At 42.6% G+C, this 144179-nt stretch overlaps 5 protein-coding genes across 5 annotated transcripts in view; 2 read left to right on the top strand and 3 right to left on the bottom strand.

Moving 5' to 3' along the window:
• Nucleotides 1-4167, bottom strand: part of LOC311126945 (DNA-binding protein SATB1-like) — a 41406-nt gene extending 37239 nt beyond the window's left edge. Inside the window, exons 1-3 of the mRNA XM_084158668.1 lie at nt 4106-4167; nt 2551-2795; nt 96-272 (exon numbers count right to left, since the gene is read on the bottom strand). Coding sequence (XP_084014794.1) covers nt 96-272; nt 2551-2770 — 397 coding nt within the window. The 5' untranslated portion in view covers nt 2771-2795; nt 4106-4167. The remainder of the gene's footprint in view (nt 1-95; nt 273-2550; nt 2796-4105) is intronic.
• Nucleotides 4168-49480: 45313 nt separating this feature from the next.
• Nucleotides 49481-52702, top strand: LOC311110204 (m-AAA protease-interacting protein 1, mitochondrial-like). The gene is made up of 5 exons (XM_084152982.1): nt 49481-50048; nt 50238-50309; nt 50483-50609; nt 50752-50896; nt 52211-52702. Exons 1-5 carry the CDS (start codon nt 49620-49622, stop codon nt 52293-52295), a joined length of 858 nt encoding a protein of 285 aa, XP_084009108.1. The 5' UTR covers nt 49481-49619; the 3' UTR covers nt 52296-52702.
• Nucleotides 52703-56067: 3365 nt separating this feature from the next.
• LOC311108477 (EF-hand domain-containing family member B-like) lies at nt 56068-57748 on the bottom strand (the record flags this gene model as incomplete). The annotated part of the gene is made up of 5 exons (XM_084151105.1): nt 56068-56220; nt 56507-56688; nt 56972-57193; nt 57320-57524; nt 57737-57748. 5 exons carry the CDS (start codon nt 57746-57748, stop codon nt 56068-56070), a joined length of 774 nt encoding a protein of 257 aa, XP_084007231.1.
• Nucleotides 57749-61685: 3937 nt separating this feature from the next.
• On the top strand, nt 61686-67249 carry LOC311123590 (ras-related protein Rab-5A). Its single transcript, XM_084158197.1, has 6 exons — nt 61686-61834; nt 62763-62990; nt 63217-63368; nt 65448-65570; nt 65719-65812; nt 65926-67249. Exons 2-6 carry the CDS (start codon nt 62825-62827, stop codon nt 66039-66041), a joined length of 651 nt encoding a protein of 216 aa, XP_084014323.1. The 5' UTR covers nt 61686-61834; nt 62763-62824; the 3' UTR covers nt 66042-67249.
• An 8572-nt stretch (nt 67250-75821) lies between these two features.
• Nucleotides 75822-118675, bottom strand: LOC311106720 (zinc finger protein 385D-like; the record flags this gene model as incomplete). The annotated part of the gene is made up of 8 exons (XM_084149124.1): nt 75822-76058; nt 77173-77274; nt 77849-78030; nt 78296-78646; nt 85012-85180; nt 90126-90233; nt 113111-113256; nt 118654-118675. The coding sequence occupies 8 exons, from the start codon at nt 118673-118675 to the stop codon at nt 75822-75824; spliced, it is 1317 nt and encodes a 438-aa protein (XP_084005250.1).
• Nucleotides 118676-144179: the final 25504 nt, after the last annotated feature.

The raw sequence follows: 144179 nt of genomic DNA on the forward strand, positions 1-144179 counted from the left end.
GGGTGTGTGTGCGTGTCTGAGTTTGTGCATGTGTGTGTATGTGTATGTGTGTGGGAGCGGGTCATCAATAGAGTATGTGCTTGTGCCAGTCCTACCTTTCGCCTGTGCCGCCGAGCTGTGTGAGTAGCCCAGTGACAGAAGGGCCATCTCAATGAGCTGGTTGAACAGCATGTCTTTCCTGACGAGCACAAACTCGGCGTGCTCCTCCTTGCTGTCAAACTCGATGGGGCTCTCGTAATGCTCCACCACGCAGAACACAGGGAGCATGTTGCCTGGAGAGACACAGAGCAACACAGTGGGGGCTCAGACATGACAAATGGTGACCTTCAATGGGGGGATTAATATTACATTTAGACACAGCTGATACAGTCAGACTACCTCTATTCATGAATGAATGAATTCCAGTGCCATTCGTATTATAAGTGACAGCATAATGATTAATATTGCATTGTTTTTTATAATAATTTCCTTATTAGCGTTATTCACATTGTTAGAACTAGTAGTGGTAGGGGTAGTAGATGTGGTGCTACTGTGATTTTAGTTATTTAATCATGATCAATGACATCATGATTAGAGTAATGATTTCAATGTCCTTAGCCATTATTAATGATATCATTATTCGATTTGAACTAAAGTCTAAATAAATTGAATGTTGTTAAGATGAATCTTGGCCTATCTCAGCTTTCGACCACATTTTGGCTGTGATCTGTTGATTCATTGTCAAGGAGCTCAGATCACATTAGACTGCTTCTGCCTCTGCTGTCAACCCCATATCACCTTCCCATGATGCACCGCTCCAAATCCCAACACTCCGGTGCGCCCTGAGGTTTACTAGTCTGTGTAAACACTGCACTGCTATTAGGTAGAAAACGAGGAATCCTTGTCTAAAGACGTTGAGTGTTTGGGGTGCACTGTGCAAATTTCACATTATACCATTTGTGTTAAAAACTGCTTTTGATATTTCGGTGACTTAAGTTTCAGAGCATCATAACATTTTTGGTTAAAATGTTCCTCTATAGCCTTCAGTGGTGATGATATGCAGCACATTATTCATCAACTCAGTTTGAGCAGTTGCAAAGAACCATATTTCTAATGGCCGGCATCCTGAAGATGCAAACATCTCTGACAAACAATCAATAAACGGGGTAATCACCAGCAGATGCCAGGGAATGTGCTGAAACGCTGCTTCTCTCCCTGATTTTAATAGATAGAGATCTAACAATAAAGACTGCTGTGTAGGTTCATTTGGGGATCAATGCAGCCTTTGTTTTCATGGTGAGGAGAAAAGCCCATGGTAAATATTATTCAGCTCAAACAATGCCCACTGTGGCCATGCGAAACTTCAGCAACAGACACTTCTATAAATTTCACAATTTGATGATTATTGAGGAGGAAAATTAAACTTTCTCAGCTGGTGAGCAACGGGCCATCATGGCACTCAACGCGACATTCTATGGGGCGGCAGGTAGCTTAGTGGGTAAGAGCGTTGTGCCAGTAACCGAAAGGTCGCTGGTTCTAATCCCCGAGCCGACTAGGTGAAAAATCTGTCGATGTGCCCTTGAGCAAGGCACTTAACCCTAATTGCTCCTGTAAGTCGCTCTGGATAAGAGCGTCTGCTAAATGACTAAAATGTAATGTAAATGTAAATGTAAAAGTCCCCACCAAACACCATCAAACAAACAGATGAGACTTAACAGCCAACCACTAATAAAATCCTCATGAACATCTGCAGGTCTGAATGCTCGTATCTAGCCCTAGAAAGTCATAAAATATTAATATTATTCATGTAATGACCAGGCCAGTAGTTACATAAAAAAGGTATGTCATCATCACAAAATAAAGGCCCCTTAAGCGGCAATGGCTCTTAAAGGACCCAAATTCTCTTCAATAAACAACAACAGGAGAGAAACAGTGATGCAGCGCTATGCAGAATAACACCATAATAATTCTCAAAGGGCCTCTGTATAAACAATGGGTCTTCGTAGATAGGCCTAAGTGTGGGTGTATGCACCAAGATGACTAAGGGACATTTAAATCGGTTTGTGCAGGAAGACGGAAACAAAACCATGACAACATGACACTTGTGAACCATGAAGACATGACAATTCTAAACACAGACAGCACACACACCACACTTACAACATTCCACCTCTCTCTCATTTTGCAAAAAACACACAGGCCATAATTTGGGCTCTGTCGTAGCCGGCCGCGACCGGGAGACCAATGGGGCGGTGCACAATTGGCCCAGCGTCGTCCAGGGTAGGGGAGGGAATGGCCGGCAGGGATGTAGCTCAGTTGGTAGAGCATGGCGTTTGCAACGCCAGGGTTGTGGGTTCGATTCCCACAGGGGGCCAGTATGATTTTTTAAATTAAATTTTTAATAATAATTGATGCACTCACTAACTGTAAGTCGCTCTGGATAAGAGCGTCTACTAAATGACTAAAATGTAAAAATGTTGAGGGTCCTTTTGAAGTGTCTGAGGGTTTATATTGTGCTCTCTCACCCACTTACACACATAAACACACACCACCCTGACCAGTGTCACTCACCCCTCTTGTGGCAGGTCTTGAGGAGGTGTCCCGAGGGTTTGTAGGGTACCCCGGCCAGCTTGGCCCCCGTGCTGCCCAGGCGGGCCCTGCCCAGGGGGCTACCGTTCTGTTCCAGCCGGGCCAGCTTGGCTGGAGGGGCCTTGGAGTCGCGCTCGCCCATGCTGTTGACCAGGTCACAGTTCTCCTTCCCCAGGCACGTCTCGCTGAGATGGTCCATCATTGTCAGCACCTCTGCTCACTATCACCTGGGAGGAGATAAGACAGGGACACAGTCTGAGTGTTAACTAGCAGGACATAAGGGGGGTTCATGGACACACAGTAAGCACATCATATTCAAATGCATGATATGAAGTATGCCAAATAATATTTTTAGGGTTGATTGTTTTGACATTGAAAAGCTGACAAAAAAAGATGGTGATAACTTGTCAACATGAACATCTATCTACAGGAAAAAGTACATAACAAATACATAACAGTTACAACAATAACTGCCAATTTTGTTATTTCATTACCTGGCACTCACAATGTTTCGTGCCATCGTAATGTTCCCATTTTTCAGAGCATGTATTATGTATGTCTGTCCCACTATGGATTCCCATGTGGTGGGCAAACAAGCCCATTTTTGTGCAAACACGTTAATTTGCAGAGAGATTCCACTCCGATGATTACTGCAGTTCACAGCACAAGCCCACAAGCCCTGCAACAGTGAAGTGAAGGCTGAGAGAGTAGAGCTAACATATTCAGCCTGAGTCACTTTCAGCACTCAAATAAAAAAATTACCAGACAGGCTTTGTGGGGAAAATGCATAAAAAGGCAAAAGGACCAAAATAACATTGTTATGACAGAGTGGTATCATGTGCCTAAACAGGACATGATATAAGGAAGAAAAATGATGTGGGAGGTCTCTTTACATTGATCTCTAAATTTAAGAGAAGACAATACAACATGTGAGGTAAAACTGAATGAAAGCAGTACAATTGGAAAGATGCTGACTTTTCATACCTTTGAGCCTATCAGAAAGTAAAAGTGTAATCAGAAAAAATAATGTGGACAGAGCAAAGCAAGGTGAAGTGAAGTCTGACATGCCGGTTACATCTGATTATTGCAAACACATACACAGCCACAGGCACTGACTGCAGGAAGCACACAATCAACACCTTGACAGACTCTCCAGGACACCTAATACACACCATTTGCTTTAGCAACCTTTGAATAATTATCTGTTATGGTGTTTCATTCTTTTTGGTAAAAAATAAGGCTACATTCAGATGGGTTATTATACAGTGTATACATTGTGCAATAGAAAGGGCTTTTTTATATTTAAACAAAAACTGAACAGGTCAAAATAATGTACCCCCACCTTCCAACCAGCACACAATGATCATGAACTATCTCATTGACAATATGCAATGAAGCAACTAATTGTTGAAATAGGGGGGCAACAGAATCCAGACCCGGATATGGTGGCGATCCTGGGCAGGATTTCTGAATGACCTTTAAAAAAGACAAGCAAGAGTGCAAAACACAAGTGAAGTTACATTTAGGGCAAACCAACCTGAAACTCAGCACTTCAAAACTCGAAAGCATATAATGCAGTCTTTGAGAACGTTGCCTTCTTCAACTTTTGTCAGGGGAAAGAAAACTTCAATGTCTGATGCTTTCTAGGTTTAAATGATAGGTCCTCTACAGAAATGTGTTCTTCTTTTGAGAGATGAAAGGTTGATATACAAAAGAACAACCCAAATCTATATAAGAGAAGACGTCGAGACAGACTGGGATGCGATAACATTGGTAAGCAATTAAGTATGTACAGTATAGCCTAAATGCATCTAATTATTTGCTCACTGGAAAAATAGTCATTCTTACGTATTTTTAGAAGTAGCGAAGAAAAATAACACCTGATACAATAAACTAGATAACTGCCTCGAGCATAGTCCATCCGTTACAAGTGCAACGAGTTAACACAACGCATCCACCACGATTATCAGTCAGTCGTTCGTGAATAGAACATCGGATAGTGGTAAGCCGTGATGAAATCTGTTATTTCTACCAGTCGCGAACCATCCTGATGTATAAACGCATACAAAAAATAACGTGTATTCAATAAATTCGGCTTCTCTACTGTCCGATAGAAAAAAATGATCGACAATTATCTGCTATCTCATGTAGAGACGATGGCGCAACGATATGCAGACCCATGTTAAAAAGTGCGATTTACTTTCCAATGTCGAGTTAAGGCTTGCTATGGATGCATAACAGCTGCTTGCGATATGTGTTCTTTCTGTTGGTTTGATTTGCGTCCGGACGGAGCTCTTCTTTCTTTCTCTTTCCCCCTCTGTGTCCCCATTAAATTATGAGTTGTATTGACTCATCACTCCCCTTGCTGGTGCTGCCTGTGCTTTCCCTTTCTCCTCCTCATTTCAAAACAAAATACCCCCAAAACAAGACGATTTAACCCGCATGTCGAGTCTTGAAGGCAGCCACCCGCGACAGCCGATGTCCTGGCAGAGTTGAGAACCGAAAATAAAGTAAAAAGTGGAAAGAAAACAGAGGATGGTGCGATTTCCGGCTGTGCGCGCAGGAATTTTTAATCAGCTTGATTAGAGTGAGGCGGTTCTGCATTTATTACTGAATAACACACAGACATGCACATACACAGAGGCGCGCATCGGCTATACATTTTCAGGATGCTATGCGAATGGACATTATATATGCTACAGGAGGACCATGTGGAAATTGTTAAAATAGGCCGATTTAAACCGCGCATCAATGATATGCTATCTGAGAGAACACAATAGAATAACTCCCATGCCATTTTGGCTATTGATCTACGTCAGTCCTGAGTAGGCTACTCGACCCGTAAGCTATTATTATTGTACAAACAAATAAATAAACAAACAAACAAACAAAATTGGTATCCCGAATTATAATAGGCTGTTTGTTTATGACATGGTTACTATTATTTTCCTGAACTTTTCCCATAATAAGATGAATAATAGCCTACCATAATAATGCCAGAATCCGATATTATGATTATTGAATAGAGATCAAATCTGTTAGGTGTCAACACAAGCCTGTTAAACTGTGTTTGCAAATCACTTAGAGGTGCCTCACTGGCTGAATATGACTTATTGCTACAGCACGCATCATAGAAGTAGAGGATGGTGAGCAAAAGCTATTTTGGTGCCTTTCTAAATAGCTTATGTACATGGTGCATTCATTGCACACATGCTACGAGCAGCCGTACACACAGGTGACAACGCAATGGAGAGCATAGCCAATCCGCTACTACTAAAAATATCGGATTACGGTACTGACAGCGTCTGACCACAAATATGACACTGTCCTAACCTCGCACAGGAGAGCGGGGGGACTAGGAGAGAGTGAGTGCGACCTTCCCAAGACCCTAGAGGCGCACCTCAAGGACATCACTGTCAAGGCAGGTGCCTTACAACTTCTGTTGAACAAAGTATTGTCTATAAAGGAAAGCAATGTTGCTGTCTATTACTATATACAACACAATACAATTATTCTCGCTCAAACGGGAGTGTGCGTAGCACAGCACTGCTATAAAACATATGTTTGCACAAACAACATAGAGATTACATCAATTGTCACACAGAATCAAAGAGTGTAAATCATTACAGTTATCCTGCATACCCTGAGATAAAATACTATTCTACATCAAAAGATTGTCAGCAGGGGACAATAAACAAAAACAAATGTGGTGTAAATACTTACAGAGACAGACCAAGATATTAGGTACAGTATATCAGGCATGTTGTCAACACAACATGAAAACAAGGCAGTCCAGATTCAGAAAAAATGCTCAACAGGAAACCAACCAAAATAGGAAGCATGAATACCTTGCAAATCATAAACACAAACTCTATATATGCAGTGATTGCCTACCTCTGTGGTCAAACACAGAGGAAATGCTGCATATAGAAACAAAATGTTGCATATATTGTAGTATTTAATCATAAATCATGGTAAGGCCTATAGTTAAGCCAAATCATAGATCTCCTCCCACACATAAAAAAACGGTTGTTTTGTCAATAACACACATAGAGGTGAGCAGAAGGAAATGTGTGAGGGGAAAAGATTTATGATAAAAAGGTCAGCTCTTCAAAAGGGGGTTTCTCTTAAATTCCTGAGAGATGATTCCTAGAGATGAGATACATTGAGCTCAGGGAAACTCTTAGTTCAGGCCTGTTTAAGGAGTTTTACGCCAAGAAGGTCATACTTTATGGTGTTCAAGCTTTATAAGGATTGACCCAGCAGATGACCTCTTTATCATATAACAATGTGAGTGTTTGATGTTTTTTGATAGAAAGAGCACCTGAGTCACTGGATTCCCAATGAATGTATTGCTGAAAAACGTTTGAGTAGGAAGTAAACAGAGCAAGGTAAGAGTTAGCGGTATCAAGTTGAGGTGGAACACTGTCTTGAATAAACAACAACACCTAGCTCAATGTCAGTCACTTTCAAAACAGTGAGTCTGTGCTGTTGGTAAGTGATGCTGTCCCATGTCTGTGGCCTGTCATAGGAAACTCATACTGTATATTCCAATGTTAAAACCTTACTGTCGAAGGTTGTATATCACAATTCAATAAACGTAGGTTGGGTTGTACAGAGATGTCAAAAATGTTCCAACTGCCAAATTCATACTGCATTCATCAACAGGGTACTGCAGTATTACTTTGTGTTAATCAAGTAAGGTGCATGACAATAAAGATGAATAGAACAACACAATATTCCTGGGCCATTACTATTTTATTACAGTGTTACTACTTGTGATGTAGTAAAATGTACAAAAACAAGTAGCAATCTTTTTGGTCAAATCCGTTGCTCATTTCACATGATGTCACCTGTAGTAGCAAGTCACCAAAATCTATAAAGTCATGTTTTTTTTTAACACATTGGGAAAATTCAGAGCTAAATACATAACATTTTTATTATCAAAATAGTTTTGAGAGACAACACATGACGCTTGCTGTAGATTTGGTTGGGTATACGTTTTCATATCTGTCAGAGTGAGCATGGAAATAGAAATAACAGCGAATGCGAGCTATAGTCGGGCAAATTGTTATCTGCCGTGACGCAAGCAGCCGCTGTCATTTCCACTGTGATTGTGGGAGACCATCAGAGAGCATTGATAACCCTGCCAGCCAGGTTCTGGCACTGCCAACAGGTGCTGCCACTGCCAGCAACGTTGGCACAAACATGGCTGTGAAAACCCTCTGACATCCAGAAGGGCACAGATTTGCACTGACTGCACCACTGAATCAACAGTACTGATTATCAATTAACATATAGGTTTTTGTATGAAACATAATAAAATATTTTTCAGACTGAAAGGCCTCTATCAATACCAGCTGATTACAAACACACTACTGTGATATATTTACCAGGGCCAAGGCGTATGTGTTATTACATGTTTGTTAGAGATGGGTGATGTTATAGCTGACCTCCTTATTATGAAGCAGTGGTTTGACATGCACATCTTCAATAAAATAAACGATGTAAACATAATGAATGTCTTTAAAGATGTATCTCTGTTAAATAGTGTAATACTTGAGCCATATGATTTAGTTACAATACAAAGCTAGTATCAAGATTCATGGCCATAAACAGCAGGCAAATCACATGCAAGTGGCCTTTATAAGTAAGCTAAGAAGTCGGAAAGGGCAATCATACATTTATTTCACAATCCTTTTACAACACCGACTCATCATCCTTTCTAAAGCGCTATCACCTTCACCATATTTTGCTCCGCCGTATTCTATAACTTTACAATTATTCTTGACATATTGTAGCCCCTTCTTTGACCCTCACTATACCATCACATAAAATGATCAATAATGGAGAGAAAATAAGTATTGAGGTCAGTTTTAACAACCAGTTTACAATCTACACTTTAACATGTCAAGATCCTGCAAAAGAAAGAGACATGAGCGAACGCAGCAATGTTGGCTTAGCACCTCGGACAACGTGGCTTATTTGTTGTTCCAGACGCCGAACGCCATCACATACAGTATGTAGGTGTTGTGATGTCTTCATGCTCACCACTTTAATGGGCATTAATATGATTATTTGGATTATCTCATACAAATGAGTCTGTCTGCATCTTAGCTGTGTGAATACTAACAGCATGGGGTAATGCTGTCGGTGCAGACCTCAGCTTGCTGTGTAGGATCTGGGATATATGAAAGCACACAAACAAATAAGGCACTAATAAGCCAATGAGGAATTCAATAATCTGTGTATTATTAATATTGGTGTGAATGTGTCAAAACATTATTATAGTACATGCACAAATTCCCTCTCCACTAATGAGATATTGTTTATACAGTAGTAGGAATGGGCAAATGTGTGTTCAAAGGTTTGCATTAAGAGTGTGTAGACAGCAAACCAATTACCAAAGTCACATGAAAACCTCAAGAGGATAGTGTGCAGTGCTACAAGTTCAAATTGTTTTAGTTGAAGGGACATTTCCAGCAGTATTGCATGGTGTGCCACAAATAAAAATGAACTATTACTAAAAATACATTATTGAGAAACTGAGAGATCCTTTGAGTATTCAGTCACTAAGCAGTAAACCTGAATATGCAAGATATTCCACATCAGCAATGGATGGTGTTCTTTAAATTGAATGAGTTGTATGCTCTCTATTAGTCCCTCATAGTCAGTATGGTTTTTAATTAAAAGTGAAAGTAATGTTTTTTTAAATTCTTTGGCAGTGTTGTGTCGTCGGAGGAGAAAGAGATTCAAATGAACATCTTAAAGTTTCCTAAGTGCTTCATTATTTTATAATCACGCGAATGTCCAAAGTAGAACCTGACGACGTCCCCGCCTACTTACTGGAAGACATTTTTGCTTTTCTCTGAACAGGCCTCTCAGTCTGCGTCAAGTTGTCGACGCTGGCATCAAAGAGTAACAGAAATGAGACGGAGACGATTTTGAGAAGCCGCACGCTCTTACAAAATAGACTATTTTGCCTCACAGAACGGAACTCTGACGCCCACCACTAGTACGATGTGTGGTGTGCACTGTACAACTCCCCCCCACACGTAAACACAGGTTTCTCGGTATCCGAGAGTGAGCAGGTCTCGGCTCTGTGTCTGTATAGGCCTATATGCATCATAAGGTCAAGACTGCTGTCTCGAGCCACAGCAGCCGTAGCGACAGTGGTGCCACGACGACGACCGGGCCGTGATTAACACAGGGCCAGAGCTGGGCTCGTTTTAGTCTGCCCACAGGAATCTGTATTAATGATTCAAAACAAATTATTGTGTCCCGGAGGCTGGTGAAAGGATCCTTTATCGGCTTGTTTATCCCCCTTCGCATTTATCGAATTATAAAACAAATTAGTCATAGAACAATCAACTAGCATCAGTTTCAGGGCCTTTGAAATGACTTTTCTGTCACTGGTTGCAGGGCCAGTGCCCATCACATGACTGAATAATTAGAACTCTAATTTCTGCCTCGTGGATTGCAACATATCAACAATTAATAGCTAGAGAGCCAGGGTTGTGTGTTTCGGAGAGCGACACTAAAGATTGCTTTGTCCACACTTTGTTGTTAGGCTACACAGTGAGGGGAGGCTAAAGATGGTGCGAAGGTTGCCATATACCCTTTTGTGGAGGATACTTGAAAGGACAAAAGTATGGTTGGTGCAGGAGAACTTAAAAGGGTTAAGTGAATGTGGGCAGGTGATATGAATGGTTTTACTATGCCCAGTACACAGAAAGGCTACTGAGCGAGCCAACCACTCCATAGGCCTGGGTGGGAGCACTGAATAAGGAGTGCAGACTTGTCAATGCAGTTTTATCTACATATTTTCCTCAGCACATTTAATCTGCAGTCAAAGGATGCATCATCCACCACTGTACAAAACATTTGACAAGGGAATGGTTGAGTGTGTGTTTGTCTGTACAAGAGAATACAGTATCGGTTGGAACTGTTTAATCGGAGTATGTGGGTGGGTATTGACAACTTGATCTTAGGAGGATGCGAATTCCACCAAAGCACTCGGTTGCTTTTTTTGTTGCATTATCTGAACAAAGGATTCAGGGAAAACCTACACTGATCGGATAATGACAAGCATAAAAATAAAACACAATCAAACATTTTAAAGAAATCAAAACACATGTTGGGCCTGAAATAAGGTGAATTATACAAAGTTCAAGGTATCAGTCAACATGTATTTCAAATTGTGTTTGTTATGGTGCCGTGAAGCATGTAAACAATTGCTATTCAAATTTTTACAGAAATGTCATTTTGCCAAACCGTGACAGAATCGACATGACGGACTTTGGTTATTTATCTCTGTGGAAAGACAGACTCCCCATTCAACCGAACAGTGCTGATTGTGAGGACCAGAAACAATGCAAGCTTTTATCGTTAAGCCAAGGAATCTGGATCAACAGTATGCAAAGCATATGCCAAAATAAATTGTTTTCAACATGCTGGAGCAACATATCCCCCTTTTAAATGAGTCTCAGATCATGGCAAAATGTGCTATAACTCATACAAGCATGCATCCAGGGTGGTATGTCTGTAATTGTCAGGCCTTTTTACATTATTGACACTGAGCCCTGGAATGTGCAAACAATCCCTATTAAGACACAGATCTTTTTCCCCAACTGGTTGCAGCATGTCATCAAAAAGGCTCAGATTCATTGTTACCTTTCTTCTCTATTAGCAATCATAACAGACCTATTTCAGAGGAGCTGGAATCCCCAAAGAGCCACACATTAAAAAACGAGACAGGCCTCTTATTTGCTGGAGACAGTCTAATAAATGCATTTGCTGGCAGCTAAACAGGTATTTACTCTGCTCCCTACCACAGGTATAATTTCACTGTTTGCTGAGCTGTTATTTCTACAGTGCTAATTATCGAGGGTGGTAAAGACGATTAATAGTTTTACCCTAGATATCAGTCTCAGCACAGCGAGACACAACCCAACTCTAGACTCTCCAAGTACTTGGCTGTATGAATTTTAATAACATAGAGATCTTCGTAGGAGGTATTTTGAAGAAGCCCCAAACTCTGTTAGCTACACCCTAACCTGAAGCCATCATCTAGCCGCAAAAGTCTGGAGGTTTTACCATTTAGCATCAACATCTTTTTTTTTTTCTTCAAATACAAGCTACCACTGCAAGGAGCTTGACTGAATTATTCAGTTTCAAACGTCAGCGTTGTTGAGTGTCATTGAGCCATCATGTGTTTTGGAGGAGAAGTTCCACATCAGTAGCAAAGAGAAAACCTCTATGATGTACTGTACTGCCTAATTGGTCTCTTAGGGTCAGGGCATGAACTGAAGATGCTGTTCTCTCTCGCCCACCTATTATGTATGTTAGTATCTATGTAGTATTACTATGTACTTCCAACCCTACATCCTTTACCGCAACTGCTGTTGAACTGCTGTGGGGACCTCAACTGAAAGAGCACTATGAGTTGCACACACTACTCCTGTCTTCTGTACTGTATGTTAAGAGCAGCAGCCAACGTTCAGCTGAGCCTGCAATGCCTCCGGTCCCTCAGAATCTTCTCCCGTATGCTAGAGTGACCTGACAAATTAAGTGGCAATTATGGGAGATGTGCGGCAAAAGTGCCACCAGGATAACTAGGGTGGAGAGGAGAGGGAGAGATCACCTAGGTGTCTTTCTAACAGCGCTCAAACAGTATGTTGATTTCCTGCTATTACAGAGCAGTCAATAACAAAGACACGCACTACTTTCACTTTGGTGCCCTGAAAAATATAACCTGACTTTTGATAACCTCCAAAACATCCATAAGCAAAGACAGGCTGTTAAATGTCTTGGTATTTCTTCTGCTTTTTTTCTTGATAATAGATCGCCTTATGGTCATTATTACATGTCGAAGGAATTTGCAAAAGGGTGAACATGAAACAATTATGGCACAATGATAGACTTCTTCTGAGCATCACTATTGAATCTGTCTCCTGTTAGGTATCTGGACCGTTAGCACTGTCCTCACCATCTGACTTGTGTCGTTCCTGTCAAATAAGGTTAAGTAACAGATTTGGGTCAAGGAGTGTGTGTGTGGCACTTTCACAACGGCTAGCTAAATGTTAAGACTGGTTTTAGTAAGCAGACAGTTAGACTGAGAGGGCTCACAGCTGCGCTCAATGTTCAATGTTCAGTCTTTCATCTTAAGCAGGACTTACAAGAAGTGACACGGTCGCTCAAACAGGAAAAGGGCTGTGACATTGTTCTGTGAAATAGTGACCTGATTAACCACAACAGCTCCTCATACCGTGAGAAATTTGACAAGATGCAATCACCTCTATTAAAATCATAACCCGGTTTTCCCCAGCTTGTGCCACTTTGACCTCTTAAGAAATGCATGAGCACTACTAATGGCAGGACTATCATACTCTCAGCATACAGTCAGCAGTGGAAAGAAAAATGTTTACGCTCTAGATTTGTCGAATCAACTTCTTCTATAACATATTGCATAGGCTTATTAGGCTAGTTAGAAATATTAGACATGAAAACTTTTGCTCCTGTAAAAAAATACTTAAAACTTAACTATAAGATTACTTAAAACGTAACTAGGGTAACTGCAATTCTCCATACAAGCTGATTTTACTTTATGCTGATTTTATTTGCATGTTACCTTTTGTCCCTGTGGAATAATTGTTTTAATAAATTATGAATAAATTAATATATTCCAGATTGCATTATTTTACTAATATTAGCTGATATAAAGATACCATAACATGTTTCAGGGCTGAGACAATAGACAGCTTGTTTACCTATCGGTGATCAGTGAATCAGATCAGCTTAATCTAAGTCAGCAGCAATGCTAGTGATTATGGCATGTCAAGAATCCAAGCTGTACTGAGATATATGAAAGAGTTTGTTGTGAACCTGAACAAAACCACAACACACCTATGCCCACACAATCTCACAATGGCACACTACAACTTCCCATAACTGCCCTTACACACACACTCATCTGGATCTTACTGAAAACACCTTATCAGCACAATGACAAAAACCTCAAGGAGAAAAAAAACTCAAGGCCATCATTACTACTTTTACCCAGTAGGCTTCCTATCAGTTTCAATACATTTTGTCAACTCAACCACTGCAAAAGGGGATATTCAGTATGTTTGCAAGCCACTTTATTTCTTCATTTGTTTTTTGAGTTCCATTAGGCTACAATGCATTTGATTATGAAGCAATTATAAAGCAATTCTTAATGAAGTGTTAGATATAGAAGTAGTGCAGTATAATAACTATGTTGTCTAACTATTAAAGATCACCTATTGTTTGAATCATGGAAAATGTAAAGTTATCTGGATAATTATCTTAAACTATATGGATTAGTTGGAATGTGTGAGTTCTGTCTTAAGATAAGCATAGACTCAAATTTGAACGACTATCACTTGACTTCATAAAACACCCATTGACAAAAAAAAGGGGGGGGGGGTTCATGGCCTATTGGTATAGGCTAATAGACTACTTAGCCTACTTGCTATTAACACGTGATGCAAACTGTCATGTTCTGAAAGTATATAATTCATCTATCAGTGTGTTAAACAATTGACACTACAAAAAAATAACTTTTGTCAAAGACACTGTTGTCTAGGCCTGTATATTGTTGTATAATAATAAAGGTGGATAATACATGTTTTTCTGTTGGGGTTATTCCAAGACATCACTCAAAACGAATACTGGTCATGTAATGCATTTTTCTAGCCAAGTTTGCAGGTAGCCTAGGCTACATCAGAGAACTGAAAAGATAAGGAAGCACGGAGTTGGTGCGTTCCCTCAAGATGCGCAGTATACATGAATCTGTTTAACCTCATTCGTGGGTGCCTATTAAGTCTGGAATATGCCGAGTAATTATTTACAACTGAACTAAACGCGACACAAAAGTATAGACATATACATATTATAGCCTATTGTAGTATTTCATCTATAGCCTATCATAAATCATGCACTCAGAACGTAGATAATGTGCCTATATTTAGATGCATTTTGGCCTTTAATATGTTATCGAGAAGGGTCTGAAAACTGTTGGTCAACTGACCTAAATGCTTACTGTCAGTCTACTTCCGTTCATTCAAGGATCACACATACATTTTTAAAATAGGTGGACATTCCAGTCTGTCCGTAGCCTACAAAATAGCAAATAGCTAAAATAAGCAGGTTCTGTTGAATTGAAAGAGAAACAATGAATTCAGGAGAAAATGTAACAATACCTTCAAAGTTAGCAGTTACCGTGAAGCCTCTTGTTTTCCATCAAAAGTTCAGAATTCTAATAGAGTCTGCTCCACCTTGACGGATCCAAAACTGCTCGGAAAAGTCCTACGGTTGAGAGGGACACACGAGCTGCCAAAACTGCGCTCGCACAGACTGCGCAAAGCTGAACTTCGGAGAGCCAGGAATGAGCGCAAATGCGAGCAACGTGTGCTGCGGGAGTGTGCTAGAGTTGAGTAGCGGCATGAGAGGAGGGTTTCTTTGAAAGGGTGGCAGGTAAACGAACCGCCCCTCCCCGTTTCTGATGCTCAAATCGATGATTTGCCAGCTGTGGCGCAGCTTGTCTCGTGCCCCACTTTGGTTTTTACAACGCTCTTCTCCCAGCGCGCTCTCCAGGGTCTCCAGGGAGCTCTACGCGGGAATAGCAGATAGGAGCCGACTGCCAGGAGAGCGTTCACACTCATCCATTTTCATATCTACACGCCACATGTTTGGGTGTCAAGAAAAACGACTGATAATATAAAACATTGCGTGTTCATAGGATACATTTGTTTGAGGGTGCGCATAGCCTCTTTTTAACAATGGTGCATGGCAAACAGATAATTATATTGTCCAAACTCTCAAATTGGTCCTGCCGGATAATATAAAACTATAGAGGCTAGGCAGTGGTTTATAATGTTGGTATCCAACCTGGTCTCAGAGCACAATATCAAGTATCAAATCAACTACTGCACCGGTTCCATAGCCTAAAATGTCACTCATGGTTAGAGAAACAAGCGATAAAATAACCACTTCATTGTTTCATTTACATCAATGTCTGTTGAAAAGATAATAAAAACTGCTATACGAGACAAACTTGTTGAAAAGCTTTTGCATTGCAAAGATAACACACACACATATTTAAAAATAACAATAATTACATTTACAATGAATGAAATGTAAAAATAACATTAACAACATAGAAATAATATAGCCTACTTTTTATGTAAGACAAATGCCTTTGGCATTCTATACCTACCATTTAAATCCCTTAAGACTGCAAGCTGTTGCTTCAGCCATAGTTAATACAGTAGCCGAAAATTGCGCATTGATGGCAAATAGGCTACTGTATGGCACAATCGAATTGAAAATCGTTTTGTGGTCGATAAGAGTGCCACCTTAATTAGTCCAAAGCTAATAAAATACTGAATTAGATTTTCAATCTGATTTTACTCTATTAGGTTATTGGATTATGCCTGTTTGAAAATGTGTTAATTTAACAAAAGACGGTTAGAGGGAGAGGTGTTGAGAAAAAAATTACATTTACATGTATTTAATTTGCTAAAAGTTAATTGCATTCTATATGAGAGGTTTTCTCAAATTTGTAGTTAAACAATTTAAATAAGTATTTGCTAAATCCTATAGGTTCACCTGTATAAATGTAATAAGGTGTGTCATTTACCCTAGCCTAAATCCAAACCTTTATGCAGTGGGTTGAAAACATTTTGCCAATGTGAAAACGTGCGTAATGCTTTGTAAATATAGGCAAATAAATGTGGGTAACTTTGGAACGTTTTGTAACATGATTATTAATTAAGCTTCGTTTATATGTTTCATAATGTGACTTAAAAATCAGTGATCAAAAGACTAGTCAATGATGGCCATGCACTGCAAAGGGAATGCATGTGTAAACATTCAAACGAACAGAGTGGTTGTATAACATGACTAAACTATGTAGCCTATGGGCAAGAGGACGTGGTCATTTAATTGTATAATGTACTTTTCCTCAGAATGTGTTATCTAATACATTTTTGGAATAAGGCATAACTAAAGGTACTTCTAGGATGATGGAATGAGGACTGTCTTTTTTAAAATCCAATATGATAGTGGGCTTTTGGTGTTAGATAATTTTCTCTCTCTCTCTTTTAAGTGTGTGTGTGTGTGCGTGTGCGTGGGTGCATGTGTGCGTAGAATACATTGTCTGGACTAAGTGATTGACTATTTGATATTTGATTGATTATTTTAACGTGCACACAGAGGTACCAGTAGCTGCAGGTGTGCTGCAATGAGGCTCTGCAGCTCAACCATAAAGAACTAAACTAAAATCACAGAAGGAGTTGTAGCATAACAATTACTTTATTGGTAGGCCTACTACTTTGTATCAAGTAAGAATGAGTGTAATGTTAACTATTTCAAATGGTTCTATATGGATGCAGGTTTATTGTAAGGCACAGGAATAAATACTTCTCAGAAATATGTATTTGTTGTGGGTTTGGGAATCCACAAAAGCATTTTGGGTTTCATAATGAGTTATATCTGAAATCTACATTTCAAAAAATCAGTTTCTCCATATGATTCACGGTTGCAAGCACATTTACTGCACTCTCATGGGAGAATGAAATGGGTTCCAAAGTTACAGTTGAAAGGATTCGGAGTTTACGTTTATTACTGTTATTTTATGTTTAAGTTTGTATTTTGCCTCAGTAGAAGTTAAAGATATGGATAACAACAATTTACGTATTTACTCAAATGTAGGCTATCCTCCTCCACCTGATTGGTTGCTCAAGCACTGGTATGTGTTTCCCACTTTGGCCACAAGGGGGACTACTATGACGTTTGCATCAGACAGATGGCAGAACTCACCAGAGGATGGAAACAGAGAAGTGATGACCCTTTCTCCCCATAATCCTGATTTCTCACCCATCAGTCCGTTTGGGGACGTTTTATAAAATTATTTTGCTTTTCATCTCATTGACCAACAACCACACATTAAAAACTTTACAAAACTGCTCAATTTAATGGTAATATATTTGAAACTGTATTAACTGTAGAATAACTATCTACATAGAGACATTACACTTTGATAGTTGTTAAGTATTATGGATATTCCAAATAGCAATGATGATGCTATTAACTATTCTACACTGAGCTGTTGTAACATGGAGACCTCTCTTGCTAGGAATATGGTTAAAAAGAACTGAGGTGTGAGAAGTGAAGTCTACACAAATCATTATCAAGCAACACCATGGGCTGGGTCCATGAAACATTTTAATTGTCTGTGTTTTTCTGAAGACAGTAAACAGTACTTTTAAGATTACAGGGATTCAACACTCCAGAATTAATGTTTCCAACCAACTTAATGGCAAGACATCATTGCATTTCCATCAAGTGGGTCTATTTTAATGACAGACTATATGCTACTGAATGTAATTTGTCTAAAAAAAGATACCTTGAGCCATGAGTCAGACGGCTTGTCTAAAAATCTGGAATGTGTTTTATTGTTTTGATTTTGCGATTACTGTTTAATGCTCGCTTGAGTTACTCTCTTTCATAATTAGCTTCTCATCACCTTTTATGCTTAACAAGAATTTCTGAGGAATCCAAACTAGCACTTGTCATCTACTTGTCTTTTCCAGCATTTCATGTTGTTTTTTGATAATTTCACCATTTCACAGGGCGAATTGTCTCTATTTTCCCCTCTTAGAAATCAAAGGGGGAATTTGAGCTCAATCCCCCCCTACCCTCCATCCATTGTAGCCTCTACCTCCAACCAATTCTGTATGTGGCGATGGGACCTTTATGTCTAACTGGATGTGTTCTGCTGGGTTAAACATGCTCACAGCCCAGATGAAACGCTATTAATCCTCATTCATCTGCTCCCTCAAGATGCTGCTGTGCTCCGTCAGGGAGGACTCTGAAGATGAGAACCAAGCAGAACAATAAGCTGACCCACAGAGGCCCTATCCAAACTGCACATGCCTAATACGCCTACAGCACTAATGGTGTGTCAGTCAGTCAGGTTCGCAGTTCTAGGTCTGTTTGCCCACTGGTTGTTAATGGCTGCTAAATGTCAGTAAAGTGTATAAAATACAATGTATTGTCCATTAGTTACAGCGAACAACATAAATATGTCTTCCGCTCTGTTCTCAACACCCCCCAGACATCACACATCACGCATACAGTTGAGATGAGCACAGGGTCAAGCTGCAGTGCAGCGCCATTGGATGGAGAGCATGTTGTGGGGTTAAGGGCCTTGCTCAAGGGACCAACGTTAGGGGAATGTCTTGAGGATGTGAACCCAGCAGCCATCCAGTTGCCAGATCAATTCCGACCGTTTTTCCAGCACCCTGCCTGGGATTCATACCTGCCACCTTTCGGCCACAGGTCCAACTCTGTAGCCGTTGGGCTAACTACCGCCCCAAGTGTATGGCTGTACACTCAGTCAGTGAGGTGTCACTATAACAGAACATTTCATACCCTTGTCATCCAAACTAGTCTTGTGAGACCATCCTTCCAAACCTCGTCTAGTTGAAGCCTGGGCTTCCAAGACTATATCCATACTTGCTGTCACCTCTATGCTACCTGTAAGTGAAAGACAGGACAAACAGTGATCTTTCAGTTATTACAATCACACAAGCAAATTACATTTACATGTCAAAACTCCCTTGTTCAATTATTGGTAGGCTACAGGGGGAGTTTACAGTATGCTGAAACATTCCATAGACAATTACAGTAAGTTCTGTTGATTAACTCTCCCAGTAGTTGAACCTTATCTAACCACGTAGCCCTCCACTCTGAGCTGCCTGGTCTGACATGTCTGCCAATACAAAGCATTTGGAGTCCCCACAATGCCCCTCTCTGTGTGTTTGACATGCATCTCAACACGGCGCTCCAGTCACAGCAAGACATCATATCTTCCAGGAGTGTCTATTAGCCGTGCTTAATTAAACTAATGTAATTAGACAGATCCAGACTCACACAACTGAATCGTTGATAAGGAAGCGGCCATGAGAGGAGTAGTGTTGCCACCTCCCCTGGCTAGACATTATTAATGGTAGGCCTACCTATTACACAGTAATACGCTCCTCGCTGAGCTTAAGAGCTTGTGTGTGGATAATATATCTATTTGTGAATTAAATGCTTGGGATGAAGTTTTTCGGATTTTGTAAAACCAACAATGAATATGGGTTGACAGAGCAAGCAATGCTCATATTGTAAACTAGAAAGCTTGTGACTGGCAAATTACATTAATTTTGTCAAATATATGTTGGGTGGGCGCAAAGGATGCTGACAATCAATTACTGATGGACACCAAAGGAGAATTTGTGAGTCATTGAGGGTGAATGAATCATTGAGTGTGAGTGAGTCATTGATAGTGTAAGTGAGTCGTTGAGTGTGAGTGAGTCATTGAGAGTGTGTGAGTCATTGAGAGCATGAGTGGATCATTGATAGTGTAAGTGAGTCGTTGAGTGTGAGTGAGTCACTGAGAATGTGTGAGTCATTGAGAGCGTGCGTGGTCATTGATAGTGTAAGTGAGTCGTTGAGTGTGAGTGAGTCACTGAGAATGTGTGAGTCATTGAGAGCGTGCGTGGTCATTGATAGTGTAAGTGAGTCGTTGAGTGTGAGTGAGTCACTGAGAATGTGTGAGTCATTGAGAGTGTGTTTGAGTCATTGAGTGTGAGGTACTTTAGGTCTACAGCCAGGAGTTTTAATTGACCATGTGACCTAATTTCCCTTGCTCTTATAATTATTGCGGGGAAAATAATCATCACTCAATTAAACTGACTCCCAATTACCAACACATACTGGACTGTGTTACTTACAGTAAAAAAAAAGAAGTATAGTACAGTAGCAGTACAGTAGCAGTACAGTAGCAGTACAGTAGCAGTACAGTATATTGAAGATGCCAAAAGTAGCTCTGCAAATGAACAGAGTTCCAAAAAGTAACGGGGAAGCACATTGAGTTCCAATTTGAACTTTCTCTGCCCCTGCATCTCAGGATATGGAGGTTGAAGTCGTTTAACAATGAACTCATAACTAAAGGGCCAACTAAACTCAAGATATCCAGGGCATTGGATTTTCTTCTTAACAATGGTCTTCCTATCCTATCTCAGACCAAAATGAGGACTTTGACATCTGACAAGGCATGAGGTAATATGCCCTCATATGTTATTGGGTCACTCGCTATTCAAAGGAATGAGGTCACCAATATTTCTTCCAATAGTTTACTCATGCAATTACCAAGAGTTACTTTCATACATGTAATTGAAAGCTACTGGTCAAGTTTTTATTTTGTCAATATGTGAGACAGTAAGAGCGTCAATTAAGTGAAGTCACATATGACTAAATTAAATGTACCCTACACTCCAGATGACATGGATCATATCACTTTGCTCAAATTGTTTGAGTGAGAAGAGTAAGAAGTCTGTGTGGGTAGAAATGTGAGGAGAGTGGAATGTACTGAGATATATATTTACACAATTTTGTTATGTTGAGGAGCCACGTCAAGTTATTCCACATAATTATATAGGAGTGGAATGCATGCTGTAACCATGGCAATGTCTGTAAGTGTCAGGGCACACCTGAGGCCAATCAGGGGTTGGGTGGTGAGGTGGGAGGGGAGAGGAGGAGTGAGTGAGCGTGTCGCAAGTGTCAGCTTCATTAAAGTCATCAAACCACTTTAGCCTAGCATTTAAGACCTGATTCAATTAACATTTGTCCAAGAAGATAAATAATTGAGAGAGAAAAAGCTATCTGTGTTAAAATTTAAAAAACTTTTTAGAGAGTAGACATGTACTTGTTGACATATAAGGAGAGTTCACTGATTTTAATGTTTTTCTTTGCATCCATACTTTCTTTGCATTATCTTTGCTTCCATACTTTGCCCATTGCAATGATGCAACTATCAGCAGTGTAAAACTTCTGTGTAAAACCTTTAAATGTCTTTGCATGTTGACGTAAGGCTTGTGTGATATAAATACTACGTGGCAGGTCATTTCTTCGCTTCCATACTTTGCCTTATTATACAGTGGGGAGAACAAGTATTTGATACACTGCCGATTTTGCAGGTTTTCCTACTTACAAAGCATGTAGAGGTCTGTAATTTTTATCATAGGTACACTTCAACTGTGAGAGACAGAATCTAAAACAAAAATCCAGAAATTCACATTGTATGATTTTTAAGTAATTAATTTGCATTTTATTGCATGACATAAGTATTTGATACATCAGAAAAGCAGAACTTAATATTTGGTACAGAAACCATTGTTTGCAATTACAGAGATCATACGTTTCCTGTAGGTCTTGACCAGGTTTGCACACACTACAGCAGGGATTTTGGCCCACTCCTCCATACAGACCTTCTCCAGATCCTTCAGGTTTCGGGGCTGTCGCTGGGCAATACGGACTTTCAGCTCCTTCCAAAGGTTTTCTATTGGGTTCAGGTCTGGAGACTGGCTAGGCCACTCCAGGACCTTGAGATGCTTCTTACGGAGCCACTCCTTAGTTGCCCTGGCTGTGTGTTTCGGGTCGTTGTCATGCTGGAAGACCCAGCCACGAACCATCTTCAATGCTCTTACTGAGGGAAGGAGGTTGTTGGCCAAGATCTCGCGATACATGGCCCCATCCATCCTCCCCTCAATACGGTGCAGTCATCCTGTCCCCTTTGCAGAAAAGCATCCCCAAAGAATGATGTTTCCACCTCCATGCTTCACGGTTGGGATGGTGTTCTTGGGGTTGTACTCATCCTTCTTCTTCCTCCAAACACGGCGAGTGGAGTTTAGACCAAAAAGCTCTATTTTTGTCTCATCAGACCACATTACCTTCTCCCATTCCTCCTCTGGATCATCCAGATGGTCATTGGCAAACTTCAGACGGGCCTGGACATGCGCTGGCTTGAGCAGGGGGACCTTGCGTGCGCTGCAGGATTTTAATCCATGACGGCCTAGTGTGTTACTAATGGTTTTCTTTGAGACTGTGGTCCCAGCTCTCTTCAGGTCATTGACCAGGTCCTGCCATGTAGTTCTGGGCTGATCCCTCACCTTCCTCATGATCATTGATGCCCCACGAGGTGAGATCTTGCATGGAGCCCCAGACCGAGGGTGATTGACCGTCATCTTGAACTTCTTCCATTTTCTAATAATTGCGCCAACAGTTGTTGCCTTCTCACCAAGCTGCTTGTCTATTGTCCTGTAGCCCATCCCAGCCTTGTGCAGGTCTACAATTTTATCCCTGATGTCCTTACACAGCTCTCTGGCCTTGGCCATTGTAGAGAGGTTGGAGTCTGTTTGATTGAGTGTGTGGACAGATGTCTTTTATACAGGTAACGAGTTCAAACAGGTGCAGCTAATACAGGTAATGAGTGGAGAACAGGAGGGCTTCTTAAAGAAAAACTAACAGGTCTGTGAGAGCCGGAATTCTTACTGGTTGGTAGGTGATCAAATACTTATGTCATGCAATAAAATGCAAATTAATTACTTAAAAATCATACAATGTGATTTTCTGGATTTTTGTTTTAGATTCCGTCTCTCACAGTTGAAGTGTACCTATGATAACATTACACACCTCTACATGCTTTGTAAGTAGGAAAACCTGCAAAATTGGCAGTGTATCAAATACTTGTTCTCCCCACTGTATGTTATGCCAGACTGTTGTACTCTAGAATCATTTTTAATTTATTTATTTCACCTTTATTTAACCAGGTAAGCCAGTTGAGAACAAGTTCTTATTTACAACTGCGACCTGGCCAAGATAAAGCAAAGCAGTGCGATAAAAACAATAACACAGAGTTACATACAGGGTTTTTAACATAAAGTCAAAAATACAAACAGAAAATATATATACAGTGTGTGCAAATGTAGTAAATTATGGAGGTATGGCAATAAATAGGCAAAATAAATAACAATATGGGGATGAGGTAGTTGGGTGGGCTAATTTCAGAATGGCTGTGTACAGCTGCAGTGATCGATAAGCTGCTCTGACAACTGACGCTTAAATTTAGTGAGGGAATAAGAGCCTCCAGCTTCAGAGATTTTTGCAGTTCGTTCCAGTCATTGGCAGCAGAGAACTGGAAGGAATGGCGGCCAAAGGAGGTGTTGGCTTTGGGGATGACCAGTGAGATATACCTGCTGGAGCGCAGACTACGGGTGGGTGTTGCTATGGTGACCAGTGAGCTAAGGTAAGACAGGGATTTGCCTAGCAGTGATTTATAGATGACCTGGAGCCAGTGGGTTTGGCGACGAATATGTAGTGAGGGCCAGCCAACAAGAGCGTACAGGTCACAATGGTGGGTAGTATATGGGGCTTTGGTGACAAAACGGATGGCACTGTGATAGACTACATCCAATTTGCTGAGTAGAGTGTTGGAGGCTATTTTGTAAATGACATCGCCAAAGTCAAGGATCGGTAGGATAGTCAGTTTTACGAGGGCATGTTTGGCAGCATGAGTGAAGGAGGCTTTGTTGCGAAATAGGAAGCTGATTCTAGATCTAACTTTTGATTGGAGATGCTTAATGTGAGTCTGGAAGGAGAGTTTACAGTCTAACCAGACACCTAGGTATTTGTAGTTGTCCACATACTCTAGGTCAGACCCGCCGAGAGTAGTGATTCTAGTCGGGTGGGCGGGTGCAAGCAGCGTTCGGTTGAAGAGCATGCATTTAGTTTTACTAGTGTTTAAGAGCAGTTGGAGGCTACGGAAGGAGTGTTGTATGGCGTTGAAGCTCGTTTGGAGGTTTATTAACACAGTGTCCAATGAAGGGCCAGATGTATACATTTCATGAAACATGCCAAAGTAGTAATAAATTATCCATAACATAGTATTTACAGTGCCTTCAGAAAGTATTTACACCCCTTGACCTTTTCCACATTTTGTTGTGTTACAGCCTGAATTTAAAATGTATTATGTTTAGATTTTTTTTGTCACTGGCCTACACACAATACCCCATAATGTCAAAATGGAATTATGTTTTTCGAAAACGTTGCTAATTAATTCCAAATAAAAAGCTGAAATGTCTTGAGTCAATAAGTATTCAACCCCTTTGTTATGGCAAGCCTAAATAAGTTCAGGAGTAAAACGTTGCTTTACAAGTCACATAATAAGTTGCATAGACTCACTCTGTGTGCAATAATATTGTTTAACATTATTTTTGAATGACTACCTCAAAAAAATATAAAAAGCAGACATGAAAAATTCCTTTGAGCATGGTGAAGTTATTAATTACACATTGGATGGTGTATCAATACACCCAGTCACCACAGAAATACAGGTGTCCTTCCTAACTTAGTTGCTGGAGAGGAAGGAAATGCTCAAGGATTTCACCATGAGGTCAATGGTGACTTTAAAACAATTACAGAGTTTAATGGCTGTGATAGGAAAAAACTGAGGATGGATCAACAAGATTGTAGTTACTCCACAATACAAACCTAATTGACAGAGCGAAAAGAAGGTAGCCTGTACAGAATAAAAACATTCCAAAACATGCATCCTGTTTGCAACAAGGCGCTAAAGTAATACTGCAAAAAATGTGGCAGAGCAATTAACTTTTTGTCCTGAACACAAAGTGCCAAGATGGCGTAGTAGTGCAGTTCTGTTTTTGTCGTGTGTCTGTAAATAGCCTGTAAATACCCTGTTTTTTTGTATTTTTCGTACATATTTATATATTTTCTGTTGTATTTTTGACTTTATGTTTTTTTACCCCATATGTAACTCTGTGTTGTTTTTATCGCACTGCTTTGCTTTATCTTGGCCAGGTCGCAGTTGTAAATGAGAACCTGTTCTCAACTGGCTTACCTGGTTAAATAAAGGTGAAATAAAAATAAAAATAAATAAATAAAAACATCTAATACAACACATTACTGAATACCACTCTACATATTTTCAAGCATAGTGGTGGCTGCTGCATCATGTTATGGATATGCTTGTAATCATTAAGGACTGGGGAGTTTTTCAGGATAAAAAAGAAACAGCACAGGCAAAATCCTAGAGGGAAACCTGGTTCAGTGTGCTTTCCACCAGACACTGGGAGATTAATTCACCTTTCAGCAGGACAATAACCTAAAACACAAGGCCAAATCTATAATAATAATAATATAATATGCCATTTAGCAGACGCTTTTATCCAAAGCGACTTACAGTCATGCGTGCATACATTTTTGTGTATGGGTGGTCCCGGGGATCGAACCCACTACCTTGGCGTTACAAGTGCCGTGCTCTACCAGCTGAGCTACACTGGATTTGCCTACCACGAAGACATTGAATGTTCCTGAGTGGCCAAGTTACACTTTTGAGTTAAATCTACTTAAATCTATGGCAAGAGCTGCAAATGGTTGTCTAGCAATGATCAACAACCAATTTGACAGAGCTTGAATAACTTTTAAAATAATAAAAGGCAAATGTTGCACAATCCAGGTGTGGAAAGCGCTTAGAGACATACCGATAAAGACTCACAGCTGTAATCACTGTCAAAGGTGCTTCTACAAAGTATTGACTCAGGGATGTAGTACTTACAGTACCAGTCAAAAGTTTGGACACACCTACTCATTCAAGGGTTTTTCTTTATTTTTTCTATTTTCTACATTGTAGAATAATAGTGAAGACATCAAAACTACGAAATAACACATATGGAATCATGTAGTTACCCAAAAAGTGTTAAACAAATAAAAATATATTTGAGATTTGAGATTCTTCAAATAGTCACCCTTTGCCTTTATGACAGCTTTGCACACTCTTGGTATTCTATCAACCAGCTTCACCTGGAATGCTTTTCCAACAGTATTGAAGGAGTTCCCACATATGTTGAGCACTTGTTGGCTGCTTTTCCTTCACTCTGCGGTCCGACTCATCCCAAACCATCTCAATTGGGTTGAGGTCGGGGAATTGTGGAGGCCAGGTCATCTGATGCAGTACTCCATCACTCTACCTGATGCAGTACTCCATCACTCAGCCCACCCAACTACCTCATCCCCATATTGTTATTTACATTGTTATTTATTTTGCTCATTTGCACCCCAGTATCTCTATTTGCACATCATCTTCTGCACATCTATCACTCCAGTGTTAATACTAAATTATAATTGTAATTATTTTGCACTATGGCTTATTTATTGCCTTACCTCCATAACTTACTCCATTTGCACACACTGTATATAGATTTTCTATTGTGTTATTGACTGTACGTTGTGTTTATTCCATATGTAACTCTGTGTTGTTGTTGTTGTTTTTTCCGCACTGCTTTGCTTTATCTTGGCCAGGTCGCAGTTGTAAATGAGAACTTGTTCTCAACTGGCTTACCTGGTTAAATAAAGGTGAAATAAAATAAATAAATAATAAAATATGCTGAGCACTTGTTGACTGCTTTTCCTTCACTCTGCTGTCCAACTCATCCCCAACCATCTCAATTGGGTTGATGTCGGGGGATTGTGGAGGCCAGGTCATCTGATGCAGCACTCCATCACTCTCCTTCTTGGTAAAATAGCCCTTACACAGCCTGGAGGTGTGTTGGGCCATTGTCCTGTTGAAAAACAAATGATAGTCCCACTAAGCCCAAACCAGAAGGGATGGCGTATCGCTGTAGAATGCTGTGGTAGCCATGCTGGTTAAGTGTGCCTTGAATTCTAAATAAATCACAGACAGTGTCACCAGCAGAGCACCATAACACCATAACACCTCTTCCTCCATGCTCTACACATGCGGAGCTCATCCGTCCACCCACACTGCGTTGCACAAAGACATACCAAATTTCCACTGGTCTAATGTCCATTGCTCGTGTTTCTTGGCCCAATCAGGTCTCTTCTTCTTATTGGTGTCCTTTAGTAGTGGTTTCTTTGCAGCTATTCGACCATGAAGGCCTGATTCACACAGTCCCCTCTGAACAGTTGATTTTGAGATGTGTCTGTTACTTGAACTCTGTGAAGCATTTATTTGGGCTGCAATTTCAGAGGCTGGTAACTCTAATAAACGTATATTCTGCAGCAGAGGTAACTCTTTGTCTTTCATTCCTGTGGCAGTCCTCATGAGAGCCAGTTTCATCATAGCGCTTGATGGTTTTTGCGACTGCACTTGAAGAAACGTTGAAAGTTATTGAAATGTTCTGTATTGACTGACCTTCATGTCTTAAAGTAATGATGGACTGTCGTTTCTCTTTGCTTATTTTAGCTGTTCTTGCCATAATATGGACTTGGTCTTTAACCAAATAGGGCTATCCTCTGTATACCCCCCTACCTTGTCACAACACAATTGATTGGCACAAACATATTAAGAAGGAAATAAATTCCACAAATTCACTTTTAAGAAGGCACACCTGCTAATTGAAATGCATTCCAGGTGACTACCTCATGAAACTATTTCATAGTTTTGATGTCTTCACGATTATTCTACAATGTAAAAAATAGTACAAATAAAGAAAAACAGTGGAATGAGTAGGTGTGTCAAAACTTTTGACTGGTAGTGTATGTAAATTCAATATTTCTGTATTTCATCTTCAACACATTTGCAAAAAGTTCTAAAAACATGCAGGGTATTGTGTGTAGATGGGTGAGAAAAAACAAACAATTTAATCCATTTTAAATTCATGCTGTAACACAACAAAATGTGGAAAACTTTCTGAATGCACTGTATATCACATACGCGTTAAGTCAATATGCAAAGATGATGGTTTTACACAGGAGTTTCAAGCTGATCATATAGCTACATCATTGCACTGGGCCCTGCTGCGTCCCTCAGTCCCACCTTCTCCACATTAACACTATCTTGTTCTAGTTTACCCATCCTATGCTCCAAGTTGCTTCTGACAGCAGCTTAGCCTCCCTCCTCCCTCCTATTAAACCCAACCAGGGGGTGTGGAGGGCCCTCAGGGCATCAGCACGCCCCTCCCCCCGCTCCTGGTTGCCCCCGGTGACGGCAACAGAAGTCTGTAATTGCCACCTCGTCAGACGGCTTCATTAAGACCAGTATTGTCTGTGCAGCTGAACTGCAGAGGATGGAGGGAGACAGCGAGAAGAGGAGAGGGCGAGAGGAGCCACAATGCAATTACTGCAATGCTGTGACAGGTGGGGCCCACATCCACCATGTCTATTGGGCCCCCGCGCATGCTGGGGAGTACCGGGGTAGACGCGTCATTTTTCACCCCCCTGTCATTAGCTGGTAATGATTGGGTTATTTTGCAGATGAATCGCAGTATGCGTCTTGCTCACAAACACTTCCTAGAGATATTAATCAAAACCATCAAGGCAGAGCAGTCGGAGAGAATTTAAAAAACAACATGTCTAAATAAAAAATTACTGTAATCCCTCAATGGGTTTTTAACCCGTTGGATATATTCGTGTTGAAGTGGCGCAGTCTCGGTTGAATTATTTTGTTACTTGTGACAGTTCTTATGAAATGATATATGTCTCCAAGTAATTATCTATAACGATAATACGTCTCACAAAGGAGAAAGCCGTTGCTACTGCAATAGACAGACAATGAAGAAAATACAATGCTGATAACTACCTTTGATTCAGTAAGTACATTTAGAATAGAGGTGAAATTGACATAATTGATATACTGTAAAACTAACAAGTGCCTTCCATTGAACTTGGTAATGTGACTTAAACTGTCAACTAAGCCAGTTTTACTATAATCTAAACCAGGCCTCACTAATGACATGGGTACATTATACACTTCAACACCAAAATGACAATTATTCTAGAGTTAAGTGTGGGTCCAATTGAATAAGCCATTATTGACTCGAACCCTGTGAGAGAGGGATGTGATGTGAAGGCAGGTGAGAGCCACCCTCTCTCCTTCTCTCCAGCAGGCCAGCCCAGTTAACACATTCCTTTCATCCTTTCAAATTACACATGACTGACATGGCCCTCGGTGGAAGGATATTATAGCCATCCACTGCTCTGGGAGGGATCCGTGGGGTGGTTCAGCCCATGCCAAGCGCTTGGGTTGGCCGAGAGCCCCCAGGGAGGCCAGGCTTAAGTCTCCATGGGCCAGTAAGCCCACAGGCCCCGTAGCCCAGGGAGACGTAGCAAATCACTGGAGCACCTTGGCAGTGGGTACCCCTAGCCTTAGGACTGCTGAAGCTAAAAGACGGCTAATGGTGGCCAAATACAGAGCAAGTGAATCTGGGATATTGGGGGAGCGTGTCTTTAGGTTCATCTGGATTGGCGTCGATAAGGAGCCTCGGCCGTCCTCCTCTGCCTATCACTACCCTGCACGGGGTGAGAGCCGAGTGTTGCGGCCGGTGTTTGTGTGTGTGTGTGTGTGTGTGTGTGTGTGTGTGTGTGTGTGTGTGTGTGTGTGTGAGACGGTGGCATATGATGGGGGTCTGGCAGCCCATCTCCTAGATGCCAGCAGTGAGGTGATGCCACACCAAACACATTCCTTTCACAGAGAGCAGAGGCACGGTCAACATCATGCCAGCACTCAGGCCCTGAAGTGATCCCCCCTTCTCCTCGACTAGAGACTGTCAGTGAAGGCATGACTGTCCTATGGAATATGTGGGATATGAGGAGATAACATGGTGAATTAAATCAATGGAATTATACAAGTGGCAGGTTGACAAAAAGAGAGGGGTGTAAAAGTTTTGATAAATACATCAATGTGACTGCACTGAAACTTTTCTGCCCCCCGTTTCTGTGACTGTTTTGCCTAAATGTGTGCTATCAGTCCATAGAGAGGAGAATTCTGAACATAGAAGTGGCCCTTAAAATCCATAGACTCCCGGAGAAAGCTATGAGCATCGCATATAACTTTTTTGGGTGATTTATTTTGTGAGGGTATGTTGCTAGAGAAGGCACACTGAAAGGAAACACATAAGTCCATAAAAGCTATTCAAACAAACTTGTCAGCCAGTCACTCAAACTAAAGTATTCCATATTTCAGATCATTTCAGGGGTTGCAGGGTATTCATCCCTCAGAGCTCGCAATGCTCTACCAAGGCTTAAGTGATGACATGGAATGATTATGGCACAGTTAAATAGCAGTGTAATGAGCTAATTAGCCCTATTGACACCCATGGCTGTCTCAGTGGTAGATCAGGTATCCTTTACACACTCCTTAATCACAACAGATAACACTATTTAACCCTGAGATGCTAAAGCTGGGCATGGGAGACCCACAGTGATTTCTGTATTCATATATTGTAATTTTAAAAACTCTGATGCATAAAAAAAAAAGGTAATCTTCTTGTATCCTCCAAACATGTGTACGTTCATTTTCAAATCAATATTTATTGTCGGGAAGAAAAATGATTATTACTGCTACTGAAAACCTTTCACGTGCCCATGTTACTGTTGATACCTCTATTTCATGTACATTTTTAAATCACTAAGACAACTTCCTAAAGTACAAAACTCTTCTCATTTTATGTTGTTTGATGTGATTTCATGGAATAAACCCGTGCTATCTTACACAGAATGGCATGTGAGGATCAAACAGAAACGTTTTGGTCTCTGTTTCTCTCAGTCTTTGTACCTTGACTTCTTTGTGGTCTAGCAAAGTACTGGAAAAATTGTGTTGAATTACTTCAGGTAAATTGAAGGCGTTCTGAAAAGAATTACTGCTACAACAAAGCATGGGAAAGTCAAGGTATTTGTTCAATGCATATGTTGAGTCATACCATAGGTACTGTAAGTGGTAGGGTGTCATTCTCGGAGTTCATTTTGACATTTGGATAGTATTAGTATTAATCTATTTACCGTAAAATTTGCCGTATCAATAAACTGTGAGATTATATGAACAGAGCCTAACCCAGACATGAAAAACCCCAGTTATGTAGCACGATCAGTGAACAGTCATTGATCATGACTGATATGTCTAACGGATACCAAGCAACTGAACTCTGCTTTCTTTGCAGAGGTAATAGCATATTTGAGGAGTGAGAACTGATTGTGTAAGTTTACATTGTAAGTTAGCTACCGAGGACATTTTTGTGACAATTGTGACAGGAAGCAGATAAAGAGCTAAGAGAACAAAGTTCCACGACGCACCAGACAGACAGACAAACAGTAGCTACCAGGGCAACATTGAAGTTGAGGGAAGTGGCATGTAAACGTGGCAAACCGGGCTTTAACCAGGGTTTGAGTTTTAGTGAGGTCCGGAAGGGGGGTTGGGGGGGGTGTTCTAATCAAGCTCCGCACAAACATACATCAATGGAGCACACAGATTATCGTATTATCACATTCACATGATGTATTAGAATATTACTTATGATTCTGTAATAATATCAGTGATGTAGTGGTAAAATAAAAGCTGGGTAATGGGTAAACTATCAACTCCAGTGGGCAATCGAGATAAGATGGACAACCACTGATATAAACGAAAACGTATGACATTTTTAGAACTGTATTTGATTACATCTTAATGTAGGCCAATAGGGAAGATAGCATATTGAAACATATCTTCTTCTTTTTTTTGTTCCTAACTTGTTTGATAAGATTAGTACAGATTTTCTTAGGGGACCCACATGAGGCCCCGACCCCAAGTTTGGGAACCACTGTACTAACCTCCATCTCTGCTTGCTTCTTCTCTCTCTGTCTCCTCTGCTTCCTCCTGCATGCATTGCAGCCAATGAGCCAGGGTTTCCGGTCTAGAAGCACGGTTTCGATTGCTCCTACAGTTTTGCTTCAGTACTGCAGTTTAACTGACGCCTGGCCCAGAAAGACAATTTCCATAGACGGCCACATAGTGAAGTCAGATTAGAAAATTCCTAATAAGACACATTAGTCATCACCTTCGTGCACAAAACATCCATTTAATTATTCAAATCATTGTCGCTGAGGTCGATTAATTTTCTTCATAATTCACAGTCAAAGATATTCACATTTTACATTAATCCAATGTCTGCCATGTTTTTGGATAACGTGATGACATCGGCGCTGCTCGCTCTGGTCCCTGTACGCACTGAGTGCTAGTGCACATGTGATGTTGGTCCGTATAAACCGGATGCAACCTGGATATAGACGGTCCATGAATCGGCGTATGCGAACGTGAGTAGATTACCTTGAAAACAACGATGGGACATCTTGGACGCAGTGTCCGGTTCTTATTATACCTCAGCGATTGCAGCCTGCCTCAGCCTCACCACTAAGCGCCACATCACTGTCTGTCTCAGTAGCCTACTCTCTGTAAAGCAAAGTTATTATAAGAACTTAGTATCATTTGAGCGAGATACCTTAGTGTGAGCACAACACTGGCAGAATCCTATAGTTGCAAGATGAAGTGCATTTTTGATTAGCCGCTGTCCCAATGGACACAGAGAGTGACTGTTAGGCTGCCTCTGCCTGTTTCTCCAAGTGGCCACATGGGAGAACCAATTAGGCGTTCCCATGGAAAGCGATGTGGCCCTAATAACAAACGGAATAAGAAGAAGCAGAATCAATTACACTGATGCTGACCCTTAGAAGGAATGTGACTACGGAAAGCAAGGTGGTACACAAAAACATTTGTCTCAAGACAACATTTAGGATGGAATATTTATCTTTTACTTCAGCAGCAAATGCAAGGCCTTTCTAAAGTCATGATGTGAACCACAAGAATAGGAGGAAATAGTCAGTGAGTTTATATTGTACACAATGCACAATGCACAATGCACTGTAAGTCGCTCTGGATAAGAGCGTCTGCTAAATGACAAAAAATAAATAATATTATAATTGATTTCAATAATGCAGTTTTGGGTCTAAGCCACTCTCAAACTTTGGCAGAATGCATTTTGTTGTCCTCTTGTAATCGTGATGGCTAAATCCTTCCTTAAATGGATTGTAAGCCTAAATGCTCTGGAATTTCAAATAGCCATTGATTTCAACACTTTAGTGACAGTTATCTTCTCTAGACTTAAACCTCCTTTGTAGCGATACAATTCAGGGCTACATTTTTTACAAGGAAATTAGATAAACAAGTTCTCACAACCTATTTCACTCCATGTTTTGGAAAAGGTATTGCAAAAACACGATTTCCTTGAAGAGATATGCAATGCATTGTGGGTGATTTCCTCTCATTTATGTTTTGGGAGCCGTCAACTAGATGCAGAGAGGCGTCAGCGAAACAACAGAGGCACCTAGAGAAATGGGAAGGATAATGAAAAGTTTGATTATCTAAGTTGCACACAGTTTTTTAGGCAATCATTTATAGAAGAAATGTAATTCTGCATACAGTTATCTTAATTTGACTTTAATTAAACAATACTGTATAAATGGTACTTTCAATGACCAAATGTTCCCACACAGCTAAATGGAAGGCCCCAAGCCATTAAGAAGGAAATAAAGTTGGTCCCTGGAGGCTGTGCTAGAATCTGATCTGCTGAAATGACAGCTGATGACTTCAAAAAGATCATTAACTTTTCAATTAGTGCTGCATCTGACATTGTGAAGGTGTCTAGTCGAGCAACTAGACTGCTGTTTAGGGAAACTTGGGTAATAGATTGACACACTTTGCACTATTTAAGCATTTGAAAGATGTTGTTTTTGTAATGTGAGCGTTGTTGTGCTTTGAAACTTTGTGAAATATTGTAATTTTCCAAAATATGTTTGCTATTAGCTCTCATAATGACATTGAGTCTGGAAAATGATAGTTAAAAATCCAGTTAACACTAATAAAATCCTAAATCCAAGCACTGATGCTTTTTATTTAAAACACTACTTTTAATACTCATACATCCCCTTGTTGTAACTATCACATACAATACATACCATCCTTCCATATGCTACTGATGAGCAAATTGAGCAATATTAGATCAAATATCCTAGTCTTTTGTATAGAAGCTCTTGAATGTGATATTTTCAATTAGCTCATGATTCCTTAATATTAAGCCCCACACTGTGTTTTAATTGAAGTGGCTGGGTGGCTGTGTGCAGTGACGTGGGGACAATGTGCTAGCGCCGCGCTACTCATTAGCCTGACTGTGGCATACACCTGGGGTTCATCCAAACCAGGGGTCAGAGGGTAGGGGAATTTGTACGATAATTATTGACAAGCAGATGTTATAAAGTCATTTATGGTAATGCAATCATAATAAATGGCTTTTGTTGCTGGGCGGCGGGTGGGGGGGGGGGGGGGGGAGACGACGACGACGACGACTTGATGTGGGAAAGGGTGGGGAATGGGGAGGCCGTTTAAATGTTTTAAAACAAAGCTGTCCAAGTGACTACTGCATATAGGCGACAGTATGCGGTGAAAGATGTTATAAACACACACACATAAACACACACACACACAGGTATTTTGTTATGGCACCATACATGCTTAGGAGTACACATTTGTTTATATTCTGTTAAATCAGAGGACATGGCCTACATTTACACTCCATAGAATCCTGGTAGGGTGTTACAGTGCAGGTAGCCTTTCTCCTCATGTGTGGAGACTGAAATGTCTTATTTATTATAATTGCCAAGAGCATCTATGGCAACACCATCACTTGTGTACAAAAATAACCCCTCGTGAGGTGGTCTGCACAAATCAGTTATAAGGACCTAGAAGGGAGAAAGCGCCATGTGTAGTTGCTTTTACATATTGTCAGTAGTCATAAGACAACCCTATCTGTCTCTCGAAATGTGTCAGGAATTACCACCATTTGAGCCTCCTATTCCAAAAACATGCATTAACCCCCTCCTTAGGTGCAATAGTTCTTTTTAGTGTGAGCAAATATCGCAGCGAAACACGGCTGTGCGAAGCAGCAACCTGGCAGCTGGCTGAGTATAGCCCTGCATAGGAAGAAAGCATCCATGTTATCATGCACACACATGTGGCCTGGGTAAAGATTAAGCCGTATTCATCCCTGGCTGCCTCCTTCTCCTGCCTCAGTCCATCACAGATATGGCACCGATTCAGCCGGGAAGCAGGATAGGTGCCACGGATTTCACGGCGTTCCCAAATCAGGCCGTCTGGAGACACGGAGGTGTGCGGCACTGCTCACAACTCGCTTTGGCTTTCCCAGGATCAAAAGCCCCCCTATTCTGGGGTTTGGAATTTTTTAAGATGGAAGCTTCGACAGAGCTTCCCCCCTCCCCTACACAGTCCCCTGTTGTGTGCCTGGAATTGGGAATTGTCTGCTGATTCATGCTTTCTGTGGACTATTGTTTGGGAACATGTTAATATTTGCTGTGAGTTTTAGGGGAATGGATTTAGTTAAATGAAAGACAGCGGGGAAGAAAGAGAGTGATCATTTAGCATGGAGAACTGCGGGATCATTGCATGTCCCCACTGACATGTACATTATCACTGAATAGGACTGGGGATCAGAGTGTGCATGTTGGCCTTGACTTGGGGAAGAGGCTTACACCCCTCAAGCTACTTAGAGACCCTCTCAATGCTAAGCCTCTAATAATTCCTGCAGTTCCCTTAAAAAAGCGAAACACACAAAGGCGAGACCAAGTAATGAATGCTTGTATATGGTAATAGTAAGGCCATGCTCACAATGAACCCCAGGCCTTCACAAAGACCACTCAGCTACTGGGAGTGGCTTCTAGGTCACATCAGTTCCCTCATAATAGCAAACCTGCACTAAGTCCCCTTTAGTTCTTCCCTCAGAATCACTGGAAATTATTGGAACTAAATGTCACACCTGATTGGCTGTAGTGACAAGGTACAGCTACAAGGTGAGGAGATAAGAGAAAAGTGACTGGACCCTTCTGACGCTATCGTATTTCATTATCATGATCATCATGATGAATTGAAGAACAATAATTAATGTGTGGGATACAAAGTAAAAAAACGATGTTAGTTATACACGTTAGTTAACATTAGAAGAATACTGTTCAACTCCCTGAGTAGAGCAACAAATGTAGAACATTAGTGTCAGTTAATCATATAATTGTAATAATTGAAAGTACGTGGCATTAGACTCGTTGAAACTTGAAAACTCATTTTCACCTGCTATTAAATTATACAAATACCTTTCTTCTCTGACATTTAAAACACATTCTTACTTGGGGGCTTTTTTTATAGAAGGATAATAATTAGATCAATCTTAACCACACGTACAAGACGGTGAGAGTAAGCATTCTATACTTTTACCACAATATGTTTGAGGGTAAAATATTATTTACTAGGAGCAACCCAAAACATAGAATTCATAAATTCTATTTAATTATGTTTTCCTAGATATCTCAACAAATCAAAGTTATGCCAAACCAGGAGTCGTTAATCACACTGGTGTACCCAGGCATAAACGATGCAGTAACCCGTCTGAATGTTCAAGGTGACGCGGTGCCATGTTGTGTTGTGTTTTCTAGGCACTCGCTTCACCAGTCACGGATTAGAGGGGCAGTTTTGCTGCGACGGTGACTCCAAAGTGTTTTCCCTGTGTCAGTCATTTTTTATTTTTCTAAAAACCACTGGTGCAGTATATTAGCCATAATTTATGTTTATCATCTCTTGTACCGTAGTTGACTTCAACAAACCGTTTAATACTTAAGCTGGTGCATATGGCTTCAGTAATAGCTATTCTGCTTGGAGGAGCACTTTAAAGAGTTTAAATCATTTCTTTGGGCAAACACTAATGAATTATGTCACCATAACCGCAATCTAAAAGTGCTTGGGAACCAGTGGGGTAATTATCTACAGACAGGAGAGGAGGCATTTGGGGGGCTAGGGAGAGGAGTGAGGACGCCTTTGAAGTGTACCTAACAAGATTCCTAGGGAAGATGATGGTGTGTAGGGTGTACTTATTGATTACTATGGGTTGGTGACGGGAGAGGGGCTAGGATTTGATCAGGTGATTCAAACAGTCAGACAAACGTTGTATTCTGAAATGAAAAATACATTTGATGTTTTCAGGGTCCTACCATTACTTCAATGCCCTCTTTCTCCATAAGCAAGTGTTTGTTTGTCAGAGTGTAACTCTTCTGTATATCCTACTGTTATGGTAATCTATAAACTACACTTACACAGTCAATTACACATCTACTGTAAGCATGCCTTATTAGACTTTTAATTTCACAAACACGGTGACAGTTGGAATAAAACCACTCACCCCTGAACAATTCCAACATAATGGAAGTTACAGACAAGTCAAGTTACAATCTCTGTGGGTATATGAAAGGGAAATGCTCTAGGTTGTTGAGTAAGTATTCAGAGTAAGATGTATTACTCTGTCCTGGTTAAAAGTATGCTAGCTCGTCCTCCCCTGGCTGGCTGGAAATAGTAACTCGTCTGTCAGGAGAGTGGAGATTAGCACGACAAAAACATCACAGCACAGTTCTACTGCATCATTACTGTTTTTATTCATACATATGCTTCAATTATATTTCTGATTTGTTCTTTGTGATCTTTATTTCTGGTCATAATGACTGACTTCTTTGTTTCATATGTTTTAGGACTAAAGCCATCTTTTAATGATTCTGTTACAGTAAAGCCTACATTTACAGTGTTATACATGTTCACAAATCAGTCAATTTAACCTAGCTGAAATATTCTCTAAAATGGCAACATGCTGTAGGTTTTCACCCAAACCAGCAGGTACAGTATGGACCCAATATGAAATATGAGAAATGTGCAAGGTGGTGTTGGCCGTCTTACAGAAGGTGTAGAGGTGGAATGCATTTAATTAAAGCTTCAAATATTCATTTGGCAAATATATCAAGGTTCCAAACACAGGCCCAGAAATGGCAAGCAGGGCTGGCAGGCTCTCACAATGGAGGATGTCAAATGACAGTAATCCATGAAAAAAATAGCACCAATGTATAGAATGTATTTTGAACCCTCCATTCCCCATCTCTGATGTCTTTGGGTTTTATTTTTGGTAAGAGGTTCAATAGAATTGTGCATCCTCAAAAATCCATAAACATGTCTTACTTTGATTTTTAAATGTCACATTAATTTAGGGTCAATTGCTCTGCTCTTTGGATAAAAATGCAATGATAAAAAATAATATATATATAATTTTGTGCAGTTACTATAATGTAACAAACATATTATGCACTTTAAAGTGTTATATTAATTTATTAAATGTATTTATTGTAATTCATATATACAGTATTTTTGCATTATACAATATGTTACTTTTGGAATAGACATGTGCACAATGCTTTACTTAAATGGAAAATAATCTATACTTAACTACATGTATTTTTTGTTAGATGTTGAGGCCTCATATGACCATTCAAAAGGCAAACATTCTAGGACCCTTTTTTGAAAGCTAACACATCCTGCACATGAGCATCACAATGATGTATGCCTGACTAGTACTGTAGGCTACATCTCTGAGCTCAGAGACAGAGACAGGTGAAGAAGGTGCACTGGTACGCTTCCACATCCTGTGACAACGACTGCTAAGGTGGCCTACTTTCTCTCGGTGTCACGTCTGCCAGTGCACTGTTGATGTAATCAGCACATGGGGGGCAGAGCGCTCGTCTCGTACCGAACAGAGGGAGGGAGGGAGAAAAGAACGGAGGGAGGGGGTGTAGACGCTCTCAGAAGACCACACAGTGAATGAGAGCCCTGCTCGTGCCAACGCCTCCGACATGAGATTACATCAGACCTCCGCCCCTCTCTCACCCACCTCACCCACCCACTCACTCGCCCAACCGCTACCATGTAGCCATGCCAGCCAGAACTCAGAGCAGACAACACACACTAAACAGAGAGAAAATAGGGGTTTGGCTGGGCCACGGGGGGCAGGTATCAGTGCATTGGAGAAGCATGGGCGGTAATATCAAATGGAAGTAAACACTAGGCAGAAGCAAACCACCACTATCCTACATTACATGCACAAAAGCCACAAGCGCCATTCTTTGGATCTTTATCTTTTGCATCGTCGCAACATGCATAACATCATATCTCCATGTCCCTATGAAGCCTTTATATTTACAACAAATGTTGACATTCTGAAAGTAAAACAAGTTCATCATCCTCCATTTATGTTTAAAAAAGGCCACAAATCTCACTATCACATAGTGTGACTGACTTGAACCCAGGTCACCTGCATGACACAAGGCTGTCTTAGCCCTCCACGCTAAAGCCTAGACATTCACGTGTGGAGCCAACCTCAGGTAAGGTTATTCATCACATGAGGCGTTACCGCCGTTACACATGACAGCTGTGCTGTAGTTAAATAACCCTCACTGAGAAAATAAAATGAGGGCTTGTGCAAGGTGGCACACATTATAAACAAATGCAGATTCATTCAGCGTTACATTTCTCTAATCTGGCCGTCCATCATCAGTATCACCCCTGCAACCTACAGTAAATGATCCATTATCTTCATGATACATCAGTCTATCTTTAGGTCACAGAGACCCTTGTTTATGGAGCTGCAGCCTCCATTAATGGGAATGGGTCGTGTGTGTGGAGGTATGGGAGAGACTGGGGAGGTATGGGGAGATTGTAGTGTGTTCGTCTGGGGGAGTGGGGGTTCTTATCATCCTGGTTGGGGAAGAGAGGGAGGGAGAGAGGGATGGAGATGGAGGAGGAGGGGAAATGGGGGAAGGGGGGGGCTGATAATGCCTGATCTGTACCACGGGGCATTTATTGCTGGGAGAGATGCCAGGTTGGAGGGGGGGGGGACTGGTGGGAGGGGGCATTGTCTGCTGTGTCCGTGTGTTATAGGATTGAGCTCAAGTTTCTTTTGTGTTGGCATTTTGTTGAGGGATTATGTTCTTTGAGAGAGTTGTGCAAGCAGGCAGACACACAGCGTGGAGGCGGAGAGAGCGCTGGGAGAGGGGGGAAAGGACGTCTTTGTTCAGTGCAATGATCATGAACAAGACAGATAGCAGAGTGTGTGTGTGTGTGTGTGTGTGTGTGTGTGTGTGTGTGTGTGTGTGTGTGTGTGTGTGTGTGTGTGTGTGTGTGTGTGTGTGTGTGTGTGTGTGTGTGAGGGAGAGCGAGAGCGAGAGAGAGAGAGATAGCAAGACAGGGAGCAATAGAAAGAGAGAGCGAGAGAGAGCGAGAGAGAGAGAGAGAGAGAGAGAGAGAGAGAGAGAGAGAGAGAGAGAGAGAGAGAGAGAGAGAGAGAGAGAGAGAGTGAGTGAGCGAGCGAGCGAGAGAAAGAGCGAGAGAGAGCAAAGCAAAGCAAGATGTCAGGACATGTAACCAGCCATGTAACAATTTTAAATCAATTTGGCTCCTGAGAGGGAGTTGCTCTCCGCAAAGGAATTTCCCAAGAAGCAGTAAAGGACTTTTATTCTATCTAAATAGATATCAATTACATAATCGCTTTTCTCTCCCCTCAGTGCAGACTGCCACGGTGAAGTTAGTCGCCATGTGCAGAGTAATTGAGCTCGTACATTATGTTGTAGGCCTACTATTGGTTGTGCCGTTCTCTTTGCCATTGATCAAATATAGTATAATATTAATGAGAACATATAGATTGGAAATGGCCCCTTTAATTTCTCTAGCATGATCTCCCCTGATTGGCAATCAACCATTTTCATGTTACTCAATGCCCACCTTAGCCCTCGAAAACAGAAAATAATGTTTATATCCAACTGTTATGTTAGTTTGTCCACCTCTGACAGTGATGTTACTTTTCTCATTGATCAGATATAATATGATAGTGATGTGCACAGGTGATGTTTTATAAGCTTCAATATAAGAGGCCCCCATCAATCTCCTCAACATTCAGTTGACTGCTTTCCAGCCAAGTATCTTTAGTAAATTCATCCTAAAACTCCCAGCACCTAGAATGTCCATTCATAATAAAGAAATGCACATTGGTGGAGTTACCTTTTTTGTTAATCCCTCTTGGTTTCCCTTCATATTTCCCAACTTGTTTAAGCACCACATGGTACATTTGCATAGGATAACCAACATATAGCAAATCATTTGCATGCCTGAAAGTATACTTGAGTAACCGTAATTACACGTGACACCAATTACTCTGTTACTTTGTATTAAATTATAATGGAAAATTCCACTAGAGAATTGGAGCCTAATTGCATCTTAATTAGCATAATTTTGCATATTAATCACATCTCAGACGAATAATAAATTTCAGCGGATTTTTTAATTTATGCATAGATACAAAAACGAGTTGAAAAATAATTTGTGATGGGGAAAAATCAGCAACTATTACTTAGAGCATTTGCACTAATTTCTCTCATTACCCTGCACCAAAGTGAAAGAGACATCTTTGCTCAGAATCTTGATCAACCAGCTCTATATTATTTTTAAGATATAGTTTGGGAAGGAGAAATAAAATAAATATGTTTATCTATTTCCCAGAATCGATTTTGTGCTTTCACTTTGAGCTTGTTCCTGCGGTGACTGCCACTCCGATTTCAATTTTAAAATGTGGATTTTTCTTTTCCCCTTGATCAACACACCTGTGCCGAGGATTGTGCAAGTGGCCACTTGCCAATAGACAGATAATACATGCCAAACCTGTAGTGTACATGGCATAAAAGTTATTGTAAGTAAGTTGTGTTAAATAGTAAAAGCAGGCTGTTCAGTTGTATAAGTGAAACCGACGTCAGTGTGCTGCTAACCGTCCCTGCCCCATACCGGGCTCAAACTAGCGATCCTCTGCTCTTAAACACACGTGAGTTCCCTCCTTGACAACATACTAATAAAGGTCACAGGTCTTGAGGAGAGGACGCACATTTAAGCAGGTGAGGACGCACATTGAACACACTCAGAAGCCCTCATGCTTCGTTCAATCATTACAGTTAAGCTTAGGCCAGGGGTTTTCAAACCTCTCCTCGGGGACCACAGCCATTCAATGTATTTTAACTATTCCACAGCTAGTGCACCTGATTCAACTCGTCAACTAATCATTAAGTCTTTGAATAGGTGAATTCGATGAGCTAGTTTTAGGGCCACAACAAAAATGTGAAACGTCTGCGGGTCCCTGAGAGTTTTTGGTGGCATACAAGTATGCTAGGACAATTTGTTGAAGAAGCACGTTTTTCGATTGCTTATCCGAATCTTTAATAAAGACAGACAGCAGTTATGCGGTTCAACAACAGTGATTTGAAATTCACTGTCAACCTATGGCATTCATGGGTTCATTTGTGGACAACAGTGCCTTTCAGTGGCATGACATGGGAAAGACTTTACTAACAAACAGAGTGCTGATGAGGCAGATAAGGCCTCAGCTTCGTATAACCACAATAGGATGATAATTATTGTCTTAAAGGGCAATTCCACCACTTGTCAACATTGTTTTCATTATCTCCATCACAATACCAGTGTCTCTGAAAATGGCGCATTTCTTTGTTTCAGTTGAAAAATATATAAAGTTAAGAAGTTATACCCGATGACATCATCAAAGGTTAAAACATTTTAAAAACAGTGATTTTCAAACACTATGAGATTTGCAGTGATGTGGGGAGCAAGAAAATAAATTCCCTCTGGTGAGAAACCCATTGCAGGTTTTGAAAATCACAGTTTTTCTGACTTTGAATCCTACCCTGTGATGTCACAGATAATAATTTTTTTGGGGGGATATTTCTTCGTACCTTTTTAACTACAGATCATAGAAACATGTTGTTTTCACATATGTAGACACTGGTATGGTGCTGGAGATAATGAATATCAAGTTGAAAAGTGGCGGAATTGCCCTTTAAATTTGTTCCATGGATTTGCATTTAAAATGTGGACATTGCATTGATATTTTTTTTTTCTTTCTTTCGTTCTTTCTTTATCTCCTTCTTTATTTAATCCCTTTACGGAAAACCACATGAATTGACGTAAACACGTGAAGTGTTCCAAAAACATGTGATAACATAAAACTACACCCTCTTAGAAAAAAAGGTGCTATCTAGAACCTTGAAAGGGTTCTTCCGAAGTCCCCATAGGAGAATCCTTTGTAGAACCCTTTTGGTTCCAAGTAGAACCGTGTTGGGTTCCTTGTAGACCAAAAAGTACCTGGACCAAAAATGGTCCTATGGGGACAGCCAAAGAACCCTTTTGGAACCCTTTTTTCTAAGAGTGCAAATGTGAAAACGTGATCACATGTGAAGTGTTAAAAAAAACATGTTTTCACGTGAAATTTCATGAGAAATCATGTGATTTTTCTGTAAGGGTCTATTCAAACTACCCATTTAGGCCTACAGGGAGTTGGAGGCATATATATACAGTACCAGTCAAAAGTTTGGACACACCTACTCATTCCAGGGTTTTCTTTATTTTTACTATTTTCTACATTGTAGAATAATAGTGAAGACATCAAAACTATGAAATAACACATATGGAATCATGTAGTAATCAAAAAAGTGTTAAACAAATCAAAATATATTTTATATTTGAGATTCTTCAAATAGCCACCCTTTGCCTTGATGACAGCTTTGCACACTCTTGGCATTCTCTCAACCAGCTTCACCTAGAATGCTTTTCCAACAGTATTGAAGGAGTTCCCACATATGTTGAGCACTTGTTGGCTGCTTTTCCTTCACTCTGCGGTCCGACTCATCCCAAACCATCTCAATTGGGTTGAGGTCGGGGAATTGTGGAGGCCAGGTCATCTGATGCAGTACTCCATCACTCTCATTCTTGGTAAAATAGCCCTTACACAGCCTGGAGGTGTGTTGGGTCATTGTACTGTTGAAAAACAAATGATTGTCCCACTAAGCCCAAACCAGATGGTATGGCGTATCGTTGCAGAATGCTGTGGTAGCCATGCTGGTTAAGTGTACCTTGAATTCTAAATACATCACAGACAGTGTCACCAGCAAAGCACCCCCACACCATAACACCTCCTCCTCCATGCTTTACATTGGGAAATACACATGTGAAGATCATCCGTTCACCCACACCGCGTCTCACAAAGACACAGCGGTTGGAACCAAAAATCTCAAATTTGGACTCCAGACCAAAGGACACATTTCCACCAGTCTAATGTATATTGCTCGTGTTTCTTGGCCCAAGCAAGTCTCTTCCTATTATTGGTGTCCTTTAGTAGTGGTTTCATTGCAGCAATTCGACCATGATGGCCTGATTCACACAGTCTCCTCTGAAAAGTTGATGTTGAGATGTGTCTGTTACTTGAACTCTGTGAAGCATTTATTTGGGCTGCAGTTTCTGAGGCTTGTCACAACACAACTGATTGAAGGAAAGAAATTCCACAAATTAACTTTTAAGAAGGCACACCTGTTAATTGAAATGCATTCCAGGTGACTACCTCATGAAGCTGATTGAGAGAATGCCAAGAGTGTGCAAAGCTGTCACCAAGGCGAAGGGTGGCTATTTGAAGAATCTCAAATATAAAACATATTTTGATTTGTTTAACACTTTTTTTGTTACTACATGATTCCATATGTGTTATTTCATAGTTTTGATGTCTTCACTGTTGTTCTACAATGTAGAAAATAGTAAAAATAAAGAAAAACCCTGGAATGAGTAGGTGTGTCCAAACGTTTGACAGGTAGTGTATATATATATATATATATATATATATATATATATATATAAAACAATTTTTTTTGACATTTTAGTCATTTAGCAGACGCTCTTATCCAGAGCGACTTACAATTAGTGAGTGCATACATTTTTCATACTGGCACCCCGTGGGAAATGAACCCACAACCCTTGCATTGCAAGCGCCATGCTCTACCAACTGAGCTAAAGGAGGGCCAATATGTGATGGGATGCACAGACATTATGGACAGTATGTGAATATAATACATAGTATATCTGAAGAATACGTGGATAGAATAGTATATGTAGTTGAAAAGGATGGACTTGACTAGAATAAAGTATATACACTGCTAAAAAAAATAAAGGGAACACTGTGAAATCAAACTGTCCACTTAGGAAGCAACACTGATTGACAATACATTTCACATGCTGTTGTGCAAATGGAATAGACAACAGGTGGAAATTATAGGCAATTAGCAAGACACCCCCAATAAAGGACTGGTTTTGCAGGTGGTGACCACAGACCACTTCTCAGTTCCTATGCTTCCTGGCTGATGTTTTGGTCACTTTTGAATGCTGGCGGTGCTTTCACTCTAGTGGTAGCATGAGACGGAGTCTACAACCCACACAAGTGGCTCAGGTAGTGCAGCTCATCCAGGATGGCACATCAATGCGAGCTGTGGCAAGAAGTTTTGCTGTGTCTGTCAGCGTAGTGTCCAGAGCATGGAGGGGCTACCAGGAGACAGGCCAGTACATCAGGAGACGTGGAGGAGGCCGTAGGAGGGCAACAACCCAGCAGCAGGACTGCTACCTCCGCCTTTGTGCAAGGAGGAGCAGGAGGAGCACTGCCAGAGCCCTGCAAAATGACCTACAGCAGGCCACAAATGTGCATGTGTCTGCTCAAACGGTCAGAAACAGACTCCATGAGGGTGGTATGAGGGCCCGACGTCCACAGGTGGGGGTTGTGCTTACAGCCCAACACCGTGCAGGACGTTTGGCATTTGCCAGAGAACACCAAGATTGGCAAATTCGCCACTGGCGCCCTGTGCTCTTCACAGATGAAAGCAGGTTCACACTGAGCACATGTGACAGACGTGACAGAGTCTGGAGACGCCGTGGAGAACATTCTGCTGCCTGCAACATCCTCCAGCATGACCGGTTTGGCGGTGGGTCAGTCATGGTGTGGGGTGGCATTTCTTTGGGGGGCCGCACAGCCCTCCATGTGCTCGCCAGAGGTAGCCTGACTGCTATTAGGTACTGAGATGAGATCCTCAGACCCCTTGTGAGACCATATGCTGGTGCGGTTGGCCCTGGGTTCCTCCTAATGCAAGACAATGCTAGACCTCATGTGGCTGGAGTGTGTCAGCAGTTCCTGCAAGAGGAAGGCATTGATGCTATGGACTGGCCCGCCTGTTCCCCAGACCTGAATCCAATTGAGCACATCTGGGACATCATGTCTCACTCCATCCACCAACGCCACGTTGCACCACAGACTGTCCAGGAGTTGGCGGATGCTTTAGTCCAGGTCTGGGAGGAGATCCCTCAGGAGACCATCCGCCACCTCATCAGGAGCATGCCCAGGCGTTGTAGGGAGGTCATACAGGCACGTGGAGGCCACACACACTACTGAGCCTCATTTTGACTTGTTTTAAGGACATTACATCAAAGTTGGATCAGCCTGTAGTGTGGTTTTCCACTAAAATTTTGAGGGTGACTCCAAATCCAAACCTCCATGGGTTGATAAATTTGATTTCCATTGATAATTTGTGTGTGATTTTGTTGTCAGCACATTCAACTATGTAAAAAGAAAAGTATTTAATAAGATTATTTCATTCATTCAGATCTAGGATGTGTTATTTTAGTGTTCCCTTTATTTTTTAGAGCAGTGTACATATGAAATGGGTAAAACAGTATGTAAACATTATTAGAGTGACCAGTGTTCCATGTCTATGTACATAGGGCAGCAGCCTCTAAGGTACAGGGATGAGAAACCGGGTGGTAGCTGGCTAGTGACAGTGACTAAATTCAGGGCAGGGTGGAGGTCAGCTAGTGATGGCTATTTAAAAGTCTGATGGCCTTGAGATAGAAGCTGTTTTTCAGTCTCTCGGTCCCAGCTTTGATGCACCTGTACTGACCTCGCCTTCTGGATGAAAGCGGGGTGAACAGGCTTTGGCTCGGATGGCTGAGGTCCTTGATGATCTTCTTGGCCTTCCTTTGACTCCGGGTGCTGTAGATGTCCTAACGCCAGGCAGTGTGCTCCCAGTGATGCGTTGGGCTGACCAGTGTAGTTGCCGTACCAGGCGGTGATACAGCCTGACAGGATGACAGGATGCTCTTCATGGTGCATCTGTAAAAGTTTGTGAGGGTCTTAGGGGCCAAGTCAAATTTCTTCAGCCTCCTGAGGTTGAAGAGGCGCTGTTGCGCCTTCTTCACCACACTGTCTGTGTGGGTGGACCATTTCAGATTGTCAGTGATGTGTACGCGGAGGAACTTTTCACCTTCTCCACTGCAGTCCCGTCGATGTGGATAGGGGCGTGCTTCCTCTGCTGTTTCCTGAAGTCCACGATCAGCTCCTTCGTTTTGTTGATGTTGAGGGAGAGGTTATTTTCCTGGCACCACTCCGCCAGGGCCCTCACCTCCTCCCTGTATGCTGTCTCGTCGTTGTTAGTAATCAGGCATACCACTGTTGTGTCGTCTGCAAACTTGATGATTGAGTTGGAGGTGTTCGTGGCCACGCAGTCATGGGTAAGAGAAAGCGAGAGAGAGAGAGAGAGAGAGAGAGAGAGAGAGAGAGAGAGAGAGAGAGAGAGAGAGAGAGAGAGAGAGAGAGAGAGAGAGAGAGAGAGAGAGAGAGAGAGAACTGTAATGGTTGAGTAAACATACAATTGTGTTCAAATAGCTTTGTTTTCAGATGGATTTTTGTGCACAGGTGCACAAAATCATTGTCTCAAAAGCTTAAATTTGATCAGTAGACCAAAACATCATTAAATTCCCGCTGTTCTTGGTGATTACAGGTCACAAGCATTTGTGTTTGTTTGATATTTCTATTTCCTTTTGGTATTCAGACGAATTAATCTGATAATATATTCTAGTTTGAGATAATATTACCACGCATGAAAACAAGCGGAAAGACGCCTGCGCGCGTCCACACCCCTTTAAGTTCTGTAACTAATTTTATTGCTAAATAATTGGTAGCGCAGCACTTGATTATTGAAATTGCGTTCAGATATGGAAACCTTTCTGAGAGTATTATAGTAATTATCCATGTCAGTTTAAAATGCTTTTACATCTGTGGGTTGAATGGAGCAGAATAATCAAATCTATTGCTGCTCTGATTCCACACGATTGCCAAACTATTTATATATGAGAATGACGCCTTCTTCATGTGCAGGCAACAGTTTGCAATTTAATTGTAGTTACTAAAGCCATAATCTCTTTTGCCACTTTTGTCCGCAACTTTTTCAATAAAACATCCCAATTAACAGGCCAGCAAATACAATAAATAAAAAGAAAGAAAGAAAGGTGACAGGGTAGGAACCATAGCTTTGGTCAGTGTTTCCCCTGGGACTATAATGAGTGGTGAACATATAAAATAGTATAAAAACACTCCTCGTATACCTGTCCCCCCCACCCTTCCCCATTAATCTAAGATTATTGACTATTATCATCTATTATCTAATTTCTTAGTTATCTCTTTTTATCTTTTAACCTAATAAAGTTTGTTTTAAATAAAATCATGTTGGGATATCGCATTAGGTGAATGCATACAGGCAAACTACATGACCCAAGAGCACCTTTAAAATCACAAATAAAATCCACATTTAAGCAGAGAATGCCATGATCTAACCACACCCTTGCCTGCCTCACGTCTTCCTCCCATCCAAGAGAACAAGAGCAGAAGCTCTGAGCTGTCCCATCAGGCCCAGTTAGTCTTAGTCTGTTGGAATAGCATTCCAGTTGAAGCTGGTTGAGAGAATGCCAAGAGTGTGCAAAGCTGTCATCAAGGCAAAGAGTGGCTATTTGAAGAATCTAAATATTAAATATTTTGATTTGTTTAACACTTTTTTGGTTACTACATAATTCCATATGTGTTATTTCATAGTTTTGATATCTTCACTATTATTCTACAATGTAGAAAATAGTAAAAATAAAGAAAAACCTGTATATATACACTACCAGTCAAAAGTTTGGACACACCTACTCATTCAAGGGTTTTTCTTTATTTAAAAAAAATACTGTATTATAAGCTGTTTGAAGCCGGTGTACAAAAACGAAAGTAAAAGATGCAAAAACGAAACTTAACAATGGAAGAATAGAAATAGCACACAGCACATAGAACAGATCTACCGCTTCTAAGACTTGCTTTCAATGAGAATGACAGATCTATAACTCCCAATTGTATGTGAATTGGGTTGGTCACCCAAAAAGTTACATATTGCAGCTTTAAAGGCATGGTGCTGGAATGCAAGGTTTTAGAAAGAAGACCTTTACCTAACTTCTGCAATTCAAGGTTCCATGGGGAATCTTATTTTACGCATAGAAACGTGCATATTTTCCCCCGCCAATTTTATTTGTGAAACGAGCCATGTACAAGACTGAATTGTAGCCATTTAGTTCCCTCTACTGGATATTGTAGGGACAGTCAATGTTATGTATTTCACCAGAAGGATTATGGGTACAGCATCGGATAGTTTCATAAGGTTGCCGGAAGAATCACACAGAATAATGCATCTTGCTCGCTATCAAAATCCAGAATGAAAATTGTACTATAGCGTTTTGCTTTCGCAGGTGCGTTGGCATGATGCAGCGGTTTACATATATCGCCACGTGCCGTGAGCTCGGCGGGTTGGCAAAGCGCTCATACATATCATCGCTGACCTGCCCTTGGAATAGGACCTATTCCATAATGCCACAACAGCCCCTATGCCGTTCATTGACGTCTATCTATACGTGCACCGCGGGTCCGCTTGGAGAACCGACCACACTATGCAGCTTGCATAACTTGCGGCGACAAAGTGGGGTTTTCGCCCATCAGAAATACAGACACTACTGCACAGAGAGCGAGAATGAACGGAAGCGCACTGGCGGCCATGGTCATCATGGCATCACAGTGGTTGGCATCCCTGACCCACTCACGTGGATCCGGAATAAAGTCCACATCTACCTGATAGAACTCTATTTTCAATTGGGCGTTAACAGTGTGGAATTTGACAATGGAGTCAAGCAGGTATGGTTTCTCAGGTGTTATATTTAGGCTGCCCTTGTGTACATCATTACATCACTTAATGTATAAGGGTTATGTCGGCTTTATGATAAGGTCATAACTCACTGTATTCATCATACATGTTTGGGATACTAGAAACTACACATTGGCAAATGTGAACTAGACACTTGACTGACCTGGTCTTTGGAATAGGCAGTGGTCCATGTCTCCACCATGATGTCCAATGGCAACTTTGAGGAGCTGAGAGGGGTGGTATCAACTGAGGTAGCCTACTCTTACCATTTCCAAAGGCCTATTTATATCAATCTAAATTATAGTCTATTGTAAAGACAAAGTGTGGTGACCTGTTTTAGATTCCTTGATCAGTTTTCTGAAGAATCAATGGCCCATGTTATAGCCACGTCCCATAAGCTGTGTCTTATCTGGTTTCATTTCAGATGGTGGTCTATGTGCAACAGAGGTGCAAGTCTCTCTCAGAAACCCAAAGAAGACATCTAGCTATCTCATTGGACGATATTATATTTATTCTGCCAGAGGAAGTGTCCATAGTTTTTGATACAAATGGTATTGCTGTGTGTGTGTGTGTGTGTGTGGGTGGGTGCGTGCGTGCGTGTGAATGTGATGCATAAATGTGTCCTACTTCACTGTTTCTGTATATTTTTATTTTGTTAACTCTCTGTTTTGCTGCTTCCTCTGTTATTCTCAGGTAGGAAGTTTTGCTTCATTGTGATGAGGTTCTGGCATATGTCCACTGCTGATGTTCCTGAGGACCCGGAGAGCACCAAGATCTTCAAGATGGATGCCACTGAAGGAGACGGCCCACAGAAGAAGATAGTGACAGCTGTCTATGAGTAAGCTTTGCATCAAGTCCAAGACTAATCAATATTAATTTCATGCATCCAAATGTTTGGATTATAATTATTAAGTCTCCCTCAATTTTACTTAAATATGTTTAAATATGAATTAAATACTTATTCGTGCTGTGTCTCTACCAATTCTTAATCTCTTAATGGATCTTGATGGACAAGCCAAGAGATTTGATATGCGAGAGTTTGTCAATGTTTTCTTTGCTTTCTCCATGTAAGTTGAACCCACAATAAGAAATGCAAACATTTAACCAGAGACTTAATTTTCTGCATCTCATAGAGAAAGTATTGAAACATACAAACCTCTATGTGAGGTAGTTAGTTATATTGTGTATAAAGATAGAACATTGTAGTTGTGCTCGCTGCTTTCATATGTTTTGTATTACGTTTCTTATGGTATTGTAGTGTGTTATGACAGCTATGTTGACAGTGTAATAAATGTGTTATAACATTTCCTAAGTGCTAAAGAAATTACAGTTATGGATAACATTTTACATTTACGTCATTTAGCAGACACTCTTATCCAGAGCGACTTACAGTAGTGTGTGCAAACATTTTCATATTTGTTCGTACTGGTCCCCCGTGGGAATCGAACCCACAACCCTGGCGTTGCAAATGCCATGATCTACCAACTGAGCCACACGGGACCAATTGAAGAGAAAGCGTAAGTGATTTGGTCTGAATCACTTACGCGATTTGCTCTAGGCACAATGACAGGAATTAAATCCACTTCCGATCCACGGAGCAGGATCAAGCTTCTTCTCCCATTCCTGATCAGAAATCCCGTTAGGAATTGGACCACACGGTTTGGTTGTCATACCTAATACCCACCTATCTAGTTGGCCAGAATCTCACTCTCATTGTTTCAGGTCTTAAACTCTTTTCTAAAAGCCTGTCATACTTCATATGTTTTCCCTTTCATTGCAGATATACAGTTTGGCAGGATAAGAGAGCTCTGTTAAGAGGCTTCACCTTATTTTCAAGGTGATCCTGGGAAGATTAGTTTGGTTTTTTGTCAGCGTTGGTTTAAATGGTCTTCCCTCGGCCGTTTGGAAACAACTTTTCTCATCTTCAAAAGTATACTCCATAAAATATATTTTTCATCACACTTTCTCTCTCTCTCTCTCTCTCTCTCTCTCTCTAATTCACTCTACTTCTCTTGTCGCTTTGCAAAGGTGCTAAAACACCAGAGAAAAATCTAAAGCAATTCCTATTAGACCTAATTCTAATATGTTTCTCCCCCTCTCCTCTCTCTCTCTCTCTCTCTCACTCCCTCCCTCCCTCTATCTCTCCTCTCAGATTCCACCGGGAGCTGACTAGGGGAGCTGAACCTGATTGGACAGTCACTAACATCTGGCACTGGCACTGGAAACAGATAGGGTGATTGGACAAGACCCAGGAACACCTATGTTACCAGGATACAGCATCAGACCAAGCATACACAGCACAGTTTACCTAATTCAGTTCTGACAACATTCAACTCAACAAAACGTTATTAACCGACAGGACTTCAATCAGCAGGACCATTGTACTCAACTGAGCGCACCCAAACCCAAAGTCAACAGAAGAGTCACCTTGAGACCTAGCTGCTTTTTAGGGTGGACCGGATGGAACCAGATCCCTACACACTTAAATGCAGACTTATTATTGCTCCTTAAGTTGTCCAATCTCAGGTTTGTTGGGAACAATATACTTTCTATGAACCTCCTCAGCATGAACAATGAGAGCCTACAATATCCCCTCTGTTACAGTTTATCCCAGAACAAAATAAACTGCTTCATGGTGATACTATATGAGAACTTTGTCTCTTTGAAACAGCATCATCACAGGTTAAACTGTTGTTCTGTATTGTTCAGAAATAACTTAGTTGTCTGATTATTCAGAAGTAAAATTGATACCACATAGCATCTATAAAGGTAGGACAACAATTAATAAACACAACAATCCTCAGCAGAAGGGGTCGTTAGTGTTACACAAATCACAATATGAATTAGTGTTCATTAAAAGCTGTTGGATAATAACTGGCAAGTCACCTTGTCCTCGTATAGCTGTTTATATGATATACATTTGACATGAGTGACCTCGGTTTAGTGTGGGAAAAAACAAGGATAGGATAGTATACACATACCGGTCCCACTTTAAAGGAAGTACAACCTGTAAAGGCTTTATATAGCATACATAAAGGCATCATAAGCTCTACATAAATGCTTCACAAATAATCTATAAGCGTATGTCATACTCTATAAATGTTGTAAAAACATACAAAGTGTGTTTTGTCACATTTGGCAATTCACGCTACAGTAGTAATGGTTATGTCACCCTTTATACATCATTTATAGAGTATGACAGATGCTTAGATGATTTGTGAAGCGTTTATGTAGTGCTTATGAAGCCTTTATGTATGTTATATAAAGCCTTTATAAGTTGTATTTTGTTTCAAGTGGGACCCAAATATCTTGCATTATGATTAAATATCTCAAAGGAATCAAATGTTGGTGTACTGTAATGTATTATGCCAGTGCCAAAATCAAACATCCTCTTACTACACTGACAGGCTGTTGAACACCGTGTGTCGTCCAATTCTGTCAACTCTTAAATCACACTATTAATGATGCATCAAAAAGAGAGACAATTCCTTCATTAGTAAGCATTCATTCATGCATAATGAAATATGGTTGGGATTATAATTTCCAGGCTTGGTAATATGGGCAGGTGCGTGGGGGGTTCTGGTTAGATACGCTTCCTGGTTATTCCTAATGTGATTATGAGTGTGGATAGCTTTACTTATGTTAAAATGCTAGTGAATATGTTTATAGCATATTAGCCAATTCACCACGCCAGTGTGTCAGATTGTTAAATGGCAATTTACAGTAATGGAATAATTTAAGTGATAAAACACGGACAAAAAAGCTAATGTGTTGTGTTTATTAATATGTTATATTGCTGTGTTGTTGGGTTTTGACATGGATTAGTGTATGCACACCGTAGCTTTTATTAATCTGGTTATTCAAGTTGATATTGTTATCCAAACAATTACTTCAATACAGTGGGGGAAAAAAGTATTTAGTCAGCCACCAATTGTGCAAGTTCTCCCACTTAAAAAGATGAGAGAGGCCTGTCATTTTCATCATAGGTACACGTCAACTATGACAGACAAATTGAGGGAATAAAATCCAGAAAATCACATTGTAGGATTTTTAATGAATTTATTTGCAAATTATGGTGGAAAATAAGTATTTGGTCACCTACAAACAAGCAATATTTCTGGCTCTCACAGACCTGTAACTTCTTCTTTAAGAGGCTCCTCTGTCCTCCACTCGTTACCTGTATTAATGGCACCTGTTTGAACTTGTTATTAGTATAAAAGACACCTGTCCACAACCTCAAACAGTCACACTCCAAACTCCACTATGGCCAAGACCAAAGAGCTGTCAAAGGACACCAGAAACAAAATTGTAGACCTGCACCAGGCTGGGAAGACTGAATCTGCAATAGGTAAGCAGCTTGGTTTGAAGAAATCAACTGTGGGAGCAATTATTAGGAAATGGAAGACATACAAGACCACTGATAATCTCCCTCGATCTGGGGCTCCACGCAAGATCTCACCCCGTGGGGTCAAAATGATCACAAGAACGGTGAGCAAAAATCCCAGAACCACACGGGGGGACCTAGTGAATGACCTGCAGAGAGCTGGGACCAAAGTAACAAAGCCTACCATCAGTAACACACTACGCCGCCAGGGACTCAAATCCTGCAGTGCCAGACGTGTCCCCCTGCTTAAGCCAGTACATGTCCAGGCCCGTCTGAAGTTTGCTAGAGTGCATTTGGATGATCCAGAAGAGGATTGGGAGAATGTCATATGGTCAGATGGAACCAAAATATAACTTTTTGGTAAAAACTCAACTCGTCGTGTTTGGAGGACAAAGAATGCTGAGTTGCATCCAAAGAATACCATACCTACTGTGAAGCATGGGGGTGGAAACATCATGCTTTGGGGCTGTTTTTCTGCAAAGGGACCAGGACGACTGATCCGTGTAAAGGAAAGAATGAATGGGGCCATGTATCGTGAGATTTTGAGTGAAAACCTCCTTCCATCAGCAAGGGCATTGAAGATGAAACGTGGCTGGGTCTTTCAGCATGACAATGATCCCAAACACACCGCCCGGGCAACGAAGGAGTGGCTTCGTAAGAAGCATTTCAAGGTCCTGGAGTGGCCTAGCCAGTCTCCAGATCTCAACCCCATAGAAAATCTTTGGAGGGAGTTGAAAGTCTGTGTTGCCCAGCGACAGCCCCAAAACAGCACTGCTCTAGAGGAGATCTGCATGGAGGAATGGGCCAAAATACCAGCAAGTGTGTGAAAACCTTGTGAAGACTTACAGAAAACGTTTGACCTGTGTCATTGCCAACAAAGTGTATATAACAAAGTATTGAGAAACATTTGTTATTGACCAAATACTTATTTTCCACCATAATTTGCAAATAAATTCATTAAAAATCCTACAATGTGATTTTCTGGAAAAAAAAATCTCATTTTGTCTGTCATAGTTGATGTGTAACTATGATGAAAATTACAGGCCTCTCTCATCTTTTTAAGTGGGAGAACTTGCACAATTGGTGGCTGACTAAATACCTTTTTCCCCACTGTATGCCTTCAGTACAGTAGGTGGGTGTTTGAGCACGCCTGCATGTGTGTATGTGCGCACGCCTGTGTGTTTGTGTTTTGTGTATCTAAGGCTGTGGCCACATATTTAATTAGGATTGACAAAATGTCATGATAACACTGACTAATAGAACCATAGAGTAAATATGTGTGTAAATCTAATCAAACAGTGTGACAGAATAAACAGGATTTCAAATGATAAGACTCCGATGGCATAATGGTACTCATATTTCTCAATATTTACTTAGGTTTCAGGAGTAGAAACTGTTTATTATCACATGCAGGAAGAGGAAGCATTCCTTATTCTAGCAACAACTTATTGCTCTCAACATAAGAAAACACATTACAGTCAACAATCAAAAATAATTTTAATGACAGTTAATATAAAAATAGTTAGTCTCAAAGAAAAAATAAAAGTATAACACTTGTGTTGTATATTTAATACTTGAAGTACATTCTTTCACGGAATAGATACTGAGGAGGTAAAAGATACTGTTCAGATTGAATTAGCTTGAATTTCCTTTAGAACGTCCCGGAAAATCTCCACACGCACGTCCCCAGTGGGGTGTCTCATGGATGCCAGCTTCCACGCCTCCTCAAATGTCTCCTCGGAAATCCTCACGCCCACATTTCGGAATATTTCAGCGATCTGAAAAGGAAATGGAGGCGGAAATAAGAATCAGAAGATCTCTTTGACAAATTATTTGTTTATGCTCCGTCCTATTTCAATAACATTTTGTGTCAATCACTTCTCCAATGGCAGAATTGTTCATACCAATTATATTTTTGAAACAACGTTTTTCCTACATTTTGAATGTTGTAACAAAATCCCACAAACCCTCCACATGGTACTGTATGTCCCAGTGCTAAATCTACTAGACCATATATTTCTTTCTCTCCCTTGATTCTTCAGTGGGTTCATTGGTATTCTGTAACTCCTCTTTGGTGCGGGGGCAGAAGAAGTGCTCCTTGTGGACTCCGCTTAGGGAGTGCAGCGTGGGATACAGGAGGTCAAAGGCTGTGGTCTGGTCACCGTAGTTACTGATGTCGCTGACGCGCTTGATCCGCGGGGCCGCCAGGTCGGTGCGCACTGTGGGGGTCCCGTACATACGATAGTCTACGTGCAACGATATGATAATTATACAGTGAGAATGTGATTCACACAATGTAGAGAAGCAGGGGGGAAATGACTACCAGTCCATTGTAATGCAAAGATACAAATGTAAGAAATCGTGTTCCTGAATCTCTGAGGATTTTCCCTCCCTGAATTTTTTTTGAGAAGTGTGGGAATTATATCAAATTCTTCATGCATCTTTCACCTAAATATCTATTTAGTCTGAGGTAAACCTGGGTAGTGAAGTGTTACAAGACAACACAATCACAACACAACCACAACTGACTGGTTGTAGGGAGACCACCCACGACAGCCCGGATGAGAGAGGAGGAGGTGACGAAGCGGTCCTGGACGGTCCTGGGTCTGCTGACGGTCTTGGGGGTCTTCAGCATGCTGCCCACTTCTGCAGGCTCCAGGTCCTCCTGTCTGGCCAAAGCCTCCGAGGCTGCAGGTCTCACAGGGAGAGCCTCTCTCTGCATGTTATCTGGGGCTGTGCTGGTCTTACGCTCTGAGGTTGAGTTGTCAATCAAAAGGGAATAGAATTACCGCCAGTCTACCAATCACAGAATGTTGACTTGAATGGGAATGTGCATTCTAGTAATTATATTTCTATGCTTAGACACTAACTATCCACTAGTCAGAATGCACTGCTCCACTTTACTGATGGGCATTTTGTCCTTCCAGTTGAGGAAGTTGGCGAACTCCAGAAAGTTGATGAGTCCGTCTTTGTCCACGTCACAGTACTCCATCAAGTCATCCAGCACCGGCCCACTCAGGTCCAGGTTAAACTGACGACACACGTCCTGCAGGTCCTCCCTGTCGATCACACCCTGACCCTTCTGTGGAGTCACACACACACGCACGAACGCATGCACGTAGTACGCACACAGACAGACAGTCTTTCTCAAACTAACAAAATATTATCAAAGATGGTACAGTATGAAGATATCTAGAAACTGCTTCTCCAATTGAAATCCCAGATCACACTTGTAGGCAATGTCATGGCGACGTTGGTTAGCTAAGCTCATCGGGTCTAACAGTAGTCTCGCACCGAACTGCGCATGTGCAGGCAGTCAAATCAAAGGCACCCCTTCGATATAAAGTTGTTTTTGATGAAAATGAAAACATGTCAGTTTGTCACTTTCACAAGGTTGGAGTAATAACACGTTCAGCTACTTCAGACATTGGCTTGAATCTAGGTTGTGCCTTTAGATTTCTAGAAAATTAACAACTAAGGAATCATTTTTCAATTCTCCCATTGACTTCCCAGACACCAAATCCATGTCTGGTCTGTCGAGTCTGCTTCGCAAAACTTTCCCGGAAGTATTGTGATGTTGGTCCTGGGGTTTAGAAATTCTGTGATATTATCAAGTTAATACAGTAGAACTGTATATAAAATGCATTCGGAAAGTATTCAGACCCCTTGACTTTTTCCACATTTTGTTACGTTACAGCCTTATTCTAAAATGGATTCAATAGTTTTTCCCCCCACTCATCAATCTACACACAATACCCCATAATGACAAAGCAAAAACAGGCTTAGAAATTTTTGCAAATGTATTAAAAATAAAAAAAACTGAAATATCACATTTACATAATTATTCAGACACTTTACTCAGTACTTTGTTGAATAACCTTTGGCAGCGATTACAGCCTCGAGTCTTCTTGGGTATGACGCTACAAGCTTGGCACACCTGTATTTGTGGAGTTTCTCCCATTCTTCTCTGCAGATCCTCTCAAGCTCTGTCAGGTTGGATGGGGAGCGTCACTGCACAGCTATTATCAGGTCTCTCAAGAGATGTTCGATCGGCTTCAAGTCCAGACTCTGGATGGGCCAATCAAGGACATTCAGAGACTTGTCCCGAAGCCACTCCTGCGTTGTCTTGGCTGCGTGCTTAGGGTCATTGTCCTGTTGGAAGGTAAACCTTCGCCCCAGTCTGAGGTCCTGAGCGCTCTGGAGCAGGTTTTCATCAAGGATCGCTCTGTACTTTGCTCCATTCATCTTTGCCTTGATCCTGACTAGTCTCCCAGTCCCTGCCGCTGAAAAACATACCCACAGCATGATGCTGCCACCACCATGCTTCACTGTAGGGATGATGCCAGGTTTCCTCCAGATGTGACGCTTGGCATTCAGGCCAAAGAGTTCAATCTTGGTTTCATCAGACCAGAAAATCTTGTTTCTCATGGTCTGAGAGTCCTTTAGGTGTCTTTTGGCAAACTCCAAGCGGGCCTTCATGTGCCTTTTACTGAGGAGTGGCTTCTGTCTGGCCACTCTAGCATAAAGGCCTGATTGGTGGAGTGCTGCAGAGATGGTTGTCCTTCTGGAAGGTTTTCGCAACTCCACAGAGGAACTCTGGAGCTCTGTCAGTGTGACCATCTGGTTCTTGGTCACCTCCCTGACCAAGGCACTTCTCCCCCGATTGCTCAGTTTGGCTGGGCGGCCAGCTCTAGGAAGAGTCTTGATGGTTCCAAACTTCTTCCATTTAAGAATGATGGAGGCCACTGTGTTCCTGGGGACCTTCAATGCTGCAGAAATGTTTTGGTACCCTTCCCGAGATCTGTGCCTCGACACAATCCTGTCTCGGAGCTCTACGGACAATTCTTTCGACCTCATGGGACCTTTTATAGACAGGTGTGTGCCTTTCCAAATCATGTCCAATCAATTGAATTTACCATAGGTGGACTCCAATCAAGTTGTAGAAACATCTCAAGGATGATCAATGGAAACAAGATGCACCTGAGCTCAATTTCTAGTCTCATAGCAAAGGGTCTGAATACTTATGTAAATAAGGTATTTCTGTTTTCTTTTTTTTATAAATTTGCAAACATTTCTAAAAACCTGTTTTCACTTTGCCATTATGGGGTATTGTGTGTAGATGAGCATAAAAAAAATCCATTTCAGAATAAGGCTGTAACATAACAAAATGTGGAAAAAGTAAATGTGTCTGAATACTTTCCGAATGCAGTATCTACAGATGTAGGATCTTAATTTTAGCCAGTTTGCTACAGCAGGAAAACAATCCTGCAGCAACAGGAAATGTGAATTATTATGTGGATTATAATTAATAATTAATTTTCTGTAGCGGTTGATACATTTTTTGTTTTGGCAAATCAAGTCTGGAAATAAAAACTTTAGAAGCCTTTTTTAAATCATGAATACACTACAAGTTTGCATTTCCTGTTATGCAGGAAAATTCTCAGCAACAAAATAGTGATCAAATTAAGATCCTACATCTGTAAAATGAATACCTGAGTCTACTTTAGCTTAACACTCACTATACACGTCTCTGTTTATTTTGGCCTCTACTCACAGAAATAGAAGCTTGGCTGCGGACTCCATGAACTAGAGTACTGGCAATATCAGGGTCGTTGGCTTTCACATGGAACACTCAGAGACATCTACAGTATGGTGACATGCATTTACAGTAGACCACATCATATACGCACATCTTACAAGATAAAATAGTTATGAATCAGTCAAACGCAAAAGAAATATCTAGGCTACCAAGCCTTTTTGCTTGTTGTTATGTTACCCTTCGAATATTCGGGAATCTTTCGGTGTATTTCCAGGTGTTGGTTGCATTCCTTTCTATCAAATTCATCTCGTTAGCATATCAACAAGTTGCTATAAAAATATGTAGCCTACCCAACAAAATATTATAAACATACATACGGGTTTACATGCCTAGTTGTTAGCTACCATGTTTCATTCTGAAGAGAGAAGCTTAAACTGTCTACTTTGCTGGCTACTTTGTATCAAATTTCAGGATATTCTGATAGAATGTTTATCTTGAGTCACATGGCAACCGCAGCTAGGAAACCGAGGTCTGATCTGATTGGCGCTATAATTATAGGCTTACTGTACCTGTGTTCTAGAATAAAAACAACAAAATTCAACCTTGTTATAATTACTATGGCAAAAAAATGGCTCCAGCTCAAAGGGGTCAATCGAACTCGTGTGGGGGAAAGGGCGGTGAGGGAAAGATCCCGAATCTTCTCATTGCCTCCCAGCAAAATTTGCCTACATTTAGGCTATTGTTTATGTGTATTTCACACTATGTTGAGGTAAAAATCAGACGATATAATGCTTGTATGGATGTCAACCCCAACACATTTTCATGTCATTGTCACCAATCAACTGCATTACAGTTAAAAACGACTTTGACTACCACCACCGATTTCTGTATGCTAGCTATGCTAACCAGTTTATATGAATGGGAGTTAGCAATTAGCAGTCACTTCTAAACCTGAACAGGGACAACTTCTAAATGTTCGGACTTAAGTACCCACATTGTGGGCCTTTTACAATACATAAATCATGACGGATTTGTTGGATGTGCGCGGATCTGGGCAACGGAAACTGTCTGCGTTCCATTTACCACATCTATGCTGATTTATGTTATGGTGATTTAGAATTTGTCTTTGAAACTGATAAATGGAAACAATTGTTTGCATACATCAAGGCATGTCATATGTTACAAAGGTTTTTTGTGAATGAGTTATCACACTTCTGTAACATTTACTCTTAGCCTTATACAACGATTAGTTCCCCTTTCCTCTCATTAAAGAGGCAATCTGCAATTTTTGGACTTGTAAATTAATGATATGTACCAATTGATTCTTTAAGAATATAACTTATAAATGCCTCATGAACTTAGTTCAGCTGTCGGACCCCATCAGAACCCAAAATATACGTTTGTTTTACTCCAAAAAAGTAAATGTAAACAGCAGTTGTATAACCTCAAAACATAGTTCAAACTATAATGTTGATACCATGGATGCCCAGTCCTTGCATCCATAGCTCTGTCTATTAATTTGAGAGCGGTTACATTTCTCCAGCCCATCCCTCAGCTTTTTACCAAAACAGTGGCGGGGTTCGTGTTTGTTATTGTTTTAATCGCTGATTGCCCCTTTAACAAGTTCACAAATTGGGACGAGAGTGTGTGATTGGTTTTTCTCAGCTCTACGTAGGCATTCGATCTATCATCATCATCATCCACCATACAAAACAAACAGGAAGTTGGAAGAAGTGGGAAAGGGCCAAGCTTGATGAAGTCTCTCGCCCTGTGAATACATTGGAGTGCCGAAAATATTATTTTTGGGAAATCCCTTCAGCTAGCTATCTAGCTAGCTAATTATCTCGGATAAGGTAAGTAGATATCATTCTAGCTAGCTAACTAGTTTACCGGCAGAACTAGCTTGCTAGTTAGCCTTGGCTAGGCCGAAAGCTATTTTGTTAGCTACTGTTAGCTAGCGCACAACAAATCATATACCAACAGTTGACCCGTTCTTATTATACCTCAGTGAGTTGACCATTGAAATGTATGTATCTAACTTCCTAGCTACCACATATTTGCTTGTGCGAAGGCTGAGGTGTGGTTCAACCTTATTCAATATACTGTATGTAGTTAGTTAGCTAGCTATAGTAAACTAGCTAGATATAATTATTTAGATTAGGTGGCTAGCTGCTATAGTAAACTAGCTAGCAGCTAGCCACCTAATCTAAATAATGATATCTAGCTAAATTAGCTAGCTGTAACTGGCTGGCTAGCTAGAATGAACTAGCAAGCTAACCAATTTGTCGAAGGTAAGATTGGACCAATGGATGGGACTGACGAAGCTAATCATTATTTCTGACGGACACGGTGCTTGATGAGAGCTAGCAAGTTTTAGCTAGTCAACACAGTGGTTATTTGTGGTCAAGACTGTGACGTAACACGATTTCGACCCACGTCTTCACTGCAATTACTTTTTGGCTAGACATAGGCTTGTTGTCTTTACTTGTCGGGACAGTTAAGAAATAGGTGTAATCTAATATTTGTAAATAAGTCTAACATTACTAACTAGTAGACAAGTGAAAGTCGTCGTCACATTTCCAAATACTGTCTGTAGTTTTAACAAGCTAGCTACATCCTGTGATATTACAATGATGATCAGAGACATAGCTAATTGAACAATTTCTAAACAATTAAACATTAAAGTTGATTATTTTGTAGTTGTATTTATTTCCCCCCCGCTACTTTATTCACTGTTGATCTATTGACAATTTATATAATGTGACATCTCATTTTTGGCAGTTCTAGGAGTGACCATTCAAGCGGTACTTCTGCATCCAGAGCAAGAGACTGGGGTGTAGGACATGGCAAGTAGGGGTGGTGCAACACGACCCAATGGGCCAAACACAGGCAACAAGATCTCCCAGTTCAAATTAGTGCTCTTAGGGGAGTCCGCTGTGGGAAAGTCCAGTCTTGTACTTCGCTTCGTCAAGGGTCAGTTTCATGAATTCCAAGAGAGCACAATCGGAGGTAGGCTGATCTGACATCATCTTCTATTAATGTGTTATTGAAATGGATATAACCCAAAATCACTATGTTTGTCCTCTAGTGATTCTGACCATTTCTGATTTACATTCTGTAGGTTATGCAATCTCCCATGATATACAGCCCATTGTTGGAGACTGGAGAGCCAGCTGTTTTTCTTATAGCCTACTGCAAACCAAATTCTGAATGTGCTATGACTGTCCCCTCTCAGCTGCCTTCCTGACTCAGACAGTATGTTTGGATGACACAACAGTCAAGTTTGAGATATGGGACACAGCTGGTCAGGAGCGCTACCACAGCCTGGCACCCATGTACTACAGAGGTGCCCAGGCCGCCATCGTGGTCTACGACATCACTAACGAAGTGAGTCAGCAGCCGGGTTTATGTACTCTGTCACACATTATAAGAGACTCTTAAATTAGGTACAGTGCATTCGGAAAGTATTCAGTCACCTTCCCCTTTTCCACATTTTGTTACATTACAGCCTTATTCTAAAATTGTCAATCTACACACAATGCCCCATAATGACAAAATGAAAACAGGGTTTTAGACATTTTCGGGTATTTATTAAAAATAAAAAACAGACCCTTTGCTATGGGACCCGAAATTGAGCTCAGGTGCATCCTGTTTCCATTGATCATAATATAATAATATGCCATTTAGCAGACGCTTTTATCCAAAGGGACTTACAGTCATATGTGCATAAATTTTTTACATATGGGTGGTCCCGGGGATCGAACCCACTACCCTGGCGTTACAAGCGCCATGCTCTACCAATTGAGCAACAGAGGACCACCTTGAGATATTTCTACAACTTGATTGGAGTTTACCTGTGGTAAATTCAATTAATGAGATGGAAGGAATTGTCCGTGGAGCTCCGAGACAGGATTGTGTCGAGGTAAAGACCTGGAGAAGAGTACCAAAACATTTCTGCAGCGTTGAAGGTCCCCAAGAACAAATTGGCCTCCATCATTCTTAAATGGAAGAAGTTTGGAACCACCAAGACTCTTCCTAGAGCTGGCCGCCCGGCCAAACTTAGCAATCAGGGGGAAAAGGACCTTGGTCAAGGAGGTGACCAAGAACCCGATGGTCACTCTGACAGAGCTCCAGAGTTCCTCTGTGGAGATGGGAGAACCTTCCAGAAGGACAACGATCTCTGCAGCACTCCACCAATCAGGTCTTAATGGTAGAGGGGCCAAACGGAAGCCACCCGTCAGTAAAAGGCACATGACAGCCCACTTGGAGTTTGCCAAAAGGCACCTAAATGACTCAGACCATGATAAACAAGATTCTCTGGTCTGATGAAACCAAGATTGAACTCTTTGGCCTGAATGCCAAGCGTCACGTCTGGAGGAAACCTAGCACCATCCCTTTGGTGGTGGCAGCATCATGCTGTGGGTATGTTTTTCAGCGGCAGGGACTGGGAGACTAGTCAGGATGGCGGGAAAGATGATCGGAGCAAAGTACAGAGATCCTTGATGAAAACCTGCTACAATTGAATCAATTTTAGAATAATGCTGTAATGTAACAATGTGAAAAAAAGTAAAGGGGTCTGAATACTTTCCGAATGCACTGTATAGCATTAGGTACAGCTGAATACATTTTGTGAAAATGTAGCAGGAGTTTGAAGATTAGGCCCACTTTAATAGGCCTAGTTGAGAATCTGAAGAAAATATTAAGAAAAAGGGTAGCCTCGTTCTGCTGACAGACATGTTTTCAAGCATCTTTCTGTAGTTCTCATATTTGACACATTCAAAGTCTAAAATATCCCCTATTCATTCCATTTGGTCTAAACAAACTTGTCACATCTAGGGCACTTTTGTCTTAACAAATGAAGTGGGGGCTGTCAATGGTTTGAACTCTAGTTGCACCACACTTTCCCAAACCATCTTCCTGTTCAATGTGTAAATTGATGTTTTATGTTGTAAATGTTTTTGCAACTTTGTGTGCTTCTATTTTGGCCAGGTCACTCTTGTAAAATAGATTTGTTAATCTCAATGAGACTAACCTGGTAAAATAAAGGTTACAAATAAATAAATAAGAGCAACTCCAATGAGAAATGATATTTTGATCCCCATGTCTGCTTTTGCTCTATTTGCTAAGAAGTTTGCTGGGACGTTGTTAGAACATTGTATTTTATGAAAATACGTTTTCAAAAGAGCATGGTTTTCTAACTCAATGCTTTGTACACAAAGCTTAAGCCAATGTTTGAAGCTGAGCATGACTTCAACTCAGCAATATGATACATCTTGTTGACAAACTCTCCATACATGTAAGCTGGGGAACATTATATCTAATTGTCATATTTTAGTTCTCCTTTAACGAGACCACATCTTGGATATCCTCCAGTCCATAGCATTACCAGGGAATGAAGGGAGGGGTTGTGTTGTCATCTTTCCTCCACATGGATCTTTTTATCTCTCATCCTCTGCTGTTTGCCAGGAGTCCTTTGCACGAGCAAAGAACTGGGTTAAGGAGCTTCAGAGACAAGCCAGTCCAAATATTGTAATAGCGTTGGCTGGGAACAAGGCTGACCTTGCAAACAAAAGAGCGTTGGATTTCCAGGTTTGTGCCAGTGAATTTGCTAATGAACATTAGACTGTGCTAGTTTTATTCTCAATGGAGTCATCATACAATTTTACCTAGAAGGCAGGTAAAGAAAACCGTTTGTGACGTGATACATCTATATTGACTGATTTTGGTTTTCTTCCAGGATGCCCAGTCATACGCAGATGATAACAGTTTACTGTTTATGGAAACATCAGCAAAGACCTCTATGAACGTTAATGAGATATTCATGGCTATTGGTAAGTGTTTTATGTTCCATGTTCATCATTACACTTTGTTTGAAAATTTTAAAGATTCAATCAATCTGATAATAGAAACACCGGTCATAAACATTTTCCCTATCGCTTCACAGCAAAGAAATTACCCAAGAACGAGCCTCAAGCTGCCGGAGCGAACAGTGGGCGGAACCGGGGAGTGGATCTTACGGAGACAGCTCAGCCGGCCAGCCGCTCCTGCTGCGGTACCTAAATCTGCCCCCCCCCCCACTCCTAACTCTGAATAACATCTGGACATGGGATTCCCCTTCCTGACATCAGACCTTCCACCTCTCGTCCTTTCTCCCCGGAATAGCTAAAGACTCTGTATAGCTGCATTTCTAATACCTTTTTTGGTTTTACTTTCATTTAAAAAAAAAGTGTATTTCAGTATAATGTATGCATGTGTCACTACAAGGCCTAAAACATTTTTGTTGTTGTACTTAATTCAGTTGGAAGACTAACCCCTATGAGAGAGAGAAAGCAGTGTGTGTGTGTGTGTGTGTGTGTGTGTGTGTGACTGATTCCCTGAAGAGAAAGTGTAACCTAGGTCATAGGGTTAGTGGACTGGGGGTGAAGTAAGTTGTCTTTTAATTTGCTGCCCATACATTTGTTGTGAGTTGTGTCCTTCCAACCAAAGCAAACCAAATTCCCCCATTGTGAAATGCCGGGAGGCTATGACTGTTTGTACTGAGTATAACATTATTGAAGCAGTGTCAGGCAAGGACTGTCAAACCAAGCATTCCTCCTCGCACCTGCTACCGAGACGACGACGACGACAACATCTTCGTCTGCAGAGAACTTTGGCAAGAACATCCAGTGCCATTACACCACTGGCCCACTGCCACCGGTTGAACAGGATTTAAGGGTGGTTTTGTGATTGGATGACTGGTGACTCTGCAAGTTTGTCACATCCATGATGACTGGCTTGTGCATCATGGGAAGTCCCTCTTGAAACCACAACATTCTCTGGTTGATACATTGATTTAAGGAAGAACATTGAGACAGTTGGACATGCTCAGACAAGCTTTGTAAATTGTCTTGCTAAGACCTAACATATGACTAGTCTTTTGTTTCCCCAAACTGTTATTGTTCAGCTGTCAACTTGTCAGAATTAATGGTGTTTAAAAGTAGGCCTCAAACCATACACCAACAGAAGTCTTGACTATTACCTGTCATCAGTCTGTGGAATATTACTCTACTGTTATATAGGGTGTTGCAATGTTGTTTTCTACCAATACAGCTTGGAGGGCATAAGCTTGTCAGGAAAGTATCTAGAGATTCCGAACAATTGTACAGTACACCAATGTAGGTCAAGGTCTGCTATGGGTTTGTTACCTTGTCACAAACTCGTCAAATGCTAATCAATGGTGGTCTTTTTAAATATATATGTAGTGTTATTAACAATTCAATTGCATCTCCCCTGTGTCTTGTTACTTTTCTCAAAATGGTCTGTTCATATTTGAGAGGACTCTATTGCATTGCACAATTGTTGGTTATATTTTAATGAATGACTGCCCATTACATTTTATAAAACTGAAGGACTGTATCGGACTTGTTAGCCTATTGCCTCAAACAACCAGTAGTGGCACTAACTGACTGGTAGTCTTTCTGAAGCCAGGTGGATTTAACTATGTAAAACATGACTAGTGAAGGACTGATCAGTTTGAGCGTCAGGGTACAAGTCAATAAATTAGGTATATTGTATGCCTTTAGGTCTTCGATATCACAAGAAATGCAAGAGCTATTCATTCTCGGAAAAACTTGAAAAGTTGGCCTGAAGTTATAATTACATGGTATTTGTTTGCTTTGTCAACTCTCCTTTGAGAGTGTTTTCTCTGAGCACATCCAACCCCTGAAGAAGTATGACCATGACTGAAATGTTTTCCCTTGAACCTGAAACCAACGCTGTCTCCACTAGCTCTCTACAAATGTCAGCTGCAAGGCGCTCGTAGTCCAAGGTGAGATTATTCAGACTGTCAGCCATAGTTTCCTTCACATTGACCTCACTCTCCTGCTGCAGGACTGAGGATTGATATCTCTCTGTTTCCATAATGACGAAGCCCTCGGGTGGCCTTGGTCAGCCCCTCCACCAGATCGTGCTGTTTGTTGACGCTAATTGCCCCTTCGGACTGGAGGATGCGTTTGCGCTCCTTAGGGTTGGACGTGCTGTGGTGTTTGGTCAGACGGAGGCCCCTGCCTTGTTTGTACAGTACCACTTGCACGTTACCTGTGACATGGAAATCAACAAGAGATATGCTAATTGGAAATGTATAGTATTCAATGAAAAATACTTGTTCTGTATCATATTTGCAGTGTATTATCAGTATGCTAGTAAAATACTGACCACAGTTAGCAATGAGAATTCTTCCACCCTGTAACTCCTGTGAGGGGGTTGGTGTGTTACTCTTCTGTCCTGTTCCCTGCTCCACTGTCGATCAGGCAGAGCAGCGCTGTGCAGCCACTCCAGCGGATCTTGGAGGTCTCGTTCTTGCCAAGCCCCAGGACCCGGTCCATCTTCCAGAAGGCTGTGGTGAAGGCTAGGTTCACCTGTTCCACTTTGGTCAGATTCTCCAGCTGCTCAGGGCCTAGGCCTAGTGCAATGTTCTGGGCCTGGCCTGGGTAAGGCCTGTTGTAGTCTTTCTGGAACAGGGCCTCAAAGCGGGACAGTAGCTCCACCTGGTCCTTCTCCAAGGTGAGCAAGGGGTCCTGTTTGGAGAGTTGCTCCAGGACTAAAACAGGCATCTCCCTGGATGCCGTAACTGCAGAAATGAGTCCATGGAACCCGTCAAAGACCCCGAAAAAGCTGCTCCCCTTTTTGCCTCCATACCCCTCATGAAAAACGGTCACATCCTCCATGTTCTTTTTCCATGTGGAGTTTTTCTCCTCACACTGCCACAGCACGGATGAAGGGGTTGCTCCCTTTGTGCTTGGTGACTGTATTCTGCCATGCGCTGAAGTTGGACAAAGTCCACACTCTGGACCCTGACGCTGAAGCGCCTCTTACCATTCTCCAGATTGGAAGATGGGTTGCCGTGGATATCGCTCCCACTGTGGTGGAGGGCATGGTGTTGGGAAGGGCAAGGGCTTCCTGTGTCAGGACTGGAGTCAATTGATTCCCCAGGGAGCTCCTGTATGGGAATACTGGAGTGAGAATTATTCAAAGAATGGGAATACAAACACAAACAAATCAGGACTGAAATGTGTCGCCCTTTCATTGTTCCATTATATTAGTAACAAAGAATGACTTATTTATCAAACTAGCCTAGTGAATATTTCCAGACGTAATGTGAAGAGGTGTACCATGAGTCCATTTATGCTCGCCTCAAGTTATGGAAGTACTTTAGATTGGGTTCAGCTGTTTATTTGGCCTTTCCACGGAAACAGTTTCCTTGGCAACTAAAGGCACTATGACAAAATTGTGCAGCTTGTTCAAGAGCCTGCCAAAGAAGTGTGTTTCTGGGAAATAAAATGAAGATGTTTGGTAGGCTTTTGGTCATTATGGACATTTAGAGTAAAGTAGTAGTCTGATTAATAGTGTTGAGGGGAAGATAACAAAAAGAGAATGGGCTTGTCAATTTACTTAAAGTACTGCAAGAGCTGGTTTTGTGCACCTGTATGCCCCTCTTTTATCCAACAGATGGCAGCAGTAGTACACTGTATCTCAAAGGGGACCATGAAGGAATAAGAGTCAGTGTGAGCCAGCCTACCTTATAAGCTATTCTTGAAATGTTGACAAAATCTATTATTTCATAGTTGGAGTTTAATTAAATAATACTTAAACAATTAAAATGAAAATTCCACATCCATACCATCGCTAAAGGCACCTCAAACACACTACATGACCAAAAGTATGTGGACACCTGCTTGTCGAACATCTCATTCCAAAATCATGGACATTCATAGAGTTGGTCCCCCCTTTGCTGCTATAACAGCCTCCACTCTTCTGGAAAGGCGTTCCACTAGATGTTGGAACATTGCTGCGGGGACTTGCTTCCATTCAGCCCCAAGAGCATTAGTGAGGTTGGGCGCTGATGTTGGGCGATTAGGCCTGGCTTGCAGCCGGCGTTCCAATTCATCCCAAAGGTGTTCGATGGGGTTGAGGTCAGCGCTCTGTGCAGGCCAGTCAAGTTCTTCCACAATGATCTCGACAAACCATTTCTGTATGGACCTCGCTTTGTGCACAGGGGCATTGTCATGCTGAAACAGGAAAGGGCCTTCCCCAAACTGTTGCCACAAAGTTGGAAGCACAGAATCGTCTAGAATGTCATTGTATGCTGTAATGTTAAGATTTTCCTTCACTGGAACTAATTGGCCTAGCCCGAACCATGAAAAACAGCCCCAGACCATTATTCCTCCTCCAACTTTACAGTTGACACTATGCATTGGGGCAGGTAGCTTTCTCCTGGCATCCGCCAAACCCAGATTCGTCTGTCGGACTGCCAGATGGTGAAGCGTGATTCATCACTCCAGAGAACGCGCTACCACTGCTCCAGAGTCCAATGGCGGCGAGCTTTACACCACTCCAGCCGACGCTTGGCATTGTGCATGGTGATCTTAAGCTTTTGTGCGTCTGTTCGGCCAAAGAAACCCATTTCATGAAGCTCCCGACGAACAGTTCTTGTGCTGACGTTGCTTCCATTGGCAGTTTGGAACTCGGTAGTGAGTGTTGCAACCGAGGACGGACGATTTTTACGCGTTACGCGCTTCAGCACTTGGCAGTCCCGTTCTGTGAGCTTGTGTGGCCTACCACTTCGCAGCTGAGCCGTTGTTGCTCCTAGACGTTTCCACTTCACAATAACAACACTTACAGTTGACCGGGGCAGCTCTAGCAGGGCAGAAATTTGATGAACTGACTTGTTGGAAAGGTGGCATCCTATGACGGTGCCTTGAAAGTCACTGAGCTCTTCAGGAAGGCCAATCTACAGCCATGCAATCTACTATGGAGATTGCATGGCTGTGTCCACTAATTTGTGGTGTACACATACTTTTGTATATATAGTGTACCTTACAGAACATTTGGGAAAATGTTGCTATAACACACTGCTGCAATGTACAGACATTACTGCATGACACACAATCAATAGATCATTAGGGATGCAATAATGTGTTCACTTCCTTCTTACCTGCAGTTGACATGAAACACAAGGTGACACTTCCTGAAAGTCACGGCTGCTACCTGGTGTAATCTCCTTAGCTGGCGGCGTGCATCACCTATCCTAGATGTCATCACCGTAACCCTGAGATGTCACCTCCCTGACAGTTCTATTACCATGATAACTCTACTGGCCCTGCATACATTACTGATACATTTCTATATCATGGTTCAGCGTTCAGGTGATGAGAAGGAGTCATCTAAAGTTAGTTGTTTAAAAAAATGACTAAAAATCAGTCATTGGTAAACAGTTTACATTATCTCCACTCCAAACTTTTAATAATAGCTTGAATATTTCCTGTCCACTAAATCTTGATAGGCACTTGACATTGATAGAGAACACTGAACACACACACACACACACACACTTATACAAGCTTTCCGCAGACCTTACACAACCTTACACTCAGCCCAGGGGCACTTTAATTTTCTTAAGCACACTATAAAGTGTATAAACTTGCCTTCTAGATCCTACCCAGCTTGCACATTTGGTTCTTTGGAAGTTATGGGAACGTACATTTTTGGTTTCCCATTGGTTCTGGGAATTAAGCCTTAAGTTTCCTGGCCAGTAAAATTGAACATTTTTTAAACATTCTGCATCCCGCTGCTGGCTTGCCTCTGAAGCTAAGCAGGGTTGATCATGGTCGGCCCCTGGATTGGAGACCAGATGCTGTTGGAAGTTGTGTTGGAGGGCCAGTAGGAGGCACTCTTTCCTCTGGTCTGAAAAAAAAAAGAAAATATCCCAGGGCAGTGATTGAGGATTGTCCCTGTATAGGGTGTCCTGACTCTCTGTGGTCACTAAAGCTCCCATTGCACTTAGCACTTATCATAAGAGTAGGGGTGTTAATCCCAGTGTCCTGGCTAAATTCCAAATCTGGCCCTCATAGCCACCTAATTATCTCCAGCTTCCAATTGGCTCATTCATCCTCTCCCCTGTAACTATTCCCCAGGTCGTTGCTCTACATGAGAATGTGTTTTCAGTCAACTTACTGGGTAAAATGAAAATGTTCCTGTTTACTCATACAAAGCTATAAATTTTTGTCTATTCAAACAAACCCCATTTCAAAGGAAACACGCACTCATTAAGATCAGGTGTGGCCAATCAGTGGGCGCGGCCAACACATCTGAACACACTTAACAAGACAGAGGATAGAGAGAGTTTTGTTGACCCTGAGGACGGAATGTATATTCTTATTACGTTCTTTGAACGTTACTTGTGTTTTCTTGTGTTTTCTATGGAAAGTTTTCTTAATGTTCTGAGAACATGACTTTAAATAGAGCCACGAAGTACTGAAATTCCCACAGAAGAATGTTGTTTCTTAATGTTCTCGGAACAATTTGAGAACCTTATCTTAAATAGAACCATGAGGAAACCATTAGGAAATATTATGCTGAAGTACGGAAATGTCCACCTAAGAAATATATGGTTCTCAGAACGTTATGCGCTAGCTGGGTGGTTACTGCACACCCAGTGCCCTTTGATAGATAGGCTACTGCTCCCATATTGCCTCAGTTAGATGTATTAATGTGTTCTATTGGAACGCTTATTTGGTTCCTAGAAGAGACATGGAGCGGTATAAGCATTTATAACATCATACTGGCTGATATATGAGCCAGTCACTGACATGGAACCATTCCCTTTTACTAGTTCTCTGTCCTTGTAATTTATAGCACCTCTCAGATCTGTTCAGACTGGTCCAACATGCTCTCTGTGTGTTTATGGCGGCAGGTTATTCATTAGGGTCACGGTCTCCGTCTCACTTGAGTGACATCTGTTTGAGCCAATAATTAATGGCTCAATAATTGATGTGGCCAAGGAGAGCAAGGCAAGGGCGGGTCATATAACCGAAAATACTAATTTAGTATGAGGGGTCAGCCAGTAGCAATCTGAGCTAACAGTGTAAGAGTTTCTGTATGCATGCAATGAATCCCTGACAACGTTAGTAATCATGTAGGCTGGTGTTATTTCTTTATTTATTTATATACTATTTGGGCCCATTTCTTCCCTCTCTGACTCAGTGATTCCCCATATTGATATTGGTCACAACAAAGCCTCGGAATGAAGGTGGATTTGGCGCCAATGCGAGATGTCAACAATAGCTATACTGTACAATATGGAGAGCAGAGAACTTAGGTGGGCTATTTGGTTGCCACGGGGTTGCATGTAAATGCTTTCCTTAACTTATGTTTGGATCTCAGTTCCATTCAAACAAACTAATTCCAATACATTTGGGGAAACGTGTTTGTAATGTTGTGTCTTGGTCGATCTGAACTGCATGGTAACCATAGACTCCTAAACAAGCCGAAGGTTGTTGGCTTTGTTCTCATTTTTAAGGCTAACGTTATTGCCAAGGTCAAAGCTGAGAAAAACAAAAGGTAAACTGTACATTGTAGACACATTACTCTGTGGCATTTCGAAATTAAACTTCAAAAACTCTTGTCAGTGTTCTGACCTATGTTTGACATTAGGGTTGGCAGGTATGCATTTTAATGGATTTACAATTGTTGTTTTGAGCACTCCAATATATCTACCTCACAAAAGTATTTGACTGGGACTAATCAAATCCCTATCCTAACTTGAACCATGAAAGGCATGTGATGCAGGTGTTCAGTCTAAGATAACAGCACCAGGTTTCAAAACACGCTTGCCAAGGCGAAGGTTATTGCAAACTGTATAATGCCTGATGGAATAAATATGTAAAAGTTCTAATGGATGTGGAATGTTAATTGAGGCATTTATCATAATTGTGGAATCAGAGCTGAACATGGACAGACACGCTGTCTGAATCTGCCCTTGTGTCCCAAGGGTATCCGACTTCAGATCCTGTTCCTACTCTGTTACTACACATCCTCCTGCCTGTACATTAGCCCTCCAGCACGGCACCGTTTTCTACAGCCTACAAGATAGAAAGGAAAAACAACTCAATAGAAGCAATAGCGCAATGAACTTCTGTCTTTTTTAAGATGACAGAAAACTACCAGCTATTAGTTCAGCAGTGTTTGCTACTGTATATAAACACACCTGCTGTTACACATCCACAGCCCACCAGATCAATTCTTCATAATCCCCTCTTTCAATCATAAAATGCATATTTTCCTAACATTTAGGAAAGAAACCCCTCTGTATGGTACCGTGTGGTACCAAGGAACCTCAATACCCATTTGTCACACACTCAAGGACTTGCTCTCTGGTCATCAGGCGGCCTGCTCTATTGTTTTTGGAGTCGGATTAGTGTTGGAAGTAAGCTCCCTCTGGCTGGAGAAGGGAGTTGTGTGTGTCAGGAATGTTGTCAGGAGTCTTTTGGGCAGATATACTACAGACTGGGGATTGACGCACAGGATTATGGGTTCATGGAAAGGACCACAGACAGACTGAACAACTGGCTACAATATGTACCTGATGACTTATAGTTTTTTGGTGAGCTCAAATTGATAGCGCCGAAACCTGCGTTTGTCAATGATTTTACTTCCTGGACTGTACAGTCCCATTGGTGAATTGTAGCATCAACAAAGTTAACAAAGTAAGACTCTTTTATTTGAAATTGTTCATCTTTTACACATTAACATATATTTTACACAAGCCTTAGTGGTCCCTTTAGCCCATGACGTGGTCATTCAGAATGCTTATTGGGTGTCAGCTGGGCTGGCTTTAGGTGGAGGGCAAGGTCACACACAAACACCCATATACACCCACACACATACGCACACACACAAAGGAACAAACACTTACACACTAACAGACACATACACATAATGCAAGAGAAACTAGGACACATACTCTAGCCATCTAATGTACTGTAGACATCAACAGAGGGGGGACTTAAAGTGCATACAGCAAAAGAGGAGATCCTTATCAGTCTTTTTTACAAACATGAGTGATAGCTACCTCCACTGAAGCAATGATCTTAGTGTGACACTATCTTTACAAATATGATATCCCTATAGCACATTTATAGCTCAAACTGTGCCTTGCATTAGACAGAAATGACACTGCATAGTTCACTGGTTTGTCTTATACATTATTGCAGTACAATATAACTCCAAGTCCTATTCTTGGGTATGATTAGTGGGCAAGAGAATGGTACAGGAATGTGTGAGGCTAAATAGCCCCGTATTACTAGAAGGGGTGGCTGTGTGGGTACTACTAAGTACTAACTACTATAGGAAGGAATTGTGATGAGTCAATGACTCAGTGAAGACGGGAGAGTAGATTCGACAGGGTGGTCCTACAGTAATGATGAGACTGGCCTGTAGTCCAGTGGAACAAGCGATGCAGGGTGAATACTGTGGAGCAGTAGCAATCCAAACGGAATGGAGTGGGCAGTAGTCCAGATGTAATGCTTCAGGTTGTCTGTAGTCCACATGTTTTGGTGAAGATCGCAGTCTTGAGAGAAGAAACACACCAGGACGACGGTTAAAAGCCTGTTATTTTCCGTTAATTTCCCCATGATTCTACACGTTGGATCGTTCACACCCAGCAGGTGATCGCTAACACACAGCGACCATCTGTTGCTTTTAGCCGTTAGTCGTTCCGGTGTGTTTCTTCTCTGAATGTAGGGGAAACAGCAGAGGGAAGGGAACACTGATCAATTCTGGCCCTGGGCCATTGATGGATTCCTTGGGAAATCCATAATGGGAGGTCTGCCCAGCCCAGTAGGGTTTATCTGTCAGTATGGGTTAAACAATACCTGTGCCTATTATCCACATATTCTGGTGAAGGTGGCCTGTGGTCCAAATGTATAGAGGGATAAGCAGAGGGAAGAGGACCCTGGTTCATAACTACTTCCATGGCACGTCCGTCATGGGAAGTCCATAGAGCCTATAGGGTGGGGTTGTGAGTCAGTAGGGGGCAAACAGTAACTGTGTATGGGAGGTCCTGACAGGCCCGGGGGCGGGGCGGAGCAGGGCAGCAGGGAGGGTCTGTGTCTGAAAAAAGGTGGAACCAGGGGAGTTAGCGTGGGTGGAAAGGAGGCCGGGGAAGGCCGAGCCCATGGCTGCTGCTGCTGATGCCAATGCTGCCAGGTGAGCAGGCATTATCTGAGGCTGGCACAACTCCTTCCCCACTGTCAGCTTCACCTGGGAGGGATGGAGAGAGAGAGAGAGAGAGAGAGAGGAGAGAGAGAGAGAGGAGAGAGAGGAGAGAGAGGAGAGAGAGAGAGAGAGAGAGAGAGAGAGAGAGAGAGAGAGAGAGAGAGAGAGAGAGAGAGAGAGAGAGAGAGAGAGAGAGAGAGAGAGAGAGAGAGAGAGAGAGAGAGAGAGAGAGAGAGAGAGAGATTTGTACTTAACTATTTGCACATTGTTACAACACTGTATATATACATAATATGACATTTGAAATGTCTTTATTCTTTTGGAACTTCTGAGTGTAATGTTTACTGTTAATATTTATTGTTTATTTCACTTTGTTTACTATCTACTTCACTTGCTTTGGCAATGTTAACATACGTTTCCCATGCCAATAAAGCACTTAAATTGAAATTGAATAGAGAGAGAGAGCGAGAGCGAGAGCGAGAGCGAGAGCGAGAGCGAGAGCGAGAGCGAGAGCGAGAGCGAGAACGAGAGCGAGAGAGAGAGAGAGAGAGAGAGAACAAAAAACTCAATCAGTGTCTGAGAGTATGGGTTTGAAGGTCAATGGAGCTCTTCTGTATCAGTGATAGGGAAATGGAGCTTCCTCTGAACACAAAGATGGAAATTGTTACGTGCTGTCAATCAACTGAATCATGTATTCTAACCGACTTGGAGGAATCTTTGCTCTTTCCATATAAAAGTGTCTCCTCTGGGTTAATACAGTTGATGATGGGATTTAGAGGAGTCATTTCACACAGATTGTCAACCCCTGGGCCTGGTTGCAAGTTATCTCTGTCTGCCACTTTATGAGACCCATGATGGAAACTTGACTTTTCCCTCAATACATTCCACCTTTAGCATGCCTGTCTCAGACCTTCATTTTTACTAGGCCTGTAAAGTCACAAACCGTATCAACTTCATATCCAGGGGTTATTGAATAGACGTATAATGAAGTACACATTTTTAGATTACAAAACAAGAGAATGAGATACCCTCAATCATGTCCCTCACATTTTGGTGACATAGATTTGTGGAGTAGAGACTTTCTGATTGTTTGGGTGATTCCTATGACTCTGTTGTGATGACCTTTATTGTGTCAGTATTGAGACTAGAAGGGACTTACTGGTTGTGTGGCCTGGCCTTTCGGGGGTTTACTGTAGGGACTGTATTTGGGTTTGGCCGGTTTGCCTGCCGCTCTGTCTTTGTGACGTCTGCTGCTGATGTGCTGGAGGAGAGATGGAGAGGACAGTAAGGTTATATAGTAAGAAAGATAGAGACTACAAGTGATTGGTCCTAGATTTACTGAAGGGGGCTCAAAAAGACCAAGGAGGACAGAACACCTCTAATTGATTTGGAAGGTTGTCAGCTGTAGAGGTACAAATGAAAACAAGAAAATTGCCTAGTAAATGCAACGTCAAAATTGCATGATCAACGCGGCACCCTAAAAGTCAAAATATATATAAAAGAAAACGTTCCAATTCAATGTTAAGACATGTTCCATTCATCCAGTTTTGAAAGCCTACCTACTAATTTGTTTCTATTCATTTAGTGTATTCACTGTCTGAAAACTATTTTCTGTAATGTCAAGGTTATATTACATAGGCGTCGTAAGAATTTCCAGTTAGACACTACTTCAACGAACACAAGAGAGACAGATACAGTTATACCACTGATAAGAACCTGACATTTAAACATAGTGAATTCAAACAATTTCCATTAACTAAATTCACAATTTTCACTCATGGAACTGTGATAATTTACAATGGCTAATGTTCATGTAACACCCTGGTGTCTCTCACCTGTTTAAGCTGTGTCTCGGAGTTGACGTGCACATCGCAGATCTCACAGTGAAACGTTTTGTTCTGTAGGCCCGTGGCTGCCTTGGTGGGTGGAGCTAGCTTACTCTTGACCCCTGGCCGGAGGAAGGACTTGATGGAGCCAACACCACTCCTGGCCTCTAGCATGGTCTTGTGCTTCGTACCTGGATGATAAAAAAGGACAAAGTGTGTCACAATAAGGTCTATCAGGCATTTGCATCCACAGTCCCTTGCCACTATTATGTAAACAGCATTGAGAGGCACTGACATTATTTGCCAATGAATAGACCCTACCAATCAATTGATGAACATGATTGGCTGTGTTCTTCACATTGACAGAAGAGTGAACTCCATTTAGGAGCTGCTATAAAGGGTTAGCGATTGAGCCCCCAGGGACAGGAGGGACTGAGCGGAGGGCAGGTCTCTCACCGCTGTTATGAGCCTCCAGTTGAGATGCTGAGTTGACGGCCATCTTGCAGAGCGAGCAGTAGAGCAGACGCCTGGCTTTCTCTTCCTCTGTCTCTGGGTCTGTCTCAGCCTCTTGCTCCACCTCCATGTCTGGTTCTAAAGGTGAGCTGGGTTTGGGCGAGGCCCTGTCGTCCCCTCCTGTGGCTGAGGTAGTCTCTGTCCCTGTGGATGAGTTGGGACTTGATGCCAGCGTAGGTGCCAGGGGTGGTAACATTGATGTCATGGGTGCCAGGGTTGATGCCAGGGATCCCAGGGTTGGAGCCAGTGTGAGCACAGGAGATAGCGGTAGTGGTGATGCACCCGGAAAGCCATCTGCAGATGGCGATAGATAAGTTATTTCAACAGGGAAGGTAAATTAACATGTTACAAGACGAACACTGCACCAAAAATAATCAAAGTCATATATGGATCAATGCGATCTGATGAGAGAAACAACACAAGTTGTTATAAAGAATACAGCAGCATCCCCTGATCGATGTCAATTCCTCTCATTTCTCTCTACTGCAATGACACAGATTGAAGATCGCCATCCAAGGGAGCAAATCAATAGTGAATTATGTCGTGCTATTTTTGCGAACCGTTATGTATGGCTCTTATTTATCCCAGTAGAGGTGTCAGAGACGCACAATACTGATGGGAGTTACAACATCACTAGACACAGATTTATCACAGTTGAGTCCAAAAACATGCAATTCATTCACTTTCTGCTATTAAGGTGATTTTTGAGAGGAATAATTTGTTTTGGTATGTAATTACAAACACATAATTGTATTCATTTATTAGTGTTGATTAACGTAAAAAATAATGAATGTGATTTGTGACAATATAATATCATTGAGTGTTGATAAATCTTCCAGTGCATGAATTGTAATTGCTTATTCCGTAAGTTCTCAATTAAATTATTCGAAAACTTTACATGAAGTTCCACATGACACCAAACCATTTCATTCATAATACTCTACAATATCCAAATTACAATATACACCATTAACTCTAGCTGACACTTTCCATACTTGATATTTCTGTTATATCACATGAAGCCACGACCATTAGCATTTGAGTGAATAATTAATTGGATGGCAATTTATGGTGGGCCTCACCTTGTCACTGATGAATACTGTTTATGCTAAGAGGAAAGCAATAACCCTCACCCCCCTGCAATTATTATTCACATACTCCCAGCCTTCTCTTGAGTGCCAGGTATCAATACACCTCACAGTCACACTATTCCAATCGCTCAATCAAAGCCAACTCACTAGAGACCAAGAGCTGTCAACCTACCGCCTTCTGTGGGCAGGTTTTCAGCACAAGATAATAATTGTATTTGTCCTTGAAAAGCGGGGTTAAATGTGTTTTTGTAGTTTGCATACAGTGCCTTGCAAAAGTATTCATCCCCCTTGGCGTTTTTCCTATTTTGTTGCATTACAACCTGTAATTTAAATTGATTTTTATTTGGATTTCATGTTATGGACATACACAAAATAGTCCAAATTGGTGAAGTGAAATGAAAAAAATAACTTGTTTCAAAAAATTCAAAAAAATTAATAACGGAAAAGTAGTGCGTGCATATGTATTCGCCCCTTTTGCTATGAAGCCCCTAAATAAGATCTGGTGCAACCAATTACCTTCAGAAGTCACATTTAGATAAATAAAGTCCACTTGTGTGCAATCTAAGTGCCACATGATCTCAGAATATATACACCTGTTCTGAAAGCACCAGAGTCTGCAACACCACTAAGCAAGGGGCACCACCAAGCAAGCGGCACCATGAAGACCAAGGAGCTCTCCAAACAGGTCAGGGACAAAGTTGTGGAGAAGTATAGATCAGGGTTGGGTTATAAAAAAATATCCGAAACTTTGAACATCCCACGGAGCACCATTAAATCCATTATTTAAAAAATTGAAAGAATATGGCACCACAACAAACCTGCCAAGAGAGGGCCGCCCATCAAAACTCACGGACCAGGCAAGGAGGGCATTAATCAGAGAGGCAACAAAGAGACCAAAGATAACCCTGAAGGAGCGGCAAAGTTCCACAGCGGAGATTGGAGTATCTGTCCATAGGACCACTTTAAGCCGTACACTCCACAGAGCTGTGCTTTACGGAAGAGTGGCCAGAAAAAAGCCATTGTTTAAAAAAGAATAAGCAAACAAAAGGCATGTGGGAGACTCCCCAAACATATGGAAGAAGGTACTCTGGTGTGATGATGAGACTAAAATTTAGCTTTTTGGCCATCAAGGAAAACACTATGTCTGGCGCAAACCCAACACCTCTCATCACCCCGAGAACACCATCCTCACAATGAAGCATGGTGGTGGCAGCATCATGATGTGGGGATGTTTTTCATCGGCAGGGACTGGGAAACTGGTCAGAAATTAAGGAATGATGGATGGCGCTAAATACAGGTTTGAGACTGGGACGGAGGTTCACCTTCCAGCAGGACAATGACCCTAAGCATACTGCTAAAGCAACACTCGAATGGTTTAAGGGGAAACATTTAAATGTCTTGGAATGGCCTAGTCAAAGCCCAGACCTCAATCCAATTGAGAATATGTGGTGTGACTTAAGGATTGCTGTACACCAGCGGAACCCATCCAACTTGAAGGAGCTGGAGCAGTTTTGCCTTGAAGAATGGGCAAAAATCGCAGTGTCTAGATGTGCCAAGCTTATAGAGACATACCACAAGAGACTTGCAGCTGTAATTGCTGCAAAAGGTGGCTCTACAAAGTATTGACTTTGGGAGGGGGGGTGAATAGTTATGCACGCTCAAGTTTTCTGTTTTTTGTCTTATTTCTTGTTTGTTTCACAATAAAACATATTTTGCATCTTCAAAGTGGTGGGCATGTTGTGTAAATCAAATGATACCCCAAAAAAATCAATTTTATTTCCAGGTTGTAAGGCAACAAAATAGGAAAAATGCCAAGGGGGGTGAATACTTTCGCAAGCCACTGTATATGTATTGAGCTAGCATGCGCACCTCTATACATGTGCTTTTGAGTATGATCTGTTGTACTTGTGTTTTTGTGGTGAGTATATACCACAGGAGGTTGGTGGCACCTGAATTGGGGAGAACGGGCTCGTGGTAATGACAGGAGCGGGATGGGTGGAATGGTATCAAATACATCAAACCCATGGTTTCCAGGTGTTTGATGCCATTCCATTTGCTCCATTCCGGCCATTATTATGAGCCGTTCTCCCCTGGTATATACAGTATGTTATATTTACAGTATGTGTGTGGTTGTGTACTGTACACACAAGCACGGATGTGACTCTTCCTTATTATAATAATTTTTTACCCCCTTTTTCTCCTCAATTTCGATCTTGTTTCATCGCTGCAACTCCCCAACAGGCTCGGGAGGCGAAGGTCAAGTCATGCGTCCTCTGAAACATGACCTGCCTAACCGCGCTTCTTAACACCTGCCCGCTTAACCCAGAAGCCAGCCGCACCAATCTGTAGTGATGCCTCTAGCACTGCGATGCAGTGCCTTAGACCGCTGTGCCACTCGGGAGGCCCTCCTTGCTTCATCCTTTAACCGGAAAATTCCATTTCAGTGACCCACCTCCATTTCAATCAAGGTCGACCTGTTCAAAAGGCCATGTAGGCACATGAATGTGTCTGTTCTTGCATTGCAGTTCACTCATCCTCCATAATGCCATTAAAGAGCCATTTGCCTTTCGCGAGCAGGTGATTATAGTGTACTTTGGCTGGCCTAAAAGCCCTCTACTCTGGGAAGGCTCCAGTAATCCATATCCCCACTCGCTGTGACCTAACTGGCTCTGGGAGGCCATGTTAAGAACTCAATCCCCTCTCATTAATGAAGGTAATGACTGTGATCAATCTAGAGAGGCAGCAGGTGGGGACTGACAGCTATGGGCTAAGAGAGGGGGGGGGGGGGGGAGAGAGATGGGGAGTAAGAGATAGAGAAAGGGGGAGATAAGGGGTAATAGAGGAAATAAGGAAGGGAGTAAGGAGACGGAATGAGAAAGAGAGATTGCAGAGGGAAAGAAAGCGTGGAGAGGAAGCAACAGTGAGAGAGAAAGAGGGAATGGAAAATACAGTAAGTGAAAGAAAGAGGAGGGAGTACAGAGACACCAGAAGGAAAGGGGAAAGAGAGGAGATAAAGTCAAAAGAGAGTGACACAGTTAGAGAGAGAGAGAGAGAGAGAGAGAGAGAGAGAGAGTGCATGCCACAAAGAAAGAGGGAATTCGAGTGACAGGTATCATGATCCTCTTGAAGAGCTCCCTGTCCTTTTCGTCGCCTGTTTCTATACCTCTATAGCTCTCGGCTCTCCCGGGAGATTTCCTTTGGCGATAGAGCAGAAATGTTCTTCTCAAATCTTTCCACTCTCGTTAGGCTTCCAGGCAATCACAGAGCTCCCCCGAGATCTGATTACCTTTCCCAATGATGCTGGATTAAGCTCTTTAATTAAAACAGCTTCAAACCTCCTCAGAACTTCTCACAAATGAGGGCATTTACAGTAAATCGTAGTTCCACGCAAGTGAAAAGCTGGTTTAATGCACAGAGTCATCAGCTTTGTGATGCATGTCTCTGTGTAAGGGCTTTTTCCAACCCAGTGCATACAGAAGAGATTTGGATATTTGAATTCCTTGTTGGTTAGGAGACGTGCATGGGGAGCTGTGATGGTTAACTGATGGCTGAACAAGCCTAAGCTAGCCCCCATGCCCCATGCCTGTTCTATTGTGCAGCTGCTGTCTGTACAGGCAAGGCTCCCCTGACAATCTGCTCTTTAATAGCTAATATCAGGGTACATTTCCTCAGGCACTGGACTGGAACTGAGAGATGGCGACTGCGTTATGGGCAACTCTTCTCTTTCTTAGGCACGTGCATGCGCACAAACGCAGGCAAGCACACGCACACACACACACACACACACAGCTTGACAAGCAATGGCTAAGTCATCGGCTAATCTATACAATCTCACTGTGGCCGGCTGTCCATTCGAAGCCACACACAAGTTCATAAGTCTAAAAAAAAAACACACACACACACACATCCTCAAAATGCATACAGAAAATATATGAACTCACATGTACACAGAAAGTGTGTTATAATGGCTCTTTGGCAGAAGTTTTGCATCAACACTGAGAGCCCACTATCAAAAGAGACTGCAGTTCCTCTCCCCATTGCTCATATCTGCTCACTGTAGCCATTTCTCTTCCCTGACCTCTGCTTTTCATTAGAGGAGCTCACGGGCACTGATATACCGCTAAATACTTCAGCCCCAAAGATAATGTGGCGTTTACCCGCCTTGCCAATTAATTTCCCTGACATCTGAGCACATTAATATTCATTACCCAATGCCACTTGTGACAAACAGACGCTCCCACGTTTTGTAGACACGATAGCGAGGTGGAGGAGAAACCTGCTTGTTGTGTTTTGGGAGGTCAGTGATGAAAATTATTTATGGCTATGTTCCTTTTCCGATACAGTGTTTAATGGTCTGTCTTTGAGGCCTCCAGGGTCTTATTTTTAAACATTATTTCGTGAACAATATTTTCCACATAGTGAGAAATGGGCTTGCTCTTGAGACACACCTATGAGTGAGCTCTGTACTGCATTTCTCTAACAAATGCATAAATATTCAAAGATATACTGGATGAATAAACTAAAGCTTGTTTTGGAATTCATTAGGTTGGTACCAGACTGAAGAGTGATATCAGCTCTCGCTAGAGGGGGTTTCTACTAAGCAAACACGAGGAGGACCAAAACATACATTGACGAAATACCCCATTTGTGGAGCAAACGTTATATTAAAAAGTTACCTGGTATACTCTACCTTCACAACTGAATAGAATGTGGGGACAAAACATTGTACCATTGGAATAAATATTTTATGACTTTTGAAATATGTTGATACCCTCTCCGTAAATTGTGAATTATCCTATAAGGTGTGAGCATGTGAGACCAGAGTGTTCACAATGCAATGACTTACAGAGTGTGAAAAGGAATCGCAGGACCTGAGCTCAATTATGGATGCTGGTATGTGCTCCAGAAATGTGCTCCTGGTTTAAAATCGCTTACACATGAAACATTGGATTGAAGGCCCTGGACTGAGGCACTCAAACCTAATCCTGGAGAACCATGGTCCAAGGTTTCATTGGTGCCATTTTATGAGGCAATTAAAGATGGATACAGGAAGACTTTAGTAGTGGACAGAGGTTACCCAGAGAGCACTCTGGTTCTCCAGGTCCTATGAGTTTAGCTGTAAGACTAATGGAATTGACAGAAGGTCATCCTCCGGGCCTCCACTGACTACATTTTAGAAAGATAAGACGGTCAAGCTTATCTGGTCCTGGTGCCTGTCTCCTGTAGTAAATGTACATCATCAAGACGTCAACTGTATCTACTTCCTCCTGCTCCCAAATTTCTCTAGTGTGACACCATGATCAGATATACAACATTTACAGTAATGTTATCCAGGTAAAAACAAACGGATGAGGAGAAAGAGAACTATCAGCACACTGTTTCTGTACTCCCACAATTTTATTTTGCAACCTTTACACCAAAGGGACCTGGTCAGGAATTTCGGCAGACTCGGCACCTTTTGAAATTTGTTGGATGGATGTGACAAAGAAAAGAGTGACAGACAGAGAGAGTGGATGGGGATTGGAAAAAACTGTGGATACGGAAGGAAAGTAAAGGAAAATGACCAACCTTTCCTGTCAGTGCCATAGGACATTGCTGGAGGGTTGATGCTCTTAGGGGTTTCCTGGTTGGTGGTTTCCTTGGTGACCACTGAACCGTTGAGCTTACATTTGGGAGCATCCAGAGATTTCAGCTTCTTGGCGTGTTTCGTTCCTTTGTAGTGGGCCAAGGCTTGGCTCTGTGAGAAGAACAAATAGCAGGCTCAATTTAAACCAGGCCAAACTATGACCAAAAACTAACTCAAATCAGTGACTCATGAAATATCCAAAACACAGTGAGCAGGCATCACAAAGCATTGCCTTTTATAGTGCTGAGTAGACACAAACTTTAAAGGGGCTCAACATCAAAAGAACATCCATGACATTAACAAGGACCAATTTACACTGTTATCCATGCTCCTTTGCCTGTTATGTGATTTTTTTCTTTATCTCACATCTCAGTATAGTATCAGGGGCCATGTGATGGGTGAATTTGTGATAGTCTGATGTTTCATTTATGTAGCTGTTTGAGTTTAGAGTCCAGACACGATTCGTCCAAGATTCACCTTCACAACGGATTTACCCGGACGCATGGACTGGACCACATGCAAAGACTTTCAGTCATCCTTGTTTACCTCCACATACTTCCTGGCTGACTTTGCCTGTGGCAGGAGGGAAGGTATTAGGAGAAATGCAATTGCTTCTTGTGCCAGCTGCATCCCCGGCAGGGCATTGTTAGTATCTTTGTGTGCTATCGGGGAAGTTTCAATCAAAACCATTGAGACAAATAATTCTTACTTGCTGTTTGCAATTTTTTGGAGAAAATAAACTTTCTCCATGCCAAATAGAGCAAATAAACAAAATGGAAATGTTCAGATAAAACCCCTTTTCTCTACACTCAACCTAAATTGATTTAGTCTGTGGAGGACATAGACAATTATTGGCATTGGAAAACACATAAAATACTAAATCCTCTGACGCAAGGAACCAAAAAAAAGCCAACAGATTTTCATGTGAATATTCTATAATCCGCATAAATACATTTTCCCACCAAAGATCTGTGCGTGATGACATATTGCATATACATTTGTTTAAAAATACTTTTGCTGTTAAATTCCCATGTACTGAATAAAAAATACAAGTTAAATGGATTTCCATCGCATTTTCAACTCTACTGATGGTTTTCTCTGGTCTTGGCATGTGCGCTCTAACCAACAGCTCGCAGATACAGTGCGGGTAGGTTACCTACATACCTACATGATGAGAGCAATTTTTTCAAATGGCAGCCAAGTATCAATCATCATGTCATCAGAATAAGCACCTAGATATTTATTGGAAAGGAGCATCAACCTCATCAACTTGCACTTTCACCACCATGTGAAGTTCATCATAACTTATTTCATCTATAGTCTAATATACTGCATGCTTTCCCGAGTCGTAGTAGAAGGACCACACAATATCATCGCGTGACTCTAAGTTTACTTTGATATGATGGTTATTCTATCAATATTTGCGCATAAGGGTGTTTCCACTGCCATTTCTTGCATCATTACATTTACAGACACAAAAAGATCCCACCTTGTCTAGCGTATTTTGTTTTATCGACATTTGGAAAATGTACTGCCAAATTTGCTGTTCCCATCAGGCCTGTCGTGACATTTTTAATCCGACATGTACTTTACACGCATAAAAAGGTTGGATGGAAACCTGGTTAATGTCTACATTATCTTTCCTCCAATATATTTATTCCTTATAGCATGCTCCAGGTATCCAAGCCATCAGTAGATTTTTGCCAGAAGACACAATTGATATGAATGAGTGATTAGTGTAATCAAGACCATAATTCATCTTTCATTAAAGCAATGATGTGGAAGAATTGCCGTAACGATACTTGAGATTTGACACAGACTTGATTAAGATGGGGAAGGAGGACATTCGTTTTTGGATGGTCTATAAGTGAGAAAGACATCTTATCAAATAAGACTGTCAATTAGCCATTTAGTCAGTCAATCATCACACAAAAAATATAAGTGCATTCCCACATGTGGTATTTAATGTTCTGTGCATTCTTTAAATCATTCTTAAAATATACTCTAAACATAAAGATCAGCCAAACGGGTGACATTGTTTGGTAGGGCTATAATCAGTATGTTACAGTATATGGATGTCTGTATGGAAATATTTTGCTGGTGGTGTAATTGATCAATAAAACCATGTGTAAGGAAAAAGACTCCAATCTGGACAAAGAGGTCCAAACGAAGGCATAACAGAGTTATGTGTGCTTGTGAGAGAGGGAGAGAAAGAGGGAGAATGCTGTAGCAGGCCTCACTCTCCATTGACTTGAATGCTGATTGGTTAAAACCGCATTCCAGCCGGTGTCTATGACGTTAAAATGCCTATTTACTCTGCGCAATCCACTGTCTTCAACCCAGCCAAGCAATTTATAAACTAGATCTCCACTATAAAAAGCAGTAACCCGATGTGTCCAAAGACTAAATACAGTACAATATATATTTTTTAAACACTTTGGGCAATACATTTTTTGGGGGTCAGATTTGTCCATTAAGCTCAGAGAACAAGTGTACTAAAGGAAATTATACATTTCAGTTATGGACATGAATGGGTTAATATTTAAAGTTCTTGAAATCACAAACTGAAAGACTTTCACTCTAATACTAAAAACGCAGTAACTCAATATATATTTAATAAAAATGTGTTGTGAGCAAGATCAGTTTTGTATGTGTAAAGATGGCCTTAGACTATGCAGAAAGTGGGGGCCCTAAGCGAGATTGGTTTGGCGGCCCTCCCACCTTGCGGCAACAATTTTTAAGGGCCCTACACACCCTATGTAAACAGAGCGACGGAGCGTAGTATATGATCCGTTCCAAAATTTGAGTCGCACATGTGGAGCGGCCTTTAGTTGCCCTTGACGGCAGAGAGAAACATTTTAGTTAATTTCCTGCAATTCTACACGTTTTGCCATGGGGTGAAGAGACATTTTCACACTTTAAAAGCTAATTTCCTACTAACGGAGTAAAACATTTTTTTATTTAAATCGCTATATATTTTTATATTGTATTTTTGGTCGGAGGCCCCGGGGGGCCCTAAGTGACCGCTTATGTCTGTTATGCCTGATGCTGGCCCTGCTGACAGATCATGACTATGGATAAGGCCATTTCAAAGATCATCAAAGGTGCAAAGCAGAACGCAGTTCCTAGCATAGCTGTTGAGATCTCGTCCAACTGATTCATCCTGTAAGTCATGCAAGGTGTTGAGTATGAAATGCGTCCATCCACTATAGTGTAGTTTTTGGTGGTGTCTTTGCAGTCTGAAGAAGTGGCACTGATGAGCTGTTGCCCCAGTCCTGAGACCCATTGAATAACCCACAGAAATGCTCTTGCTCTTCCAGCTTTTGGAGAGTGCCCTGAGTTTTGAAATCCTGCTTGATCACTGCCTCATCTTCTCCACACTCTCCATTACCCACTCCTGAGCCTTCTCTGATCTTCCAACAGCTCCCAGGACTCCCACAGTTGATAAGAGGATGAAGATTATGAACAGGCCGCCGAAGAACAGTATTAGCATGCACCGGTTCTTCTGAACAGCTCCAACACAACCCAAGAAGCCAAACGCCATGATGATGATTCCAACGACTAAGAGCAGGTTTAGAGCTGGGACTGCCTCATCTGCAATACTGCTTCCATCCCTGTTCACTTTGGTAGATGGAGACACCAATAAGGATACATCCATCGATCCAGGACAGCAAGTTGAAGAAGAAAAGCAGATACTTCAGGCCCTTTTTATAGACTGCCATTTTCTGTCAACAGCCAAGCAAGAGGTGGAGAGCGTGAGTGTGAAGTTGTAGATCTCCACAGCGTGAGACTGGTTTGGTGGTAGTGGGCGAGTTTGTGGCTTGTGTTTCACTGGCCACCAATCAGAACGTCAGTAGTTATCTCCTCAGGTTGAAATGTGAGGAGACATCCTCCTCTAAAGAATGACTCGAGGGAAAAATAGTTTTACTGTTTGAGCAAGACATTTGAGAGCTGTGTCAGCTTATTGAGGCACTTTTGACTTAATGCAGAGGAAAACTGGATGGGAATATCCCAATTATATGGTACAATGGATTAATTAAATCATATTGTATGTATTTTTTTTTTCACCACTCAAAAGTCCAGGTATTCTGTCCTTCACCAAAGTAAGTTAAGCTACACGTACCATCCACCACCCAAACAACCTCCAAGTCCACCAAGTTTCTCCATCCAATTTAAACTCCTATATAGTCAATTTGCAAAGATGATAAAGTGTTTTTTGATGTCCAAGTGACATCAAACTGAAATGTATTCTCCCTATCTTGGCACCACAGAGATTTGATAGGTAAACATCATCTTTATATGTTTGCTCAGGAGTTGTGATTGATGGCTGGAATAGATGATGATTATCCTGAGCTAGACCTCAATGCTGAAGAAATAATAACCGCTGCTTTGAGTAATCACTAGTACATTGGGGCCCTGAATATATAGCTAGCTTCCTTAGTGGAGGAAGTATGACAATGCCATTTTGTAATGCTACTGAATTAACTACCCCTGGCTCAAAAATGTGTTTTAAATTGTAGGAAAATGTGCATTGATGGTAAGAATAAGGAAATTATACAGTCAGATTCCATGCATTTTAGTAATGAGGGTTATATCAGAACTACTTTGTTTATCATTAAACAACTGTGGTAATGTATTGCAAGATAACTGTTGTTTACTCCAACTTTAAAGCCTTTACAAGAAAGTTGCCCTAGATTACAAAGACGGCATGTTGTGCTAGATATATTATTCAGGACACATCCTCATATGAGACAAGTGACATCATGTGCTATTTCACAACGGACATCTTACATAAGGATGCAATGTGTCCCCTTTTATAACAAATTACATATACTTTTTGAAGATTCATGAGCCCATTATGTCTTATGTTTCAAGCAAGACTTTGTTTGAAGTATGACCTCATCAACATCTTCTGGGATCCTGTAAATATGGGTCGAACATGTAGGAGTGTACCATTGTACTTTGTTATTCTGGTCAATACGACTCAACACAACACAATACAACACAGGTTCATTGAAGGCATTTGGACCCGTGTGATTCCCAGAAGCTCACTCACCTGTGAGTTGAATCTCAGTTGGCACACGCTGCACGAGACGTGTCTTCTCTTCGTCAAGGGAGGAACTCCAAACGTGTGATGCATAACAGCTTTCTGAACTGGGTCCATCTGGGGGGAGAGAGGAGAGAGTAGAATCTAAGTAAGATACAGTGTTATAGCAGACCTCTAAATCAACCACCTTCCATCCCTTGGTGTGGTGGAAAGAGACAATTATTTGCTTTAGAGCAGGGTTTCCTAACTCGCTGCAGGTGATTTTATTTGACCCCCCAAGTCTTCTGAGCAAAACAAAAAGTACATTTCTATTATTAATTTTTTGCTGGACACAATAGACTGTAAATACACCAACAAATCAGCTCCAAGTGAGTTTAATTTTGGAAATCTGTTCCAAAGTATTCCCATGCATAGTAGAGAGATATATGTGATCGAATACAAAGCAAGGTTTGAAATGATTACGTTTTAGTCAAATATTATATCTGTTTGGGCTTCTTGCGGTCAAATTGTAGTCTACAAATCATTTGTAATTATGTTCTGGCCCCATGACCATCCGCTCAAGAAAAGATTGGCCTGCGGGTTAATCTAGTTGATGAGCCCTGCTTTAGAGCTTCTTCAGGTATTAGACGTTTAATATTAGCTACAGCAGTTGTCTTCCAACTCAGACACAGACATATTGCACATTAATCTTAGTCAGTAGACACAATAAAATGTAATTGTTCACTCTCTCTTTGGTCATTCATTGTTCTAATCAAGTTCAATAACCACCAGCCAACAGTGCAAGCTCAATTCAAGACAAAAGTGTATAAGATCAAATTCTATAAGTTTAGGGCAGGAAGAAGGTGTAAAAGATACTTATGTTGAAGCATTTACTTCCTTTATCATGTGTTGCTGCACCTTCTCTCTCTCTGTTTGATATTGTATGCACCTCCATCTCTCTAATGACAGCATTTAAAGGAGCAAACAAACAGCCATCTAATACAGGGACAAGTTCCATTGTTAGAGCTGGATTAGGAGAGCTACCTGTTGTTGGCTTTCTATACTAAATACATAAAACACTTCATACATGTTAACATTTTTATATGCATTAGATTAGTAAACTCCAATTAATTGGGATGAAACCTACATTCACTCTCAATTGTTGACAGTAAACAGGCAGGGTAGCAATGGCTTTGAATATAACCGCGTAACAAAAGAGGTCAGATATCTATAGACGGGTTAGCTGACAATGTCACAAAATTGATGAACGCACGTAGATGGGGCAGAAGTCTGTGTGTTGTTATGATTCTGGACCGTCAGATAGCTAGCAACAATGACAAGAAGCTGCCATGTGGGGAATAGTAGGTGGATTGTTTCAGCTCGTTGCTGAACAACGCATTTGACACAATGGTGATTCAACCTGATAGAGTTTGTCTGCAAAACATTTTTTATGGTGTCTCCACAGCGCTTGTGTAATTATTTTGGTGCAGAAGAACTCTCTGTTGTATCACAACCATTTTACCAAATGCGTTATAAATCAGTTGTACAACTTGAGTCTGTCTTAACCAGCACAGCTGCATTCCTAGCAACACATTATTCCTCCATCAGACTCTCAGATCAGCCACCCAGTGCGCCACATACTCCACAGAGAACCTCCTGCTGGGAGCCGGCTTCAATTGAGATATATCCCCATCCACACACACATCTGTATGCTAAGTCACACGCCAATTTTCAATAGTTTTCACAATTTTATCCTCTCCGTCCGAGCGAGTGTCTCCTTTCATTCATGTGTCCTCTGTGATTCATGCTGATGTGTTGGGGAGACGTCGGGGGACCATCGCCCCTGACGACAGGGGAATAACCAGGCCATTTAATGGATACTATCTGACAGCCGACAGCAGCCTGTCTGACGGACAGTTCAGCGCGTCGGCGGTGAGACCGGTTCACTCAGGGCAGAAGATAATGCAACAAGACAAGACAGTGATGAGACGCGGTGGCAGTGTGTGTGTGGGTGACTTTCACTTCCTAACTGTGATAAACTGGACAAACAAAACACGGAGCACAATTTTTGTTCATTTATCAACTTGATATTTTCTATATGCCCATACAAGGCCCATATATCACTGAATAAAACATGAGGTCAAATGAATCCTTTTTATATTCAAAATAATAGTGTTTTGTGTGCTTATACATTTAGTAAGAGACTGTGACCAGCAGCTGAAATGCTGCGTAATAACATATGCTTTATGTGTCCTCGTAGTTTACTGTTTAGGATTCCACCACTGCAGTGATGTGACGGCATCAGAGAGAGAGAGAATGAGAGAAAGAGAGAGAGAGAGAGAGAGAGAATGACTGGTCAACACACTGAGCCAGCCCCCACCGTGAGGTCTGAATGTTCCATTCACGGCCGCCAGGCACGCTTACCATTAACTAAAGTGGGATGAATGACCTGTCAAAAGTAATCCTCCCTCCTATGCGTTTCCCAATTACCTCCGCAGCCTAGGCCACTCAGTTAGTTATCATCAGCCATGCCGATATAGATTGTTGCCACACCAAAACATTTGCAAGTCAAATGCAGGGGACGCTCATATCTTATAATGAGAAACAACAAGCTTCCCAGGTGTTAATAAAAACGCAGACCGATTCACATGAGAGGAAGTTGAGAGGGGAACAGAGGAAGCAATGAGGTCTGAGGGGTGAAGAGCAGAGAGTCTGCTGTAAACTGAGCACACAGACTAGTGGATTTATCTACTAAAGATGCTGAAAGACAGAGATAGAGAAAGATAAATACATTTTCCCACACTGTCTTAGTACAACTGTTAAACTTTGAGTGCTTTTTCATAATCACATACTGAGAGAAGTGAATATGTTTGGTGTAATATGGATTTGTTTGCAACAGGAGGAGAAAGAGGGGGAATGAGAGAGAAGAGAGACAGATGAGAAGGAATTTCCCCATAGTGTACTTGAGTGGGTCACTGGATAGGAAAATTCACAGTGACCGTGAGTAGAATGAAACTCATAGAATCTTAACTCTAATAGGATTATAACTCAGTTACTGCAGATCAATTTGATCTTCTTCAAACTGTTAACTTTGCTCAAAAAGCCCCAGGGAATGGTCTGTTTTCTTTCTATTGTTACACTTGTTTATCTCTCCTCCTTAGGGTTGAAGCATCCCAAATTGAAAATGATTGTGTGTTTCTTCATCATGTATAGAAGAAAATAGGTCTAGTGGATCTCAGTGGAATTTGTGTGTGTGTGTGTGTGTGTGTGTGTGTGTGTGTGTGTGTGTGTGTGTGTGTGTGTGTGTGTGTGTGTGTGTGTGTGTGTGTGTGTGTGTGTGTGTGTGTGTGTGTGTGTGAGTGAGTGAGTGTGTGAGTGCTTGTGTGTGTGTGTGTCTGACTAGCTATCATTACTATGCAAAGAGGCAGTAGCACTGTTGAGCTCTTCAATTCGGCTTCTTATACAATATGCCACACAGAAGGGTGGGGTGGGGGTTCATTATGCATATTGCTCCTGTGGATATTATTGCTTTTTAAAGGGTTTTTAGGGTTTTTGGATTCTATGAAAGGATTGAAGTTTTATGCTGTTGTTCCCCTTGATACAGGCACTTACTGTCAGTAACGCTAAATAAGAGTGCTAAATTATTAAAATGTAAGTAGAGACAGAGGGCGAGAGAGAGAGAGAGAGAGAGAGAGAGAGAGAGAGAGAGAGAGAGAGAGAGAGAGAACCTGAATGGACTACTTTCCAGGAATACAGAGCAAGAACAAGGACAATTCTATCTCTCCCTCTCTATTTCTCCTCTCTCCTTATAACCCCTTCTTTCGCCCCCTCTTTCTGCTCTCTTTCTCCATTGCACCTCTCGTTCCACTTATCTATCCTTCGGCTTTCTGTTTCTTGTCTCAGATTGTATTTTTTCCAGTATGAGTGGTACTTAACATTTTCCCATCGGTCTTCACCGCTGACCCCTCTCACACCATCACAATCCGTCAGGATGAAATATTGAACTAGGGTGTTTCCTCTGCTCCCCAGAGCCACCTGGCTGCCTCACACTCTTCCCGACCTGCTCAGATGAAAATGTAACACCTTAACCCCACCCTCCCATTGCCTCAGAACAAAGCACATCTGTGCTCCATCAAAATGTCCTTATCCTTAGAACTGTCACGTGATATGATATAAAAGCTCTAACTAACACCTAAAAAAGTAGCCTTGAACATTATGAAACGATGCTTAAATAGGGTTTGAATACATTTAACAGCATTTTTTCCCACAACAAATAAACGTTTACTATATTTGAACGAATCTATCTACAACAGCAATACAATGTCTTCACAGGTCTCGAGCCAAACTAACCACAATAAAAAGGTGATTTCATCTTTCGTATTTACATCACAATTCATCGGTTTACCGTAGATCAAGTTTATGTGGTTCGATAGTGTTTTGCTTCATAACCCGATTTCTAATCTATCATTCTATCAAACCTCTCTGGCAACACCCCAATGGATCGAGGGGAGTTTTTCTCTCATGTCAGGGTTCAATGAACTCTAAGATTAAACCATTTATCTTCTCATAATATTCTGCCATGAATATCAAACAAGGCCAATATTCATGATATTGAGAGGAAAGCCTACATTGCTTTTGAATTCCTCTATTCCAAATCAATGCCCTGAAATAGAGAAATGCATGGCTTATCTGCAAACACAGAATGTAATAATGGTAAACACTTTAATATCAATGAATTCAAGAGTTTTACACACATGCCTACAGTACACTGCTTGAAGCAGGGCCGGCCCTTGGCATACTGTAAGCGGCATAGGCGGTCGCCTAGGCAAGGGTTTTCCAAACTCGGTCCTAGGGCCCCCTCTGGCTGCATTCTTTGGTTTTTGCCCTAACACTACACAGCTAATTCAAATAATCCAAGCTTGATGACAAGCTGGTTATTTGAATCAGCTGTGTAGTGCTAGGGCAAAAACCAAAACGTGCACCCAGGGGGGGCCCCAAGACCGATTTTGGGAAGCCCTGGCCTAGACCCCCAACCAAATTTTTAACAATATATTTTGGAACTTACTGTTGAAAGTTAGAAGAGTAGAATACACAATTTCTACATTTGGTGGTGCATTAGAAGTTTTCCTCTTCTCACTGACAGTCACTCTGTCACGAGCTGATGTGAGTGGCGCAGTGGTCTAAGGCACTGCATCGCAGTGCTAGCTGTGCCACTAGAGATCCTGGTTCGAATCCAGGCTCTGCTGTAGCCGGCCGCAACCGGGAGACCAATGGTGCGGCGCACAATTGGCCCAGCGTCGTCCAGGGTAGGGGAGGGAATGGCCGGCAGGGAGGTAGCTCAGTTGGTAGAGCATGGCGTTTGCAACGCCAGGGTTGTGGGTTCGATTCCCATGGGGTATGAAAATTAAAAAGAATAATGTATGCACTAACTGTAAGTCGCTCTGGATAAGAGCGTCTGCTAAATGACGTAAATGTAAAATGTGGATGTGGTGTTGGAGTCAGGCGCAGGACACAGAAACTTAGTCAAACCGACTTTACTTGTCAAACACGACAATACAAAATAACGGGCCTCAAAACAACGGAGGCGAGCGATTACGCATACAGTGCATCAATACACTAAATACAAGAGAGCAATAACAAATCACCAACGGACAGGCAGACAACAACACACAACTGCAAACAAAACCAAAGGAAACGTATAGGTGACATAATCAATACATAATACGAAACAGGTGCACCAACAAGACAAAACCAAACAAACATAGAGAACATCAAGCGGTAGCAGCTAGTACTCCGGGGACGACGAACGCCGAAGCCTGCCCGAACGAGGAGGAGCAGCAGTCTCGGCGGAATTCGTGACAGTACCCCCCCCCTTGACGCGCGGCTCCAGCCGTGCACCGACCCCGAGAGGTGAGACCACGGCCGTTGTGGAACGGGCAGGGGTTGTAACTTCCCCCTGGGCAGGTGTCTAGGCGCCTTACACTGAGCGCACACCGAGCAGGAGGAGACATAAACCCTCACGTCCCTAGCCAAAGTTGGCCACCAGTACTTAACACTAAGGTAGTGCACTGTCCGGCCAATACCTGGATGTCCAGAGGAGGGTGACGTATGAGCCCAATAAATGAGACGATCACGGACCTCGAGCGGCACGTACGTCCGACCCACTGGACACTCTGGGGGAGTAGGGTCGGTGCGTAACGCCCGCTCAATTTCCGCATCGACCTCCCATACCACCGGTGCCACCAGACAAGACTCCGGCAGTATGGGAGTGGGCTCAATGGACCTCTCCTCTGTGTCATACCGCCGGGACAGGGCGTCTGCCTTACCGTTCTGGGACCCTGGGATGTAAGTGATCTTAAAAACGAACCGGGTCAGAAACATGTTCCACCTAGCCTGACGAGGGTTCAATCTCCTAGCTGCCCGGATGTACTCCAGGTTACGATGGTCAGTCAGAATGAGAAAAGGGTGTTGAGCCCCCTCAAGCCAATGCCTCCACACCTTTAGGGCTTGAACCACGGCTAACAGCTCCCTGTCCCCTACGTCATAATTACGTTCCGCCGGGCTGAGCTTTTTAGAATAAAAAGCGCATGGACGGAGCTTAGGAGGCGTGCCGGAGCGTTGCGACAGTACTGCCCCAATTCCGGCCTCTGACGCGTCCACCTCTACCTGGAACGCTAAAGCGGGGTCCGGGTGCGCCAGCACCGGAGCCGAAGTGAACAGGTCCTTCAGTTTACAAAACGCCCTGTCCACTTCAGCCGACCACTGCAAACGCACCGGGCCCCCCTTCAGCAGGGAAGTAATGGGAGCTGCCACCTGTCCAAAACCCCGGATAAACCTCCGGTAGTAATTGGCAAAACCCAAAAACTGCTGCACCTCTTTAACAGTGGTTGGGGTTTGCCAGTTACGCACGGCTGACACACGGTCAATCTCCATCTTCACCCCTGACGCGGACAACCGATGACCCAAGAAGGAGATGGACTCCTGGAAAAACAGACATTTCTCTGCCTTGACATACAAGTCATGCTCCAACAGCCTACCCAACACTCGGCGTACCAGGGCTACATGCTCGGCACGTGTAGCAGAGTACACTAGGATGTCGTCAATGTACACTACCACTCCCTGCCCATGCAGGTCCCGGAAGATCTCGTCCACAAATGATTGGAAGACTGAAGGAGCATTCATTAACCCGTATGGCATGACAAGATACTCATAATGACCTGAGGTGGTACTAAATGCCGTCTTCCATTCATCTCCCTCCCTAATGCGCACCAAGTTATAAGCGCTCCTGAGATCCAGTTTTGTGAAGAAACGCGCTCTGCGTAATGATTCAGTCATACTCGCAATCAGAGGAAGAGGGTAACTGTATTTCACAGTGATCTGATTGAGACTACGGTAATCAATACACGGGTGCAACCCTCCATCCTTCTTCTTCACAAAAAATAAACTTGAGGACGCAGGGGAAGTGGAGGGCCATATGTATCCTTGTCTCAGGGACTCAGCTATGTATGTCTCCATAGCCACCGTCTCCTCTTGAGACAGAGGATACACATGGCTCCGCGGGAGTGCCGCACCTGTCTGGAGGTTTATCGCACAATCTCCCTGTCTATGAGGTGGCAATCGCGTCGCCCTCGTCTTGCTGAACACGAGTGCCAAATCCTCATACTCAGGGGGAATGTGCATTTCGGGCACTTGGTTCGGACTCTCCACCGTGGTCGCCCCAACGGAAACACCTAAACATCGCCCAACACACTGGCCAGACCATTCCTTGAGAGCCCTCTGTTGCCACGAAATGCTGGGGTCATGGGTGATTAACCAAGGAAGCCCCAGCACCACGGGATACGCAGGAGAGTAAATTAGGTACAACTGAATAATCTCCTCATGACCCCCCTGCGTCTTCATCTTTAGTGGCGCTGTGACCTCCCTAATCAACCCAGATCCCAACGGGCGGCTATCTAGGGCATGGACAGGAAAGGGTGCATCGACGGGCAGGAGGGGAATCCCTAACTTAGAACAACATTTCCGATCAATAAAATTCCCAGCTGCGCCTGAATCGACTAGCGCCTTATGCTGGGAATGAGATGCAACCTGAGGAAATACCACAGGTATACACAAGTGAACAACAGAGAGCTCTGGGTGAGTGGGGCGCCTACTCACCTGAAATGACTCCCCAGTGCGCGACCTGTTGCCCCGATTCCCTGGAGACCCTCCCCAGCACCTAGCCGCAGTGTGTCCTCCACGGCCACAGCTGATGCAGGGGACGGCCCCCCTCGGGTTCTCTCTCCTTCTCTCTCTAGCGCCAGCACCCCCGAGCTGCATAGGGCTCGGCTCGGAGGTGCTGGGGGATGGAATGGACGGCCCCAACTCAGGACGTCCGCGGGTGGCCAGCAGGGTATCCAGACGGATGGACATGTCCACTAGCTGGTCGAAGGACAGATTGGTGTCCCTGCAGGCCAGCTCTCGACGAACGTCCTCACGCAGGCTACACCGATAGTGGTCGATGAGGGCCCTCTCATTCCACCCTGCATCCGCCGCTAGAGTCCGGAAATCCAGGGCGAACTCCTGTGCGCTCCTCTTCCCCTGTCGGAGGTGGAACAGACGCTCCCCCGCCGCTTTACCCTCAGGAGGGTGATCGAAAACAGCCCTGAAGTGGCGGGAGAAATCCGTGTAGCTGATGTTGGCGGAGTCTATTTCGGCGTTGGCCCACTCCAACGCCTTGCCGGAGAGACAGGAGATGAGGGCGGAAACGCTCTCGTATCCCGAGGGCGTCGGGTGTATGGTGGCCAGGTAGAGTTCCACCTGCAGGAGGAACCCCTGACACCCGGCTGCGGTGCCATCATACGCCCTCGGGAGCGAGAGCCGAATTCCACTGGATTCCGGAGCTGGTCTGGTGGGGCTGGCCGATGGTGGTGGTAATGTAGGAGGAGGTGTGGGCACGCCTCCCCTTTCCCATTGGTGCAGGGTGTTCATCACCTCCTGCATGGCGGAGCCGAGTTGCTGGATCCTGGCGTCCTGGCAGCTGACCCGATCCTCCAGCGACTCGGTCGCCTCCGCTGCTCCTGCTGACTCCATAGTATGGTGTGTTGTTCTGTCACGAGCTGATGTGGATGTGGTGTTGGAGTCAGGCGCAGGACACAGAAGCTTAGTCAAACCGACTTTACTTGTCAAACACAACAATACAAAATAACGGGCCTCAAAACAACGGAGGCGAGCGATTACGCATACAGTGCGTCAATACACTAAATACAAGAGAGCAATAACAAATCACCAACGGACAGGCAGACAACAACACACAACTGCAAACAAAGGAAACTTATAAGTGACATAATCAATACATAATACGAAACAGGTGCACCAACAAGACAAAACCAAACAAACATAGAGAACATCAAGCAGTAGCAGCTAGTACTCCGGGGACGACGAACGCCGAAGCCTGTCCGAACAAGGAGGAGGAGCAGTCTCGGCGGAATTCGTGACACACTCAATTAGCCCATGTCAGCTATTTGTTTTTAGATTGGTAAGTTAGTCTACCCAGCTATCTAAACTTGTAGTAATCATGGCCGAATTACCAACCGGGCACGAAAGACCTAGGGTGTCCAGGGGCCCTGACCTCGAAGGGGCCTGTCATGCCAAATAGTGTCCCCCTACTTGGCTCTATTTTACCTCATAGCGGTCACGGAGGATGGAGGACGCGGGCAGTTCTATTTCCCCTCAGTCCGCGCTCGCTCAGTCCGCGCAAAATTATTACCTCAGGAATTGCTCTCCAAGGATGGTGTTTTTGACGGTGACTACCTGCTGACTACCTACTGCTTCAGAAGACCGAAAAGACTGGAGAGAGAACATTCTTTCTTTACCATATATTTGTCTTTATATAATAAAATATTGTTAAATAGGAAGAAATAATTTAAGCTGTTATTAGATTGACGTTGCTAGCTAACGTTACTGTACTTATTTACCTCAGCCTGCCTAGTCAGCTAGCTAGCTAGCCAGACAGTTTTATTTAGCTAATGTTAGCTAACTGCTTTTGTAGCTTTCTGTTTGTATGTAGCTTGCACTTCAATGGCATCCCTCAAGGAGATTATATTTTATCTTTCCAACCAGGTGAAGTACTATGAAGGCACCACTGTGGGGGCAAAGAAATTCACAATTCAGGGTAACTTTAAGCAGTTAACTTCTATTAGATAACTGGAAGGATTTAGCTATGTACAACCATTTTTCAACAACCATTTTCCATCTAGCTAGTTGTTGGTCATCTACATGTTGCTAGCAATACATGTAATTTTATGTCTGTCATATTGAAGTATCTAGCTATAAGTTAACCCTGATCAATCAAATAGATAAGTGTAAGAAATTATGGTAATTCCACCCACTGTGAAATTTGGTGGAGGATTGATGATGATCCGGGGGTGCTTCAGCAAGAATGGAATCGGGCAGATTTGTCTTTGTGAAGGACGCATGAATCAAGCCACGTACAAGGTTGTCCTGGGAAAAAAACGTGCTTCCTTTTGCTCTGACATTGTTCCCCAACTCTGAGGATTGGTTTTTCCAGCAGGACAATGCGCCATGCCACACAGCCAGGTCAATGACGGTGTGGATGGAGGACCACCAGATCAAGACCCTGTCATGGCCAGCCCAATCTCCAGACCCCATTGAAAACTTCTGGAATGTGATCAAGAGGAAGATGGATGGTCACAAGCCATCAAACAAAGACGAGCTGCTTGAATTTTTGCGCCAGGAGTGGCATAAAGTCACCCAACATCAATGTGAAAGACTGGTGGAGAGCATGCCAAGACGCATGAAAGCTGTGATTGAAAATCAGGGTTATTCCACCAAATATTGATTTCTGAACTCTTCCTAAGTTAAAACATTATTATTGTGTTGTTTAAAAATGAACATGAACTTATTTTCTTTGCATTATTCAAGGTCTGACAACACTGCATATTTTTTGTAATTTTGACCAGTTGTCATTTTCTGCAAATAAATGCTCTAAATGACTGAGGAATTTGGGAGAAATGTTGTCAGTAGTTTATAGAATAATTTATTTTTTTATTTTTACCCAAACACATACCTATAAATAGTAAAACCAGAGAAACTGACAATTTTGCAGTGGTCTCTTAATTTTTTCCGCAGCTGTATCTACAAGGGAAGGATGGCCAGCCACACAGGAGGGTGATTTCATTAAGGAGGAGAAGGAGGCCGTGCTGACCAAGATGCATGCTGGCCATTTCGGAGTGAAGCGCATGATTGCCAAAATCAACCTGGCGTGGGGTTGTCAAGGATGTGGACAGCTGGGCAAGTGAAATAACCTTTTGTTTATCAATCACATTCTATTATATCTGAAATTATTGTGATTTCGATTAATGTCATATCAGAGAGCACACGTTTCAATTTGTCACTTTGTGCTTAAAGGTCAGTACCTGTCTTGCATGCCAGAAGTTTGTGAGGGTGAAAACTGTGGCGCCGGAGTTGAAGCCCATCAAAGTTGTTTCACCATGATCGGTAAGTGTAACAATTACAATTTTGCCCTGATAAGTTGTTTTGTAATGGTTGCTTTATTTGACCACAGCAGAGTTCAATATTATAGAATGTGTGTGTATGTGTGCGTGTGTGTGTGAGTATCCTTACAAATATTAAAATCTGCATACCGAATGACACATACTGTACGGGTAAGAATAAAGTAATCTTCTCTCTAACACTTTAAATGTTAGGGGTCCGCTGTTAATTTATTTTCTGGCCCTCCAAGAGATATGTAAGAAATGTATTTGTAATAATATGAAATATAATTGCATTTATTTCTGTTATCAATCAAGGTGAGACTGAACATGGACAATGCGCAGAAAAAACTTGAAGGAGAGCTACTGGAGGAGAATCAAGAAGGGGACCAAGTGCTTCGACATCCGGGCGAATGACTTGGTTTGGAAGAAGGACGAAAGGAAGGCGAGACCTGGGAAACCTCGCTGCTCTTTCGCTCCTAGCTGGGGTCACCATCGGTTAAGGTGAATATAAAAATCTCAGATAATAACTATTTGCATTTGCACACAAAATAACCTGAAGTTTTAGTTTCCCTAACACTGATATTTTTCTCTTTGTCTTCCTAGTGTTACCTCGGTGGAAGCCAACAATCTTCTTCAGTTGGTGCAGTTGGACGGTCGACCACTGAAAGCACTGACGCCCTACACTTTGGTGAAGGCCATGAGACAAAGTATGTTACACTTTGGTTGACATTTGAGAAAGGCTTTACCTTCAAAAACTGTTGAAAAGTACAGTTGAAGCCGGAGGTTTATGTACACTTTAGCCAAATACATTTAAACTCAGTTTTTCACAATTCCTGACATTTAATCCTAGTAAAAAGTCCCTGTCTTAGGTCAGTTAGGATCACAACTTTATTTTAAGAATGCAAAATGTCAGAATAATAGTAGAGAGAATGATTTATTTCAGCTTTTATTTCTTTCATCACATTCCCAGTGGGTCAGAAGTTTACATACACTCAATTAGTATTTGGTAGCATTGCCTTTAAATTGTTTAACTTTGGTCAAACGTTTTGGGTAGCTTTCCACAAGCTTCCCACAATAAGTTTGGTGAATTTTGGCCCATTCCTCCTGACAGAGCTGGTTTGTAGGCCTCCTTGCTCGCACACGCTTTTTCAGTTCTGGCCACACATTTTCTATAAGATTGAGGTCAGGGCTTTGTGATGGCCACTCCAATACCTTGACTTTGTTGTCCTTAAGCCATTTTGCCACAACTTTGGAAGTATGCTTGGGGTCATTGTCCATTTGGAAGACCCATTTGCGACCAAGCTTTAACTTCCTGACTGATGTCTTGAGATGTTGCTTCAATATATCCACATAATTTTCCTTCCTCATGATGCCATCTATTTTGTGAAGTGCACCAGTCCCTCCTGTAGCAAAGCACCCCCACTGCATGATGCTGCCACCCCCATGCTTCGCGGTTGGGATGGTGTTCTTTGGCTTGCAAGCACCCCTCTTTTTCCTCCAAACATAACAATGGTCATTATGGCCAAACAGTTCTATTTTTGTTTCATCAGACCAAAGGACATTTCTCCAAAAACTACGATCTTTGTCCCCATGTGCAGTTGCAAACCGTATTCTGGCTTTTTTATGGCGGTTTTGGAGCAGTGGCTTCTTCCTTGCTGAGCGGCCTTTCAGGCTATGTCGATATAGGACTCGTTTTACTGTGGATATAGATACTTTTGTACCTGTTCCCTCCAGCATCTTCACAAGGTCCTTTGCTGTTGTTCTAAGATTGATTTGCACTTTTCGCACCAAAGTACGTTCATCTCTAGGAGACAGAACGCTTCTCCTTCCTGAGCGGTATGACGGCTGCGTGGTCCCATGGTGTTTATACTTGCGTACTATTGTTTGTACAGATGAACGTGGTACCTTCAGGTGTTTGGAAATTGCTCCCAAAGATGAACCAGACTTGTGGAGGTCTACAATTCTTTTTCTGAGGTCTTGGCTGATTTCTTTTGATTTTCACATGATGTCAAGCAAAGAGGCACTGAGTTTGAAGGTAGGCCTTGAAATACATCCACACGTACACCTCCAATTGACTCAAATTATGTAAATTAGCCTATCAGAAGCTTCTAAAGCCATGACATCATTTTCTGGAATTTTCCAAGCTGTTTAAAGGCACAGTCAACTTAGTGTATGTAAACTTCTGACCCACTGGAATTGTGATACAGTGAATTATAAGTGAAATAATCTGTCTGCAACAACTGTTGGAAAAATTACTTGTGTCATGCACAAAGTAGATGTCCTAACCGACTTGCCAAAACTATAGTTTGTTAACAAGAAATTTGTGGAGTGGTTGAAAAACGAGTTTCAGTGACTCCAAACTAAGTTCATGTACAGTGGGGAGAACAAGTATTTGATACACTGCCGATTTTGCAGGTTTTCCTACTTACAAAGCATGTAGAGGTCTGTAATTTCTATCATGGGTACACTTCAACTGTGAGAGACGGAATCTAAAACAAAGATTAATTTGCATTTTATTGCATGACATAAGTATTTGATCACCTACCAACCAGTAAGAATTCGGGCTCTCACAGACCTGTTCGTTTTTCTTTAAGAAGCCCTCCTGTTCTCCACTCATTACCTGTATTAACTGCACCTGTTTGAACTTGTTACCTGTATAAAAGATACCTGTCCACACACTCAATCAAACAGACTCCAACCTCTCCACAATGGCCAAGACCAGAGAGCTGTGTAAGGACATCAGGGATAAAATTGTAGACCTGCACAAGGCTGGGATGGGATACAAGACAATAAGCAAGCAGCTTGGTGAGAAGGCAACAACTGTTGGCGCAATTATTAGAAAATGGAAGAAGTTCAAGATGACGGTCAATCACCCTCGGTCTGGGGCTCCATGCAAGATCTCACCTTATGCGGCATTAATGATCATGAGGAAGGTGAGGGATCAGCCCAGAACTACACGGCAGGACCTGGTCAATGACCTGAAGAGAGCTGGAACCACAGTCTCAAAGAAAACCATTAGTAACACACAACGCCATCATGGATAAAAATCCTGCAGCGCACGCAAGGTCCCCCTGCTCAAGCCAACGCATGTCCAGGCCCGTCTGAAGTTTGCCAATGACCATCTGGATGATCCAGAGGAGGAATGGGAGAAGGTCATGTGGTCTGATGAGACAAAAATAGAGCTATTTGGTCTAAACTCCACTCGCCGTGTTTGGAGGAAGAAGACGGATGAGTACAACCCCAAGAACACCATCCCAACCGTGAAGCATGGAGGTGGAAACATCATTCTTTGGGGATGCTTTTCTGCAAAGGGGACAGGATGACTGCACCGTATTGAGGGGAGGATGGATGGGGCCATGTATCGCAAGATCTTGGCCAACAACCTCCTTCCCTCAGTAAGAGCATTGAAGATGGGTCGTGGCTGGGTCTTCCAGCATGACAACGACCTGAAACACACAGCCAGGGCAACTAAGGAGTGGCTCCGCAAGAAGCATCTCAAGGTCCTGGAGTGGCCTAGCCAGTCTCCAGACCTGAACCCAATTGAAAATCTTTGGAGGGAGCTGAAAGTCTGTATTGCCCAGCGACAGCCCCGAAACCTGAAGGATCTGGAGAAGGTCTATATGGAGGAGTGGGCCAAAATCCCTGCTGGAGTGTGTGCAAACCTGGTCAAGACCTACAGGAAACGTATGATCTCTGTAATTGCAAACAAAGGTTTCTGTACCAAATATTAAGTTCTGCTTTTCTGGTGTATCAAATACTTATGTCATGCAATAAAATGCAAATTAATTACTTAAAAATCATACAATGTGATTTTCTGGATTTTTGTTTTAGATTCTGTCTCTTACAGTTGAAGTGTACCTATGATAAAAAATTACAGACCTCTACATGCTTTGTAAGTAGGAAAACCTGCAAAATCGGCAGTGTATCAAATACTTTTTCTCCCCACTGTATGTAAACTTCCGACTTCAACTGTACATATCTTCCATTTATAACACTGCACTAATCCATCAAATCTTCTCACAGTAAAGTGTAACCTGTGTGTTTGCTTGTTTACGTCTCTGTCTCCTAACCTGTTCCCTTAACTTTGCTCCTGTTCTCCAGGACCTAGGGGTTCTGCCCAACACCCAGACATGGATCCACCTGATGTGCTCCATTACCAACAACCCTCCAACTTTTCATTACGTCTACAGCTGCTGTTATTGTCATGTTTTTCTTGCTTTATCATATTGGGCACATACAGTGAGGGAAAAAAGTATTTGATCCCCTGCTGATTTTGTACGTTTGCCCACTGACAAAGAAATGATCAGTCTATAATTTTAATGGTAGGTTTATTTGAACAGTGAGAGACAGAATAACAACAACAAAATCCAGAAAAACGCATGTAAAAAAATGTTATAATTGATTTGCATTTTAATGAGGGAAATAAGTATTTGACCCCTCTGCAAAACATGACTTAGTACTTGGTGGCAAAACCCTTGTTGGTAATCACAGAGGTCAGACGTTTCTTGTAGTTGGCCACCAGGTTTGCACACATCTCAGGAGGGATTTTGTTCCACTCCTCTTTGCAGATCTTCTCCAAGTCATTAAGGTTTCGAGGCTGACGTTTGGCAACTCGAACCTTCAGCTCCCTACACAGATTTTCTATGGGATTAAGGTCTGGAGACTGGCTAGGCCACTCCAGGACCTTAATGTGCTTCTTCTTGAGCCACTCCTTTGTTGCCTTGGCCATGTGTTTTGGGTCATTGTCATGCTGGAATACCCATCCACTACCCATTTTCAATGCCCTGGCTGAGGGAAGGAGGTTCTCACCCAAGATTTGACGGTACATGGCCCTGTCCATCGTCCCTTTGATGCGGTGAAGTTGTCCTGTCTCCTTAGCAGAAAAACACCCCCAAAGCATAATGTTTCCACCTCCATGTTTGACGGTGGAGATGGTGTTCTTGGGGTCATAGGGAGCATTCCTCCTCCTCCAAACACGGCAAGTTGAGTTGATGAGAGCTCGATTTTGGTCTCATCTGACCACAACACTTTCACACAGTTCTCCTCTGAATCATTCAGATGTTCATTGGCAAACTTCAGAAGGCCCTGTATATGTGCTTTCTTGAGCATGGGGACCTTGCGGGCGCTGCAGGATTTCAGTCCTTCACGGCGTAATGTGTTACCAATTGTTTTCTTGGTGACTATGGTCCCAGCTGCCTTGAGTTCATTGACAAGATCCTCCTGTGTAGTTCTGGGCTGATTCCTCACCGTTCTCATGATCATTGCAACTCCACGAGGTGAGATCTTGCATGGAGCCCCAGGCCGAGGGAGATTGACAGTTATTTTGTGTTTCTTCCATTTGCGAATAATCGCACCAACTGTTGTCACCTTCTCACCAAGCTGCTTGGCGATGGTCTTGTAGCCCATTCCAGCCTTGTGTAGGTCTACAATATTGTCCCTGATATCCTTGGAGAGCTCTTTGGTCTTGGCCATGCTGGAGAGTTTGGAATCTGATTGATTGATTGCTTCTGTGGACAGGTTTCTTTTATACAGGTAACAAGCTGAGATTAGGAGCACTCCCTTTAAGAGTGTGCTCCTAATCTCAGTTCGTTACCTGTACAAAAGACACCTGGGAGCCAGAAATATTTCTGATTGAGAGGGGATCAAATACTTATTTCCCTCATTAAAATGCAAATCAATTCATAACATTTTTGACATGCGTTTTCATTAAAATGATAGACTGATCATTTCTTCGTCAGTGGGCAAACGTACAAAATCAGCAGGGGATCAAATACTTTTTCCCTCACTGTAATAGGTGAGATACACAGATGAACTAAAAACACAAGCACTGCAAACACTCCGACGAAAGAGAGCAGCAGTGCCTGGACTTTGCAGTCTCCCTCTTCAAGTCCCCCTTCCGAGACTGGCTGCCTGTTGAGAACAAGTGACAGGCAGAACCTCCCACCCACACAGCACCCACTTCATCTCTATTCCACACACCAGAATTCAGTATTTCAGTCTATGATTGCCATGTGAGTGTACAAAAATAAATGAATGACACAACTGTACCAAAAAAAATATCAAAGTTTATATATTTAAATCTGAAATATTGCCAGGTTGGTTTTCACATCTGTTTAACAAGGTGTTCATTGTTGTAAATTGTAAGGTATCCCTTTATGGTATTTGTTGTATCCTGGGACTTGCAATAGTTACATATATATTCAACCACAAGGGTGTACTAATGAGCTATGCGAGATATATATATTTTTATCATAATAGAGGACTACTGAAATAATATTATTTCAGTGTAGATAAGGGACTTAAAATAAAAATATGCTAGCCAAACAAGCCAGTGTATGAATCAAACGGATTTGCATATGAATGGAGTGGAAATTAGCTGATTTTGTTATCTGTAAGGTAAGTAATTAACGTGTCAAGCAGATTACACATTTTTTTTTTGCTATTTCCGAAACATTTGAACAAAGTAGTTCAAAGTAATGTTTTCATCTTATTGGCTAAACACTGCATCGCAGTGCTAGCTGTGCCACTAGAGATCCTGGTTCGAGTCCAGGCTCTGTCGCAGCCGGCCATGACCGGGAGACCCATGGGCGGCACACAATTGGTCCAGCGTCGTCCAAGGTAGGGGAGGGTTTGGCCGGCAGGGATGTGGGTTCGTTTCCCACGGGGGGCCAGTATAAAAAAAACAAACAAAAAAAAACATGTATGCATTCACTAACTGTAAGTCACTCTGGATAAGAGCATCTGCTAAATGACTAAAATGTAAATGTAAATGTTTGCATAGCGGGGACTAAAAGAACGCCATTCAGGCTGTAATGATCTCCAAAATTTGACGCATTAGGTAATCACACCGTTGATATAGCAGCGGGCGCTAATAGTTGATCAAATCCCATTGTGATGCGGGGGGGGACTTTTTGACTGGGGACAATATTTGGCATGACAGGCCCCCATTGATTTTGTTAGTCACTGTCACTCAGACATCATATTAACATGGCATAAGCCATGGCAGAATGTGTAGAATATCAGGAAATTAGCTTCAAAACTGCACAGATTTCTCTCCACCCCATGGCTAAATGTGTAGAATTGCAGGAAATTAACTGTATAACTGCAAATTCTTCTCTCCACCTCATGGCAAAACAAGTAGAATTGCATGAAATGTGCTATAAAATTGCAACATTTTCTCTCAGCTCCATGGCAAAATGTGTAGAATTGCAGGAAATTAACTTTAAAACTAAAACTAATTCTAAAACTACTTTTGCCCGTGAGGTGGGGGGGCCCCCCAACCAAATCTCCCCTATGGTCACCAAAAAGCTAGGGCCGGCCCTGGCTTGAAGTGACATGATACCTTCGCAGTGAGGTGAACTACTTTTTTTTAAAATATATATTTCACATATTTTGAAGTTTGTAATACTACTGAGCTCTAGATATTGTAGTTTGTGTACAAATCAGAGGATGTTTTAGAGTCTCAGGCGGACAACCGTGGAGGAAGACTTAAATACATATCATAAACCTTTCACAAGCACAGCGGAAGGGAAGTATAAATGCTCACAGAATCCCAGCTCGAAGTAGGGTGTGGCAAAAGACCACAACATATCTTCTACGATAGGCACGTTCAGCCCTCTAGCCGCTCTAGGCTAACAATCTAAACGATGATGTAGTCTTGAAAGTTTGTCAGTCTCGTAAATCCACTGGGTCAACCTTGTCTCGGTGCGAAAATCTTTCCTCCTCTAAATCTTTCCCCGGGGACCGTACATGGCAAGTGTGCTTTCCATTAGGGAACAATCGGTGTTGCAGGTGCAAACTGCTAGCGTGACTCCCCAGCTGTTTCTGGTTTAGCAGTGAAACATGTAACCGTGCAGACCTGAACCTCACGCACACATCCCCAAAATGGACAGATGCCTCTAACTGGGGTGTGAGAAAGAGCAGCTGGGTAATACAAAGAAAAACAGGTGAACATCTTAAAATGGCCAGATTAACAGTTTAAGGTTGATACATTGTCACATTTTCATCTTGGCCCACTTTGAGAGCAACTAATTATGCAACAGAATAAAGTTTCCTTCTTATGTAAATGGCTATACAAGATCTTCAACTCAAGGGTTCATTGGGTGATCCACTATAAATCAATCTGTCCATCATAGACTATGAGGCTACATACTGTAGACCCTTGAATGCATTGTAACACATACTTGTATGATTTATTGTCAACTTTTTCACATAACATTTTACAACGTACATAATTGTCCCATCTATATCAATTTTGTGAATATTCTAATTTGGAGAGGGCTTACTGCAAATCTTGAGACGAGAGAAAGCACTACAAAATAAGTGTATGGATATCAACAATACTTTGCCAGGCGAGCTCCTGGCACAAAGCATCCCCATAAAGAATTGGCTTTAGCTCCACAGTTTATCTCTGCATTCCTACTGAGAAAGCTCTGCTGGCCGCTACCCAGGGGAGTGAAATATTATCGTGGGAGAAACCATCAAGAGAGCGCTCGCCACATAAAGCTACTGTTAGGGGCAGAGGTTAAAAAGCACTGAGTGCTAACTGATAACAACCATTGCAATGACCATATAGTCTGTATTGCGCATTTTCATCAGGTGGGATTTGGAAGGGCGTACCACAAGGGTGGTCCTTATCCCCACTGCTTTCTACTCTTTGGTGGTTCAACTACTATCCTTCTGGGAATACAATTTATAGAATCCATTAGCTGTTACGAGACTTGCGTAAAACAAAAAAATCTGCCAATAGTCTCCGGCCCTTTGTTCTTTTTTCAAATCACGCAGCGCTCCTCCGCTATCATTTATCATCCAAAGCAAAAACAGATAAAGCCGTATGCTTATACGCAAGTGCATTTGAAACCTACATTTCCATTACTGGTATTGATAGAAGAATTGACTTTTAGAGGGGGGGGATTTAAATGGGTTGTGATGCTTGAGGGACTCCTGGCTGAAACCCATGTGTCATTCTCAGTCCGGGACTACAAAGCAATTTTCCAGCGTGCAGATTGGTGAGAAGGAATCAATAACTCACATTCCTGATTACTCTACAGAGGAAATAGAGTTTGTATTGTTGCTTCAAGACAAATGTAAGCCTCTGGCAAGATAAATGGTATTTTCAGCGGTGAAGAAAGCCCCCTTAACTGAAAACTACTTTTCCCATTCACTCCTTTCATTACACCCCCAAACCAACACCTGCCTGTGCTGAGTGTTGAGCTCTCACTCTTTTTATTTGGTTTGTTTCACTGTGGCCATCTCAATATCACTACTGCAGTTGTTGTAATCTAAAGTTCTACACCTATTTCACAGTTGGTTTCACCTTAACTGTGAACGGCCTTCCTGCTCTGTTGTTCCTTTGTCTACAAAAACTTTCTTTCTCCTCCTGAGAAATAAACCAAATGTTTTCTAGGAAATGTGAAGAGGAGCTTCTACAAACCAATTATTTCTAACATTAAATACTGCAGCACAATGCCCAGACTGTAATATGCAAAGGACATAAGCAGGGGTGTGGGGTTGCACAGCTTTTATACAGCAAATGAGTAAAAACAAATGTTTATTATGTTATATATTATAGATACACTGTCATATTACATAAGGACACATTTCTATTTTATGAGAAGTATCGCACCCCAGGAAGAAGGAATAGCAACCACGGGGGAGTATAACAAAACATTGAGAAAAGATTCCTGCTATCCCTTCTGGCTAAACATATCCTGATTATGTCAGTCACATACTGTATTACAAAACAACATTGGCTGAGAGCTGCCAGGAGACTTGGATCCTTTCTCATCAGATGCAGGTGTGGTCATGCACGTAACTCCCGGCTCTGGAAAGAAGGTGGAAAATGTATCTGCTGAATATCACACCAGAACTCTGACACTTTATTACACCGGAGTAGATTAACGGAAAACTGTAGTCATCATCGTAGTCTATATGATTCTTTTGTATTTTGCGAATCAGAGTGCATAAATGTTTATTGTGCCCTAGAGGCGCATAAGTAAAACTGACCTCATTATATCTGATAGAACTGCAACCTTTCCAATAGCTGCTGATGGTAAGTAGCTTTAGCTAAACCTTGTATAGTACATTTAATAACACCCAATACCTCTCTATCTACACTGGAAAATAATGCATGATTACCACACAAGTTATTGACTCACTTCATCAATCATTTGATTGAATTGATCCCTTCTTTCTGATGAAAGGCATTGACGGCAGAAACGTCATGATTTTAACTCAAATTAGATCAATAAAGATAACGTTTTCAATTGTGAGTGAGAGTCGCGCCTCTTCCTTCAAAACATTGAATTGATCCCACTCACAACAATGCTGTGAAACCTCTTGACACAAAACGAACCATCCACCATGGATCATTTCAAATTGACACACACAGAAAAAAGCGCTCCATCCCACATGCAAGAAACAGACATCACCACTATGTTATGTCCTTGAAACCAAACCAATACAAAGATATGCAAGTGTAAGCAGCATAACCAAACATGGAACAATAACTTGTGCATAAACACTTTTATAGCACTGTTGATGGTGCCAATGCTAGCTTTTACAATCATCCTACATTCATTCTGCCAGTGATTAAATGTCAAGGGCTCAGAGAAAGAAGAGAAAGAGTGAGAGAGAGAGCGTGTGAGAGAGAGAGAGATGGAGAGAGAAAAAAAGAGAGTAAGGGAGAGGTGATTACCCCATGTTAATCCAGTATCAGCTATCCGTGATTTGGAGGCTTCCCAGTACATTACTCATTATATGCCGAAAGGTCTGTTAAATGCAGATTAGAGGGTGAGAAGAGGAATGGAGGCAGGACTTGAATTTTCTAATGAAATCCGTTCCTGATACTATCTGGCCTTCAACTGGACTATCCAAGCCTTGTTCCGTGATGATGTCCCCACTTGTCTCCTGTGTTTTCCTGCAGCTGTGCTCCATATTTTTGGTTCTGTCTCAAGCAGACTTTAAATTGAGCTATCCCCTGTAATTCAAACGCAAAAAGCTCAAGCCGTAGACTTTTATCTGTCACATATTTTCCACTAGACATAAATTTGTGATGATTTTGCTCAATTCAAACCTGATGAGGCCACATATTTGGCTATAATTTCATTCTGCGTACAAAGACAACAGTACAAGAGAATACAGTCGATTTCTATAATAAGCGCACAGTGGATATGGGTGAAGTCTGTTTACGTGCAACGTATTTCATGAGTCCCAATTCCAATATATTATTTTAAATTACCCTGGTTCACTGCCTGCTCTGGTTTAGTGCACACATTTATGACCATGCTAAATCATTGTTTACATCAGCAGCTGAAAGTATTGGAAATGTATGGTCAAATGTCTGAAAGAGGCTCACACTTCAAAAGACAAATCACATGCCCTCTGACATGAATCTCATCATACTAAATCTAAACCATCGCACCAACGATAACAGATACCATACTTTATGACCTTAGCCAGGCCTAACCAGGATCGTAATGCCCAATGACCTGAGCTGACCCCATCACATGACCCGGGACTTACCGTGCCGAAGCCAGGGAAGAGGCTGACTGCTGAGGCCGTATCCAGGGGAAACGGGAACTGGAACTGCTTCATGCCCAGAGACTGCTGGACAGTGGGCAGAGCAGGACGTATCAGCGTCGGCAGGAGGCCATTTTGACATGCATTACCTGTAGAGGAGAATAAAGGGAATGGGCAATGTTAGATGGTCTGTGCTGTGGTGGTTCTCAGTTAAACAGGAGCATGATATTATGAGCAAACTGTAAAATGTCTCATAGCCCAAACCACCAAAAGTCAGACTCAAATGGGATGAAATATGAGAGCACTTGTATCCGATATTGGTCTGCCTTGCAGAATTCTTTGCCAAATCCAGGTTTATGGTTTTCCCTGACTATGATGACCTCTCTTCTAATGAAAACAAGGCCTCTAGACTGAGTCTGAACAAGTTGTAGATAAACCGAGACAATTGAGACATAGCCTACAGAGACAAATACAATATGATGTTAATTGGATCATGGGAATGCCATGTCAGCCTTATCCAGTTGTATTTGACTCTTTAATCCTTTACTTCTATCTCATTAGCACTGTTTAAAGCTGCAATCAATATATGTAACTTTTTGGGTGACCCGACAAAATTCACATAGAAATGTAAGTTATAAATCTGTCATTCTTATTGAAAGCAAGTCTAAGAAGCGGTAGATATGTTCTATGTGCGCTATTTCTATGCTTCCTGTTCTTACGTTTTGTTTTTGCGTCTTCTACTTTCGGTTTTGTACACCAGCTTCAAACAGCTGAAAATACAAAATGTTTGGTTATGGAAAAAATATTTCACAGCGGTTTAGATGGTACAATGATTCTCTACACTATAATTGCTTGTTTTGTCAGATAAATTGAAACTAGGCGAACTATTCGAATTTTAGCAACCAGGAAATGGTGGAGCGATTTCTGCATAGTGCATCTTTAGGAGAGAAATGTCCTAATGCTGAAACCATCCTCTTAATTACAAATGTGAAATGAGTGCACCAGACTAGACAGATCTATAACTAAGTAGATTCAATAGCAAGGGCTGCAAAACTCCCTGGAAAAACCAAAGTAAATACTTATTGTCATGTACATAAGAGACGCCAGAGCAGGCTTTATAAGCTATGATTTACAACCTGCAGAGCCTCACTTCAACACCGAGGGATTAGAAAGCAGAGAAACGACCCCAGCTTTCCAAAACATTAGGAATTAAAGAAAGCCATTCTGTACCCATTAATTAGAACCAGGGATGACTTTTACTGACTTTTACCGCAGCACATTTAACAACATGAAGAACTCAGAGCCAGCATGACTAAAAGCGGAGATACCATATCAAAACACTGTCTTGAGACAAATAAAAACTATGTTTGCCACATTCACGTCCCCAGGCGATAGTAAGGGTGAATAAAACGAAACAGTTGTAAAAAAGAAAGAGGGAGAGAGAGGGAAAATTATTTTTTCCCTCCGCTCGGAGGAGCGCTGCCATCTGTTGGAAAGCAGCACATGCCGATGCTCATGTGGAGACACGTCCCAGTTCTCCTCTAACAAAGCATGTCCTTCTGCAGCCATCATCCCTGCAGCATCCACCACTGACATGTTGCCTGACGTCACCTTGGAAACACGCTGCAGACAAGCTAGATTGCGGACCAGAAATGTAACGTGCAGTCAAAACAGCCTATTCAAACAACCAGAACTGTACTCTCCATGGCTGATGTTGAGGAGTGAGGAGTGAGCTACAGTATCCAATGGGTGGTGTTTCAAATATAAATGTGTCCATGGAAAAAAGGAGGGAATGTATCTGGTTGTGATGGAATTGTTATACAGTACATGTTTGCACTTACAAGAAGGCACATAGGAGTCCAGCATCTCAGCTCTATTGAATGACAAAAAGCAAACAAATCACATAGGTCAATATTTTAGCCAATCTTTTAGTCTCCCCTAACACAGTGCAGTAACTCAAAAACCAATTTCCTCATTTCAGGATGGCGTACTGAGACAAGACTCTTTAACCTCATGGGTTCATTTTCAGTTCCTACGTTCTGGATAGCAAAGCAATACTGATCTCCCAACATGCCCGAACACACAAGGAGACATTCCATCTTTGAACATTGCCTCGTGTAAGGCTAGTGTTTCAACTCCCTGACCTGAACATTATATTGGCTCATGGCTCATTGTAGTATTAAGAGTGGCGCTTGTAGACTAGAGTAAGTCCTGTCTCTAGGTATGAGACTCTCCAGCTGTGTATAGTACACTCTTAGAAAAAATGGTTCTTCAGCTGTCCCCATAGGATAACCTTTTTTGGTTCCAGGTAGAACCCTTTTTGGTTCCAGGTAGAACCCTCTCTGAAAAGGGTCCTACATTGAACCCCAAAATGGGTTCTACCCGGAATCAAAGGGTTCTCCTATGAGGAGTGTGCATGTGTGTTTTCATGTGGTGTGTTTTGAAATACGTGTAAAATAGATATGTGTGCTGCTCGTAAATGCATGTAAGTGTGTCCTTGTAAGTTTGTTTAATGTGTATCTGTCAACGTCTTGGGCGTCACGCGTCTTTTCATGCATGTCTGTGCGTGTGGGCGACTTGCAGATCGCCCCATATCGCCCCTCTTAAAAATGTTTTATCTGGAACTAAAACCCTGCGGCTGTGTGTCGAGCGAGAGTAAAGATGTCTGGAGGACACAGACTAACGTGAATAATGAATCGTCTTCCACTGCTCTCGCCCACCTCTGCCTCTCCTGGTCCTGATCCCGACTGCTCTCCGATAAGATCTGTCCAAAGGGCTGAGATTCCACACAGCCGGAAAACTGCTGTCATGGAATATAGAATCTACGAAGCAATGGTCTACTATTTCACGGAGCAAATATAAATCCAATTATTGGGAAATATGAGTTCAACTGCGTGTCAAAACCATTAATATCCTTATGATGTCTATTCAGATGCGTTTCACAGCATTGTGTTCTCAGGGGCTGTCTGATTGTATTCCATGACTCTTCCATTAAACTCAGGATCAATCACTGTAATTAAGATGCAGGGGTTACAGTGCTATCACCCAATTAACAAAAACAACAAAGCATGTAGAAACATTAAAATCTCTTATTAATCAATCATATTTGAAGATTGGTCAATTAGAAACAGATTTACAGCTTTCTCATTTCCCTCTAACAAAATTATGTAAATGTACCCCAAGGCTACATGTTTGTATCCATTTCAGTAAGTTCTCAGCTGCATTTATAACAGTTAGCATTTAGCTCCGGGCTCTAGAATAGCCTGGCTAACACTAGAACCCTACCCTCCCAATGTAACCCGCTCTGTTGTCATGACTTTCGCGGTGTAACCTCTAATAAACACAGCTGTCTTGGAGTTTTGATCCAACAATCACTTCCCCTGTGCTCTGTAATCTGAGGTTAACCAAAGAGACGTTTACATGCTCTTAAACTCTCACCGCGTGGCCAGATACACCAGATACTTGCTCTGGGCCTCCAACTCAACACTAATGCCTTGTATGATTACAGCTCACACTTAGACACATTACTCCTGCTGAGTTATTGGCCTTTTATTGGCCTTTTTCATTCATTTGGACTCAGTTCATGAAGGGGGTTATTTGTATAGGAGGCACAGGGGTATTGCCCTTCTTGATTTTCTGAAATTCTAAGAGATCAAATTCATATGAATTTGTAGAAGTATTATGTGACATGAGGATTTATATTATTCAAAATGTGTATTCAAAAAGTAAAAAAAAAAAAACGTCTTTGAGGAAAACCACAAACTTGGATTTGGCAGACACAAAACAACAAAAAGTATTTATATCACTGACACAACAGCTAATTTAGCTTTGTTTATAGTGTAACATATTATGCAAACGATATTAATATCTTCATCCACAAATGCTTAAGCAATGCACGCTCTCCACAACCAAAACCTAACAACCTTCCTTCCTCCCTGTTCCTCCGTTATGCAATGACGACATTAGACATTAGCACAACAACAAAATTATTTTATTCACAATGCACTTCTCGTACATTTGACAAAAGTGACAAAATAGCATTTCACCACCCTATCGTCACTAGGGCTACCAGTCTCCAGGTGGGTCTGTATGTTGACTAAAGCTGATGAGTCATGAGGCTGAGCCAGAACCAGGGAGGTGACTACACAGACCAAGGACACTAGACCAGTCACGTCCCTACTACATCAACACTCCTTGCCCTTCAATGTACACAGAGAGCTAATGTCAACAGCATGCATGTCAGTACAGGATAGATTGACTGCATAAATTCTTGTTTTTGTGAGAAATATTATTGTGTAGAAAATTCCAAATGGTCTGTATAATCAACTTACATATAGCTCTGACAGACATACTTACCCCACCAGACATGCCACCAAGGGTCTCTTCACAGTCCCCAAATCCAGAATGAATTCAAGGCAACACACAGTATTATATAGAACCATGATCACATGGAACTCCATTCCATCTCAAATTATTCAAGCAAACAAATAAAACAACACCGCACAGCACTTAGGCTTTTAGGCATATGTATATGTACTGATGTGTGTGTAACAGTCAGTAGGACCTTTTTTTGGTTCTATTGTTCTTATTTTCAATGTGTATAGTTCAGTCCTTGAGCTGTTCTTTTCTCTTGATATTCTGTATTATGTAATGTTTTATGTTTTGTGTGGACCCCAGGAAGAGTAGCTGCTGCTTCAGTAACAGCTAATGAGGATCCGAATAAAATAAAAAATACTCCTGTGGTTGAACACCTGCCAGGTGACCAACAGTCACAGGTCTCTGAGAGCTTATACATCATTACACCTGACACACATCCTACATCATAACCTCTTTTCTAAAGGACGCATTAACAGTCTGCTCACAATGTCACCTGGCTCCAAAACAAAAACTCTCTGTAACACTTCACTTAAAGCCTGCAGGTATATTGCATTATAATGCAGTTATAATGCATTATAAATCTTGTCATGAGCATGATGTATAATGAACCCCTTATAATGGCAGAATCTCACTCTATTAGGTTGCAGTGTAATTTGAGATTATTTTAATCCCACAAAAAAAGACAGTGCCCTTTTACGAAGCCTTGCTGCAGAAGAATCAGTGTAATTATTCTTCTAACGTGAGAATGTAAGCCAGCGATGTGAGGAGCACTCCTGCTTTAAGTCTGCATAAGCCTCTCATCAAACACAAATCTAATGGAAGAAGTCACATTCTTTCATTTCTCGGACTATTCTACACAGCATATCAAGTGGCTCACAAAGCCAACCGTGAGCTCCTTCTTTGAATTCCTTCGCTATAAACACATCGGCGAGACTCTATAAAACATGTGAGATGAAATCCAAACCTTGGACTTTCAACCCCACACATGGATCTAGTCTGGCAGGATGGACATGGGGCGTAGGGCTTATCCAACTGTGTTAAATCTAGTAAGTGTGGAACTTCACACTTTCCTTCCTTTTACGTTAACCAAACCATCCGTTCCATCTCTGAAGAGGATGTATGTGCTGCTAATGCCACACATGCACACAATCACACACACACCAACTCACCGAAAAACATGCTGCTCTCCATGGCTCCTTAGACATGGGGGTCTGTATGTCCTCTCGGATGCCCTGCCAGCTTGTGTGTGTGTGTGTCCATGGGCAGCAGCCTGGGCATGTCTCACACACTCTTTATGTGTGTTTGTGTGAGTGTGTGCAGCGCTGGAGTCCGTCTATCTATCTGCGTGTCTGCAGTCGTTACTGTGTGCAGCCGTTACTCTCCTCTCCTTCGTCTCACTCTCTCTCTCTCTCTCTCTCTCTCTCTCTCTCTCTCGTCTTGCTGGTTCTGCTTGTCTCTCCTCCCGTCCTCCCGTCCTCCTGTACACTCTCCTCTCTACTCTACTTGAGTGCTGGCCCCTCTGCGTGCTTCTCTTCTCTCCAAGGTGTCTATCTACATTTTCCAGCTACAGCTTCTCTTCTGATCTATTAACCTCTCTCTCTCTTTCTCTCTCTCTCTCTCTCTCTCTCTCTCTCTCTCTCTCTCTCTCTCTCTCTCTCTGGGTTCCTTCTCTGTCCGTCTCTTCTTTGTTAAATGTGTAAAACACTCGCCGTCTCCTCTCTCACACTTTCTATATATCTTTTCCTCTTTTTCTCTCCTTTTAATATCTTTCTTTACTTCTTTCTTTAACTACCTATCTTCCTCTGTTCTCTGTTCTCTCTATCTCTGTCTGTTTCTTTACTCCCTTTATTCTTATCTCTCCATGCTCTCTCTCTCTTTCTCTCTCCATGCTCTCTCTCTCTTTCTCTCTCCATGCTCTCTCTCTCTCTCTCTCTCTCTCTCTCTCTCTCTCTCTCTCTCTCTCTCTCTCTCTCTCTCTCTCTCTCTCTCTCTCTCTCTCTCTCTCTCTCTCTCTCTCTCTCTCTCTCTCTCTCTCTCTGTAATCTGATTCCTGAAGCTGGGCTGATATCAGTGCTGTGCTGTTGGTGTGAGATCCACTGCTCTTCTCCGTCGTTTTCTGGTGGCTCCTCGGGCACAACTCAACATAACACAGAACAGAACACTACCAGGCACAAGCGACAGCCACCAGCCACACAGAGAGACGGCTGGTCGCTGTTACCCACAAATACCAACTAGGTTTTGTGATGCACAACAAGGGTTTGCCTGTATATATATGTGTGTGTGTGTGTGTGTGCCAGCATCCACCCACTTAACCTCCACCGCCCTTGGCTCTGTTTTCACACAATCACTTTGATTGGTTCACTGTAATGCCTCTGAAGGTCAGACAGCAGCATTGACCGCTCCAAAGCCTGGCCACCGCTATCGACTACAAATGAGACAGTCCTGATCAGAGCGATGTCTGTCCACACACACCCCAAGATAGCCAGCCCAGCCTTTAGTGACGTCATAACTGTCTCCTCAAGACCCAAAAAGAAATCAATGTTTTCAAGTGTTGCGATTTCTCTCCTCCTATCCCCTCAGGCTCCGCTATGGCAGCCATCTCGCATCGCACAGATGTTTTCAATTAATCCTGAAACCCATTCTGTCTCGCCCAACCCCCGAGCCCACTTCCAGTAAGTACGTTTATTCCATATCTGAAACGGCAGCCTCTCCTTCTCTCCCTCCTCTCTTGGTCATTCACTCTCTCTCTCTCTGATTCTCTCTCTCTGATTCTCCCTCTCTCTCTCTCTCTCTCTCTCTCTCTCTCTCTCTCTCTCTCTCTCTCTCTCTCTCTCTCTCTCTCTCTCTCTCTCTCTCTTTCACTGGTGGTGGCTGTGGTGGCTGGGCGAATGTGTTTTTTAACCTTGACTCGCAAGTGTCAGTGGCGGGATGGTGCATTATTTGTCACCATGAATAGCGGTTAAAGCAGCAACGCAGCACCACATGCAAGTGCAGCCTGGGCTACTTCATTAATCTTGCTGTCACTTCCATGATGCTTTTCATTAGTTATGGGCCTATCTGATCAACAGGCAGACTCCCCGGCTTTTCAAAGCCTTTAAACTGCTATCTGGGAGAGGGAGGCTGAGAAGGGGAAAGAGCCAGGAGAGAGAGACACACATGAAAAACTACTACAGTTTACTATAGAATACTACAGTACTTACTATGGAATTCTATAGTAAACTGTAGTAAGTATACTGTAGAATACTATACTACACACTGTAGTATCCCTCAATCATGTGTAGTACTTACTATAGAATGATGTAGTATACTGTAGAAAACTACAGTAAATACTACAGTATTATCCACAAAAAAAACACTGTAGTAAATACTACAGTAATGTCTGCAAAAACACTACAGTCCGCAAAAACACTAAACTTTTTTAACTATGGTAACTAGTAAAGTATTTAATTTGCATATACCCATCCCTCTCCCCCATATTGCAATTTGTGCCACCAATAAGTGAGAAACCTACATGCCAAGTGTACAATATTATTGTGTTCCCTACAGGTTATAGAAAAGAGCAGAAGCTCTGAACTATCCGTTCAGACCCCAGTCCTACAAACCTACAGGTTATGGAAAATTAGCTCTTTTAGTATTTCTCCAGTAGGTTTCCTGAAGGAGAAAGCCTCCACTTCTATGTAAAAGATAATAAAACAAAAACACTATAGTAAATACTATGTGCTCAAGGGCACATCGACAGATTTTTCACCTTTCGGTTAATGGCCTAAAACTCTTACCCACTAGGCTACCTCCAATCCGCAAAAACACAACATTAATTACTATAGTATATACTACAGTTTTCTTTTTATATTATAGTTAACTGTAAATACTGTGAATGCTACAGTAAAGTCAGCAAAAACACTACAGTGAATACTATAGTATTTATACCATATTATAAACTGGGTGGGTTGAGCCCTGAATGCTGATTGGCTGAAAGTATGACAAAAACATACTTTTTACTGATCTAATTACATTGGTAACCAATTTATAATAGCAATAAGGCATCTCTGGTGTTTGTGGTATATGGCCAATATACCACACCTCCTTGGGCCTTATTGCTTAAGAATAATATTGTATTTTTTTCATGTGGGGAGAAAGAGAGAGAGAGCAAGAGCGAAAGCGAGAGCTGAAAAGGGCATTGTGATTCGATGCAGGTGTCGTGACCTTAAACCAACTCACATATACAGTGAGGGAAAAAAGTATTTGATCCCCTGCTGATTTTGTACGTTTGCCCACTGACAAAGACATGATCAGTCTATAATTTTAATGGTAGGTTTATTTGAACAGTGAGAGACAGAATAACAACAACAAAAATCCAGAAAAACGCATGTCAAAAATGTTGAGTTGATGCCAAAGAGCTCGATTTTGGTCTCATCTGACCACAACACTTTCACCCAGTTCTCCTCTGAATCATTCAGATGTTCATTGGCAAACTTCAGACGGGCCTGTATATGTGCTTTCTTGAGCAGGGGGACCTTGCGGGCGCTGCAGGATTTCAGTCCTTCACGGTGTAGTGTGTTACCAATTGTTTTCTTGGTGACTATGGTCCCAGCTGCCTTGAGATCATTGACAAGATCCTCCTGTGTAGTTCTGGGCTGATTCCTCACCGTTCTCATGATCATTGCAACTCCACAAGGTGAGATCTTGCATGGAGCCCCAGGCCGAGGGAGATTGACAGTTCTTTTGTGTTTCTTCCATTTCAGAATAATCGCACCAACTGTTGTCACCTTCTCACCAAGCTGCTTGGCGATGGTCTTGTAGCCCATTCCAGCCTTGTGTAGGTCTACAATCTTGTCCTTGACATCCTTGGAGAGCTCTTTGGTCTTGGCCATGGTGGAGAGTTTGGAATCTGATTGATTGATTGCTTCTGTGGACAGGTGTCTTTTACACAGGTAACAAGCTGAGATTAGGAGCACTCCCTTTAAGAGTGTGCTCCTAATCTCAGCTCGTTACCTGTATAAAAGACACCTGGGAGCCAGAAATCTTTCTGATTGAGAGGGGGTCAAATACTTATTTCCCTCATTAAAATGCAAATCAATTTATAAAATTTTTGACATGCGTTTTTCTGGATTTTTTTGTAGTTATTCTATCTCTCACTGTTCAAATACACCTACCATTAAAATTATAGACTGATCATTTCTTTGTCAGTGGGCAAACGTACAAAAGCAGAGGATCAAATACTTTTTCCCCTCACTGTAGATGTGTGCGTGGGGGGATGGGGTGACAGAGTTGCATAAAGACTATGGTTTCACGGAACAGTGGCCAGTGTCACCTTCAGTACCACCATGCTTTCGATCACACACTCAGGCCCCTTTCACTGCAAAGTCAAACGCCTGGTGAACAGTGCACATAAACATTTTGACAGTGGTGAAAAAAGTTCTCAACTGTCATACTTGAGTAAAAGTAAAGATACCTTCATAGAAAATGACTCAAGTAAAAATGAAAGTCACCCAGTAAAATACTACTTGAGTAAAAGTCTATAAGTATTTCGTTTTAAATACTTAAGTATCAAAAGCAAATGTAATCGCTAAAATATACTTAAGTATGAAAAGTAAAAGTATAAATGTCAATATATATATATTTTTTTCATTTACAAATAGCCAGGGGAGTTATGGTACGTTATGGTAGTCCATCGTATCCGATGATGACTTCCACTTCTGAGTTAACGGTGAATTCTATGGTGACTGTAGAGTCCAATCCGAGAGCCACAAACTTAATTGCAGGTGGGGCATATGCAGTCTGTGTTGGCGGGGGCAGGCATGGTTGTATGTCTCCTGAGCTGTTTTTGCTGTCTCTTTGTGCTCCTCTCCTCCTCCCACCTCTGTACACCGCTCTGGCAGAGCTGCCGCCAGGTGGAACGGTCGGCAGCAGTATCCTCTAGGTCTGTGGGTTTGATGGTGCACTTCTTCAGTGACATTTTCAGCTGGTCCTTGTAGCGCTTCATCTGCCTCCCTGCAGACCACCGGGCAAGATGTAGCTGGCCGTACAGGATCTTCTGCGGCAAGCGCTCCTGAGACGTTCTAATGACATGCCCAAGCCAGCGCAGTTGGTGTTGGGTGACCATGGCCTCCATCCTCTTGCAGTTGGAATTAGCAAGTATTTCTGTATGGGGCACACGGTCACACCAGGTGATTCCCAGGATGCACTGCAAGCATCTTATGTGGAATCGCTCGAGCTGCAGATGGCTTGATAGACTGCGACTTTGGTGTGGAGGTGGAGACCCCTGTTTTGGAAGACCCTGCGTCTGAGTTTCCCGAAGGCAGCTGATGCTTGCTTGATCCTATTTTGAATTTCGAGGTCGATGCTACAGTCCTCCGAGAGAATGCTGCCCAGGTATTTGAAGGATGGGACGATTGCCAGTGATTTGTGTTCAATGGTGAAGACAGGCATGGTGGGTGGAGGGCTGGATCTCCATTGGCAGACCACCTCTGTCTTGGGGGTGTTGATAGACAGTCCCATTCTGCTATAGACCCTCACAGCTGCTACAAGGACGGACTGAAGGTCTTCCGGAGTGTGGGCCACAAGAGCACAGTCATCAGCATACTGCAGCTCAAGAAACCGCTCCGTCAAAACCTTGGTGGTTGCTTAGAGCCTACTGATGTTGAATAGGTTTCCATCCAGCCTGAAGTCCACCGCAACCCCGCTGCTGTCCTCAAGCTCCTTGTGGAGAAGCTGGGTGACACATAGGAGGAAGATGTTAAAGAGTACAGGTGCCAGCATACACCCCTGCCTCACACCAATGCTTACTCCAAAGGGCACTGACTCCTGCCCTCCTATGGCCACCCGAGCCATCATCCCATCATGGAACTGGTAAAGGATGTTGACAAATTTGTCTGGACAGCCAAATTTGAGTAGAATGCCCCATAGTAGTTCTCTGCTCACAGTGTCGAAGGGCTTGGAGAGCTCAACAAAGGCCATGAAAAGGTCCTGCCGTGCCGTGAATATCATGTCGACCGTCCTCCTGTTCTTTCTGAAGCCGCATTGTGACTCTGGCAGCAGTTCCTCTGTGATGTTGTTCACCAGCCTGTGTAGCATCACCTTGGCCAGGACCTTGCCGGCAACAGCCAGAAGGGATATCCCCCGGCTGTTGCCGCAGATGGACTTGTCACCCTTGTTCTTATAGATGTTGACAATGTTTGCATTCTGCCACTGTTGGGGGACGATCTCCCGGTCCCAAAACCTCAGTGATGTACTGGTGGAGCATTTTGGTGCAGAAGTAACCTCTTAAGTAGCTCTGCCGGGATGCTGTCAGCGCCAGGAGTCTTGTTGTTCTTGAGGGAACGGATAGCTGATAACACCTCTTGGAAGGTTGGCAAATGGTTGAGGTCTTGAATAGGTGGACGGACAGGCAGTTCTTCCAGGATGGAGTGGTCTGTAGGAGAGTGCTGATTGAGTACTGCTTGAAAGTGGTCAGCCCACCTCATCAGGATCTGGTTTTGGTCCTTCAAGAGAGTCAGACCATCAGCTGTTTTCAGGGGGGTGATGGAGCAACTTCTAGGGCCTCCAACACTCAGACATCATTTACAAACTAAGCATTTGTGTTTAGTGAGTTAGCCAGATCCGAGGCAGTAGGGATGAACAGGAATGTTCTCTTGATAAGTGTGTGAATTGGACCCTTTTCCTGTCCTGCTATGCATTCAAAATGTAATGAGTACTTTTGGGTGTCAGGGAAAATGTATGGAGTAAAAAGTACATTATTGTCTTTAAGAATGTAGTGAAGTAAAAGTAAAAGTTGTCAAAAATATAAATAGTAAAGTAAAGTACAGATACCCCAAAAAACTACTTAAGTAGTACTTTAAAGTATTTTTACTTAAGTACTTTACACCACTGCATTTTGATAAACAAATTGAAGAATTGCATAAACCCATCAGAGAGAAATGGCCTTCAGGCATCTCATTCTGGTTCTGTCCTTTATTAGGCCACCCTGTTTGGTATTCAAGCCCTAGTCTCAGCTTTAATCAAACCCAAAATCCTTTCAGAAAAAAATGTATGCAAGGCAGTGTGTGAATATTAATAGATGTTGTCTATACTGACAAACTTGGTGTAATGCAAGATTTTGTAATATACCGTTGGAATTGTGTTGTGGGTACAGAGTAGAACTGTCATGACAACTGTAGAGGAAGTAGAAACAGTACTAGGTCAAACTCTTTCTCTTTTACTTGTTTGGGATTCAGAACAAGAACATGAGTCATTCGAAGACAGAAAATATCATAACCACAGCACTGGAAACGTAACAACATTGGCCATGTTAACTTAACCACACGCTCTGTAAGTAAACTACGTATTACGCTGATGATAGTTGACAGTTACAGAGGGTTAATGAAATGAAACGTTACATGCAAACGGTACCACGTCAAAAGTGAGTTGTGTGTAATCCCTCCATGTGTGAGGACGCCGATTTGGCCAGCTTCCCTCCTGCAGTGCCTTCTGGGAGTAAAACTTGGGTTCCCACCATTTACTCAGCATGTGTTTTACATCATCAGGCAATAGCGTACAGCAGGGAGGTACCATTCATACCTAGAGGGTAGAATGCTCGCAAAGTAGCATTTCTAACCACCTACAAATATGCAGAAACACCTTTTACACGACAGAGATGGTTTGGGCCCTATATGCTCCATATTTTCTATTTGAGTCTCAGCCAAGCCCAACAACAGTATTAGGCCATTTAAACAAAACTGGCGCACAACACGTTTCAACTATTATTCTAATCATGTTTTAGCAATCTGCTTCAGTTGTCAATCAATGAATTTATCATCCAGTGATTTAATCTACGTTTCTCAGCAGTGAGGAACAAAGCAACTACATCATGGTCCCATCCTATGCACCACGTGTGTACTATAGCTCTGTGATTTGAAGCACATCACTTTGTTAGTATACAGTACCCTGATGGACATAGGTAGATAGAGTTTGGGGAAAGTACCCTCATCCACCCACTCCACACTTTATCTCTGAACATCATAGAGCCAACAGAACACAGGCAATACATGTTCCGGCATTCAAACCAATTCCAGATTTTGTAATGTACTTGTTCTCTCTCTCCCTACCTCCGTCCCCCTCTTTCTCTCTCTATTTTCCCTTTACTCTCTCCTTTATCTGCTTTTACAGCTTGTAAGAGGAGCAGCTGGAAGCAAAGGAGGAAAGTATTGATCTTCAGAGAACAGAGAATTACTGCAGTCTAACACACAAATTGGTGTCAAGAGCTTATCATGCCACTAAAAACAACATTCCCTCAGAAAAATGTTTACCACTACAAATAGATCTGATTGGTTTGAATCCAATGAAAACTTGACAAATAGAGAGAGAAATGGAAATTAATAGACAGTGGGGGTGATATTGTCAAGGGAATACACAAAGGGGAAAGGCATGATTGTGTGTGCAGAAAATAATAAGATACAGTGCATTTGGAAAGTATTCAGACCCCTTCCCTTTTTCCACATTTTGTTATGTTACAGCATTATTCTAAAATGGATTAAATAAAAACATTTTCTCACACAATACCCTATAATGACAAAGCAAAAACAGGTTTTTAGAAATGTTTGCAAATTTATTCAAAATAAAAAACTGAAATACCTTATTTATGTAAGTATTCAGACCCTTTGCTATGAGACTCGAAATTGAGCGCAGGTGCATCCTGTTTCCATTGATCATCCTTGAGATGTTTCTACAACTTGATTGGAGTCCACTTGTGGTAAATTCTATTGATTGGACATGATTTGGAAAGGCAAACACCTATCTATATAAGGTCCCACAGTTGACAGTGCATGTCAGAGCAAAAACCAAGCCATGAGGTCAAAGAAATTGTCCGTAGAGCTCCGAGACAGGGGGAAAGGTACCAAAAAATGTCTGCAGCATTGAAGGTCCCCAAGAACACAGAGGCCTCCATCATTCTTAAATGGAAGAAGGTTGGAACCACCAAGACTCTTCCTAAAGCTGGCCGCCCGGCCAAACTGAGCAATTGGGGGAGAAGGGCATTGGTCAGCGAGGTGACCAAGAACCTGATGGTCACTCTGACAGAGCTCCAGAGTTCCTTTGTGGAGATAGGAGAACCTTCCAGAAGGACAACCATCTCTGCAACACTCCACCAATCAGGCCTTTATGGTAGAGTGGCCAGACGGAAGCCACTCCTCAGTAAAAGACACATGACAGTCAACTTGGAATTTGCCAAAAGGCACCTAAAGGACTCTCAGACCATGAGAAACAAGATTCTCTGGTCTGATGAAACCAACATTCAACTCTTTGGCCTGAATACCAAGCGTCATGTCTGGAGGAAACCTGGGACCATTCCTACGGTGAAGCATGGTGGAGTCAGCATCATGCTGTGGGGATATTTTTCAGCGGCAGGGACTGGGAAACTAGTCAGGATTGAGGGAAAGATGAACGGAGCAAAGTACAGAGAGACAAGCCAAGACAACGCAGGAGTGGCTTCGGGACCAGTCTTTGAATGTCCTCAAGTGGCCCTGCCAGAGCCCGGACTTGAACCCGATCGAACATCTCTAGAGAGACCTGAAAATAGCTGTGCAGCGACGCTCCCCATCCAACCAGACAGACCTTGAGAGGATCTGCAGAGAAGAATGGGAGAAACTCCCCAAATACAGGTGTGCCAAGCGTGTAGCATCATACCCAAGAAGACTCGAGGCTGTAATCACTGCCAAAGGTGCTTCAACAAAGTACTGAGTAAAGGGTCTGAACACTTATGTAAATGTCATATTTTTTTTTTTTTTTTTTTTTATACATTTGCAGAAATGTCTAAAAGCCTGTATTTTCTTTGTCATTATGGGGTATTGTGTGTAGACTGATGAGGGGGGAAAAAACAATTTAATCCATTATAGAAAAAGGCTGTAACATAACAAAATGTGGAAAAAGTAAAGGGGTCTGAATACTTTCCGAATGCACTGTATGTTCAAATGGCTGTGGCTATATCTATTATACACTCCCACCGCCATGCTTGACCGTTGGTATGAAGTTCTTACTGTGGAATGCAGTGTTTGGTTTTTGCCAGGCATAATGGGACCCATTTTGTCCAAAAAGTTATACTTTTGAATCATCTGTCCATAGAACATTCTTCCGAGTGTCTTGATGATCATCCAGGTGCTTCTAGGTGCTTTTTGGCAAACTTAAGTCAACTTTTTGAATGACATGGGTCCCATTATGTCTGGCGAAAACCAAACACTCCATTCCACAGTAAGAACCTCATACCAGCGGTCAAGCATGGTGGTGGTAGTGTGATGGTTTGGGGATGCTTTGCTGCCTCAGGACCTGGATGACTTGCCTTAATAGAAGGAACCATGAATTCTGCTCTGTATCAGAGAATTCTACAGGAGAATGTCAGGCCATCCGTCTGTGAGCTGAAGCTGAAGCGCAGCTGGGTCAGGCAGCAAGACAATGATCCACAACACACAATCAAGTCAACATGAAAATGGCTAAAAAGCAACACATTTGAAGTTTTGGAATGGCCTAGTCAAAGTCCAGACCTAATCCCAATTGTTTTGTTATGGCAGGACTAGAAAAAAGCAGTTAATGCTTGAAAACCCACAAATGTGTTTGAGTTACAGCAGTTCTGCATGCAAGAGTGGGCCAAAATTCCTCCACGGCGATGTGAGCGACTGATCAACAACTACAGAAAGCATTTTGTTGGAGTCATTGCTGCTAAAGGTGGCACAACCAGTTATTGAGTGTAAGGGGGCAATTCATTTTTCACACAGGGGAATTGGGTGTTGCATAACTTTGTTAATTAAATAAATAAAAGTATAATTTTTTTTGTTATTTGTAAACTCAGGTTCCCTTTATCTAATATTAGGTTTCGGTTGAAGATCTGATAACAGGTGTTTATTTTTCTATTGGACCAAACAGACTGACAACCGTATAAAGGGAAATAAAAACACACTTTAAAGTGGAACTGACAGCATTTTAGCAACATGAAATCTTATTAAAATCTGTTCATATACAGTGCATTTGGAAAGTATTCAGACCCCTTGACGTTTTCCAAATTTTGTTACATTATTCTAAAATGGATTCAATATTTTTTTTCCCTCATCAATCTACACACAATACCCCATAATGACAAAGCAAAAACAGGTCTTTACTGTAATATCACATTTAAATAAGTATTCAGACCCTTTACTCAAAAATATGCAAAAATAGAGAAAATCAGAAAGTGGGCAAATACTTTTTCACAGCACTGTACAACACTATACAGAGTTATGAAGTCATTCCATGTCAGGAGAAATATGTCAAAACAATACATCTTACATATTGTTGTTCCGTATTAACATGGGAATCAAACATGCAGAGGTTTGGGGATGATGTGATCTCTGAAAACAGGCTGGTCAAACAAATTTGATCTTGTCTTGGCTTCGTCTGCAAGCTCTTTCACTCCTGGACTACCAGGGGAACATTCTTCTCCCCTCTCCTCTGACATTGGACGAGAAAAAGCAACAGTTCTGAACTTTTAGCCGAGCCAAACTCGACATGAGAGGTTCCAAGCTTTAACAGCTGCTAATTGGATACTGATGTGGACTTGACATCATCTGATTCCAGCCATTTGTGAGCTCTTGCTAGAAACCCACGCAAATCTAGGGCTGAGAGAACGGCCTAAAAGCCAAAGTACATGCGGTGGAAGATGGCTTTGCGGCAGGTAGCTTAGTGGTTAAGAGTGTTGTGCCAGTAACCGAAAGGTCGCTGGTTCTAATCCCCGAGCCGACTAGATGAAAAGTCTGTCAATGTGCCCTTGAGCAAGGCACTTAACCCTAATTGCTCCTGTAAGTCGCTCTGGATAAGAGCGTCTGCTAAATGACTAAAAAATATAATAATAAACATCGACTTTACGAGGACCAGAAAAAGTAAACAGGGCTAAACTGGGTGGAAGTTCGAAACGTTGGGTAGAAACAGAAACCAAACAAAAAACACTAACACACATCATTACATTACTCAGGACAAGTACCGCAAACAGGAAAATTGGTTGGAAGGGTCCTGTGTGTGGTTGCCCATAATGAATTATGATTGGCTAGGGATGTAGCCAATCACCTGATCATGGTGATCAGTTGCATACTGCTGCAATGGAGAACAGTGCCACGTCATTTGTCACACACATTTATTACAGTTTTATGGCTGCTTATAGCATAAGCTATGTCATTCTCATGACAGTGTCAAATGACACTGACAGTCACTTCATGAAGGATATTTCAGCGAAAGTGTCTTACAAGAAAATGCTCCCTCCTTAACTGATTGGATCTCATCTCAACATCTATTTTTCTCTATTACAGCTGGCAGAGCCAGACCTTAATTGCTGCTGACATGAGTGGAGAGTTTTAGCTGCTATGAATCACAGAGGTAGTGGGGTAACAGACAGACGGCGTCTCGGTGCTAAAGCCGATCTGAGCTGTGGGGGTTATCGATTGGCAGCCTCCTCAGCTCACCAAGCCTACAGGACTCCGGGTCAATATGAATTTGATTTGCGCCACACATAAATGAGTTGGATCTTAGCTGAAATGTACAGATGTATTCTGAGGAGGTTGCTGAGTCTGCAGACAAGTCATTAAAGAGACATTGTGGATTTGATCAGCAGAACCTAACCAAGCCTGAGTCATCTAGCTTCTCCTCCAGGGAACACTTCTTTACACTTTTCCTCCCATCAGAAACCAGAGCCAACTGTCATAGAATCAAGTCGTTGATTCCAGTTCTGCTTGCTCAAGAAAAACTGTGATGTGAGTAGGACTTTGAACAGTCGATCTCCATCTTGAATCCCTCACTGTTAGTATTTTTCCATAACACCGCTTGGCTGAGGGAAGTACAAAACTAAAGGATTCAGTCTCTCCAGTCAAGCAAGTTATCAATGACACCCAATATTGTTAGCCCAATACAACCTTTCTAGGCTGGTCCGTAAAGGTTGCTATTGTAAAATATGTGAGACAATGGTTGTTGTGCTTATTTAATCCATTTGAATCATTCCTGGATTTGAGTGCTTCAAGACGAAATTCTCCAATGTAGAAGTAATGCAACACCCCAATATTATACCATATTTGGCTAACCCAATGACATAAGTGCAACATTCAATCATGAGGTAATTTATATCCTTACAAAGGATGAGTTCTGCAGATGTCACGGATTCTGCCGAGGCTTCTCCTCCTCCTAGTTCGGGCAGGCTTCGGTGTTCGTCGTCCCCGGAGTACTAGCTGCCACCGTTGAATGTTTCTATGTTTGATTGCTTTTGTCTGTCTATTACACCTGTGTCCGTTTGTGTCTGATTACGTGTTCTATAAGTTGCCTGTTTTGTATTGGTTAGGTTGTGTGTTGTTTTTCGCCTGTCCGTTGTGCTGCGCGTTTTTCCTCCGTTTTGTGGTTTTATTGTTTTACGCATAGTTTGCGTAATTGCTCGCCTCTGTTTTCTTTGAGGCCGTTCATTGTATCTTTGCCTTGTGGTTTCACAAGTAAACTTTGTTGGACTAAGCTTCGGTGTCCTGCGCCTGACTCCCACACCACATACACCTCAGCCTTGACAGAACAACACACCAGTATGGAGTCAGCAGGAGCAGCGGCGGCACCCAAGTCGCTGGAGGATCGGATCAGCGACCAAGACACCATGATCCGGCAACTTGGGGCCGCCATGAACGAGGTGTCCAACACTCTGCGCCGGTTGGTTACGGGAGAGGTGCCCACGCCTTCTCACACCATACCATCACCAACGGCCAGTCCTCCTCTCCCAGCACCGGAACCCAGTGGCATTCGGCTCTCGCTCCCGAGGGCATATGATGGTTCTGCAGCCGGGTGTCAGGGGTTCCTCCTGCAGGTGGAACTCTACCTGGCCTCCATACACCCAGCGCCCTCGGGATACGAGAGCGTCTCCGCCCTCATCTCCTGTCTATCCGGCAAGGCGTTGGAGTGGGCCAACGCCGAATGGAGGGGAATAGACGCCGCTACCATCACCTACGCAGAGTTCTCCCGCCGCTTCAGGGCTGTGTTCGATCATCCACCTGAGGGGAAGGCGGCGGGGGAGCGTCTGTTCCACCTCCGACAGGGGAAGAGGAGCGCACAGGAGTTCGCCCTGGAGTTCCGGACTCTAGCGGCGGATGCGGGGTGGAATGAGAGGGCCCTCATCGACCATTACCGGTGTAGCCTACGAGAGGACGTTCGTCGTGAGCTGGCCTGCAGGGACACCAACCTATCCTTCGACCAGTTGGTGGACATCTCCATCCGTCTCGACACCCTGCTGGCTACCCGCGGACGTCCCGAGTGGGGGTCGTCCATTCCACCCTCCAGCACCTCCGAGCCGATTCCCATGGAGCTCGGAGGTGCTGGCGCTAGAGAGAGGAGGAGAGAGAACCCGAGGGGGGCCATCCCCTGCACCAACTGTGGCCGTGGAGGACACACCGCGGCCAGGTGCTGGGGAGGGTCTCCTGGGAGAGGGGACAACAGGTCACGCACTGGGGAGTCATTTCAGGTGAGTAGGCGCCCCACTTACCCAGAGCTCTCTGTTGGTCACATGTGTATACCTGTGAGATTTCCACAGGTGGCACCTCATTCCCAGCATAAGGCGCTAGTAGATTCAGGCGCAGCTGGGAATTTTGTTGATCGTGAATTTTGTTATAGGTTAGGAATTCCCCTTCGGCCGGTAGAAGCCCCCTTTCCTGTTCATGCCCTAGACAGCCGGCCGTTGGGGTCGGGGTTGATCAGACAAGTCACAGCACCACTTAAGATGACGACGCAGGGGAGTCATGAGGAGATCATTCAGTTTTATCTGATTGACTCTCCTGCGTATCCCGTGGTGCTGGGGCTTCCCTGGTTAAGCGCCCATGATCCTACCATTGCGTGGCAACAGAGGGCTCTTATGGAGTGGTCTGCCCAGTGTGTAGGGAGATGTCTAGGTGTTTCCTTAGGGGCGACCTCGGTAGAGAGTCCGAACCAAGTGCCCGCAATGCGCATTCCCCCTGAATATGAGGATTTAGCACTTGTGTTCAGCAAAACGAGGGCAACACGGCTACCACCTCATAGACAGGGGGATTGTGCGATAGATCTCCAAACAGGAGCGGCACTTCCGCGGAGCCGTGTGTATCCCCTGTCTCAAGAGGAGACAGTGGCTATGGAGACTTACATAGCCGAGTCCTTGGCACAGGGATACATACGGTCCTCCACTTCCCCGGTTTCCTCGAGTTTCTTCTTTGTGAAGAAGAAGGACGGGGGTTTGCGCCCGTGTATTGATTACCGTAGTCTCAATCAGATCACGGTTAAGTACAGTTACCCTCTTCCACTGATTGCGACTATGACAGAATCATTACGCGGAGCGCGGTTCTTCACAAAGTTGGATCTCAGGAGCGCATACAATCTGGTGCGCATTAGGGAGGGGGATGAATGGAAAACAGCATTTAGCACTACCTCGGGTCATTACGAGTATCTCGTCATGCCATACGGGTTAATGAATGCTCCTTCAGTCTTCCAATCCTTTGTTGACGAGATTTTCCGGGACATGCATGGGCAGGGTGTGGTAGTATACATCGACGACATCCTAGTGTACTCTTCTACACGAGCCGAGCATGTAGCCCTGGTGCGCCGAGTGTTGAGGAGACTGTTGGAGCATGACTTGTATGTCAAGGCAGAAAAATGCTTGTTCTTCCAGGAGTCCGTCTCCTTTTTGGGTTATCGGTTGTCCGCGTCTGGTGTGAAGATAGAGGTTGACCGTGTGTCGGCCGTGCGTAATTGGCAAACTCCAACCACTGTAAAAGAGGTGCAGCAGTTTTTGGGTTTTGCTAATTACTACCAGAGGTTTATCCGGGGCTTTGGACAGGTTGCAGCTCCCATTACGTCCCTGCTAAAGGGGGGTCCGGTTCGTTTGCAGTGGTCAGCTGAGGCGGACAGGGCATTTGTCAAACTGAAAAACCTGTTCACCTCGGCTCCGGTGCTGGCGCATCCGGATCCCTCTTTACCATTCCAAGTAGAGGTAGACGCGTCCGAGGCCGGTATTGGGGCAGTCCTGTCGCAACGGTCCGGCACGCCACCTAAGCTCCGCCCCTGTGCGTTCTATTCCAAGAAGCTCAGCTCGGCGGAGCGTAATTATGACGTAGGGGACAGGGAGCTGTTAGCTGTAGTCCAGGCCCTAAAGGTGTGGAGGCATTGGCTTGAGGGGGCTCAACACCCTTTCCTCATTCTGACTGACCACCGTAACCTGGAGTACATCCGGGCAGCTAGGAGATTGAACCCTCGTCAGGCTAGGTGGAACATGTTCCTGACCCGGTTTGTTTTTAAGATCACATACATCCCAGGGTCCCAGAACGGTAAGGCAGACGCCCTGTCCCGGCGGTATGACACAGAGGAGAGGTCCATTGAGCCTACTCCCATACTGCCGGAGTCTTGTCTGGTGGCTCCGGTGGTGTGGGAGGTCGATGCGGAGATCGAGCGGGCACTGCGTACCGACCCTACTCCCCCCGAGTGTCCTGTGGGGCGGACGTACGTTCCGCTCGAGGTTCGTGACCGCCTTATCTATTGGGCTCATACATCACCCTCCTCCGGACATCCAGGTATTGGCCGGACAGTGCACTGCCTTAGCGTGAAATACTGGTGGCCAACGTTAGCTAAGGATGTGATGGTTTATGTCTCCTCCTGCTCGGTGTGCGCCCAGTGTAAGGCACCTAGACATTTGCCCAGGGGAAAGTTACATCCCCTGCCCGTTCCACAACGACCATGGTCCCACCTCTCGGTGGATTTTGTGACCGACCTACCCCCCTCCCAGGGGAATACCACCATTTTGGTCATTGTGGATCGGTTTTCCAAGGCCTGTCGTCCCCTCCCAATGCCGGGTCTCCCTACTGCCCTACAGACCGCTGAGGCCCTATTTACCCACGTGTTCCGGCACTATGGGGTCCCCGAGGATATTGTGTCTGACCGAGGTCCCCAGTTCACCTCCAGAGTCTGGGGGGCGTTCATGGAACGCTTGGGGGTCTCGGTGAGCCTTACCTCGGGGTACCACCCAGAGAGCAATGGGCAGGTTGAACGAGTCAACCAGGATGTGGGTAGGTTTCTGAGGTCCTATTGCCAGGGCCGGCCGGAGGAGTGGTCTAGGTATATCCCCTGGGCAGAGATGGCCCAGAACTCTCTCCGCCACTCCTCCACCAATTTAACACCTTTCCAGTGTGTTTTAGGGTATCAGCCGGTCCTGGCACCATGGCACGAGAGCCAGATCGAGGCCCCTGCGGTGGATGAGTGGATTCGGCGCTCGGAGGAGACGTGGGACGCTGCCCATGTCCATCTGCAGCGGGCCATCCGTCGACAAAAGGCGAGCGCCGATCGCCACCGCAGTGAGGGACCGGTATACGCACCGGGAGATCGAGTCTGGCTCTCGACTCGAAACCTGCCCCTCCGCCTGCCCTGCCGGAAGCTGGGCCGGCGGTTTGTGGGGCCCTTTAAAGTCCTGAGAAGATTGAACGAGGTGTGTTACAGGTTACAACTGCCCATTGATTACAAGAATATTAACCCCTCGTTCCATGTGTCTCTTCTCAGGCCGGTGGTAGCTGGCCCACTCCAAGAAGATGAGATAGGAGAGACCCCTCCGCCCCCTTTGGACATCGAGGGGGCCCCGTCGTACAGGGTCCGGACCATCTTGGACTCGAGGCGCCGGATGAGTGGCCTCCAGTATCTCGTGGAGTGGGAGGGGTACGGTCCGGAGGAACGGTGCTGGGTGCCTAGGAGGGACATCCTAGATCCATCCCTCCTGACTGAGTTCCACCGTGGGCATCCCACGCGCCCGGGTCCGCGTCCTCCTGGCCGTCCCCGAGGCCGGGGTCGGCGCACGGCTGGAGCCGCGCGTCAAGGGGGGGGTACTGTCACGGATTCTGCCGAGGCTGCTCCTCCTCCTAGTTCGGGCAGGCTTCGGCGTTCGTCGTCCCCGGAGTACTAGCTGCCACCGTTGAATGTTTCTATGTTTGATTGCTTTTGTCTGTCTATTACACCTGTGTCCGTTTGTGTCTGATTACGTGTTCTATAAGTTGCCTGTTTTGTATTGGTTAGGTTGTGTGTTGTTTTTCGCCTGTCCGTTGTGCTGCGCGTTTTTCCTCCGTTTTGTGGTTTTATTGTTTTACGCATAGTTTGCGTAATTGCTCGCCTCTGTTTTCTTTGAGGCCGTTCACTGTATCTTTGCCTTGTGGTTTCACAAGTAAACTTTGTTGGACTAAACTTCGGTGTCCTGCGCCTGACTCCCACACCACATACACCTCAGCCTTGACAGCAGATATCTCATTATCGCTATAGTCACATCCCATAGCTGCACGGCTCATCACTAAATGTGTTTTACCGTTAATATTTTATTAATAGATAGCGTGAACATACAGTAGCTATTTCAATCCAGTGTGAATGCACATAATTTAACTCAGAATGAATTTGTTCTGACACGTCCAGGTATTGGCATGAATTTATTCATAACATTATTATACACGATACAGGCCAAACATGAACCCACCTGGAAAACAGCTATTCTTCTACCCCTCCTTGTACACTCCATTGGGTATTGTAGTCCATTGGGTATTGTCGTTTTCTCTGTGGGCCTCGTCCCAATCGTAAATTCTACACAATATATAACTCAATAAAATACATAACCTCGAGGTTATTAAACGTTTTTGAATCGCTATCATCCAGCCCATAATGCACGGAAAGAATGTGCACCTTGTCATCGAGTGACACGTAAATCCTAATAAATGTGCCAGCCCGCCAAGGCACTGCAAGATAAATGGACGCATCCTCCATCCTCCCCCAGCCTCTGTCAAGGTTAGCGAGGAAAGATGCACTTTATTGGATATTCAAACCTATTTTCCATCGCCAACTCAATCACCAAGATATCTGTGTGGAAACATCCTGATGTGTCTTCCCTGGCAAAGTGAAGGAGGATAGCACAGGGCAGGAGAATCATGGAATCTGTGAGGGTGCGTGAACGGCGGTGAACCGGGACCGACAGTTGAGCAATGGCAGCCAACAGGGTGGGCCGCCCGGTCGCCCTTGAGCTGGCCAAACATGAGCGGTGGGCTGTTTGTTAGGCGGACACACAGATCACAATGCTGTAATTACCAGTCAGGGAGCTGAATGGAGGAGAGCCTGTAGTCGACACTGACTCGACCGTCGTTGAGTAATGCAAAGGGTTGGAAACAGTGCTGACACCTTCGCTTTGAGGTAAGCCCGGATCCAATTCTGTCCAACCGTCATCAGGCAAACAAATAAATTCCACATCAGACAGAGAGCGGAGTAGGAAAAAATTAGTCTACAATGTGCCAAAAAATAAGAAAAAAACATAACTGCAAATATCCAAGACATGTACACCAACCACACTATAAAAAATTACTCTTTGGGTCCAACCTAAAAAAAATCGTGTCAACTGTACAAGCAAATTAGTTAGGTTTTCTCAAAAAAAAAAAAAAAACTACATTTGTTGAAACCAATATGATTCAATGCCAACTGATATATTTGATTATTAACAAACCTTTATTTCAAGTTGCAACCTACTTCTTTCAACACTCAACTTACTTTTCCACTTTGATAAAACCTAATAATTAACATAAATACAAACTAATATATATACAACCCATTTTTTTATGTTGTACCAAGTAGATTTTTGCTATGCAATGTGAATATGCATGAGGTGTTGAAAGCAATTTAGAAGCTTTCATTCAATTCAAAAAATCACATTGATCTGTCAAATGTGTTATTTGATTTCAGATATAATATATTGAATGAACCAAAGCGTAATTTTGGAGCATACCAATCAGAAAAAGCACTTCAGATGAACAACAGTGCCATCCCACTTTGTTTTACAGTGCACCTGTACGAAGACTGTAAATCGGTATATACAGTATACTATATCCACTTTCTAGGAACTAAGTGCATCATTCAGGGTCTGACCAACTTCAGTTGAACAAAAATACAGGCCTTTCCCATCCTAAGACTAACATGGAGACTAATGTTTTAAATGTCTGCACCGTTTGACTCAGCACAGTAGGGAAAGCAACCAGGGCTAACTGTATTCATAGTGACATCTATTCTACGAGACACCAGGACTGTGTCATAGTATGAAACGCTTGTGTGAACAGCAGACGGTTTCTACTTCCTACTGTCACACTAGCAGAAGACAAAGGGAGGAAGAATGGAGGGAGAAGAAAAGAGAAAGAGGAGAGAGAAAAAGAAGACAGGTAGACAGAGGAGAAAGCTAAAGGAGGAATGCGAAGAAAATGGAAATGGAAGGAGGGGATTGGAAGAGTGGAAGGCAAAGGGAGTGAGACTAACAGAGTGCTAAAGAGAGAGAGAGAGAGAGAGAGAGAGAGAGAGAGAGAGAGAGAGAGAGAGAGAGAGAGAGAGAGAGAGAGAGAGAGATTAACACAGTAATGAGAGAGAGGGGGAGGGTCTTTGCTGTAGATATTGAAAGCTCTCAGAACACAGACCTTTCTGCTTTGATGAGATCTGCACTTATCAGCAGGCCAATGAGACATCATCTAATTTCATCCACTTCAATGTGATGAACCCATCCTTTCCTTGAGCCCTTATCTAACACAGTGACATACACTATACATTGTTGCTCAACTTCAGTATCTTCAAACATCCAACCAGCATCCAGAACTCAATGTGATGTCTGTCTCCCAGTTGATTGCCTCTATGGTTCCCTCAACTTCCCTGACGACAGGAAGCAGTGCATAACAACACCATCACTACTTCAATGTTGAATCTGTGACTTCCATCCAATGAATACGAAAACAGAAACCTGATATATACCTAAGTAATGCTTGCATATGAATCATGTAGAACCTAAAATGTATTCCACTTCTACATATGTATCGGATACATATGTATCTTCACAAGGTCCTTTGCTGTTGTTCTGGGATTGATTTGCACTTTTCGCACCAAAGTACGTTCATCTCTAGGAGACAGAACGCGTCTCCTTCCTGAGCGGTATGACGGCTGCGTGGTCCCATGGTGTTTATACTTGAGTACTATTGTTTGTACAGATGAACGTGGTACCTTCAGGCGTTTGGAAATTGCTCCCATGGATCAACCAGACTTGTGGAGGTCTACAACTTTTTTTCTGAGGTCTTGGCTGATTTCTTTTGATTTTCCCATGATGTCAAGCAAAGAGGCACTGAGTTTGAAGGTAGGCCTTGAAATAAATCCACAGGTACACCTCCAATTGACTCAAATTATGTCAATTAGCCTATCAGAAGCTTCTAAAGCCATGACATCATTTTCTGGAATATTCCAAGCTGTTTAAAGGCACATTCAACTTAATGTATGTGAATTTCTGACCCACTGGAATGGTGATAGAGTGAATTATAAGTGAAATAATCTGTCAGTAAACAATTGTTGGAAAAATTACTTGTGTCATGCACAAATTAGATGTCCTAACCGACTTGCCAAAACTATAGTTTGTTAACAAGAAATGTGTGTAGTGGTTGAAAAACGAGTTTTAATGACTCCAACCTAAGTGTATGTAAACTTCCGACTTCAACCGTAGATATGGTCATTTTCATGTTTTCATACATTCTTAGAATGTTTGGGAATTACGTATACTAAGGCATTTGTGCAAATTCTATAGCAATATAGAGTGGGAAAGCGGCCGTGCATTTGGACAATTAATAGACACAGCAGTAAATAAATCTAATAAAAACATCTGTCTTGTCCAGGACCGCAGTCTATGCAGACCGGTGCACCATAGCCAATCAGAGGTACAGTAGGCCTATATGCAAACAAGCCATTTGCCACAAGGGCCTGCCATCATTCACTTTTAACTGGACTGTGTGTTTACAGGCAGTAGCAACAGCACGATTTTAGATAATAATAACACATTCTGCAAAAGCCACAAAATATACATTAATGGATTTATGCAAATATGTAGCTAAATACCACGGGAGTCCTCTTACATTTGGGAAGTTTACAGTCCTATTTATCAAACAAGGGTAGGCTATCTTTCCCTATATGCACATCAACAACAACAAGAGCATCAGCTAATGCTAGCCAGAGGAAGATGAGCTAAAATCTAATGAAGGAACATTAGATAAACCCTTTCAAACTTTTTCAGCTAGTTGGCTGTCAAAATTGCACTGATAAACGATGGGGAATCGCCTGCTCGTCCTTCTGCAGCTTGCCTGCCAATGCATGCGTTGTCCCAACCAAGCACCCACGCTAACTGGCTAAAGTTGGCTAGCTTGCTAGCTAGCTACTTCGAGACACAAATGAGAGAACACCTCACTGACCATTTTACTCGCCCTAGCTGAGCTGGTTAGGCTGTTTACATGTTATATATACTGTGTATGCTGATGACTCAACCATATACGTATCAGCAACCACAGCTAATGAAGTCACTGTAACCCTTAACAAGGAGTTGCAGTCAGTTTTGGAATGGGTGGCCAGTAATAAACTGGTCCTGAACATCTCTAAAACTAAGAGCATTGTATTTGGTACAAATCATTCCCTAAGTTCTAGACCTCAGCTGAATCTGGTAATGAATGGTGTGGCTGTTGAACAAGTTGGGGAGACTAAAGTCCTTGGTGTTACCTTAGATTGTAAACTGTCATGGTCAAAACATATAGATTCAATGGTTGTAAAGATTGGGAGAGGTCTTTCTGTAATAAAGACATGTTTTTTGACACCACACTCCACAAAGCAAGTCCTGCAGGCTCTAGTTTTGTCTTATCTTGATTATTGTCCAGCCATGTGGTCAAGCGCTGCTAAGAAAGACCTAGTTAAGCTGCAGCTGGCCCAGAACAGAGTGGCATGTCTTGCTCTTCATTGTAATCAGAGGGCTAATATAAATACTATGCATGCCAGTCTCTATTGGCTAAGAGTTGAGGAGAGACTGACTGCATCACTTCTTTTTATAAGAAACATTCATGTGTTGAAAATTCCAAATTATTTGCATAGTCAACTTACACACAGCCCTGAAACACACACTTAACCCACCAGACATGCCACCAGGGGTCTATTCATAGTCCCAAATCCAGAACAAATTCAAGAAAGCGTACAGTATTATATAGAGCTATTATTGCATGGAACTCCCTTCCATCTCATATTGCTTCCCGAGTGGCGCAGTGGTCTAAGGCACTGCATCGCAGTGCTAGCTGTGCCACTAGAGATCCTGGTTCGAATACAGGCTCTGTCGTAGCTGGCTGTGACCGGGAGACCCATGGGGCAGCGCACAATTGGCCCAGGCTAGGGGAGGGAATGGCCGGCAGGGATGTAGCTCAGTTGGGAGAGCATGGCGTTTGCAACGCCAGGGTTGTGGGTTTGATTCCCACAGGGGGCCAGTATGATTTTTTTTATATATATATATATACACTGCTCAAAAAAATAAAGGGAACACTAAAATAACACATTGGGATCTCAATTGGGATTAGGTCTGGACTTTGACAAGGCCATTCCAAAACTTCCAATTTGTTGCTTTTTAGCAATTTTCATGTAGACTTGATTGTGTGTTTTGGATCATTGTCTTGCTGCATGACCCAGCTGCGCTTCAGCTTCAGCTCACAGACGGATGGTCTGACATTCACCTGTAGAATTCATGGTTCCTTCTATTAAGGCAAGTCGTCCAGGTCCTGAGGCAGCAATGCATCCCCAAACCATCACACCACCACCACCACCATGCTTGACCTTTGGTATGATGTTCTTACTGTGGAATGCAGTGTTTGGTTTTCGCCAGGCATAATGAGACCCATCTCGTCCAGAAAGTTGACTCAAGTTTGCCAAAAAGCACCAGGATGATCATCAAGACTCTTGGAAGAACGTTCTATGGACAGATGATTCAAAAGTATAACTTTTTGGACAACATGGTTCCAGTAGCACTGATAACATTCAGTATCACAAATATTCAAAAATAGAGAAAATTAGAAAGGGGGCAAATACTTTTTCATAGCACTGTGTTTGCAGAAATCCATTCAGGTGTATTTTGTGGCTTTAGGCAAATGCTTTCTAATGATCTAAAGTTCCGCTGTTGCTACTGCCTGTAAACACTCTGTCCAGTTCAAAGTGAATGATGGCAGGCCCATGTGGCAAATGGCTTATTTGCATATAGACCTACTGTAGCTCTGATTGGCTATGGTTGTAGCGGACAGCAGCAGTCGGGAGAGGTCGTGTTTTTCTCTAGCTCTCTAGCTGGAGGTAAGCAAACTTCTCATTTGGTGTTGAGTATAGCTTAACCATGTATTAGATCGTAGGTTGGTAGTTAGTTGTAGTTAGGTATTGTATTTATTATAGGTTAGTATTGTTGTTATTGTAGGTTTCCGTAGGTTATTGTAGGCTAGTATTGAAGCACGAGGCTAGCTAGCTAGCGGGTAGCTACTGGTAACGATTAGCAACGATTAGCAACGGTGGAGAGCTTCCCATATGGTGTTGAGTAAAGCTTAACCATGTATTAGATCGTAGGTTGGTAGTTAGTTGTAGTTAGGCATTGTATTTATCATAGGCTAGTTTTGTTGTTATTGTAGGTTTCCGTAGGTAATTGTAGGTTAGTATCGAAGCACGAGGCTAGCTAGCTAGCGGGTAGCTACTGGTAATGATTAGCTGTTCCCACTGTTAAATGTGCTGCTAGCCAACGTTTAATTTTTGCTGCGTTCTGCGTTATGTAAGGAACTAGACACGGACATGAATTATCTGTTTAGTGTGCTAACACACTCTTGGCAGTTTGTTGTAACCAAGTATTGGTGCTAAATTGTGTGTTAATGGATGCTAGCTTGCTAGTTAGCTACGGCGTCATAGCTAGGTATCGTGGGTAGCTACTGTGTCTTGGCAGTGTCTTCCGCCGTGCCGGCTGTAGCACGAAGCGAGCTAATTAGCCGTTTTTTCGAACAGAGTCAGAGTCAACACAGTAGCCATTGTGTGCCGGGTGTAGCACGAAGCTAGCTAGCTAGCCGTTCTTCAAACAAAGCCAACACAGTGGCCATTGCTAGCTACCCAACACGACCAGCGAACGGTACGGTAGTAGCTAATTACAATATACTTGTCCTAGCTAGCCAACGTTGAATCATTGCTGCGTCATGAAAGGAACTTGACACAGACACGAATGATCTGTTTAGTGTGTTATCACACTATTGGTGGTTTGCTGTGACCAAGTGTTTGTGCTAAACTGTGTGTTACTGGATGCTAGCATGCTAGTTAGCTAGTTAACACACTATTGGTGGTTTGTTGTGAGTATTGGTGCTTAACTGTGTGTTAAACTGTGTATTATTGGATGCTAGCATGCTAGTCAGCTATGGTGTCATAGTTGGCTAGCTGAATAAAGTGGGTTGAGTCTATTCCTTTAAACATTGAACAACTGTGGTTCACAACAATTCTGATTTCTAAAGGTGGAAGTTGGGAGAGTTTTTGTTCGGGTGGTTCAGTGAAACAATTTTAGTTTCTGAGGTAGAAGTTTTTGGTGAGGGAGGCCCCCCTCTCTCCTCTCCCAGATGCTTAGCTCATTTCATTCCGATCTCCTCTGCATTTTTGTAGCCATTTGCTACAGCCTGTCAACTATGCCTCTGCCTATCCCTGTTCTCTCCTCTCTGCACAGGCTACACAAACAACGCACCACACCGCGCGGCTGCTGCCTCTCTAACCTGGTGGTCCCTGCACGCACCCCTCACCTGGAGTTCCAGGTCGCAGGCAGCCTCTGGAACTGCCGTTCTGCTGCCAACAAAGCTGACTTCATCCCAGCCTATGCCAACCT

The sequence above is a fragment of the Coregonus lavaretus genome (assembly GCF_964263955.1).
Source record: "Coregonus lavaretus genome assembly, chromosome: 3".
Taxonomy (NCBI): Eukaryota; Metazoa; Chordata; class Actinopteri; order Salmoniformes; family Salmonidae; genus Coregonus; species Coregonus lavaretus.

Excerpts from the sequence above, each read along its gene's own strand:
- LOC311123590 (XM_084158197.1), top strand. The coding sequence starts at position 62,825 with ATGGCAAGTAGGGGTGGTGCAACACGACCCAATGGGCCAAACACAGGC. Across the intron at positions 63,369-65,447 it reads TCTACGACATCACTAACGAA|GAGTCCTTTGCACGAGCAAA; the intron begins GTGAGTCAGCAG and ends GCTGTTTGCCAG. Across the intron at positions 65,813-65,925 it reads TGAGATATTCATGGCTATTG|CAAAGAAATTACCCAAGAAC; the intron begins GTAAGTGTTTTA and ends ATCGCTTCACAG.
- LOC311110204 (XM_084152982.1), top strand. The coding sequence starts at position 49,620 with ATGATGCAGCGGTTTACATATATCGCCACGTGCCGTGAGCTCGGCGGG. Across the intron at positions 50,049-50,237 it reads TTGACAATGGAGTCAAGCAG|GCAGTGGTCCATGTCTCCAC; the intron begins GTATGGTTTCTC and ends TCTTTGGAATAG. Across the intron at positions 50,310-50,482 it reads GAGGGGTGGTATCAACTGAG|ATGGTGGTCTATGTGCAACA; the intron begins GTAGCCTACTCT and ends GTTTCATTTCAG.